A 144179-nucleotide genomic window follows, 5' to 3' on the forward strand; every position below is an offset into this window, starting at 1 on the left:
GTTCGTAAGCCAGTTGTTCTGTGTTGAATTTTGGTACTTGTTCTTGCTTGTATAATTTTTTATATATAAATTTCGGATTTGGAAGTTGGTGCTTGTTGTGTTCCAAGTTCCTGGTCTACGTGTTGGTCCACTCAATATTCTTCCATGTTCTAAGACCGGCACCGGTTTTACACAAGCTTAACTACAAAGTAGAATTTTCACTTGCCTGACTGTTTTTATGCTACAAAAGTCATGCTGCACACACATACTATTTGGCACCTTCATAAAAAATCTCATGTGTATTTTTCTAGATATTGACCACACGCCAATACAATCAAAATTTTATTACGATCAAACAGTCGTATGATTTCGATATCAAAAATTTACCTTCTGCTAATGTAGACTTCATTGTCCGATGTTGACTCCAAGCATGAAAAGAAATGTTCGATTGAGAATTTAAATGTTGGATCAAAATATCTCGATAGACATGTCAAAATTAAATGTTGAACATGTCCTAAGATACGATCAATAGGTTGAGGGGTGTTCACTTTGGTTTTAAAATATTTTGCAACATATTTATATATCATAACATTAACTCAGTTTTAATCGAACTACAGTACAATTTTCTCGACAAAGTAGAATATTTCATATAATTCGCTCTTACAATATTTCTTAATTATAAAACTTCATTTACATCTCTTCATAATGACCATTTCTCCTACGCTTAAATTCCTTTTTTTTTTGTTACACAAAATGGTGGACTGGTAGTCAACCACTCCAGGGCCTAGAGCATATCAAGGTGAAAGGACCCCTCCTCATCGAGTGTTTTTTACTTGCAAATGATCAAATCTGAGACCTTACTACCAGGAGTATCTCACCAACGTTCGCCCAACAAGCATGCCTATTATGTTTTTTTTCTTTTTCTTTTTTGTTACAAAAAGTTTTGGTGAGAGTTTGGTTACGTTACACCACTAATCCACTATCGTCAGGGCATACCCACAACCTCAACCCTGAAAGACTTATGACGGACCCGTGTCTGTCACACATCCCTCAAGTATGGATTTCTGCAGGAGAATTTACATATCGCGAGCCAACGAGTCATGGTGGAAACGGAAATCGAACATGTGTGGGTGATACACTTAAGTCCGTCATTAACAAGTGAACCAATCCATGTTGCCTTTTCACCACTAAAACATAATGGGTCTGCGCTTAAATTCCTTTATTGCTAAAGTATTTAGCCATTACAATCAGAAAGAAAGAGGGAGAAAATCAAATGGGGGCAAGTGAGGTGACTTGTGATCAAGTATGTGAGCTACTGAGCTGGTGCGCATGATAGGAGAGTCCACTAGCTACTACAATATACTCTAGCCAACTAAAAACTACAACAAAAGAGCCACATCACATTAAATTCTATTGTCATTTGGGCAAATTGCGTTTCCATTTGAGACAAATTTTGCTTGTTTTTTCTCTTGTTTGAATTTCGTATCATGATTGATACAATACCTCTTCAAATCCCTACGGCTTTGATTACAAGTGAGAGAGTTAGAGAGACAATGACACAAACTGGGGATTTGAAAACGTACAAAATGGTTCAGATACAAAAACATACATACATACCTCTCTAAAGTATTTCCTACGTCAAAACCTACCAAACTATATTGTATATAAAAATGTGTTACATACATTAATACTACATTCCCTTTCTTGGGTTTCACATTCCCTCATTCATTGGCTTCATATTCTCCTTTCCTACTTCTTTATTAGGCTTGCGGCGGTAAATTTCATTTTCTGCAATTTTGGATTTTAATTTGGCCTGAAATCCAGGATCGGCAATCACCTCAGAATATTTATATGGAGCATTCAATGGTTCAGAGGTTGCAATCATAAATTTAGGTAAATTATTATGGCCCGATTGTTATTGAATGTGATTTGAAATCAGTGGTTGATTGTGATATTATTGGAAGATCATTAATGTGAGCAATTAGAAGATGCAGGGTGTGTAAGAAGAACAATGTTGGGAGTTCTCAGATCTGAAAAAACCTCCTCTGATTAGTATTCACCTTGTTTTATGGTAGTTCTAGCAGCTACGTACAGTTTGCAATGTACGTAGGTTAGTACTGAGTACACATTTTATCTTTTGTTTGTTTTTATGAAAAAATGTACATTTATGTATTGAAACATCAGTATTATGTCAGCTTCAGATAGTCGCCTACCCTGCAATTCTAGACTAAAGCTACCTCAAGATCACATATGATTCTTCCAATTCACCGAATCTGTATGTCAAACTAATAGTACTGTTTATCCAAATATAAACTTGACAAACCGATATATTAATGTATCATAGACTTGAATAGCATATAGTAAACTATAAACCTTGTTTGTTGTGTCTTCTGAATCGATCAATCTCAATAATAAATCTAGATTTCAAAAACAAAATAGACGAATTATCACGAGTGTTGGCATAATGTCGCCTTCCCGAGGATATACTTGATCCCCATTAGAAAAGTTTGCCTTTTACCACAAGTTTTAGCATAAAAATTGTTCTAGGTGGCGGTGGCCGGCGCCGCCGGTCATAGTCTCTTTGATAGAGGCGACCATAGTTTTTTTTTTTTTAATAAAGGCGACCATAGTTTACAGGCAGCATAATCACAAGTTGAAACCCCAAACCAACAATCGAAAATAACATTTCCAAAAACAAAAACAAAAATCGAAAATAAACCCTTCAATTTGCACTTAGCACTAGACATGGAGCACTAGCTAGTTCTCTTCATATTATTTTGCCAAATGGGAATGAATTGAATTCGAATTCATTGCGCTCTTACGCACTAGCTTATTAATTTTCCACATCTGCCTAACTGCCTAACTATCTGATCTCATATTTTGTCAAATTGTGTACTCATGACGTATTCGATTGCTCTAGAAGTTCGATCTGTTTTCAATAGATGAGGAAGAGTTGTTAGCATATGCTCATCATAGGGATTTCTATGAACCGCCTCAGATCATACTGTTGTACGTTAAATACAGTAATAATACACCGTATAACTTAAAGATGGAAAATACCTAGAAGTGTAGGCTACGTTATTGCTGTACATAGCTGGTGGGAAATTCTTATTTCTCCAATAGTTAGTAGTAGATAGTGGTTGGTGGTCTCTAGGCTAAATTTCAGCTATGGAATTCTGGGTGGTAAGTTAAGACAAGACTTCAAAAATGGCATCGATCTCCCACTACGACTATCACTACTTAAAATTAGATGTTGCATTGCATGCCACTATAGACAATGTTGCATCCCCACTACTCATGTGCATGCATAGAAAGCTAGCTAGTACCTCCAAATTACTGATCTTCATTTCAATAATGAAAGGCCAATTGGCTAGGGTTCTTTGTTTAAAATTTGAAATACGTACTAGTTTAACATCTGCATTATTGCTTCATCGACTTCTTGATAATTTTCTGGTCTTATCTCTTTGCCATTATTCCCTGTAGTGAATATTCAAACATTCAAAATCTGGAGCAGTATGTGGTGGAGTGGGACCAAAACTGAAGCATTCATATGATTGTGCATGTTCTTCTTCTGGCTTCAAATGTTGGTGATCGACAAAAATGGTTTCTATATTTTGAGATCCGCCCAGCCAAACAAACCTGCTGAAAACGAAGGCAATGTTCAAGTTTTACCTAACATTCTGGATACTTGAGGCTTTTGTATATTCAAATGTATAGATACCATTTATGATAGTTGTAATCTTGATTACGACCTTGGAGATTATTGGCTTGTAGAACCTAGGAGAAAAAACATAGGTCACTTTCATTTCTCATTTGGAATACTGAGTAGGTATAGATAGTGTCGTCATTTTATCAGCTAGCTCAGCTACAATGATAGAACGAAATACTTCTTTCTTTTTTGTTTAGTAAGGGAACTTCGTTAATGCTGAATGAATTACAGTGAGTTTAAAATCGAATCTCCGCAAAAGTTCACCGACATGGTAACTTATAGATGATTATTGACCACTTCACGATAGAAATTCATACTAGCAGACTGATGAAGCCACAACGCTCCGACTCCAAACTAACTAACAGATTATTGACTGATCGACTTTCGTTTGCTAGACGATTGGCAACTTGACTACCTTCTCCTCTCAACGAAATGACTAGGCTAATACAAAGACTAACTTCTTCTTTTTAGAATGGATTTAACTAGTTAAGTTCATGTCTTTTCATCTCATATATGCCATAACAAATTAATGATCCGAACATAATAGTTGGGTTACCTATCAAATGTAAAGTCCAACTAGTCGATTGTGGTGTGTTCAGAATCTTGGGCCTGAAGAACTATTGTCCATTGCATATGATTTTGGGAGATTCTTACTTACTTGCACGGTTGCACGGTTGCACCCACCAAATTGATTTGTCTACCAAAAAGAATCCCAACGGTTCAGGAAGAATCAAGCAGAAGCATGAGAAGAAGGAAAATCAAAGCTTCAATGATCCCTAAACTTCTGATTTTTTATATGGCATGGGGTGACAATTTCTTATAAAATATGTTGGTTGCTCTTAATGTTATATCTTATGTTTATATCTCATACGGCGAGGGGTATAGACCGTTGCCTTAGGTACTATTACATATATCTTCAAAGTTCAAAGCGAACGTCAGGGGGTCTCTATTTGGTTATGTATGTTATGGTTCTGGACATTTTTTATGGATCGTTTTACCCAGCTAGCAAGTTAATCAGCAGACTTTGCTTTGATGATTGAGTCTAGAAGACGTACACTCGTTACCTTGCAAGGGATGTATGAAATAGTTTTCCCAGGCACAAAATAAAAGGCCTCAAGTTCAAGAAGTCTACATAATATTTCCACTACTATTAATGCAAGTAACACACCGTACAATTTACACCTTTTGGATCTGAAGTTTGCACAAGAAATCATATCAGAAGGAATATACATTGTTACAATGTTACCCACATTCTATAAGCTATACAGTCCTGAGTCACTTATTTATATGAATAATATAACGACCCAAATATTCATTTTTGGTGTTTTTATTAGAAAAACCAGGATACATTAAATCCTGGTGGAAACAGGGTCCTGCAAAATTGGTAGATTAGTCTAGTGCCAATATACATATACTCTACAACTCAAATCCAGGATTGGATGGGATAGCTGCACTTGAAAGAGTTCACTCCACTTATGTGAGCAAAGATGTCCGAGGAATCAACCATATCCTCTTCCTCTTTCACAACTACCTGAAAGAATTTATACCAATCTGAGATGACATGCAGAATAAAAGGAAATGAACCATCCATGATGACAAGACAAGTACTAATGAGTATTCTTATGTTTCAAGCTAAGAATTTACTTCGTCGTCTTCATCATCTTCATGGTTGCTACCAGAAGGTCTGTGATTCTCTCCAAAATCATCATTCTTGGCAAATCTTCCTCTAACTCGAGGTCTGCTGTCCGCAAGTGTTTTGCGGCAGGCATACTGCAAAGGTTGCTTGCGCCGTAAGTATAACTATTCATCCTAGTCATTAGTATATAACACATATAGCTACATACATATATGAATACGCATATAAACATAAGAAGGAGAGGGAGATGACCTTGATTTTCTTTGTGAAATTTCTTTCATTCCTCTTCTTCATGTACCTATGTATCTTCTCTTTCCTCTCCTCAACCGATAGCTTCCCTACTTTAATATTTGGGTCTTCTGCCATAGGAATCTCGGTTGGTAAAGAAGTAGAATTCCCAGCCCCACTCACCAGTTGTTGGCTCTCACCACTAAGCACCTTTGATGGAAAAAGAAAGAAAGAGAGAGGTGAAAATCACAACCGGGAAAAAGGTTGCATAAAAGATAGCATTAGTTCCCAGTTGTGCAGAACATGAAGAAAATGTTACGTATAACTTTGTTTTGATGCTAAGTGTGTGGCTAAGTTGAATGTGATGCCAGTTTTCCAGTCATCCTGCAGGTGATAACAGTTTAAAAAGCACAGATAAGAAATTTGATACTTCGACCGGAAAGGTTTCCCTAAGCTCATAGAGGACTACCATAAGCCCTTGCTGGTGCCACTTAATTCCGAAATCCGTACTGTATTGCAATTGGCTTCAGTGTTATATTTGAAGTTCAATGAGACTAATGAGAGACATGAATACGATGCAGTACCAACATTTTAGTAAGAGGGACACTATTGAAATGTTGTTACTGCCTTCTCCTTTTCTAGACTTGAAAGCTCCTTTTTATCAACCCACAAAAAAAATTATACTAAGCTGCTGCCTGCTGGAAATGAATCTTGGGAGCATGCCTATTGAATTAAAAATCTTGAAGCATGTACCAAGTACTAAAAGTTGCTAATTAGTAGTAGTATACCTGAAGGTCATCAGGGTTAAAACCTCTTGATAATGTATCTGGACAGAAAATTCCACCGTTATCTCCCTGGTATTCTAAATCTTGTTGTTGCAGGTCAGAAGCCATGAGAATACTATTGGTGAAAATGCCAGTACTGTCAGCAGATAATACTGCACCATTCATAGTCCCAGCAGACATGTAAGCTCCCATGTTAGGACCAAGAAAAGAACAAGATGGAGAAGAGGGGTTCAAAGGCACATAAGAAGGCACTGAGGACAAGCAATCTTCTTCAAAAACTGATGACAATGGAGCCGACATGAGAGGCGGTACAGGATCTGCATGGTACTGTGAAAATCCCTCAACAACATCTGCTAATGGCATTTGAGTTGGCACTGAAGAGAAATCGAATTGGTCTTGTTGGTTCATGAGAAATGGAGGTACAGAAAAGGGAGGGGATGGAGAAAAATCAATGGAGGCTGAGAAGTCATTGTCAATTTCTTCTTGGGAATCAAAGATTATGGAAAGATTGCCACTATTGTTGTTGTTGTTGGTGGTGGTTGTGTTCGTGCTAGTAGTAGTGGCGTTGATATTGGCGGTGTTGTTGCTGGCGGTGGTGGTGTTTGTGCTGCTAGTGGTGGTAGTGGTACTAGTTGTTGTGGGGGTTGGAGCAATGGTTGTGTCAGTGTTGCCATTGTTATCCTGATAAGTACTGTATTTAGTTTCTAAATCCTGGGGAAGAGAGAGATTTGTGGCATAAGAGGAGTTTTCATCATAGCAGCAATTTGGAGAAGAAGTGACCTCAGAATTCTGCAGGGTCTCTTGGAATAGTTCAGGATCGCAAAACTCGAAAATTTGAGCACTAATCTGGCTTGAAATTTCATCCTGAAAACATCAAAAAGCCATGTTAACTCTACAGGTAAGTAACAATAAGCACACATGCCAAGCTTATAATTAACTATAAGATTGCGAAAAATAACCTTTTTCTTAAGCCAAGTGGAAGCATCATTCTTCATAGTTTGGATCCAATAATTTTTAGTTACACTATTTATAAGAACCAAATAAATCATATAAGGTAAAAACTTTATGTACGTACAAATATGCTGGTAAGGTTTTCAAAGTATTGGATGCGGTTGTCATAGGCCTGTCTTCCAAGTTTCAATGTGAGGGGTTGTCTACAATACCTTGAGGTATAGCATACCTTAAATTACAACTTTTTGAACGAAAATTATAATTTTATTAAACTAAATTTACAATATTGAGAACAAAGTTACAACATATGTTTTTTATATTTACAAATAACTAAACAAATTTATCATATTGACAACTATTTGTTCATAATCTTGTAAAATGTTATGGGTGAATTAATTACAACTAAATAGAACTATATTTACCCAAAACATCACCTTGTTTACCACATTGATCAGTAAATAGAGGTATCACATACCTTCAGTTACCTAAGAAACACAAAAGGTGTCGAAAAGCAGACTGATCTGATGGTGGATTTTTTTGGTTGAATGTGGAAAAAGAGGTGCATTTGTGCTCCATGTGATGTAGGAAGAAAGTTACTAAAATCGCAGCTAGAAATCAATGGCGTAAACTAAGAAGGAAGCTCCATGTTATGTTGATATTGTTCAATTTATGGAAACAGCTCAGTTTACGTTGGAACAAACAGTCAGAATTTAAAGTCACTTGATAGAACCAATTATGTGATCCATGTGAATTGCTTATCACTACTAGGCTCCTTTACCATCTAGTGAAAAAAGAATCAAGATTAGCAAAAGCTTTTCTCAGAAGCATAAAAAGCTAAATATTCCCATTCTAATCAAAAGAAAAGAGGAAGTAACTAGTAAGGAAACCCAGGCGTAGAGTACCAAGGTACGTGCATGATAGCTCTCTAGACAGTGACAATTTAATTATGTATATTCTTGGAAATAAGCTCTTGAAATATCTTTCAGGAGTGTTTAATTGAAATAGCCTATAACTGGTTTAGTGAATGGAATTGGAGTAGGATGCATTCTATTTAGAGGAAGATGCATCCACCACCCACAAAATGTTTGGGAGTTGGAGCAACTCAAATACAACATAACTCGTGCATGGTCAGTTTTCAATCCTAATCGACGGCTTCGAACTAGTTCGAACATTCTCAATTGTACAAGAGAGCAACTGAGCAAGCAAATACAAAGATTGTTATGAATATTATGGAGATGTCAATATCAAGTAAGACATTCAATTAATAAATGCACACGCAATCGGAAAGGGTAGAGATGCGAAAAGGATGTTGAGCAATTGATAAAGAGATCGAGAAGAGACGGAAAGGATATGGAAATTCCTTGCCCCTTGACTCAACTAATTGGACCAAGAAATTTGACCTCAGCAAAGCATGAACAATGAACATGCATGTTCTGGAAAATTGAATCGAATCACACGGTAGCGTAAGAGTTTCGAGTGTCCCATTCAACAAATTGAAGGGATTCTCTACAGCCTAATCGCCGAAAACACATAAAGTTTGAAAATCGCCATCTGCAAACATGTGAATGGATACGTGCATGCATGCATGCATGCATATTAAACAATTAGCACAGGCTTGAAGGATAATGGGAATGATTAAATCTAACCTGTTCTTGCTGCTGCTGTTGAATCACCTGCTGCAACATCTTGTAATTATAAAGTTTCTATAATAGGGTATGCGAGAGACGAAGAGGGCGAGGACGAACACGAGCTCAAGATGATGGGTCAATTGACATGCATGTTGCTCCTCCACACCCTATGGTTGTTGCTGCTGCAAGTAGTCGATGAGATTACGTGCGAGTGGAGAGGCCAATGCAGCAACTTAAAGAAAGCGTTGGCCGGGGCTAGGTTTCAAAAGTTTCAAAACCGATAGAAACGAATTGACAAACAGCCCAACGACATTGGAACAATTTGACAGAGAGGGAAAGAGGGAGGTTATAGTCTTAGCTACGAAAATGGAGGGTATGGGGTGGCAGAAACTCTGAAGTGTTATATATAGTCGGGTCTGTCCGTACTTAGCCGTCAGAGGGGTCAACCCGAAAGTGACGGATGACCATGAGTTCTGGGTCAGGAGAAACCTGCGTGGCACTCTACCCCCAACTGATCAGGAGCTATGACACGCGGCGACATGGGTTCATGAGTTGGTTATGGTAACTCTGGTGAAAAATAGGGATTTTGGTAACTTTGTAATATAACAGTTAGAGCAGAAATTGGTTGACCGAGTATTCTTTACCTGATTCGTCTTCTTTCTCATTCTTTCTTCCGAGTTGAAAATGGACTTCCCGCTGTCTTTAACACCCTTTTGAGTTTTTCTGGTGCTCACTGACCCTCACTCAAACCTTCCTGCTACTTCCAACAATGACCTTATTCTCATACATATGCTTTGCTTGGAGAAAATGTATCTTAATTACTTCTTAAGAGACATGCATATTAGATTATTCGGAAGAATTTTTTCTCTAATTGGCCGGGAAACAGATCGAAAAACTATAACAAACATTTATGCCATGCCAGGTGCATTTCCATAACATTTTTTTACCCAAAGTAAATACCTTTTTTCTTGTTTGCAAATCCTCGGTAGGCATGCAAGCAGTGGCAGAGCCACATGCAGGCCCACCCCGGCCCGGACCTACCCCAGCTTTTTTACAATTTCTATATAATATATGTTATTTGTTAAGTATTGTAAATATGTTCATACCAAAAAATATATATATTGTAAATATGTAGTGTAATTATTTTGACTAGACCCCTATAAGAGTATTTTTATAATTAACTAGCATCAGAGCATGTGTTAAAATAAAATGTATGATATAAAAAAATAAAAAGATTATACAGAAGATGAGATAGTGGGAGAGACAGTTATCAAAAAAATAAATTAATGATAAAAATTAGTCATGGGATGTAATCTAGATCATGGGATGGTTACTGATGATAAGGTAGTTACTCGTTTGGAAAATAGATTTTTATTTTACTTTATTATCTTTTTGTATTTACTAAATTATCCCTCGATTATTAAATTATTTAAAATTAGCCTATATTTTAGGGTTGTTAATGTAGTTTCACAGACGTTTTGGTTAAAAGAGTATGTTTGGATTATTAATAGTATAGATATTACCTCCCACTATCTTACAAATGAGTCAAATCTTATCTCTTCACACGTGATTATGATTAAATATCTATTATTTATGTTTTATTTTAAACGGATTCTTGGATTCTTTTAAACCTATTAAATAAGAGTTTTGATATTATATTATATTAGTACTTTCTATTTTTTCAACTTATGATTGATGATTTGGTACTTAATATTGAACCCCCTGAGATCTGCATGTGGTGCAGAAACACATTTACATAGTTAGCATTGATGAAAATGTAGCTTATTTTATTAATAACTTGTTTTAGTTTCAATTTCCATCTATAATATATATCGATGAACAACGCTACTGTACTCAATTACTTATGGAAGACCCTGAGAATCTATAGGGAGAATCAAACTAACAATTTGATCGAGCATGCATGGATCGGAGCGGATAAACACCGTACTATTGCCGTACCAACATCACTCACTTTTCTAATTGCGCAAAGATATCAAATATACGGAATCAGATTCTCCATGACCCACCGGCCGCCGGAGAACGATGACCAGGGGCCGGCCCTTCGGTTAACTGGCCACCACTTTATAAAGTGCAAGAAATCGATCGTGTAAATAATAAATTATTTTTAATTTACTTACAAATCAGAGGAATATATCTAACTTTTCTTCAGTTCATTAATTAATTTGATGATTATGTGAAAAGATAAAAGAGCCAAACAAAAAAGTAATGTCATGCACGCACAGCTTCTAAATTGTGAATTTGTAGTTTATATTCTACAAGCAAGAAACTATAAAACCCAGGTTGAGATGAGTCAGATCATGGCTGCTTGTGAATTACCACCATATAGTCATATTAGATGCATGTTACTTTCTTAACTAGAGTAGATACCTGAGGTTCCATAATTAGAAAGACAAGAAATATGACTTGGATCGATTACAAGGTCGATTTCAGAGAAAAATCGAGTTTCATTGTCGAATGTGGAATATTAAGTGGTATGCTTAGAATTAAGACTAATAATTTGGGAATAATACGCAGTGGATAACAAAGTAATTATTCTACTTCATCGAACAAGATCCATTATAATTTGAAAGAAAAGAAAAATTATACTTGCTCACTTAAGCTTGCTAGTTTCTAGATGAGTAGATGACCTTGATCAACCCAACAAGATATGAACCAGATATATAGCTAGCCAACAAAACTCCAAACGAGCTCTCCCTTTCAGAAGAATTATGCTTGATCAGTGCTTCATTGACTTAGTTTAAAATGCCTCGCAATTTCGACGCAAGTGGAAAATTAGTGGGCATTTAGATATCCATCCTTTTGTTCTAATCAAATGAAAATGAGATCGATTTTGATCAATCGAGATCGAGATAGGACTTCAAACTCGATCTGAATATTAAAATGTAGAGCAGGTACTTGAAGTATCACTGATGAATATTTTTACCTCCAGGGCCAGCTTTTCGCCTGTACATTGTGGTCACACGCAGAAGGCCACAAATTTTCAGGACCTCCTTAATGCCCAATATATATATTTATATCTATTTATAATTATATATTTAACCCAATTAAATTACAATTTAACCCAAAAATACAGAATTTGTGACAAGGGAGGGCCGCCAAATTGGTCTCTCGTTCCAGACTTCAATTCTTCTCTCTTTCACTTATTCTCTCAGCCAATTTGCCATTCAAATCAATTTCAATGATTTGAATGGAGGACCGAAGAGTGAACAAGACAACAAAAAATCCATTCATCTTGCAATTTAGGGCCTCAAACTCATCGATCACTTAATTCACTTCTGCTAAGGTGAGTTTTCATTTCCCAAATCTCAATATCTCATTTATGTATCTTTGCTTCTCTCGATCTCTAATTGTTATTTTCATTCACATTGATTTAAAAATTAGAAAGATTAAATGGACTTGCTTTAATTTCAATTGAGAATGAAATACTTGCAAAATATTAACTATAATAAACGAATTGATGACTTTGTAGCTAAGAAGGCAAGGAGAAAGATATTCAAATGAAAGTTTGATACTAGGAGATCAGCTTATTGAGATTGATGAGTATGGAAAATTTTTCATTTCTATTGAATATTTGCCTTAATTTGTAGGCTTAATTTTTAGATGTAGTAGCTAAAATTTGACTTTAGCTAATTTAGCTCATGTCACTATGTGAGTGAACATATGACTTTAATTTGGGATTTTGTAATGGATGTCCAATGGTTGTTACAATGGTTTTTGTAATCAATGAATATATGACTTTGCAAATGTTATAGTTTTGTTAACACATCTCCCTGACGGGACAATTTTCAGCGAAATCTCCTTCTATTCCGGTCGCCGGACTAGCGGTAGGGGACCTAACCTGGTGAGATACTAGGCTAGCATGACCTGCCACATAATATCCGGCTCAGTCACCGCTGTCGGCGCCGTCCAAAGTAACTCGTCAGAACAGTAAATGCACAGTGCTCATGCACGTTTTGCCACATCGGGAAAAGGGAATTGCACTTCTCCCAGTACGCCTATAAGGCCCACCAGAAATCTCCTAAAAATGGTAATGTATTCCTACGTTTTTAACTCCCGAACTTGAATTCTGCTCCGAATACTAACTTAAGCTTCGAAAGGTCAAAAGTCGGCGCACCACTGACCCTTTGACTTGACATCTGTTGTATGCAAGTTCCACTGAACTGACACATCGGAATACAAACTACGAGGCACATGATCCCTCAGATTCAGCACTCGTAATAGATACTGTTTAGGGTGGCATTTTTAACTTTTGCATAGGGACGCCGTAAAGTTTGAGCCGGCCATGTATACCTCACTAAGTACGTCATATAATCATATATTATGATGGAAACCATCAAAAGAGAACAGTTGCTTTTGCGTAAGTTCTTGTTTCAAATGTTCTTCTTTACGTGGCCCGCGATATTGGAGATGTAGCGCGCTAAGGGCCTAATTAAGGCGTTCGAGAATGATACTGTATGATGGATTTGAAACATCTGAATAAATACTTGCATAGTTGCACACTATAGTCTGCATGTTAATTATATGCTAATAACTTAGCTCGCATCGTTTCTAAATGCATGCATGCTCCAAATTAAGTTCAAACCACCCAGCGTGCACGCATGCATGATGCATCATCATAATCAATTTAAAAGCAGCATGCGTGTGCTGGTGTACATGCTTCATATCGATCCTCATATACAGGGGCGGAACTATGAATTATAAGTGTGGGGGGCTATTATAAGAATGAAAAGAAAAACCACAATAACAAAAATTAATCAACTTCATTTATGCATATTGTGAAAGTCGTCAATAATCGAGTCTTTAAGTTTTCAACAATTACATTTTCAATGTACACACAATTTGCTTTGATGGATTAGATTGCTCTACATAACAAAGTAAAATTAGCTTTACCTATGTTCAATTACTACTCCTAGTCCATAATTAAAAAAATTGCTTTTGTTTTGTGAAAGTAATTAATGTATTAGATCTGATAAATTTATAAATCTAGTGGAATTATGGTAAACACATTATATATAAGGAACTTGGGGGTGCCATCATGAGGAAAATAGTCAATTATGGCTTGAATTTAATAAAGTACCATGTAAACATTTTACCACTGCCAAAACCCTGAGGGGTGTCATGGCAACCTCAGGCACGTATATATCTTACACTAGATTGAGCAACGTGGATTACCAAGCGATATGCTAAATTGCTATTGTTGGTGAAGTTGAGCACGTTCTTCAATCTAAACCAATCTTTACGCATAGGCCTAGACCTGAGGAGTGGCCCAAGAGGCAACACCCTCAGACACCAAAGGTCTTGGGGGCACCACGAAAGAGAGGTTTTAGTGTAATATGGTGAAAAAAGTCAAAAAACTTTTGTATGAATCAAGAAGGTGGGTTTGAGAATAATAATTAGCCTGATAAAATATATATTACGTAATTGTGTAAAACTTTTTGTTATATAACATTGTATCTTACAATAACAACCCACTTATTACAATAAATTAATAACATCTTATTGATTACAGGATTTATTAGTATTTGTCCAAGCTAAATTTCTATTTGGCTTTTGAATAATATATAAAAAAAATTAGATAGTATTATGTGACACAATATTGTACACTCGTCGTACATTATTTTTATTGGATTACCACTAATAGAGGGCACTATTTTCCAATCTCGTCTCAGGTCCTAAAATCTCATCTAGGGCCCTGTTTACGCACCCTTTGAAAGTTTCCCTCATTTCTGGTTATGGCTAAAATTCTACGGCATGAAGTGATTTGTGTGTTAGATTATGGCAGAAGGCCGGATAATATACGATTTCTGGGAATCAAAGATTATATATGTTTGATCGAACTTGTATGCTTTACTGATGGATTGACAGAAAGTCGGAAAGATTCCAAAGAAATTCTCTGCTGAAGGAACGTCAGGGAATAAGGATGTTGCAGCTACGCACTTCTGATCTTTTTCTTCCGCTCCACATGGTTGTAATCGGTTGGTGCCAGTTGAGATACTCTACCCAAAACTAATGGAGGTACGTACTTTGGCTGGCTACGGATTGCAGTGCATGTACGTACAGACTTACTCATTTACACTCAAGAATCAAATTTGAACGACGGTAACCAATTGGAGAACGTGAAATATAAAATGATCTGGAAATTATTACCGTTATCATTGTAGTGCAGAAAATATTTTTATACATTGATGTGTTATGTGTAACTACGAGTGAATAGTTTATCAATCTCCAATTAACAATTTAACAGAACATAACTGTGCCTATTATGGACGACGATTGTTAATTAGCAAACTCATGTGGATTGACGTACGGTACGTATATATTAAATTATTAAGCCAATTTTAATCCTGAGCGCAGAAGACAATTAATCAATCATCAACTTATTGATATGCATGGACGCACTTATGATAAATCATTAAATCATATAATGAACCGGTAAGCAAATGGATTTACGATAAACTTATTGACAAATGACAACCGCAAACAATATACATGGATGAGCAGTTGTCAGTCGTTGATCGATGTTTATGTACGTACGTATCCAACATATTGGATGTAAAATACGTACGCCCTCGTGTATAGATTTTATTTATGTTACCTCCACCACTTATGTATCCATTGTCATTGCACGTGCCAGTAAAATTGGAAGATCCATACGATAAAGTGGAGCTAGATAGAAGTACTAATTAAACAAGTTAGTCAAGGTTCTGCTAGCTGCAACGTAACATCAATCCTTTCACTTGAAAGTTGTAACTTTGGACCATGCATGATATTAAGCAGATGAGGAGGCAGATTATAATACTGATTTATCACCATCGATGAATTAATTAATGGTCCTAAATTCTTATGTCTAATTCGCAGGGAATATTGTTAACTAATTTGGCAAAAGGCTCATAGGCATCCATTTATATATGCTAACTAAGAATGCTACAATATAATATATTCTAATGGATCGGAGTGCTACAATATATACCTAGCTGTACACAATCAAACTATATGTCTGGTTTGTCTCTCTTTTTGATGCAAAGATGTATTTATTTTGGTATACAATTTACACATTCTTGTCTATGTCCCCGTAATCTTTTCCCAAACTCAAGTAAAGGCTAAAAACCGAGTTTAATGTCATTAGGGCAAGGAAAGTATAAAGTTTACAATCGATCGATGTAGCTAGGTCGTTGAGAGAATTAGATTCTTCACTTAACAGGGTGATCGATCTATCTTCTTCTACTCTACACAAAATTTGAGCAAAGGCCACATATCTTTTGTGGCCAATTTGTTGCTTTTAGTGAGGTGGTCTTTGTATAATATCCCACAAAACCCATACAAATGTGACATTTGCACTATTATAATAATTAAAATGTCACATTTTATAGGTTTTGTGGAATATTATGCAAATGCCACAAATAAAAAGATTTATGGCTTTTGATCAAATTGTTTTGTAGAGCTAGCGTACTTGAAGAGCCATACAAGATATATCAACTAAATTGATTTCGTACTGATTGAACATCTCTTCTATTTGATTATTTTACTAATCTTTCCAGGAATTTAGGGCATCCGGCCTTCCGTTGTATTTTCTAGTGAAGTTTATGATTGTCTTTTTTTTCAAGATTTAATTTAAAAGCTTGGTCTTTAGTATAATTAAGGCGGCCATAAGGCCATTACTGTACCAGACATTTGTAGAACATTGCCTCTAACTCCCCTCAATTTCATTCATCACAAGTAGCCAGGGTAGTAGATTGCCTTGCGTCCAGACGACATACTATTTCTAGTGTGGCATATAGACTAGTACCGCTCCTGCATGCTCACTAATTTAAGGCGATCAAGTACATAATATATGTTTAGTAGAGAAATATAACAATGAAAAAACAACGTACGCAACATCGATATCCCTGCATGTCATTCACTCTTTACTACTTAGGCTCCGTTTGTTTAAATGGAATATGAAAAAAGAAAAATAATTTCATTTCATTTCCAGGCTAATATGGAAATAGAAAATGTTTTGTTAATTAAATACGAGTGTTCGGTATATATTAGAATTTAAAATTAGAATTATTTTGGTAAGTAATTAGAATAGAATATTTAATACAAATTTTCATTAAAACTGATATAGTGTTCTATGACGTCTCACAATTAACCATTTAAAATGTCATCGTTAGTATAAAATAAGTAAGGATCGTTCAGTCTGGGAAATTGAAGAAAATTCTAAACTTTTAGTGTTAACAAATAATGGGGGGTTTGAAATTGATTATTAACTACTAAAATAAAACCTAAATTACTATTTACATGATCGACTTTTTTTTACCAAACTAAACCAAATTCACCAATGCACCACATAATTACAAGTTTGGTTCTATTATGCATTTAATTCATCTGATTAAATACTTTTAGATACCAATACAATTAGAGCCTTAAGAGAACATCTAATCATGTAAGATTTCTATTGACGTTTAAGTTGACTTAGGGCCTCACTTAAATTGCATGCAATCAAGTTTAACAACACTTAGGGTATAAATCAAACAAGATTACATTTAAGCACCAAATCTTTGTTGGAGATATGCTTCACGGTGACGTCACTCATCATGGGGTACATGTAAATTTCCAGAATTTCCCACTTTAATTAACACAAACCGAACATACTTATGGCATGATTCGATTTGTGTCAATATGGATGATGAAGATAGCACTCAAATACAATTTTAGGGACTGCATTCAAGCACTAAAGTCGTATACACATATCTGAAAATTATCTAAGAGCAAGTAAAAGAAGAGTAGAACACAACAATAGAAATACAAACTTCAATAATTATAAGAACATAGATTCGGCATAGTCTCAAAAACATATCAAATACAATATGAAAATTTTTAAACAAATACAAAACTAATACTTCTACATAAACAGCAACTTACAATCTTCATAGACAAAAAATTGTAGATTGACACAAATAAACAAAGCCATGTAGATGAGTTGCGAGAATCACATGTTGTAGGAACCTTAGAGGTACGGCTGCAATAGGTGAAACTTGGTGGAGATGATGATGGTTTTGGGGTGGTCGACTTGGCTGATTTGTGAGGGAAATTTATGGTGGTGTTTTGGTAGAGTTTTGGCTCTTGAATGCTAATGAGAAGTGATGATTTTTCTTTATGAATAATGTGTTATTTATATAAGAGTTTTGGCTCTTTGAATACTATAGCTTTGACATTTTCTCTTCAATTTCTTTCAATTTTTTTTGTCATTTGTGGGTGCAATCTCATATTTTCTCCTTTTTAGGTGTCGCATTCTTTCTCTCTTGTATTATCTCTTTTTATTTTCTTCATTTTTATTTCTCCTCAATTTCTTTCACTTATTTTTGTCATTGGTGGGTGCAATCTCCTTTGATAAATTCTTTATTTTTCTCTTTTTTAGGTGTCACATTTTTTCTCTATTGCATTATATTTTTTTATTCGCTTCCTTTTTATTTCTCTTTTTTTATTTTACTTATTTTTGTCATTGGTGGGTGCAAATTTCTTTAATAAATTCATTATTTTTCTCCTTTTTAGGTGTCTCATTCTTTTGCTCTTGCATTATCTCTTTTTTTTCTTTTTTTTCTCTCTTTTTCTTTCTTACTTTTGTCATTGGTGGGTGCAATCTCATTTGATCAATTTCTTCTTCTTCTTCCCCTTTTTAGGTGTCTCATTCTTTTTTTATTTTCCTCCTTTGCTTCTTTTCCTCTATCTTGTTCTTCATTCTAGCTACACAATCTCATCTTTAAAATATGAAAATAATAAAAGACAAGTAAGTTACAGAGTAGGAAAGTACGATTAGGAAAGTTACAGAATAAAAGTTTCGATTTAAGTAGAATTTTCCCAAATGGTACGTTTCCTAGTCTAAAAAGGATTCTTAATGCAAGTAGGATTCTCAATATATCACAAATGTTATAGAAATGCCGATTAATGAAGACTCCTAATTTAACTAGGTTTCTTAGTTACACAAGGAATCCTACTCTAAATAGGACTCTCGACAATCTCTTTGTTTTCAACCTGTTTTAACACCAAAATGCAATTAACGCCACCATAGACTCCTAACTCGACTAAATGACCCAATACTACAACAATAAGAGCTAAGTAAAGTACAAATGGAGGTAAAAATATGTTTAGAACGTTGCACTAAATGCTTCTATCAAAAACTCATTTATAAAGAAAGAAGATGCAATTTTTAAGGAAATTAGTTTTTGCTGATGGGAATGGAAATAGAATACCACCTCTAAGTAAGCTTGTAAATTAAGCCTAGGGCTGACAGACATACCCATATTTAGCCTAAAAAATTGGGCTGTAGGTCTGCTCGACCCAAACCAATGGGTGTGCTTTACTCGGCCCGTTTTAAAATGGGTAGGGTATGGACAATATTTTTCAAGCCCTGAGCTGACCCAAAGCCCTGCCCATACGGTATACTATGGGGACGACCCATAGCTCGACCCATTCTCAATGTCAAAATTTTATTATCAATTTATGAGTGATTAATATAAGTCATATAACCAGCAAATTATGTTGGTTCAATTGACAAATGTGTTAGTCTTATAAGAGAGGGTTCATGAGTTCAACTCATATCTCAATTAAAATTTTCAAATGAAAATTAAAATATTTTATTATCTAAAAATCACGGGTCAAATGTAGGTTGAGTCATGGGCGGGCTTTTTAAGCCCAAACTTTATCCGCCCAAAGGGCGGGCTCGGGCTTCACATATTTTGATAGGGATGACCTTGCCCTACACATTTTACACCTAGGGCTGAAAAAGGCATGGGCCAGGTAGTATGTGGGTCTTCATATCTTAGGGCTGGGCCGGCCCTGCCCTGTCAATTTTACAGGCCTACCCCTGAGTAGGTAATTTATTTTCGACTTTAAGAGAGAGTCAATTTCTAGTTAAATCACATTTTTTATTTCCATTTCAATATTCAATTATAACTAAACAACATTTAAGGATATAAATTGAAATAATTTCCTTTTCCATAGTAGAATTTCCTGCCAACCAAACAGGGCCTTATGGGCTTTGACCAGAGAGCCAGGAGGTTTAGATAAATTGGATGCAAGTTCGGATTTTTGTTCTAGAAGTCGATGGAATGAAGTTTAGGATCTTTAATCTAGTACCGGACAAAAATTTGGAAAAAAAATAATAATTATGGAAAGTATGTATACTATATAGAATTAGTGAAATAACTTAAATAACTGTTCAGTATGGAAAGTATCCGGGACTTCCCCGAAGATTCTGCAAATCATATTTACCAAATATTAGTCGGTTCAACCCGATTGAACTGACCCGGAGTCGACAATTCTTTGGAGCAGTCCATTGAATTTGGGCCTGCTCTAAGAAAGCCCATACGAAGTCACGCCTGATTTAATCATTTCTCATTGTAAATAAAAGTTAGGGATACAACTCACAAATCCAAAGAAGCCAAATTCACAGTCGAAGCTCCCAGAGACTTCACCGCCACTCCCTAGCACGGCGAGCCTCCGTCGCAAAACCCTAGCTCTCCCTCTCTCTCTCCGCCGAAATGAACTGCTCAAGTAAGCCTCTCTCTCTCTCTCTCTCTCTCTCTCTCTTTCTCTAACTATCCATCTCTGTTATCTTCTCTCGCATTTGCTGCTTTACTCTCGCTGATCTCTCTTCTCCGTCGGTACAGTCTCCGGTGAGGTGCCGGAAGAGCCCGTCGTCTCTAGGAAGTCTGGTCTGCTCTTCGAGAAGCGGTTAATAGAGCGCCACATCTCGGTGAGTTCCGTTTCTCTCTCTCCGAGCTCGTTCTAGGGTTTTGGATTTTGCTGTACTAGTGCTCACTGTTTGAATTTTACATGATTTAGGCTGATTTTGTAAGCTGTTACATTTTGTTTTATGCGGAGATTTATTTCAATTTTAGTGATGCTTAGACTAAGTAAGGATGTTGTGGTGGTGTGAAATTATTAGGAATATGGAAAATGCCCAATCACCGGCGAAGCTCTCACCGCTGATGATATCGTTCCGGTTAAAACCGGCAAGGTATGCTTGGTTTTGATTTGTTTAGAATGTATCATTGTTTCGGTACGACTTTCGGTTCAATTTTGAATTAGTTTACTGGTCAGAACATATGTGAGAGGATTATAACTTTATAAGTTGAGTTAGCTAGCTAGCGTGTTTTGATTATTGTAGCTTTCTGTGTTAATTAACTATTTGATGGCTTCTTGTGCAGATAGTGAGGCCCAGACCTGTACAAGCTGCGAGTATCCCTGGCATGCTCGGAATGTTTCAGAACGTAAGTCTTTTGAATATACTCTTATTGTTATAATGCCCTATATCAGACTCAATGGATGTACAATATTGCCTCCTTTTATTGTATTTTTTTTCATATAGTGTGTAAACAGTGTTAATTTTTTATCTAGTCGTTTAATGTTTCGTGCTTTGTCACTCTTATCAATAGGAATGGGACAGTTTGATGCTATCCAATTTTGCGATGGAGAAACAACTACATACAGCAAGGCAAGAGTTAAGTCACGCTTTGTATCAGGTACTGCCAACTAGGATGAACTTTTGAATCATGTGCATGTTTTTGTGTCAACTGTATCCTGATTTAGATCATGTAAGAGAAGTAGTATCTTAGTTTCCCTTATAGTTTCTGACATATGTTTGTAATTGAGCTCTGATAGGTCGTGAAATCTTGTTATATTATATGAAAGTTGTCTTTTTTAAAATTCCTAAGTTTTTTTAATTTTTGCAACTGTTTTTCATTTTACTTGGCATTGTTGATTCAATTTGGTCATAGTATCATGCTCTTGAATATGTTAACAGTTCGTTGAATGGTCTATTTCTGGTTTTTAAATTAGTAAAGGATAATTATTAGTCCCTAGATTGTTCACTCAAAGAACCTCATGAAACATGAGTTTTTGAACACATCCTTAAAAAAGCTGTCTTGAATGTTTTCAAAGGACTCATGATGATTGATAGGTCGCAGTTCTATTTATCTGTGTCATTTGTTGATTGCCGGTAGGGCAGTTTAGATAGGCATTACGCCTCAGCATTTTCTTTGATGACTATTTTTACTGCTGGGTTTGCTTTGTAATGTGTAATCTTTATTTATTCAGGATATTATTTTTATTTTAGGGAGCCTTCTTAAAATGTTTTAAGAGGTCCATGATCTCACTTTGCATCAACTTATTCCAGTCATAAGGTTTTGTATTGTTATCATCAAAAGTGCATATCGCACGTATTTTTTTTCCTTCCGAAATGCATAACTTCTATAGTATACTGTACGTTCTGTTGTTCTTTTGTAAATAGTAAATTTGTAATATGAGTGCTAACTTAAATTTTGTAATTGGCTGCATCTTGGCAGCATGATGCTGCTTGTCGTGTTATTGCAAGACTCAAGAAGGAGAGGGACGAAGCAAGATCGTTACTTGCTCAGGCAGACAGACAAATTCCTATGGCAGACAGACAAATTCCTATGTCAACCCCAGCCACTGCTGTTGCAGGGAATGCTCCTGTCCATAGCAATGGAACACAAGGTTTTTTTCCTACCTGAGATTTGGTATATTTGATGTTATGTAAGATATCCATCTTCTAACACATTTGAATATGTTCTTTTGTAGTTGCTGATGACCAGATTGGACATGGTGTGATGAATATGCGCCCTGGGATATCCCCCACTATCCTAGCTGAGCTGACAGACTGTAATACAGCACTATCACAGCAGCGAAAGAAGCGACAAGTACATTTTGTGCTACTGTTTTTCTGTAACTCTATATATTTATGTATTATATATCTGTATGTGTGTGTGTTCACTTTTGAGTGAAAGTGTTGGCGAAGTTCAGGTTCCACATAGCATTTATCTTACAATTTCGGATTGTTCATTATTCAGATATCTTCCACATTGGCTCCCATTGATGCTTTGGAGAGGTATACTCAGATATCCAGTCATCCTCTTCATAAAACAAGCAAGCCAGGAATTTTGTCGATCGATATTCATCATGAAAAGGTAAATTTTTATTTGTTTTATTTTGCTTACTACTATTTAATGCTTTCCAAGTGTTACCCCATGTCAGTCCTCAGCAAAAGAATATTAGCACTGAAGAGAAAGGTTGGGGGTAGACTTTTGATGCTCATTTTTTTGTAGAATTCCTTAAATAATTTTTACTGGATGACCCTTTTAATGCATTTGTTAGTGCAACATTGTTGCATAAAGTTTATATACTCATATATTCATAATAATTGAAAAGAAGGCACCAAAGCAGGCCATTAGCTAACAACTAATAGGTACGTTCGAGTTCATAATCACTTTTCTTATCCAGCTTTCTCCTTTCCCTTGCCAGGACATCATTGCAACTGGAGGAGTTGATACAAATGCTGTAATCTTTGATCAATCATCTGGCCAAATCTCATCTACTCTTAGTGGTCATTCAAAGAAGGTTAACAGCGTCAAATTTGTAGGCCGTGATAATCTGGTCATAACTGGGTCGGCAGACAAGGTAAGTTGCACTTATATTGTTTTCCTTCTGGTTTTATGCATCTGTACCATTTTATTCTTTTCTTGTCTTCATTATCTTAGTCATTTGTTGGCATCGTATGCCATTCATTATGTTCATTCGCCTGGCCACTGATAATTCTGCATGGTTAATGATAGAGAGCATGGGGTTTTTGTTTTTAAACACTGGTCAAAAAAGAATTTAAAGGAATATGGTTAATTTTTTTCATAGCTTTACCTGTCTGGGTCATGATGCTATTATAAACAAATGAGATTAGCGAAGTTGGAGTGAACTCAGTGTCTGCCTGTAAAGATGTGATAGCATAGGCTTGATAGTTGTAAATGTACTAGATATTATAGTTAGTGCACTCCATCTTTTAGTGCTCATCTCTGTTCTTTGTAATGTTGCAGACAGTTCGCATATGGCAAGGCTCCGATGATGGGAATTACAACTGTAACCACACGTTGAGGGATCATGCAGCTGAGGTAAATAGTTTTTAACTTGTCTTATTATCACCACAATTGCACTGAAAAGTTGCCTGAGTAATACCTTTCAATTGCACATAAATATTTTGAGCAGTAAATTGAGAAGAGGAACAAGGCATCTCAAATGATCATAACTGTATATTGCACATAGAAGTTTAATAAATGATATGCTTGTTATATACTGTGTTATTTTTGTAAATGCCAAGAATGTCGTTCGCCTAGCTGAGTTTTATCACATGGAACTCTGAATACTATGTTATTGGCCCAAGAGTTGGAATAAGCATCAGTACACTGGTTGATTAATTGAACTGTTTAATTTCACTATCTTCATGGCATTTCTCGATCCATCTTTTTTTTGGGTCTTGGTTCTAATTTCTATGTCCAAATAATTACGTGTTCCTGTATTCACGTGTTTGCTAATTGTAATTTTATGTAGCAATATATTTTGTACAGTTATTGAAACCTTTTTGTCTTGAGACAATCTGCTATCTGCCAATTATCTGTTCTGTAAATATCTATTTGGGCATTGCCCTGAAAAATATTTATTTATTGCTGTGCTAGTGATGTGATTTTGAAGCAATGCAACTCAAAACTTTCAGGTGCAAGCTGTTACTGTTCATGCCACAAATAACTACTTCGTAACTGCATCTCTTGATAGTACATGGTGCTTTTACGATATCACCTCCGGGCTATGTCTAACACAGGTTATTATTCTCTCGAGCTTACAGTTCATTTATAGACTGACATATGAAAAGCATATTACTTCGCAGTTACAGAGATACACTTGATAGTTTTTTTTTCTTTGGCAAGAATCTCTATACCTTTCTTTGATGGAAGAAAGTTCTTTTTGCTCTTTAGGTTCAGGATACTTCAGAATCTCAAGGTTACACATCTGTGGCCTTTCATCCTGATGGTCTCATCCTCGGAGCAGGTACCTCAGAGGCTGTTGTCAAAATCTGGGATGTGAAAAGTCAGGTGTGTAGTGGTCTTTATCTGCTTTAGTCCATGATTTTTTTAATTCATGATTTAATTTCATTCTTCTATTGATTCACAGACACGGGTTGCTAAATTCGATGGACATATTGGGGCAGTAAATTCCATCTCCTTCTCTGAAAATGGTTACTTTCTTGCGGTATGTGCTTGCTGTTAGAAAAGTAGATAAATTATTGAATAATACCTTATTCTGCTATCTTACATTTGAGTTGCATCAGACTGCCGCTAGTGATGGTGTTAAACTTTGGGATCTTCGCAAATTGAGGAACTTCAGGACATTTACTCCATATGGTCCTGAGACGCCAACAAACTCTGGTATGTAGTTTTCCATACTATTCTTTACATAGTAATTCCAGGAATCAAGCAATGAAAGCTTTTTTAACAATACGAAGGCTGTAGCTGCCAGTTTTCCATCTTAATTCATAACCTACATGTTGGCCCAGAATAAATTATGAAAGCTTTCTCTTGCAGTTGAATTTGACTTCAGTGGGAGTTACCTTGCTGCTGCAGGCTCTGATATAAGGTCAGTTTTGGTGTAAGATACATTTTTGGATTGGTATAAATTCATTTGATGGAGATGAGGAGTTGGATTCTTCTAATTAGATACATGTACATTTGAATACTGAAAGGCTGTCTGTTCTATGCTTGTATCCTACAAATTATGGCACGCCCTCCTTGGACTTCAATTGCCCCACCATTCCATGCTATCTTCATTCCCCTTTTAGGAAGATAATGAAGTGGAATTTTCCTGCGTTTAATTATGTCACTTGTATTGTGGCATTTAGGAAAACTGAAATCTTGGCTTAATTAATTTTTTCCCCAAGTAGCACGTTTCTCCTCGAGTCAAAGTGAGAAAGTTTATGTTGCATATTTTGTGAGTCGTCTATTAAACTGATAAGATCACAATATGTACATATCCATTCACAAAATTTTCTTTCCCTGAGACCAAATATATATTCTGCCGGTGTTTCTTACTTCCATGCAAATTTTGAAAACTGATATCTTTTTGGGTACTTTTGCAGAGTCTTCCAAGCTACTAGTGTCAAACAAGAATGGAACACTATAAAAACTTTCCCTGATATGTCTGGCACAGGTTAAGTTTCTTCTTCTAACCTGTCCCTTTTTTGTTTTGGTTGTAAATTGGAACTAGCGAGATGTTTCATTCCTTTCTTATTGTTTTCTTTTTAGTTTCGCATTTGGACTGACAATGCATCTGGTTTTAGGTAAAGCAACTAGTGTAAAGTTTGGCCCAGATGCCAAATATATTGCAGTAGGATCAATGGACCGAAATCTACGGATTTTTGGCTTGCCTGGCAGTGATGTTGAGATGGAGTCCTGAAGGGAAGCAGAGTATTTTGACGTCTGTTTATTAGCTCTGTGGGCGTGGAGAGGTGGTTCTGAAGCAAATTGTACCTATGGGCATTCTGCCTTGTATTCCTTGTGTAGTAGTGTCAACTGAGTTTTAGACATTGTTTAGGGAGAAAAAAAGAGAAGGAAAAACAGAATGAGATTAAAGATTATTAGTCGGGGAATGCTCGAGAGATTTTCTATTATCTTGGCATCTTGTACTCTATCATTGCTGATGTTGTAGTTCTGTACCAAAATTTCCATATGTTCTTAATGAGACTAGTCTTCTGGGAGATTCGCTCGAATTTCATGTTTCGAGCCTCGAAAGCTATAACATGAAGAGTTGTTTCTCCTAAGCACTCTTTAAATTGTAGATTCTTTATGGGGGTTTGATAATTAAGGGCATTTAAAGACCCAAAATGTTAATTTGAGCTCCTAGTTTGGGCTTTTGATGAAATAAGGGTATGTGTAAAATCTCTATCCTTTAAAGTTTGAATTATTACAAACATGCCACTCAAAACCTAATGGTCTAAAACCGTCTCTTTCTCGGATTTCATTTCTTTTTCTCTCTTTCTTTTTCACACTCTCTCTTTCTCTCTGCAACTGTCCCAACCGCACAAAACAAATTCGTTGAAAATCGTTCAACCTTCTCTCTCTCTCTCTCTCTCTCTCTCTCCCCAAACTGAGACAAACACCGGCGCCCGGATCGGATTTGCCGACGAAGTTCATCTCTCTCTCCCTTCGTCTACCGCCGCGCCTATCCTTCGCTCTCAAAGGTGAGATAAACTTGAATCTGAATGCTTAAACACACTACAATATCTATTTGGGTAACTATTTATCTGGGTAACACAACCTTGAATCACTATTCCGGACGAATTTTTCTTCTTCATTTGAATATGAACTTATCTTCCTCCTATGGATTTGAATCTCTATGTTTGATATCAGTTAGTTAGGCTTGGGAAAGCTGTTGTTACATGAAATTGTGATTATACTCGGTTGATTACTCTATGCTTGCGTTGAATACGATTTTTCTGTGAGTATGATGAATGGCCATGCTATAATGCTAGTCTCCTTTTGGTGTGTTTTGAACATTTGAATTTATTTTTAGGTAACTAATTTTTCATATACGTAACTGTGTAAGTAACTATGCAAATAACTGAATTTATTGTTATACAGTATCGATTTGATTTCATGATTGTTCATGCACATAACTATGTAAGTAACTGTGGAAGTGAATTTAGGGCCTTGCTTTGTGTAGTAGGATTCCAAGAATGGCGAAAAGCTCTGATAGCTCACGCCAAGAAACAACATCCAAACAATCAAAATCAGACGCCTTGAGGTCAGAATCAGATATAAATTATGAGCTACGCACAAAGGCGAGGAATGATTGTAATCTTGTGACTAATGAAGGTGATTCAGAGTATAATCCTTCAGAAGAGGCAAACGACGATTATGAGGATTTTGGTTCAAAGAAGACAAAGGTGAGAATGTTACTAGTTGTAGTTTTTAGTATGATTTTTCTCTGTGTACATATGGATGGAACCATTATTAGGTAACTATCTTAGTATCTGTGCTTGTATCTTTGAGCTAACTATTTGGTGTTGGGTAATTCTCTAAGTAACTGTGTGATTACTATTTCATAACTGTTCACTTAGCCTTGTGTATGTCTGCGTACATATCAGGTTACATCAATCTCTCTTTTTCTCATATATGCAGATAAACATGGCCCCAAAAGTAGGCAATAGAAAAAGAAAAGAAGTTAGTAGCAATGACGATGACGATGCAAATGATGATAGAGATCACAATGCAGTAGTGAAGAGGAAAAAAAAAGACACAAGAAAAGAAAAACAGAAGGAGGTAACAGTTATTGTACATTCATTTTACACTTATAAAAACTGTTAGCATAAGTACTATGCTTGGGTAATGTAATTGTTAGTGTACTTATCATCCAACTATTATTCACTTTAAACATTTACAGGCAACAAAGAAAGCAAGGGCAACAACAAAGAAGACTATTGCTCATCCAAAGCCAACCAAGATGCAGAGAAATGAGATGAGGAAAGGAAGAGACCGAGAGGTAACTATCATTGTAACTGATGGAATAAATTGATAGGTAACTGTGAGTGTACAATAATTGTGTTAGTGTATTAATCATCCAACTATAATCTGGTTTTGAGTTTTATAGGAAACAAAGAACGCAAGGAAGACTAGTAGCAGTAGAGCTGAGAAAGGAAAAGACAATAAAGTTAGTGCTCAACCTTGTAACTGCTTGTAATAATTTAATGGGTAACTGTATGAATGCAAAGTAACTGTGCATGTAACTTGATGTGTAACTGTGTCAATGTATCATGTAACTTGTTAAGAAACTATGTGATTGACCCTAAATAGTTCATTTAGAAAATATGTAAAGTAACTATGTGAGTAACTGGATATATAACTGTGTGAGTAACTGCATTTGCGTATCATGTAACTGTTTGAGTAACTGTATGAGTGTAAAGTAACTAGATTAGTAACTGTGTGAGTAACTGTGTCTGCATATCATGTAACTTATTAAGTAACTGTGTGACAGTAAAGTAACTAGATTAGTAACAGTGTCAATAATTGTATCTGCGTATCATGTAACTGATTGAGTAACTATTTGAGTATGATTTGTTTTTGTCATTTACAGGAACCAACTTACCAATTCAGAAGCTCTCTCCCTTCCTTAAATGAATACGGCTCTGTACCCGAAGGCGCAATGAAGCTGCTGGATGATATTCCATTTGGGAGGCTTTTTCGAGCGATAGAGCAGAGATTTGTGAAGGGGAGCAGCAAATCAAATCTGCAAGTTGGAATGCTGGCAGAATGCTATGATGAAAAGAAGGAAGGTTTTTTATTTGGAGGAAAGACCTACCGTCTTACTAATGCAGACACAACAAATATATTAGGACTCAACCTAGATGGGTCCTATGTTGTCACAAAGGTGAGTGAAGAATCTGACTTTACAAAGACTTTCTTTGGTGAAAAAAAGGATGTGGGCAAGGGCCTGGTGCTTAAAAAAAATACAGGAGGAGTGTAAAAAAATCCGAAAACTGAAGAAGAGGTTGAGAGAAGGGACGAAAACGTAGCACGCCTCATGATCCTAGACATGTTGATTAAGTTCTTAAGGTCCAATGTTAAAGGAGACATTCCATGGGACTATGTAAGGGCTGTGGAGAACTTGGATGAGTTGAAGAACATATGTTGGGCGAGGGAAGTTACTCATTATTTGAAAGGACGTATGACACAACTCAAACGATCCATAGCTGAAATTAAAAACATTGGTGGTTGTATTCAACTCTTCTTGGTAAGCTCTCTTTATCTCAAGTACCATTACTGATTTTAAGAAATACGACCAATCTCTTTGAGTAACTTGATGGGTAACTGTGTCACTGTATCATGTAACTTGTTTCGTAACTGTTTGAGTGTATTTTATTTTCCATACCAGTACTGGTTTTGCATGAAGAGCGGTAATGTGCCAACAATGCCTGGTATGGATGTTGAGAAGCTACTGATCAAGAGATGGGATCTTGAAGAGCTCCGGAAAAAGCTGAAAAATTGCAACTTGAAAGATGTGGCGGTAAGTGTGCTATCATATCCTTCACATTTGGTAACTGCATAAGTAACTGGTTGTGTAACTGTCTGTATGTAATATAACTGTGCATGTAGCTTGATGGTTAACTGTGTTGATAGCATGTAGCTAGTTGAGTAAATGTGTGATTGACTTTGAAAATAGTCATTTCAGAAGATATATTTCCTTAACTAGGTGAATAATTAGATAGGTAACCGTGTGAGTAACTGGATAAGTATCTGTCTGCGCAATTGGATAAGTAACTGTGAGTAACTGGATATGTAACTATATGAGTTTAAAGTAACTGTGTATGTAACTGTGAAACTAACGGTATTGATATTTTGTAACTTGTTCAGTAACTATGTGATTTAATCTTTTCAGAAAATGTTTCTCGATGTGGCGGAAGATCGCTTGGATGAAGATGATGATGCGGAGAAGTCAAAGACAACAGATTCGCATGAAGAGGAATTTGTGAAGATAAAAGATTCACATGCGGAAGAACTTAGAAAGATGAATGAAAACCACAACACGGAGAAGGAGGAGCTGCAAGCGAAGTTGCTGAAACTAGAGAGTGATTGGGAAATGATGTATATCGCACAGAAGATAATTGTTGAAACAAACAAAAAACTCGAGAAAGAAAATTCAGATCTCAAAGTCTATATCCGGAAGCTTGAGGAAAGGGATGGATTGTCAAACGATCAAGACAAACAAGTTAAAAAAGATGAGAATCAAGGTGCAAAAGGATTAGAATAATCTTCTGGTTTTTTTTAAAAAATTGCATTTAAACATTTTGTTGGTATGGAACAATTTATGTGACTTGCTAGTTATAAAATATTTAAATCCAAGATTTTTACTTGCATTTCGACTGGTATTATAGTTGCACAGTTCATTTTTGCTATTGTAAAATGTAACTAATGTAACTACCATTTGCACAGGTGATTTTTCACAAAAAAATTTGAGGTTATCGAACAGGCATCGTCCCAAGACACCGACATCTTAAAAAGAAATAAACATGATTGAAACAGGGGCAAGAATGAAGCGGCAACATGAGTCTGACCAAAAATTCGAAGGTAACTATAGTAACTATACGAATAACTTGTAGTTACACATTTCATTTTTGCTATTGTAACTACCATTTGCACATGTGATTTTGCTAACAAAAAAGCTGAGGTGATTGAACTGGGCTCGTCTCAAGATACAGACATTTTAGAAGAGGTAGAAAGGATTGAAAAAGAGGCAACAATAAAGCGAAATCATGAGTCAGAGGTTGCTGTGCAAAAATCTGAGGGTAATTCTCATTATAGTTGTTGATATGTAACTAACTGTGTCATATATATCATAAATATAACTAGAAATTCTTCAATACTGCAGATTCCGAACTCGAGAAGGTAGATTGAAGACCTGAGAAGCGCATCAAGGGTATGTTACTATCTATGTAATTAGTTAGGTAACTATACATGTGATTTTAAAATTGGTTCTGCCTATCTGTTGATGTTAGGGCTGGGCAAAAAGCCCGAAAAATAAAATAAACCCGGACCGGACCGCCGGGCCCGTCCGGGCGGGCCGGGTTTTTTGCCGGGCTCATATGTTGTCATGTGATAAACGGGCCGGGCTTTGTTATGTCCGGGCCGGTCCCGGGCCTTCAAATCTTTAAACAAAAAAAACCCGGAAACCCGGGACATTAGGTGTTATTATGTAATTGGTTTTCGTAAGTGATCCTAAACTTATAGAATAGATACAATGACACTGGAACATAACCAAATAACCTTAAACTTAACTAATTTGAATCCCATAATTCCCATTGTCGTCGCCTCGCACTGCCGATTCGCCGCCAACTAGCCAAAAACAGAGTTAGGCCCGGAAAACCGGGCGGGCTCGGCCCGGATATTACCGGTCCGGGTTTTACCCGGGCCCTGCAATTAATTGACCCGGGCCGGGTTTTACCCGGGCCCTGGTTTTTTTAGAAAAAAACCCGGCCCGTCACACTACAACCGGGCCGGGCCCGGGCCCTGAAAAAAATTGCCCGGGCCGGGCCCGTGCCCAGCCCTAGTTGATGTAACTCATAGTTACACAGGTAGTTACATGACTAATTTTGCTAAGAATTTAAATAACCTCTTCAGTAACTATACATGTAACTGATAGTTACACAGGCAGTTACACAGAACATTTATGCTAAGAATTGTAATAACTATTTAGGTAACTATACATGTAATTCTATAACTGATAGTTACATATGCAGTTACATGAACATTTTTGTATGTTTCTTACTCGACAGATAATGCAATGCAACAACAACTTCGATCACCGCCTCACTCAATCTCTAGAGAAGCAAGATGGTTGCCAGTGTCGCCGGTGACAGACATGCCATCATTCAATTTTGGATTCTCTCCTTTTTTAACTCCTACTTCACCTGTCATTCATATCCCGGCTAGTAATTACAAGAGTCCAGCTCAAGTGATGATGGAGGCTGAACCGGAGAAGTATCAAATTATTGAATCACCACATGCAACTCCAATAAGCTATTTGCCAGCGAAAAAGAAGGCCCATTTGTCAGCGAAAAAGTATGACCATTTGCTAGCGAAGAAGAAGGTCCATAAATTTGAATTGGACGAGAATGTTGGAAAGACAACATCTTCTTTGGGTCTGTACTCTTACATTTTCCGTTTGAAGGCCAAAACCCGAATTCCGAACAAGTCTAATATATACTGGTGGGATGACGTGAAAAAAATAAGAGAATAGAAAAAATGGGAGAAAGAAATGTGGGAAAGGAAGAGAAAGGAGGCTGAAGAACAGAAGAAGAATACAACATCTCAACTGAATATTTCCCCCGAGGTATTTGAGACGACAAAGAACGGTAATCCCGTATATGCTGTAACTGATACTGAAGAACCTAAGGCTAGCCCGGTGGTAGTGCCTGACTGGGACAAACACCCTGTTTACAAATGTTTAGACCCTGATACAAAGCAGAGACTACGAGAATATTGTCAAGATGAAAATGGGTAAGTACTTGGTTAACTAACTGACCTAGTAACTATCTATTATTGGTAACTATCTGCGTAACTGTCTTTGTATCTGGATATTGGTAACTATCTGGGTATCTATTGGGGTAACTATATGTATAACTATCTTTGTATTTGGATGTGTAACTATCTATTGTTGGTAACTATCTAGGTAAATATCTACGTAACTGTCTTTGTATCTGGATATTGGTAACTATCTACGTAACTGTCTTTGTATCTGGATGTGTAACTATCTTGTTGGTAACTATCGAGGCTATTTGCGTAACTGTCTTTGTATCTAGATATTGGTACCTATTTGGGTAACTATCTGTGTAACTTTCTTTGTATCTGGATATGTAACTATCTAGTGTTGGTAACTATATAGGTAACTATCTACGTAACTGTCTTTGTATCTGGATGTGTAACTATCTATTGTTGATAACTATCTGTGTAACTATCTTTGTATCTGGATGTGTAACTGTAACTTTGTGACTTCATGTGCAGACTTTTTTTCTGGGAGGGCTCTGAGATCGCAACTGAAATAGGCATGTATGAAATCGAGCAGATGGTAATGCAAGCTCCAGTTGCAAACAACGTTATAGATGCATATGGAGCTTTGTTGTATGGTGAAATGATTGACAAGAATAATCATTGTCCACCAACAGTGCAAGTTATGCAGACACATTCTTGGGTAAAATAAAACTGACTTTTGAGAAAGCAATAAAATGAAAATTTTATTTTAAAAACGACAACCTAAAAGAAAGCTAATCTTTTGTTTTGTATGAAACAGAATGCGACGGAAACTCTTGAAGCCCAATACATGCACAAGTTCCTATGTGAACTACTGTATGAGAAAATTGGAAAAGCAGACCTCATACTTTTCTCAATGACACATGGAACAGGGTTTCACCACACTTTGTTGGTTTTTGATAGAGAATGATACATATTTGTCTATTTTGATTCGTTACGTAATAAGTCAAGACCAGATAACGGGGATAGCTTCAGGAATGTTGAGAAACTGGTATGCCGCCCTTATTTTCATTTAGCTAGTTACAGAGGCAGTTACATAGCTTGTTACCTTTAGTTGATGTCGTTTACGTAGCTACCTTTAGTTGTTGTCCTTTAGCTTGTTACATTTTCTTGCTCTCATTTAACTAGTTACGGGGACAATTACATAGCTAGTGACCTTTACTTGATGTCATTTAGCCGGAGACAGTTACATAGCTAGTTACCTATGGTTGTTGTCATTTACTTAGTTACAGAGACAGTTACAGAACTAGTTACCGAGACAGTTACATATATATTTACCTTTACTTGATTTCATTTAGCTAGTTGCAGGAGACAGTTACATATCTAGTTACCTTTATTTAATGTCATATAGCTAGTTATGGAGACAGTTACATATCTAGTTACCTTGGGAAAACACTGCAACTAAAGTTTAATGTTTTTTAATGTTAAAAACAGGCTCACATGATCAATATATGGATGAGAGCTGTCCAGGACCAAGTGGATGAAATGCTGAAGCAAGGATGCCGGTTTAGACCAGACGAGAACGGGAGCACTAATATAACATTGAATATGGTGCAGCACCCTCTCTCTGATATTGAAAGGCAGACAATCATCTAGATTAAAGACAACTATAGGATGAATATACCCGTGACTTATTTCAAAGGATACTTGCCTCAACAAAAATCTGGAACGTAAGTACTGGTAACTGTCATAGTAACTATTAATAATTTTCTTGGTAACTATCTAAGTTCTAGTAACTGAATTTGTATCCTGGTAACTTAATTAGTAACTATCTTTGTTACTTCTTATAACATGATAGACTGTGGAATTTATGTCCTATACTACATGAGCACAATTATATCTCTGGGGGAATTACTGACAAAGTTCACGAAGAAAGACGACATCAATCCTACAAGGTATATGGCGAAAGTTTTGAAGAGATTTGTGGACAATCGGCACAGTTGGAGAAAAGCATAAACAAATAGGATTCAGATGATGTAGGATTCAAATATTGTAGGTGGAAAGTGATTAGGAAATTGTTTGATTTATGGAAATTCACATTATGTTGACTAACTTGCTTGGTAACTGTATAATCATTTGGTAATTTTTTTAGTAACTATATTTCTGAATATTATAAAATAGTTCTAGGGTTAATAAACCCTACACCCTAAACGCCAAAACATTGTTCTGCGCCACTTATTTTTCACTCATGAGTATGACGACCATATTTACCATAAAAGAATCATCATCACCACCCAAGTAACTATATATTGAACGTTTAAGTTTGTTGAGCTATCTAAAACTGCACTATGTGGATGCATATTAGAACGTTAGGGTCCTACTATTTGATAATTGTTTTTTCTTTCATGAAAGGCAGCGTGCCGCTGCACCGCGCCTCGGCAGCGTTCCGCTGGATGAACCGATATGAAGAACTGACGTATTGAAGCCGGTATATCAATTATGTAATATCAATTATGTATTTGCAATGAAGAACTAACCATATAATATCAATTATGTAAAACAAAATCTACTATTGCTTAATACTCAGTATATCTGCTATGAGCAATGTATAGTTATTTCTAAATACACGAACAAAATATCTGCTAATATAATTCAAGATTTATATTAAAGTAACTAGGATAGTAACTATATTGAGTTTTTACAAGTCAATCTGGTGTGATTTGCATACTTCTTGCACCTGCTACGTTTGATTGTCCTTAGAACTTCATTCTTACTTCTAAACCTCTGTGTCTTTGGTCTTCCAGCCGACTTTTTTGTCAAAGGCGGCTCCAACATAAATAATGAAGATAGAGCTACATCGACCGGCTTTGAAATTGTAGGAACATGATTGATTGAAAAAGAATACGTCTCAAGGTACTTTTCCACCTTTGTAAACACACAACAAAAAAACAATAGTTACCAAAACAGTTAGTTAGACAGTTACACAGGCAGAGACCACATGTAACAGGATGTGTAACTAGCTAAGAAATACCCGCACAACAACAAAATAAATAGAGTAGAGATGAAAGAACAGTAACGCACCTTGAAAATAGGGTTGATGTATCAGTAAGGGGAGGCACCATGTTGTTGAATGACAACGAGGGCATGTGAGCAAGGAAATCCATGAACTTGCCATTCTCCACACGAACAATAAGAACCTGTCAAATTCACCATAACTGAATACTTCTGTGTTTGAACTTCATACACATGGGTATCAGATCTTCTAAATTTTCCAGTGTCTTCCCAACTCCAAGTTATCAATTAACTTATTTTCTACTCTCGGGCACAACTCAGTGACCCAATTTTTTGAGTCTTCTTTACGAGTTGCAATTAGCACCATAGACTTAATTCTAATACCTTCATTAAGCTCAATAATAGGAAGAGTTTTCAAATCCTTCACCCAATTATTGAAGCACTCAGCGAGATTATTTGTCATTTCTCCAAACCTTTCACCATTAGAGTAAGATGAAGCCCATGTGTCCAAAGGGAGATCCACTAAAAAATTTTCTACAACTTCACCACCTTCACGCTTAAATTTCTCAAAGTTCATCTGAAACTGATCTGTGGTACGAGAATAAGCACAGCACATGAATAATTTTGAAATCCTGCTTCTAAGATAGGAACCAGCAGCAAACTTTCCTTCAAGATTATCACGGAGATGCCTGTAACAATATCTCATTGGAGCGTTAGGAAACACTGATTAGACTGATTTACAAAGCCCATGATTGCGATCAGAAATGAATGTGATCTACCTTGTAGAGTATGTAGACATATATTAAGCTAAAATTCCCAGAAAGAACGTCCAGTTATTCTCGGTTTCAGAATCCACAATAGCATAAGCTACCAGATACAAACCTGCAAAACAATAAAAAAAATAACATAAGTAACTATATACGTAACTATGTAAGTAGCCATGTCAGATTCTTAGTTACATGAATAGCTACCATGTTAGATTCGTAGTTACATGAATAGTTACATTCACATAAACGTTTGGAAGTGAGAAAACAAAGAATAAAATTAAAAGGCATTTATGTAACTAATTGTAATTCTAGTTAAGTAAGTCATATATTCGAAGTTACTTAACTAGTTACATAAACAGAGTCCACATGAAGGAAATCAGAAAGAAGAAGAAATTAAGGGGCATGCACCTTGATTTGCATCCTTTGCTGATGCAGAAAGAAGTTGTCATTTGTACTTATTGGTGATAAAGGTAGCATCAATAAAGAGAATTGGTCTGCAACTCTGGAAACCTTTCATCCAAGCATCATAACTCACAAACAAACGAAGAAACCTTTTTGTTTCTATATCTCATTGCACTATCACCCTTGAACCAGGGTTGCATTCAACGGTGCGGTTGCAGAACCAAGACAAATGATTGTAAGACTCAGCTTCATTACCAAGAATTTCTTCTCTAGCGCGTTCCCTACCATACCAGGCAGTACGATAAGGAACATCCAAACCATAATTCTGTTTTATATCTTGACATATATCAATAGCCTTCTTGTTAGGATTCTCCCGCAACTTATCAAGCATTTTCTCCTTTATAATCTTGCTTCCCATCATCTTACTCTTTTGAAGTCGGATAACACCACGACATTTATGTTCGTTCACCAATTCCTTAATCTCAAAGAAACCATTATACCTGCGTAAAAAGTATCATCAATGAAACTAACTACAATAAAAATAATAAGAGTAACTGCAAGGAGAACTGCTAAAGTAACTGCGATAAAACTCTAGTACCTATCAATGTAATTAAACTGGAATGAAAAACATATACATTATACCTGCTTAAAGATGCCTTCACAGTCCACTCACAACCTTCAGAAACTTTCTTCTTACAGAAAGCAACAACACGATGCTTCTTATTTGTAACAAAATCAAATTCAAATCCCACTTCAATTGCATACATTCTCAACTTCGTCCTAAACTCTTTCACACCATCCTCAAAAATCTGGCCTTTGGAGTGAATCAGAGATTCCCATCCTTTCGTTAAATACATCTTTGGTTGCTCCCGCCTATAACAACCCAAGTACTCATTTTCATCAAGCATCACACTAGACTCATCACTAACATCATTGCTCACTACACTAGAAGAAGAACAACTAGCATCCATCAAGCAGATATCTACATCAACAAAATCATAATTATATCGCTCTAAAACTCTAAACATCAACTTCATGTCAACTTCATTTCCCAATTGGTAAACAGTAGTATCTGGAGGAACAATATACTTGAGCTTCAAAGCACCTCTACACAAATCTGGAAAACGATCTTGTACGCGGTGACAAAATTCGGGGAAAGAACAATTATATGAAAATGAAATAGCTGCTCCTTCACCAGAATATACAAGCTTAGCTATACAACCCTCCATTCCACCTACAAAAGAGATTATGAATCATAATAAGATGGATAGTACCTATAAACACCTGGTAACTATACAATCAGTGTAACTAGGGTTGGAACTGTGATAACGCAAGTAACCATACATGTAACTGTCCGAGCTGCAAATTACTAGCAAGGTAACTACGAAGTAACAGACTAAATAATGAAACTATGAACATGAAAGTAACACACAAAAGTAAAATTCAAAACTATAGGTTCAAAACAATGTGCAGCAATCAACAAATCTAATTCTTCATTTTGACAAGACAAAAACAAAAGGGAAAACAACATGTGAAGACTGAAAGAAATCAAAATAAAACTACTGACTACTCAAAATACAATGAAACAAAATCGAAATGTCATATGAAGCTATCAGAGTTGACAAACAAGCTAAAATTAAGTAAAATAGCTCAAGTAACTGACAAAGTAACTACCAACATAACTGTGAGACAAAACGAAATAACAAATACAGCAATAAAAGTTGACAAACCAGCTAAAATCAAGTACAAGTAACTGATAAAGTAACTACCAACATAACTGTGAGACAAACGAAAGAAACTTAAAAAATTTCAAGCAATGTACGAAATCAGAGAGCAAAATGTAATCTAACAACGCTGGAAACCTATCTAAACAGCAAATACAACATTGTAACTGAAAAATCACACAATATAATTTACCCAAACCGAAATAAACTATGATGATTTGAATGACCAAACAAGAAAACGATGACCATTGAGACGAAATTGATGTGAGGCGCGCAGTGATTACCTGAGATCAGAAGAGGAGCTTCAATGGCGGAATGGCAGATGGAGAAGAAGAACTCACCAGGTCGTCTTCGTCTTCAACATCGTCTTCAATAGAAACGGCGAGAGAATTCCGATCTGGAGAGAGAGACAGTTTCGATATGGATATATATATATATATATATATATATATATATATATATATATATAGAGTTTCGATGAGAAAGCTTCAATCAAGAGAGAGAGAAGGAGAAATTTAGATCAGAGTAATATCAGGTAAATTGAAGAAGAAAGGGTATAAAGGTCATAGGGAAAAAAGAAAACATCACCCTTTTATCATTTTGTAAAAGAAAAAGAACATTTTTATCATTCATACTCTTTAATTAGGGTGTTTTTTTAACAATTCATAAACTAATGGCTTTTCTTAACATTTTGATCTTGAAACAGCCCTTTTCAATCATTTCTTCATTCTTTATCGGTGGGTGTTTTCCTTAAAATCTCGATTTGATGTTGCATAGTTACAATACCTACATTCCCATAGGAATTTAAAGGATTGATATGCATGTTTGCCAAGTATCTAAGAATAAGAGTCCAAATTTAAGTAGGAATACCTAAAATCCTTCATACACACCCCTATACCGTAACTATTTGGCAATCAACTTCTCTACGTAGATACGTTTCTGAAGTCCCATATGTATATATAAAGGCGTTCTACATAAAATTAGGGTAACGCAGAGGAATCGAAGCTGATGAAACATAGCCGAAGGGAGAAGAATCACGAATTGAAGGTTATGGAAGATGATGCTGATCGAATATCACAGTTGCCGGAACACATCATGGAGAAAATCCTCTTTCTCTTGCCAGCCATGGATGCCATCAGTATGAGCTTCACCTCCAATACATGGAAAACTCTATGGAACTCCCTGCCCCTCTCCCATTTTGATTTCAAAATTACTGATCGCTATAACAAAGGTTCAACAGCACAGAAACATATAGCCAGAATCAATGAATCCTTGAAGATACTGAAAGAAGATGAAGACCATCATCGGAAAAGGATCATCGACTCGTTTAGGTTGAGAGGAATCCTGTTCAGGAATTCTTACGAAACTAGTCTTATTTTAGAGTCATGGATGAAGCTTGTGACCAATAACTACATCAAAGAGCTTGAGCTCCACTTCAAGTCCGTATATGGAACATTACAAAAACTCGATCGCTTGTGTTTTCCTTATTCCCTTGGTGTTGATGCTACTTCGTTAGTTGTATTGAGGTTAAGTTATGTTATCATGGAGCCCTACCCAGATTATTTGGAGAGTTCAATAATACCTCCAAGGGACAAGAAATTTCCTTTCTTAAGAGAGATCAGTTTGTTTGTTGTTAAGTTTAATAGCTCCGTCGTTGATCACCTCCTTTCTAAATGCCCTTCACTTCAGAGTTTGAAAGTCCATTATTGTTCAAACCTCAAATCTTTTCAAATTTGTGGAGCCATGTTCCCTAAGCTCAACACTGTTTCCCTTGTACTAATTGAAACTCTTGATTACAAGATTGAGCTTCCTAATCTTCAAACTCTTTGCATTGAATTTGTTTCCTCTGGTTACACTGACCTGTCCAAGGTCTGCTGCAGTAACGTGAAGACGTTGAGGGTTTGTGCTCCTCCAAATAATCTCATCAATACCAACCAATATCTCGAGAAACTTACATCCGATTTTCCCCTCCTTGAGGATCTGACCTTGTCTGCTGCTTTCGATTCAGCCAAGACGAAAATCTCTAGTCACCAACTCAAGAAATTGACAATAATAGCTCTACAAAGAGTGAAAACGGAACATAGTTACATACCAGAGCTCAACCTAGATACTCCGAGTCTTCTCTGTTTCTTCTGCAACAACCGTGGAGCTCACATAGTAATGAAATCTACCAGGTCAGAAGTAGTTGATCTTGAGCGTATTGGAGGTAATGCGCATCTTGCCACACCATGGTTTCTTGAATTGCAACAATATCTCCCAATGCTTGAGCCACACGCGTTGAACGTAACAATTATGCCTCTCAACGATGTAAGTCCTCTACTAATTTATTTTCATGTTGTTGTTGTTGGAATTACTTTCTTCCACATTTGTATCTATCACCTTACAACTCTAAATATATGTAGGTCGCATTTTCTGTTGAAGAACTAGGAGAGGATAAATTTTTCCCGTTGCCCGAGGTGTACTTGTCCTGGAATAATCCAATATACACATCTTCTCGATGGCTTACCCTAGTGTTTTCATCCAATAATTCTATTCGTACAAATAATTGCCGGCCATTAATCCATCACCAAAAGATTTGGTAAAGGTTTACACAGCTATATTGGATTGAATTTGGACAGTTAAGCTGGTTTCTTGACTGATTATCGTTTTTGTTCAGTACTTCAGTTCATTTAGATTCAATCTGTATGGAAGACAATCCTCTCTGCAGTTGGCAGCATAACTTTGAATTTCAATTCAGAGCTCTTCTAAAAAGACGGACCGAATTCTTAGAGCTTCAAGTTAGCTGCATGTTGATATGAATTTAAGAAAGTCCCTTTGGAGTTGTCAAACAATTATGCTGTGTTCAATTATCCTGAGTTTGGATGGAGTAATCTTATTTTGATGGAAATTTTATGTTGATAAAAATTCTGTTTTCAAATATTTGCAATTACGTACCAAGCATATGAATCTAGTTACCGGTCTTGTATCCCAACATCTGGTATACCAGGGTTACTTGTTGGAAATAACAAAACTTTGCAATTACCAAGCATCTATTTGCAAGTTTAGAAATGACTCCGGCATTCACTTCGGTCTTGAACAAGAGCTGTACTAATATTTATAGAAATACATAACTATAAAGGCACTGTACTTGTGAATATACCAACTAAAGAGAAGACACATTCCAATCGACCAAGTAAATGAGTTCTAATTACTTCACCATTCATGGTATGTCAAATTCAACTCCTATATTCCACATAGTAAACTAGAAAAAGGAAAAAGAAAAGAATCATAGAACGTTACAAATGAGGTAGAAGCTTTGCTGCAGAGCAATTTTGGCTTTGTATCAAGATAGATACCGTGATGCATGTGTAAAACCCCAAAGCTGCATAAGTGAAGAAATGTACAAGTGATTTAAGTATTGTTATAGAAATAAACAGCCAAAGTCCAATTTGATGCTAAGATAATGATTTATTGTAAATTACGCTGATAAGGTTGAATTTCCTATTTATAGATAAGCAGGTCAAGTCAAAATTGGGACAGCAGTTAAATCTATCAGCAAAGCAGAAATGACCACTGCAAACATGTTTCAGGTCTGCCTCTCTATGGTAATACCTAAGTGGATGGAATGATGCTAAGAGTAAGTTTTTTATTTTATTTATGCACTCTAGCAATGGGAGTGTTTAAAATTGGATCACTGAGTGCTCCTAACTTTTCATTTTTTTGGTTCAAGTTTCAATGAATTTGGTACAACAGTATAGATGCTGCTGACAGATTTAGTATAATACTGGTACGATCAAACTTCAAAGAGTCAAGTATAAGGAGATAACCTCAACATTCTTCAATTCAAAGTCTGGTTTATGAGCCAAGCATAAGTTCCCAAATGTTTCACAAGGTCCGCTAGTTCCGCTTAACCTTAAAAAGTCAACAGTTTACAATGAAAATGAAAAGGACGTATAAGTCTTTCTCATCTGATAATGAGAGGAAAATAGTGCAAGAGCAAAGTAACTTACAGATCTCCGTCTAAGCATATGGCAAAGTTACCACCACCACCAAAAGCTAGCAGATCATTCAAACACATGTAATAGTATCGATTAGCTCCTGTTTGCACAAAATTAACTAAGCATCAGATCTTCTAACAATTAGAAAGAAGAAAAATAAATGGCAATGTGAACCATGGAACTTCTGTCGTCCAAAGGGCTGATGCACGCATTTATATTTGACTCAATTGGCTGAGTATATTTAACAAATTTTTTTTAAAAGCTTTACAACAAGGGCCAACTTATATAAAGGGCAACTGATATGTCAATGAATTGGTTAGCTTGATACTCTTTGCAGTGTCAAAGACAGAGGTACCAGTTAGCATCTCTAACTCTAAGTGCCAGTGGTGTTGGCACGTACACCACATCAGTTATCTAGCTTTTGACGTATGGTTTTTGAGTATCTCTAACGAAAACTTCAATTTGCAAGTATGTAAGATAAAGGGCTCACCAGTTGGTCTAAACAGCCTTGGTTGCCCATATATGGTAGTGAAAACAAATGCCTGGTTCGTTCCCTATTATCCAAAAGCAAGCATAAGAAGATTATATTAAAGAACCAAAAAATTGGAGATCTGAATTAACATCTGAAGAAGAGATTTTAACAAATATTTATTCAGCCTATCAAAAAATCAACATAAAAATTGATAAACATAAAAGCATGTTTACTTGATATTTTCTCTTGGCAGTTGGTTTCAAGGGGGCCTCCAGGAGTCCACCAAATACAGCACCTTGCGTATCCCCAACAATCTAGAAGTGTAAATAGATCCATTATCCACAGATTACTAAACAAAAAGATTTCAAATTCCTAATCTTCATATATCATTGGAAGACATTAACATACCAGCAGACATGGACCAGAGACTTCAGCACTCTTGCGAATCAGTGTGCGGAGGGATATACCATGTTTTGCCGTACTGCCCTTCATTCGAAAGAATTGATACTGAATCGAAACCCAAGCAAATAATAGACAACTAATTCTAGTGCAGGGTACGACATGCTTAAGAAACTTACCTGTACAGCAATACCCATTGGCATCCTTTCACTATATTAGGCAGAGAAGAAAGTAAGAATTCATGCAAGTCTGAGGAGATAAAGACAGAGTCATCCACGAGATAGGATAGCTGCTTTTCTACACTTGGCTGTAAAGTTGCTTGTTCAAACACTTCAGAACCACTGGTGCTCCCCATAGAAGCATGGTCATCATCATTTTCTCGATCATTTTCAGTTTCTCTATTCTCCCCAGATGAACGACAGTCTTCAAATGTATCTAAGGTTTCGTATTTGGAGTCAAAGTTCACACTACTAGGTGGGACTGATAGTTCGCGCTCATATGATTTTGATCCACCACCGCCTACTGATGGGATAATGTAGGAAAAGTATGAAGATAGTAGTATACCCCCTTTAGAATATGACCTGACCTACACATTTAAAACTTCATGTCAAAGCTCAGAATACATAGAACAAACAAAGTTTAAAACCTTCAGCTTCAAACAATGTAGGAGCAAGGAACAACAGGAAGGCTCACATTTTCACTAAACACATACATTTCCCAATAACAAAAGGCAAACCGGCTAACAAAACCATGATATTTGGCTTGCATTGGCTGAAAACTTAAGAACTGAACAAAATTGCAAATGGAGCCAAGTTTCCAACAAACAAAAAGAAGATCACATAGTCATAAAACTCAGCTTCCTCACTTAACTAACAAGCCAGATTCAACCATCATAGGAACTCGAACAATTGAATCACCCATAGTTTCACAGTTTCCTGAACATTACCAAAGCTATATGACTAAAACAATAGCATTTCCCCTTGCATGAATCCAAAATTCTCAATCAGACAAAAATCAGAGCAGACCCATATCATTCAAACAACCCAGATCTAAAATCTCATGAATATGAACAAACTCCATCAACAATGCTAGCTAACCCATCAAGCTCAAACCTTTACCAAACCCATAAAGCTCAAACCTTTACCATACCCATCAAGCTCAATTCTTTACCAATACCCACAAAGCTCAAATCTTTAATGCCAACAAAACATAAACTGAAACAACAAAAACACAAACAGTTTAGATCAATTATGAGACAAAATTCACCTGGGGAGTTTCATCGTCAACTGGGTTAGGAACGGGAGAAGAGGCTGAGCTGGGTGGATCGGCAAACAGACGGGAGAACCTTTCAGAAACTTTCTCTTTCAATGTGGACATTGTGGGTGGATTTTGCCGCCGGTGAATGAATCTCAGGTCATTTTTTTTCTTTCTTTCTGGGTATTTTTGAGGTTGTTGTTGTTGGAGAAAGATTCTTGCTTTCGGTTCGGGGCTTATGGAATTACAAAAGGGTATGACGTCGGTGAGAAGAAGACGAGTGGCAAAGACAATGACAATGAAGGAAGGTCTGGTGGGGCACTAGATTTTCCTTTGCAGCTTTCTTTCTTGTGGGATTTCGTCATTCATCCAAGTTCCGTGTGGTCGGTGGTATATCATTCTCGTACGTAAGACTTGGGACAATTGTGTGCTCGTGTTTTATGAAAATTTCCTTCTATTTTTGCTGGTTTCCTTATTTGACCCATATTAAAATTTAAAACTCTTGGATGACGGTAAGAAGCTTAAGGTGATCAATTAACCAACTCCCATTTTTGGTTTGTTTTTGACAAAATTCTCATGAATTCTGTAATTTGGTGATCAACCATCAAAAGGACATGAATATATGGTAGTTATGTCTTTATAATTAAGACACACACAGAAAGTAACATAACATAGGAGTAGAAAGGGTATTCGAAAATTCTAATAAAGGTGAACTTGGTGTTAGTAGTTTTGTGGACGAAATCACTAAACATCAAGAGTGAGTATTGATGTAACTACTGATAGATTTTATAACGATTTCCAGTATTGCACAATTTGGCAACTTGTCTTGTTACGAAAATTGTTAAACTGCGCTTACTGTACTCATCTACATTGGAGTTTTAGCACAATCTCCCATTATGTTTTTTTAAATAAATACATAATATTTATTATGTGTTGAAACTTTTATCTATAAATACGCCACACTCAGAAATTTGAAAGAATCCAAAACAAAGTCATTTCTCAAACCGAACTTTTTTGTCAATCTTATTCCATTATATATTTTTAATAGATGAAATTCACTATCATTTATGGCTAAAATATCGAACTCGCCAATAAGTATATGCACTATTGGCCGAATGACGAATTCTAGTTCGTGCCGGGCATGGTCGCCCGACGGCAAATTGACGTGTTAGCTATTTGAATTTGGGTACATTAGAAGTTTAGAACAAAAAAAATTAAAATTAAAAATTTGCTGCTGAGACACGTGAGGCAGGATCAAATACCCTATGTTTGAAACAACTAGGTAAATTATATTGTAGAAGGTAGTTGTGTTATGCGAATTCGAGCTTCGAGGTGTGTCGGGGAAGCACGACCACTGTTATGGCGTGCTCCACCTCTCCGGTCAAAGCTTGACTCGCCGGATGTTGGGGACAAGGATTTCTAATTTCTGCTTCCTATGAGTAGTAAGATTATATGCCAAAACCAAAGCAACGTCCAAATCGATGCTTATAAATCAAAAGTAACTAATGGAAGGAAAAATATTAATTAAATTAGGCAACATATAAGTCGAAATCAAGGTATAATGAAACTTTAGAGCACTGATATGATCTTGTTACCCCAAAATCGAAACCATCACTCGAAATGCGCCAAATGAAAATACTTGTGTAATCTTAAAACTGAAACCATCCCTGGAAATGTGCCTAGTAAAAATACTGTTATTTTACAATATTAAAACCATCACTCGAAACCAAGTCAAAATACTCTTACTTTAAGTCAACAATAGGCAACCTCGCGAAAATTGTTACAAAGTAACAATAAGCTCTATAGTGTAGTAAAAATCCACCATTTGATAATCTCGGGTCCCAAAATCAGATGGTAACATGAGTGAACAAAGAAAAATGATGTATAATAGCCCTCAACAATGTATAATATTCCGTCCTGGACATCATCAAAGACAGTAACAAAGAAATGGCACTTCAACCTCCACAGAATAGGGAGTACCAATCTTTGAACTGAATAATGCATGTATCTCCCCTTCAGATACTAAATTTACATCATTGTGATACATCATTATTTCTGTAAATTCACCCTCTATTTAGCATAGACAAATCAAAAGCAACATATCAATAAAATTGATCAACGACAACGTGTGATAAGCCACCTCAACAGTCAATATCCTGCAACATCCTTATTCAGAGATTACTCTTGAAAAGGCAACGTATGAACCAAATGCAACACATCCAAAGGCAAAACATGAATCTAATCATGATTTACATAGCAGATCAGAGTTAAAATCCAAATTAAAGGCAACGCATCCAAAGGCAACACACGACTCTGATTCTGCTTATAAAATAGACCAGAGGTAAAGTCCAAATCGAAGCCATCTAAATAAATGGCAAGATTTTAATCGAAGGCAACGTATGCAACGAAGGTAACATATTAATTTTCATTATGATTATATGACATACCAGAGGTAAAGCCAAAATCAAAAGCAACTTATAAATCGAAGGAAACATATTGACCGAAGGCAACATTTAATCAATCTCAAGTCTCAAAATCATATGACAACATAAGTGAAGAAAGAAAAATGATGTATAATATCCCTCAACAATGCTTTGATTTTTGTCCTGGACAACACTAAAGACAATAACAAAGAAATAGTGCTTCAACCTCCACAGAAGAGCGAGCACCAATCTTTGAACTGAAATTTAATGCATGGATCTCCCCCTCAGATACTGAATTTGCATCATTGGGATACACCATTTTCACTCAACTATTAAGCATAGATAGACCAAAGGCAACTTTGGAACCAAAAGCAACATTATAACCGAAGGCAACATATCAAAAAAATTAATCAAAGGCAACGTAGGATCTGTCACATCCAAGCTCAATATCCTATAACATCCTTATCCAAGGATTACTCATGAGGAAGCAACATATAAACTGAATGAAACGCAACCAAAGGTAACATATAATCTGATTATAATTGTATCACAGATCAGAGGTAACCAAATTGAAGTCAACATTTTAATTGAAGGCAATGCGTGAACTAAAGGCAATGCATCCAAAGGCAACATATGAATCTGATCTGATTCTAATATATATGACAGATCAGAGGCAAAGACCAAATTGATAAATCAAAGACAACATTTTACTCAGAAGTCAACATATGAACACTGAAGGCAATGCATCCAAAGGCAACATATTATATGAAGTCAACATGTGAATATGATTCTAATTATATGACAGATCAGAGGTCAAGTCCAAATCGAATGCCACTTATAAATCGAAGACAACATATTAATCGAACGCAGTGTCTTTAATCAAAGAAAAAATATGAATCTTACTCGGATCATATTATAAATCAAAGGCAACTTATGAATCAAAGTCAATGCATTAATCAAAGGCAACGTATAAATCTGAATCAACATACAAATATGTACAACTATTTTTTTGTCTGATATTATGGAAGTCGATTGTTTCATAATGCAGACCAATTGAAATGAAATGACACTTTCCAAAAAAAAAAAATTTGAACCGGCACTAGAAGAGGAAGACAATAATGTAAAATTTTGGTTGAGATTATACCTTAGAGTGCTCCTAAATAGGTGTTGTTCAGCTTTCTACCAGTATTATCTACAACATATCTGAGAAGCTTTGTTTTGCTCCTGCCAGTTATAGTAAGAAGCATCAGTAACACTTATTTGAAAATTAAAACTACTCGATCAAATTAACATAATGAAAATCTGAATCATAGTTGCACTAATTAGATTGCTACAGATACAGAGAATTCCTATTGTAGTCAGTTGGCTACCAATTGTCCTGTCCTATGACCTCTCAGTTCCAAATTTACATACTGAGAATTCCTAATGTAGTTAGTTGGCTACCAATTGTCATGTCCTATGATCTCTCAGTTCTAAATTCACATACTATCATAGTTGATATAAAGCTAAAAACTCAAAGTAAAATCATGTAAGTTATCCTTTCTCCTACCCTTCTGTATGTGTAATTTATTACAAACACTGGTGGGCTTGTTGAGTACATATTAACATACACGTGGCTGTGAATAGTTCACCTTAATGTATAATCTAATTGATTTTGTGTTTCACTAAGTCATCTGAACATACATAAACTAAATTGAGAGACTAAAGAACCAAAGATGACAATAAGTGACATGCAGCTTGCAGTAAAACAAGACATTACCCATAGTCCTTGACATTCAAGCCAGAAGTATTTGTAGTTGAGAGAGAAGATCCCCACTCGGATATTCTCATGTGGTGTTTGTCTATTTAGGGATTCATGTCTCTCAAATGTCTTGGTAATAATACCCTTCTGATGCCGAATATCAGAAGGTTCAACATGATAGAATATTGGGCATACAAGTTATCCCAGTTCTGTTTTACACACACCAAGTCGAATACGCGTAGTTATCTGACAATACAATGATAGATAGCCTCGGATTGCCTTGATCAATGCCTCTGATATATTCTCCCCTTTTTTGAGTTTCTCAGAATCCCTACATGAAACACCCCGGTCCAACATTTGAACCATATCATCGTAACAAGGTTAACATTGAACCAGAAGATCGAAGTACTGAAAAGAGTAAATACATTCTCAAAATAAAATAAAATAAACTTTATTTTACAAATGAAACTGAAACAGAAAATATGTTCTCGACTATAACAGCCAAAACTCTTCTCAAAGGATTCTAAAATGACCTGCAAGCACAAATCAAAGAACACGTGAGGAAAACAAGCTAAGTGAGAGTTGAATACAAAAGAAACCAAATCAATGCCAAGAGGAAAACCACATTTTCCAAGAACATGCGTTTAACAATATGACAGTTCCATCTCGCAACACCAAACACATTTCGCTTAGTAACCAACAAACCCATTTTCAACTAGATCACCAACAAAATCAAAACTCAATGCTGAATAGATTCAAGCTGCCAATTGGAAGCATCGCACTCAACTTGACATGCCACTGTACACACGAGAACTTAATAGCAAGTGAGCTGCCACTGTCACGCTCATACATTCAACACACCAAGCGCATACTAAATATCTTTGGTCACCAACCGCATTCTAAAGGATAATTTACACTTTCGGGTCACCAACCGCATGTCAAATGAACAACTCACGCTTATGTGTCACCATACGCATACCCGATATTTGGCCGCACAACGCATGACAAAAGATTAACCAATGAGCACATTGTAATTAAACTAAAATCGGCATCCCACTTACCTTTATTTAATAAAAAAACTAACTATTTACCAAACTCTAAATTGCAAGGTAGGAATCAACCAAGCAAAATCAAAACAGAATTTACTATGAACAACCACTCCCATCACAAAATTAACCAATCACAAGTGAAAACTATCATAAAACTAAATTTCATAGCATGCCCATGAATTCAATTATCACAACAATAATATACTATAGAACTCACTCCACAAAACCATGATTTTAATCCAAACAAGACCAAAACAGAAACATAAATTCAAACTTAATATAATCAAGATGAGTCACTCACCAATCCTCTACCAACTATATGATGACAAAAAAAATCATCTCAAATTCCCGTCTCTCCCATTTCTGGAAACAAACCCAGAAAAGAGGATCACCGTACCTGGCTGTACCACTCAACTCGTAGAAAATGCCCGCTGCCCAAAACTGATACTGAAATCTAATCATCCCCCACGCTCTTCTCTTTCTCCTTCTCTATTTCTTTTTTTTTTGTTTCTGTTCTCCTATTCTTTATAGTTCCCCCCCCCCTCTTCTTTTTCTTTTGTTTCCTCCTCCTACTCCTCCTGTTTCTATCTCCCCCTCTCTTTCTATTTCTCTGCCTAAAAAAACACCCCTTCTTATCTCTTTGCATTCAATAGAATATAACCAAAGGGTAACCCAATTGGTAAATAAATATCTACCTATTATATATCATAAATAAAAGAACTTCAATAAGATAGCAAAAGTGTTAGAAATTAAGACTAATATCTTAACTAAATGACATTAGCACAAATAAACTTCAAAATCGGGTGGGGATTCCATACTATAGGTCCTGGCTCCTGCATGAGTTAATATCATGTAGAGGCAGTCCGTGAAGTTATTGCGTTTGTCTTTGCCTTGCAAACTCAAGAACACTTTGTAAATCTGAAGACTATCTGTGGAAGTCATTCTAAGGTTTCAACATATAAATCTAATTTATCTATCCATGATGTTTCTCACAAACAAAACCAAAGAATTGAATAAAAAAGAGACATAACACTTACCTCCAAAACCAGCACCACAACCACCACATTAATACATACAGAAATCAGCTAGCTCAGGAAGAAGAAGATGACCACAACTAAGACACCGAAACAAGTTCTCAGAATACCCCATTGCTCACAACCAAAGCTACCCAAATAAGTAACAGAAACACAAGTTTAACCAAACAAAATCTAACTGGCAACTGCTTATAGCCTTATAGTCAAAGTTTGGGGTCAAAGTTTGGTAGCAGAAACACAAGTTAAACCCGCCATGTCAATGTACTTTTTTTTAAGTAATCAATAGGCAACCTTCAACAATTGTTGCAAAGTATATATAGGTGCCGTCAAACATTATATTGTGTGTGAGGGAATTTGTTTCCTACTGCCTCTATTCTGCGTTAGGGGAGAAGAGTAGCTATTTGGTGTTTTGAGATTATAGAGTTTTAGTACAAAGCTCTATTGTATTCTCTCCATTTGATCATAGTGGAATTTCTCGCCGGCTTCGAAAGTGGATGTAGCTCAATCACATTGATTGAGTGAACCACTATAAATCTTGTGTCATTATGTTTTCTTTTTCTTTATTGTTCCATATCAATATTGTTGTTTGTTACGCTTCCGCATAACATCTTCCACATACACCTTGTCAGAATAAATCTTGAATCCTGATATGAAGATCTTGATAGTGGACTGCAGTAAGTGGGCGATAAGACTATGAGTGAAGCCATATTAGATACAGATCACTGTTGCTGTGTCCAAATCCCATCTGGAATGGATTTCCTCACTTGGGAAATTCTTGCTCTCCAAGAATGCACTAATTGGTCATATTAATATAAAGATAATTTTTCCTTTTACATTTACCTTTCATGAGAACATATTACCAATATTTACCAACATAATGAAATGCGAGATGTTTGGTGAATCCAGACATTACTAACCTACACCATTAAACAAAAATGCTACCAAAAAGATTGAATTTTTTAAATTACTTCAGTAATACAGATTGTTTAATTCTTACAAAATGAAAAAAAAGAACCAAACAAGAACAACGTAATAGTCAGTTTTTAGTGGTCAGTACATGACATGACTGCACCATACCAAGATGGTATATCTGTTTCAACAGGATGACACAACACACATACAAATAGAGAATTACAAACATGAGGAGCACTCCACTTTTACCTTATTGGTACAGCTGTACTCTCAAATGGGGTGCATTTCTAACTCTTCCTCTGTTGTTTTCACTCTACCTTCCAGCTTTGCATATCCACAAAAGCCTGAGAAAATTTTCTTTGGCTGAAGACATAATGCACCACCATGGCATAGCTATTCATAAAGTGCGCGAAGAAAATAGAACCAGATATGGCTTGAGGCCAACAACAATGGAAAAAAAAAACATCTTCACAAGGAGCGGTTTGCTCCAAAATCCCAGTCTGTCCCATTTGCTTCTAATGAAAGGTTAAATCGGTTGGGGTTCCTTCTGCTATGAATCGTAAAGAATCCGTGATTCTTACGGTACTCTCTGGTTTAAGGGTCATCATTTGGCCCGTGGATAGTCCGGCCCAAGGCCCGATCAAAACCCTGTCAAAGTCCGGTCCTATAGGTATAAGGCCGGTTAGTGGTCGAAGGTTTAAAGCCTCGACCCAGCCCGTTAGAGCCTATAAGGCCAAAACCCGGTCCGGTCTTAAAAAACCTGATCAAAAGCCCGCCCAAAATTCGTTCATTTTTTTAATTAATAATTTTATATGTATTTATTTGTTATATATGTTAATTAGTTAAATTATTTTGTTATATTTCTTATATTTTGTACTATATTTAGTTAAATAATTACCATATCCTATTTTTTTCTTTAATTTTAAATAAAAATATACATTACACATCAAAATAATGGACCCGGCCCGGAAAAACATGTAAGACCCGGGTCCGCGGGCCTCGATTTTATTAGTAAGCCTGGCCCGACCCGACCTGAAAAATTGAAGAAAAAAATCATTAAAACCCGGCCCGGCCCATTGCCAACCTTTACTCTGGTTGTTCAGGTACCTGTTTGTTGTCCAAAAGCTTCCCATTCTTTGCAAAGGCAAAAATCAGCTCAAGTTGTTTATGCTGTTGCTCCTGCATATGGCAATGGATGGAAGAAACCACCAATAGAACTACGGCACCAACAATCTCTTAAAATATAATGTCTACCTAATAGAATCCATAAGGATTTTGAAAGGTAAATCAACTAAAACAACAGACAGATACATCTAGGCCAATGTTATCAAACCCGTAGATCTTAAGATTGTAGTTTGTAGGAGGAGGGGGGAATAACTTAAACATACATCAACAAGTTTTCCTAGATTCTGAATCATTAGAAGAAATACTTTACAACTCATTATGAACTCAAGGGAGTAAAACAAATCAGTTCTGAAGCTGAATTCTAAGAAAAGCCTAGGAAGATGCCAACTTCATCCTGTTTATCTGCCACAGGGGAAGAGAGGACACTCACCTGCATTGCCAGTAAAACCTTTTGATTTTCTCCAAGCTGCTTTTCGAGAATGTCTTCTTGTGCTGCCAATGCTCGAGTGGCCTCAGAGTTCTTTTTAGCCAAAGCTGCAGTCTGAAATCACAAACATATAATTAGATCCTGTCTTATGTAATGAAAATCTTACAGTATCAGATAAGGGAAGAAAGGAGAAAAGAGTTTTGACAACAAATTGGATTGCATTTCAGTCCTAAGCTCACACTGATACCTTGATTTCATACTCACAAAAATGTCTAATTGCAATGTACATAATTTTTTTTCTTTGGCATTTTTTCTTCTTCTTTTAGGTATATTATTATTTTGAAGTTTAAACATGATCTAGAGAACCTTTTACTCTCAACTATTTACAACTTTAACCTACCTATTAACTATATATATATATATATATATATTCCACAATCATAGGTATAATTTAATAGGAAACCTAACTAATAGGTATAATAAAAATAAGAATCTAATATATAGGTGTCTAATATATGTGTCATACAAAAAGATGTATATATATATATATATGTATCTTATTTATGATTAATTATACCTTATGTATAAATAATGAATTCTCTTTCACCTAACTTTTCATAAAATTAAAAATTGTAGAAACAATCCATGATTCTTGTAATAATAATTAAATTGATTAAAACAGAAAAATAATTAGCATTACAAAAAAGAATAAGCACATAATTAAGGTATTGAATACAAATCGTTAATCAAGCTTTTTAATTATGTTGATGTTATAAATATTACATAAAATATGACATAAGATATATTACAGTCAGCAATTTTATGTGTCTATTGAAAAAAATATATTTAATAGATTTTATTTAAAATGGGTCTTGAAAATTGGGTATAAATTAAATCCTCCCAAATTTTTATACGGTAGCGTTTTCATGTGAACTAATAAATTATAAAATTTCTTTGCAATATATGACTATTTTTTAATATTTCATAACTTTGTACTCTCAATATCTTAAACAGACGTAAATAAATCGCTATGTCAAATTTTACAACTGAGAGTCTGAGACTACAAAATACCTCAGCACTTCACGCAAAGAGAGCAGAAAACAGTAAATTTGAAGTCACTACAAAGCGCGGCCTCTTACCTAGCTCTAGAAAGTAGAAACTCACCAAGTAGTAGAGGCAACATCAAAGTAGTATGAAAGTCACAAAAGACTATGTATTGCAATACTGGTACATTGCATGAATTTAGTCTCACCTATTCATAGTTCATATATTACATATCAAATTATTGCTTAACAGCTTGGCAGTGTCCCCTATATTATTGTTTTTTTCCTTTTCACTAGTGCATTATGATAACTATAAGGACACAAAAAAGTCAAATATAACAGCTTGAATACCGTCTTCACCAGTGGTTGGTTGCAGAAATCAAATACTACCAGCCAGGTAGTGTTTATCTGAACTGAAATTGATTCGACTCAGTTGCTATTCATTTGTTTACACTTCACAAGCTTCACAAGTCATCATATTCATATTCCCTTTGTTGAGTTAACTAAGTCAACTGATGTATCAAGTTGATGTACATGCCAACCAATCACATTTCAATCAAAGTCAAACACAATTTGCATCTCCTTATATTAGTATCTAGAATGGCTTCAGGTAGATAAATGCATGCTTAGTAATAAGAGTAAAGCTGATTAAGAGTTTTCTTTTTTCCTTGATTGAGAGCTTTAATCTGCTCAGATTGTCAATTGTTCTACATGATCTGTACATATGAGTAGGAGTTGGAGTTTGCATTAGTCATTGTCCGATTCGACATAAATTTCGGTCGTCTGTTATATATTTGGACTACTGGTGGCAGATTTCTAAGTTCTCTTTGTATTCCAAGTTTGTATGATTGAATGTACCTCTTGGGCATGTTTCTTCATGGAAGCAGTAAAATAACAGAATGAGTGAACAAATAAAGCTTTCACTCCCTGCTACATAATAACTAATAGATGTTTATACACTATTGGCTAGCAAAATTTGGCAATATTGTTGATAAGGATCGACTATCATTTCGAGTTGAGTTATGGCGTCTTAATCGGAAATTTTCATTATTAGTTGAGCTGGTAAGAACGCATAGCGTTAATGTTGGATTTTACACCCCAGGATGAAAATGAAACGATATCTGGCCATAGTAGATAAGATGGCACACAATTACCGCCCTAAATTATTAGTTGGAATCTTCAACAGCACATAAAATCTTCAAAAACAGTTTGATGCAAGATTTCCCACTGAATTAGGGAGTACTACCAACTTGTAGAGTCTATTCCACCTCGGGGCCCTTTTCATGAAGTTGTAACATCAATTGCTCATTTCATTGTTTTCAAATTCTAGTATCCTACACGGCTACACATCAAATGTGGGACTAGTTAGGTTTGTTCTCTTGTGCACTCATTGCTTGTTCATATCACATATACAGTTTCGTAACCAACTGATAAATCCATATAATGGTGTCTAGTACAGCAGACAGCAGAGGATGAGATTTTCATGTTTCATCCAAAAAGAAAAAAGCAACAAATTGTGATACCAAAAAGCATGTAGGTCACATATATGATATATTCCTAACTTGTTAGTTCTAACTAGGATAATTCATTACACAAATTTCTCTGTTTTGACTTGTAAAAGCTATCATATGCATCAAATAAAGCCTAAAAATTAGACATCTACATTCGCCAATTTAGTGGGTGTCAACCAAGATAACTACAGATGTTTACAAAAAATTCCGAGAGAGAGCAGGGTTGATCTTCATCTATTGTACAAATTACGAAAATCTCATTCATGGAGATAATGTGATATTCACCAGTGCAAGTTCATTTTTACAAGACCTATATCAGAAGAGGTGCGCTGAAAGCTTTCTTAGAATCCAAGAAACTATAGAACATTTCAAAATTCAAAATGCAACAACTTCTTGCAACCTTCAAAATTTACAGCACTTATCAAAAGCTCGTCCTTTTGGCCTGAGAATAGAAAAGCTCCAAGCGCGTAAGCTGTTGCTTTCTGTATGTTGTGTGGCACAAGACGGAATATAAAACTCGCCTCAAAACACATTTTGTCACGTTCACTGTCAGGAAATAAAACTAATACATAGAACCCAGAAAACTGAAAATTTTAGTACCCTGTATTCTGTAAACAATGAGAAAGAGAGTGCACTGTAAACAATGAGAAAGAGAGTGCATTGCAAGTTGCAAACTTTCTCAAAAGCATAAAAGATGTGAAGAAATTGGAGAAGCATTGGTGTCTGCAGAATTGAGAAAAGAGACAAACACTCCCACATGGCTCATCAAGAATAAAGTAATAAGAGGCCAAAATCTGGTACTCCATCCTCCACTATTTTTTAAATCCAGATTTCCATCAAAAATGACAAACATCCATGATTCATTCTCCCACATCATATTTCACCTTGCTTCTCTTTCCAACAAGAGGATTATACTCAAGTTAACCCCATTTGCCCATTCTATCACCACAAAATCTCCATATTCTCTCTAAAAAAAGAAAAAGAAAAGAAAAAAAAATTGCTACAAGTATCCACCTTGGAGAAGCTTGTCGCTTTGAGAGGTGAGAACCCATCTTCTCCTATCAATAATCTGCATAGAACAAGCATATTCCAACCAATGACAGATTAGAAATTGGTACCAGGAATTAATTTTTAAAAATGAAATCAAAATTAAATAAGGAAATAAAGAGAGATTCATCTCATATTCTGAAATCTAGAATGTTCATACCATCATGCTTCTTCATCAAATTTCTGGCAAACAACAAGAATATGACAAGGAATCCAACTCCAGCTGCTCCTCCCAAAATAATAGCAGCTGTCCTTCCTGTATTTGACTCTATATCAACAATAACATACCACATTCAAAATCAGATTATTAACCAACATATTCATTTTACAGAAATAGCATCACTCGTTACCAGTGCAAAGTTGAATGAACTACCAGAAAATGTAAAAAGAACAAGAACAAAAAAAAGGAAGGGTCTTTTGTGCCCAAACCAAAAGAATTCAGAACTTAGATTCTGCCATCTTACCTGATGAAGATGAAGAAGAAGAAGAAGATGATGATGACTGAGATGAAGATGACCTTCTGGGGACCCCATTTGGATAGTAACTGTAACTCACAAAGCACTTATGGAGATAGATTTGGCCTGAAATAGCATTACCGCATTCAACCTGAGCTTTTTGCACAGCAGTCTTCATACACTCACCACAGTCTGAGTCACCCACATCTCCTTGACACTGACCCAAGACATAGACTTGTTGATAATTTGTGGTATAAAACCCATGACCGGTAACCACACCATTTTCCAAAACAGAGAAAGCAGTGTCCCTTCTCTCTTCATACCCAGACCCTGCAATGTTAGTCCCCCCACAAGTCTTGAACAACATTTCCATCCCTGAAATCTGAGCAAACCCAGAAACCTCATAGAGCATGTAGCAACCGATGAGCTGAACTCTAGCTGCAATGGTCTTGCCACAGAGACTGTCAACTACTTGTGGGAGCTTACTCACACAGGTGTAGCAGTCAGAGTTGCTGAGGTCACTTCTGCATTGGAAGAGACCAGAAATGGTGGTTTGGCCACTGCCTGAGTTGGTCTTGAAAAACTTGGCCTTGGTGGATTGTTGAACCAGAGACCCAAAAAGAGCTGAGAGGGATTGGGAGTAAACCCCAGTTGGATCTGAAAAGGTCTGCTTTGCACAACCCTTGTAGACCAAAGAGGTCAAATCAGTGGCAGATTCAGCAACTGGGATAATGAGCTCAAGATTGAAGAACAGAAGCAAGTAGATGAAGTAAATGAAGGGTTTTGAGAGTAAACCCATTTGCTTTTTCTCTGCTTCTTGGATCAAATCATTTCAGGGTTTGGGAGGCTTCTGAGGTACCCAAGTGAGCATAGACACTAAAGATTGAATCTTTAAGTGATTTTTTCAGTAATTTGTGGTGAACAAAGTATTCTTGGATTTTGGACTTGGTTTTGGGTTTTTGGGATTTTGGTTTTGGATGGTGTACCAGTTGTTCTGGGATTTTTAGGCTCCTCTGGCTTTGGATGGCCTACCCTCTCTGTATACATGGCAGAGGCAAAAGGCAAAGGGGTATCTTTTTTTACACCATGAGTCCAGAAGGAGAACAGTGATCAATTAATAGTAGAGTAAATAAAATTGTTATATTTATGGGAATGATAGATCATTGGCTTTAATTTAAGTGTTCATTTTTTTAATGTTTGAAGGAGAATGAGAACAAAATGACATTGCATAAACTAAAACAGAAATCTTGAAAGGAGAATAAATATTCTGTAAAGACTAGAGAGGGTCTGGGTTCTAGGCAGCAGTATCAGTCAGTGTGAAGGAAAAAGGATTCTGATTTAGGGGAGGAAGAAAGTTAAGAACTTTGACTGAAAGTACATCAGATTCGAGAAATTGAGAGTTAGATCAGATTTGAATTTAATAGCAGTTACTTTAACTTTTATATGGTAAGACATAAATAATGTTGGGTGGTCCATTCGTGGAGACTGAACTTGCAAATCTTGAATTGTATTAACAGAATCCGAAAATTCTTCAGCTCATGCATTCACCGGAGCTTATGTGGCAAAAGAACAGCCACAGATTGGGTGAACTATGATTTTTGACCAACACTTTGTTAATATTGCTTATGATCGGGAAGACAAAACACTTTCATTCTGGTTCCCTCCGCCGGAAAGTTAATTAACAAGCTGCATATTACCATCATACAAAACAGAAGATGCGACTCTCCAAAATTAATGTAGGTTTAACTTTAGCAGAACTCAGGACCCCGTTTATCAGATCCGCGCTACAACTACCCAACCGAGTAAGAGCTTCCGACACCGGCTACGAATTGGGGTAAAATTGTATGTTGAGATTATTCCTCTTGCGTCCTCAACACTTGGATTCTCAAAGATTCGAGTGATGGAATCGATCCAAAACAGACAAGCTTATGTTTTGCACTGTTGCGCCGCTTTCGAAGCGAAATTTGTCGATCATTCTTCATTTGTCTATTTTGTACTTATCTTTTTAAATTCATATCAAGTGTCTAATTGCTCAATTATTATCTAAATATGAGTTGAAAAAATACACATGACATGAGTTTAAAATGATGGACACATAGTGTACAAATGAAAGGTGGTCGGCAAATTTACTTTCATTATTTTCTCGTTTCTTCTCCAATGTCTTTTTCAATGCTTTTGTACTAACAACGCGTGCACTACACGGACCGTTAACTCAACAGTAGTGAATGTTACTTGTTTTCTGTTTTTAAACTTCAAGAATAGATGCCCTCTTTAAGTTTTGCACCGTCTAGTTAGCACATGCTGCAGAAGATCTCATGGAGCCATGCCCTTTTCGTTTTTTTTTTAAATCAAACTCATAATTAGGCACAGAGCTAGGTCAAACTTTTTTGCGGCCTGTGCAAATGTTCAAAATGTGGCCTTTCAAGTGTTAGAGAATTAAGGTGTTGTTGCCAACAAAATGCAAAAGTTTGAACTTCTTACAACTCAAGAACTCTTACCGTAGCTCCATTGACAGCATCTCTGTTGCAACTTACAAGAGCCATCTTCAACATTTTTGTTTCAAACAGTAGAATAACGCCATAAACAACAAACTTATAAGAATATCATCACATCTGACACAAACAGAGTAGCACATTATTGCTCCAAATTAGCATAAGTTAAAGGTGCAAACAATATTGGGAAGTGAAAACTCATCTTCTCATAAGGGATCGATGAGTTTGGGGTCCTAAATTATAGGATGAATGGATTGCTTGTTCACCCCTTAGTCTTCCACCAAAATCATTGATGATTGATTAGAGAGAGAGAGAGAGAGAGAGAGAGAGAGAGAGAGAGAGAGAGAGAAGAACGTAGATTCAAAGAGCCAAATTAAGTAGTGATAATGATTTAATGAATAGCAAGACATCTGTATTGGACTTCTATTTAAGTTTTTTAATTATTTGATTATATATCAATATAGATGGATATATATATATTAGACACTTAGGCGGTCCTAAAAATTGAGAGCTTGTGGGAGTGCTCACATTGCACACATCAAGAGCTGGCCCATGATTAGGCATTAAAAACTGAAAGTGCAATCCTAAGTTTATAAATGTCTTGATATACCGAATCATACATAAGCTATCTGAACATGAAATTGTGAGCATGAAGGCTGCAACTAAATGCTTCACCAACCAGGTGAGGTGAAGGTCAGAAGGACAGATGGTGTAGAGTTTCTGGACCCATTGAACTAGTTTGATGATATGGCTTCACTTCTACTGTTTTTTTTTTTATGATACTTAGTTCGGTTTATAATTGCACTTTTACTGTTTAACTTTGAGTTGAAATGAAGTAAGAATAACTCTCAATATCTCTGTCAAATCTAGCTATCTCAAGCAAAGTGCTGAAGCCATTTTTCTTGAAAGTTGAGTAATGATGGAGAAATCCCCAGATTTGAATAGCTTCCTCTCGTGCCCCAATTTAATACCTGCAATCAAGTGTTTATAATGAGCAGTGGAGCGTATGCATGACTTACCTTGGAGAGTTGGAGAGAACTTGTAGAGAGTTCACCTCTATATAGTGATTTTAGCTAAGAGAATTTATGGTGAACATGATGAGAGTCATGAGGCGATGAATTTGTTTTTTAGGGAAATAAATTTACTTCACTCGGCGACAACGCCATGCACAACCATAAATAACAAATACGAGAGGTGACATGACATCTTATACAAACTAAACTTAAGTAAAATAAATAAATGCGCAAACAAATTAAAGTTTGAAATAAACGTCTAAATAAACAGACTAAAACTCAATACAAAACAAGAAAATGAAATGACTCATTAAACCTTAGTTTCAAAACAACAACCAACCAACTCGGGCTAAGGTCATCAATTGCGCACCCTACATTGTCAGTGTATAAAACTAGGGTTTGAAAAGATTCTCTTAACAAACCACAAAGTAGGGGTGGACTTCGGTCCATTCAGTTCGGTTTTAGACATGAAACGGGAACTGAACTGAATTTGAACTTTAGTTCGGTTCAGTTCGGTTCGGTTCATAATTTTTAAATATGCAAAACCGAAAACTGAACCAATCGGTTCGGTTCAGTTTTTTTTTTTTTAAAACAAAATCTAGATTAAACTAAAATTAACATATTGAATGTTTTGGGGTTCCCCCCCCCTGTTTTTTACTTATTTGAAATTTAATATGGTAGGCAACACACCACTCTCAATCTTTTATTTACATGACATCTTGAAATATTATAGATGCATATATGTATATAACTATGTATTATAAATATATTTATATGTGTATATATATATATATATGCATATATATTCTTATATATATATATATTTTAAAACATTTATTCTTATATTATATTGAGGCGGATTTAGTAATTACACATCCGCTCATATATATATATATATATATATATATATTTTAGCAAATTTATTTAAAACATACATATATGGGTCTACATATATATATATATAGATGATTATCTATATATATATATAACACTACAAAAGATAAACATATAATTATATATGATATAAACCTCAAATCACATTAATCAAATCAAATATTCAGTAAGATAAACGTAAAACGACATTGTTTTTATGAATAGTTCGGTTTTTCAGTTCGGTTTCTTATGTGCTTAAACCGGAAATAAACCAATGGATTCGGTTCGATTTTCTAAATTTCGGTTCAGTTTGTGTTCAGTTCGGTATTTTTCGGCTCGGTTTTTCGGTTCGGAAGTGCCACCCCTACCACAAAGGAAAGAAAAAAGATAAATGGTGGAAGGCCTAAACCCCAGCGCTTCAAGGCCAAAAAAAAGGTACCTAGAAGAAACCAAGCCCAAGGCCCAACCAGCCCTTCCTTTCAATCTTCCGTGTGAGCTTGAGAAGCTCAAGCCTCCTTCTAAAGGTTAGGTTAGCACTTAAATCCTCAGAAAAAAGATTTGTCTCAGATCTAGGAGTCTTTGCGCAAAACCAAAGTTTCGTTGCAAAACACCATCGGAGGTCCAAAGCAAACCAAAGACAGCATCTGTTGCCGCCGACTAAGGAAGCTAGTCGTCAGTCTCCACCACACGTTATTAACTTCAGAGTTGAGGATTTGAGATTCGGCACGTTTAAAACAATGTTAACACCGATTGGAGTCGAGGAAACTCTGTCACCAATTGCACCTTGCTTGCCGTTGTGCGTGATCACCTATAGAAACCGACGTCGAGACGTCCTCGAGCGAGCCAGTGTGAAACCGCCGCCGTTCGTCACGAAACCTAGAAACCCTAGGTTTCAGAATGTTAGCTCCGGGAAAATTGGAGCTTTGTTTTTTAATCGGAGGAGCTAATTGTGTCATGAGGCGATGTATCAAATTAATGTTTTGATAAGAAAATGTGAATATATTGCTGAAAAATGCGAATGTACGTTCGCATCACACAACCATAGTGATCAAAGTCTTGAGCGGTTATTGTCGAGGGTTACTTATGTGGCAAAAGAGAGAAATATTGAGTTTTGATAAATTTAAATGGAGTTGGTCAGACGAGCTACTTGTGTTTTTTTATTAACACCATATATGTGCCAAGACACGTACACACGTGAGTCCTTATATGAGCCTTGTCCCTTTTAAGTGTTCTTTGAATAGACTAATCGCGCCTAGCGTTTGATAAGAAAGTAATGAAATGGTGCTATGCCACTGATTGACCATTTTGTTAAATTTACACAATCAATGACATAGGTTAACTTATTGGGTGCAATGTAGGCGTAAGCCCCAAATTAGATTGAGACCGAGTTGCATTTAATGACATTTCCATGAGACACGGTTTTCCGACATAGAGTGGTTGCTCTAATATTCAAGATAGAATCTGATGACTGAATTTTTTTTTTAAACAAGCGACGATCTGTCGTGGATAGGAAATGTAGGATAATAACATCAACATAATCCACTAATATTAGGGTTTCGTCAAATTAATGGAACTATACAAAATAAACTAAATAAAGTATAACAATCTCAGTGTCGTAAATCATAAATTCGGAATTCAAAAGAAGAAGCACATAATTGTGAGACGAGACTCACTTATTACATAAGGAAATCACTTAATCAGAGGAAGAAGGAGGAACCAGACCTCCGCCGTCAACCTCTACCGCCTCCACAGAAGCAGCCTCAGCCACATCAAGCTTCTGATGGGCCTTTGACTTGCGAGGCCCATATTTCAGGTGGACGCTGAGGCCCAATCTTCTCACATCCCATCTATTTGGGCTAATTGGTGGAGCCTTTGGGCCGGCCGTCTTCTCCTTTGGACTGAATAGTTGAATAATAGTCGAGATTAAAAATTCATCAAAGATCAGTACCAAGAGCAAAATTCGAGTACGTCCGTGCCCAACGACCTGTCGTTGTGCAATCACATTGACCTTTCCCGAACATGAAATTTTGAAATGGGAAGCACGAGGCCAAATGAAGCGTTGACAACTCCACTATGTGATTCGCTATCACGATCCCCCTCAGCTCAAAACCGTGCCCAAATACGTCTCCAAAATCCAAGTACTTCATCAGAATGACACGAGCACACTCACAAGTCTAACCTTCCCACTTGTAGAGGCAATCACAGAGAACCCACAAAGCAATCTGCTCCCAACTTCTTGAACAGCCCCAAATTCAGAGCCTTTCATTTCAACCCTGCAGTTCAGCTCCCTTCAATAACTAACTGGAGAAGCTCTCAAACAGGAAGAAGAGGGCAGCAGCACAAAAGTGGGTTTGACTCATGTTCCATTCCTCATTTACTTTCTGGATTCTGTTTTGTAGGAAAGTTATGGCTTTGTTCTCAAATTGGTTTTCTTGTTTGTCTGTGTTTAAGTGTATGTGTATCCCAAGGTGAAGGTCAGGCAGCAACAAGAAGAGAAAGATGATCAGCATGCCCATATTGATTTTTCTTCTCCAGGTTTCTTTTTTGACCCCCTCTTTTGTGAAAAATAAAATAAAATAGCAGTATTTCTGTGCTTTTAGCTCTATTTTAGTCACGGTTAATTGTTTTGCTTATTGACATACTAGAACTGGGAATCCCAGATCCACAATTTTGAAAGGCTGCTTGTCAGTCTCATGAACATGTTTGAATTCATTTATAACACCAAAAAACAAAAACTTTTCTTTGTAGATAATAAGTTGAAGCATGTGTAAAGAAACTTATTTTTAATTTCATCGATATTGTGATGCTGAGTATTGTGAGTAATGAACAAAGAAATGCCATTTATGATCTTTTTAGATATCAGGACTGACTTGCAGTAGCAGAGTAATGGTCTATACCTCTGGTCTTCTGAGGGGATCAGACTTATCATTTGATCACTTTCGAATTGTAGTAAACAGGTCTTGTCTTCCCACATTAATGCCCTAGGGAAATCCTCCCCGTCATCATAACCTTGAGCTTTATAGTTTTTAGTTTTTACTTGGGCCTGTTTGTGACACTGAAACACTGAGATTATTACAACTGCTTCTCTTCATCATTCTGATTTGATGATACAGAAGCTTAGTGCAAATTACTTTTGTACTGATCTATGTATTTTTAAACAAGAGAAAATTAGAATCAGTCTGCCTGTCTTCGATTCCAGGGTAAGTTGGGGTGTGCGTATGTTTGATTTTTTTTTTTTCCTTTGGTTCTATGACAATATTCCAAGACATAAGATTTCTTAATATATTGCCTCACTAGACAAGGATTGCTTCCTTTTGCATTCTTCATCATATTCCTGAGTCCTGAATAATCCTGGACATTAGGTGATCTAACAGTTATCTGACCGTTATATTCCTCTATAGTGAAGGACCAAGATGTTTCTCCAGCTACAGTTGCAAGAGTTCCAATATCTTATGTGCCAAGAGTAGCTGTGCCAACGATCTTTGTTGCTGAAGGTACAGCTTTAGTGTCACTTGTGTCTAGTAGGGAAAGAAACAAATCTCTCTCTCTCTCTCTCTCTCTCTCGTATTTTTTGCCTTCCCCGTATTGGTTATGTTCTCAATTTCTCTTCTAGCAGAAACTAATCAAGCTCCGTCTGACCTCCCAGAAGCGGGAACTGAGTCATTTGCTGGCTATAAAGTTTGACATTTTCATCTCTCTTATTTACAGGAGTTAAGAAAGCCAATCAGATTGAAGAGATTTATAAACAAAATATAAGAGCCGGCTCAATTCCTCCCCCGCGTGCTGTCTTATCCAGTCCTGGTAATGTCTTGTCCTCCTTTATCTATATGATGCCGTACAAGTTGAGCTAATTTTTAACAAGAAACAAAATAATTTATTTCTAAACCCTGCTGAGTAACAAATTTATTAATAATAAATGTCATGTAGAAGACTAAGATAGATGTGTACATAATCTGTATAACCTTGGAATATTTATAATACTTGAAACAAATATCACTTATCAAAGTATGTCATGCATTTAGGCTTCAGGAATAATACTTATCCAGTGTTAATGTCCTGATATAGACTCCAAAACTTAATATGGACTGCTTCAGAACTACTTTTTGTAATGAATAGATACTGTAAGGAACTGTAAAGATTGGAGAGAAGACGATGGGATATGATTGAGTGTTGACTAATACAATGTTCATGGCATGCATAGTTTACTTTTACTATTTAAGACCAAGTATTTCTTACCATACCAAGCTCCATAGGACTTATCAGAGAGGTGTATCTCTTCTCCAATGAGCACCTATGATGAAGATGTAATTTTACTGATTGAAGAAATTCGGTAAACATTTGATTTTGTAGAACTGGATAGCATCATTACCTAGTTTAAATGTATGTTTCAGGCATTAATCTATCTATGTGTACACATGATGGACCTTTTTACTTTCTATATGCTTTCAGACAATGATATGGTGATTGGAAACAAAAATAAGATCAAAGCACAACGACCATCGGCTCTGAAGAATCATAGCGTTGTTCAGACTAGAAGTAAAAAAAGTATTCCACTCCACATTACTGAAAATTTTATAAAAACAAAACAATCGAAGGGGACTTTGGTTGAGAACTGTCTTTTGGAAAGGAAAGGATCAGCTTCAAAACTAACAAGTCAGATACGGCCTCCAAGAACTGGGAAACCAAGCTCTAGGGAAAAGTGAGTATTTGGTTTTATAATGTACATTAGACGGGTGAACATACCTCAGTGACTGACTGTGATTAGAATGTAACTACCTAACTGTTTTATGGAGTAACCATTTAGATAAGTTGCTCACATTTGTGTCAACTATACTGATATTAATTGGTTCTGCCTTTTCTGATGCAATGGCTTGTGCTTAGTTTATGAGGAGACTATTCACGGAAGGGTGAAAGTTTTGCAACTATTGTGCCGTTCTACCATGGTATTATTAACTCCCTCTTCTCCTCTATGTTTTTCATCTGAACTGCTCTCCACCAAGCAAAGTAGCAAACCACTGGATTGTGAAATCCTGTCTTTCCTTTCCTCGTATAGCTCTCCACCTGGCCTCTACCTCTGCCAATCCTCCTAGCTTTTCAGTTCAAATAACAAACCAAAAGTTCGGGCAAGATATGACTCTGTATGTATACTTCTACTCTTATTACAAAATAGCTCAGCCTGTCTCTAGATCTTTCTAACTTAAAACTTTAACACTAACTTCATAACTGACAATGAAAACCAAGAGACTCATAACATCTAAAATTTAAAATTCTAGAATCTGGAAATTATTACTGTAACTGGCAGCTTTATTCTAAATGAAAACAAACCAGCAACGTTTGGTTAATTAGCCGACAAATATGTGCCGAATTCCAAACGATTCTGCTTCCTCAAGTTGCGTCATCTGCAGATTTTACAGCTCCTTTGGTAATATTAATTCCCGGCAGACTCAAATTTGACTATGATGAGCTCTGAAAGAAGGTAGATAAATGAAGACCTCATTATCTTCAATTTCGCCACTGTTAAACAAGATACAACTTAAGCTAGGGTTTCGAACTATAATTCATGGTGATAGACCTCTCGCTTCTTCAGAAATCTAACTACCCTTTATTGTAGGATCATCAACTCTTGGACCTCCCAAGCTTGACTCGACTAGTTCCAACTTCCAAAACCTCAAAAATTTGGAAACTAAGGTTATCCAAACTCATCTGTGAAATGGATTTCGACTAACATTTGGATTTCCCTTTGGTGTAGGTTTTAGGCTTTTAGCATTATTAGGTTCTCTCTCTCTCTCTCTCTCTCTCTCTCTCTCTCTCTCTCCAAAGAAACCTAACCTCTGATGTAATCATAAAACTACACCATTACGTACTGGAGTTCCTTTATTAATTCTCCCAACTCCAATTCTTTCTTCTAGGCAGAAAAAGGATTTTCCAAATTGGTTACCCTCGTCCCTTTTTTTTGAAGACTACATCAATGGCGACTGGATACGACGGTAAAATCATACGAGGCAACATGTCAAGATGGTCTGGATTACCGAAAGACTTATGTCAACATATCTTATCAGGATCCACTCTCAAAGGCATTAATCGATTCAAAGCAGTGTGTCCATCTTGGTCTGCTGCAGCTGATGAGATGATTAAATCACCAACCTTCACTTGTTCACCGGAAACAACGTGGCTCGTTCTTCCCGGAGACATGAACAAAGGGGAGGCCATTGATGGGTCTTCTAGGTTTTACAGCCTTGACGGAAACTTTTACAACTCCAACACCAACATGCCGGAGGAGACGAGAGAGGCCATTTGCTTTGGATCCTCTCACGGCTGGCTAGTTTTGTTGAACGACCAGCTTGATTTCATGCTGACAACTCCATTCTTACCTGGGATTCAACTATCCCTCCCACCACTCAAGACCTTTCCAGATATACTTAGCATTACTTATCATAAAGGTACTACTTATGCATACAATATTGTCGACCACTTCAAATTAGAGCGGAAAACCGCTATTTTGCCTATAAAAGAGGATTTCACTTCTGTGAAGGATTTGGCAAGCAAGCTCATGAGAGCCAAGGCTGTGTTGTCTTCGCGTCCAACATTCAGCAGCAAAGACCAGATTGGAGTCATGGTGATATACATGTTTGGACTCGAAGAGATAAGATACAACAGCCTTGCATTCTGCACAACATCTGATCATAAGTGGACAAAACTTGAGGAGCGCAAATGGTACATGGAAATCATGGGGCGTGATAACGAGTTCTTTGTCTTAATGAAAGACTACACCGTTGATGTCTGGAATTTCGGCACATCTTCCATTCCGATGAAGAAGATGGAGATAAAACCTGATGCATGTGCATTACTTGCAGGACCAACCAAAAAGTGTCACAAAGTTTACTTGATCAAAACAGCAGGGACTGGTCTAATGCTAGTAGCAATGGATTATCATATGTCACTAGATCGACTCCACGTTTATCAGATGGAAGGGGAAACTCCTGTGTGGAAGGAGGTGGAATCGATTGGGAACAATGTCTTGGTTTTAGGTTCGAACAATTCCAGAGTAATGTCACACCATGAATCCCTACGCTGTGATAGTGATTCAATCTATTATGTGAAGAAGTCAAATTCTGGATCTTATAACTTAAAAGTGTTTAGCTTGAAAGACAAATCCAATAAAGAAGTCTGTGAACTTCCAGTCGACTTTGAACCACTAGCTTTTTCGGGATTATAAATCCTAGCTAGGAAGGGAAAATGCAACACCAGAGGGTCGCTTGGGAACATTATGTTGGCCTGGTATTGAGACTTGCTTAGTTCTTACTTGCTTTCCTATCTTTATGGTGGAATGGTGAAATTGTTTTGTTTTTATAATCAAAGTTTTGCTTTTCTCTTCATTTTTCTTTCTTATTACTAATGCTCTAAATTAAGAACATTCTGATATATGATTCTATGCATATATATGGAGTCAGTAATTTAACTTAGATTACATATCCGGTTGAGGTGATCTAACTGTGTTTAAATCTGTGAATTTGATAGTACTTTTATGTATTGACCAAAAAAAAGATAGTACTTATATGTTGAGAGAACTAAGGTCATACAGAAGGCATAAAAAATAAATGGTTATTTATATAAATGATAAATCACTTTAGCTTAATCAAGTTTATTAATTAATGTTTGAAAGAGATTGAGAACATAATGACATTGTATCCTACAAAATCAACCAACAAAACTAGCTATATAATACTGACCAGCCTCTTCAAGGAACCAACTCAACCAAGTAATCAAAAGAAATCAAGTTAAGATTGGAGAAGTAAGGATGCTTATAGTCACATATAGATCTTGCATTTCTGGAATCAATGGAGGAAACTCCTTATCATCTTTTTTTTCTTCTCATGATTGTTCTTTCCGGCACGTCGAGGCCGTGGTCTTATTCGAGGTTGCACTGGCGGATCCAGCTGAAGCCCATGCTACAATATTCAACCCAATTTTTCAATATATTAGTGCTAATAAAAAAATATATATATAATTAGATTATTAGCATATATTTCTTCTATATAACGGTATTCTTCTTCTTAAATTTCATAAAAAATCCTCAAGTATTTTCTTATAGTATTCTTGTCACTCTATATATTGAATATGAAACTGCAAATATGAGATATTAAGTTTCAATCTAATTAATTTGAGAAAAACATTGTTGGAGTATTTTAATTTGTCATTGATTTTTAGATTATTCATCTACATTTATTGACACTTGTTTATATTTTTAAAGATTTTATAGACATCAATGTTTATATGGTTATATATTGTATTGACAAATTTTCTTTTTTGCCTTCGGCCAATTTCAAGCTCACCCTGTGTTCGGATCCCAGATCCGCCACTGCGAGGCTGTGGTCTTATTCGACACCCTATACTTTTCCTTCTCGATATTCATAATGTCAACATAGCAGGACTTCCAAGGGACGCGATCGTCTTCCCCAAACCAATATCTGAACCGCTGAACGAAACTCTATCAAATTTGTGCCATACTCCTTTTGCTTCCAGAAGTCATCATCACATTCATCATTAGCCAGATTCTGCAGCTCCTTGCAAACACATGAAACTCTACCAATATCCTCTAATGGCAGCAACTTCATAATCTTTGATTTAAGATCCAGAGGAAGATCCAAAAGGCGGCACGGTGGAGCTCGCAAACGGGCGAGTGTGACTGCACAATAAATTACTAGTAATGGCAGTGCTATCTCCTTCATCTTCACAACATTCCTAATTTTCTTAACTTGTCTCTCAAGTAATCCCACACTCACAGGAGAATTATCAGCTCTATGATTTCCCATTTTCCCCTAATAAAATCGATCATGGCAGGCACATACTTCGTCTCATCCAACAACACTACAGGGTGACGGCCACAGAAGGCCTCAACGAATGGGCTGAAATAGTGAAACACCATTGCAATTCCTTCAGTAACCTCACCACCATTCTGTGGAATCCCAGGCAAAGTATAGAGAGCAGATTTACCTGAAACCAAAGGGGGTAACGGCACAAAATCGGAATCTAAGAGGGTCGTATATACCACTTCTCTCAACGCCTTGAGATTGCCAGCAGCTTGGTTATTAGTCTGCATCCCATCGATTTCCATATTTTTCAGGTTTTCACAAAAGTGATCTATTGATTGACAAAATCCCTTGATTTTTATTTTCAACAAGAGTCATAGCTATACTCGAACTCCAAGTCTTTATTAAAGGTCAGTGTATCTGATCCCCTAAACTAGGGGTAAACTAACTTAGGGGTTGCACCTCCGAAATGGCTAAGTGTACCTCTAATGGATATTTTTGGAAGTGTAATAACTAATAAGCAATGGAGGTATACTTAGTCATTTTAGAGGTGCAAATAAAACCACTCACTAACTTATGTTAAATTCTAGCAAACTAATTATTTTGTCGAATAATATATCCGATGGCGGATTCAGGATTGGGAGGCAGGGTGGACTTGAATTAATTTTGTCTTTCAGGAAATTTAGAGCAATATCTATATTTAACTAAAGAAGTTACATTTATATTATGTTAGATGTTTAAAATAGAAATGCATCCTAAACTAAGATTTAATCAATTAGTGTTAAGAATTTTTTTTGAATTGTGAGGAAAACAATTATCAAAATTCATGCTAAAACAGTGACTAAATCGAAAAAAGAGATATCTTAGAACAAATCAAGAAATATTTTAATATTAACAAAATGTTGCTACCACTGAGGTTCGAACTTGTAATAACCCTAGATTTTTGAAACGATATTTGAATTGAATTGAATTCTATAAAGTTATGAAATTCAATTAAAAGGAATTGATTGTTTGCAAACTTTACGAAACGGAAACGGAAACGTTCCGAGAACGTTTAATAAGAAAACGTTACGTTTCCGAACGAATTTATCGACTTTCGTTTCGTCGCTCGGTTGCGAAAACTTTCTTCACGAAAGTTGTAGAGCTCGTCGATACGAGTTCGTGGATATGTGACGCGTTCGAATCGGACGTCGTATGTAAAAGTTATTAGTGACGGAAGATAGTTTCCGATTTTAAGGGGGGTATAAAAGGACATTTTGTGAAGTAGGGTTTCTATTTTCAGACCCCCCTTCTCTCTTCTCTCTCTCTCTTCCCGCCGCCCCTCTCTTTTCTCTCTCTTTTTTTCTCTCTTCCTTCCCGAGCTCTCCTTTTCTCTTCTCTCTCTCTCTCTCTCTCTCTCTCCCACGCACCCTCCCTCTCCTCACCGACGGCAGCAGTGCCTCACCGCCGTCCCCTGCTACCACCTCAAGCACGCCGTGCCTCTGTTCGCCGCCAAGGAGCCACAACGAAGAGGGAGCACGAAGCTCTTCACCGATTCAAGAGTTCCCGAAGGTTTTGGACTCCGATCTAGGTAATGAGGCATTTGATTCATGGTTGTGATGTTTTGGTGATGTTTTTGGATGAATTGGGAGGTTGTTGGTGGAGATCGGAGAGAGAGGTGGAAGGAGGGTTACCGCCGCCTAGAGGCGGCGCGTGAGGAGGCTAGGAATGGCCTAGGGGTAGTCGGAGGCCGTAGAAAGGTAGAGGAGGAGGAGGGGGAGAGTTTGGGCACAGCGGTGGCGTGATACGCGCCGTGTTTAGCGTCGGCGCGTGGGCCCCACGCGCGGCCCGCCGGAGGTGGCAAGTGTGCCACACGCGTCGCCACGTGCGGCGGTGTGAACATTTTTGACAGAAGGGTATTTTGGTAATTTACTGTGTACGGTAAATGTAAATGTAATTTTTATTTACTACGGTAAATGTAATTAAATTTTACCTCCGGTAAATGTAATTATAAATTACTTTCGGTAAATGTAAAAAGTAATTTGTAAAAGGTAATTAGTAAATTTTATTTACTGAGATTGTATTTACATTTAAATAGTACGTATACGTACAGAAATACGTATATAATATTTATACGTACAGAAATACGTATTAATATTTATACGTACATGAATACGTATATAATATTTATACATACAGAAATACGTATTAATATTTTTTACGTACATGAATACGTATATAATATTTATACATACAGAAATACGTATATAATATTTATACGTACAGAAATACGTATTAATTGCATATTTGTACAGTAACCGTGAATAGTAATAGTGAACAGTAACACTGAACAGTAATCTCGTAAAACCAAAAATTGCTGAACAGTAACCGATTATTACTGTTTCGGCATTTAAAGGTTTACGAAACGATTCTAAATTCTTTTTTTTATCTTTTCAAGGTGATCATTAAATCGAGGAAAGGAATTAGCATCGGGAATTGTGGAATTACGCTCGAGTCGATAAGGTGAGTAAAATCTCACGTATTTACGAATCTACCCTCGCGGTGATTCAATATTTTGCAAGGGTATTCAATAATGAATTACGAACATGTATACAATATAGTGGACTACATATATACTGTATAAATGGTAATAAGTATATATATATATATATATATAGTTCATTATGTTATGTACTGTTATTAATTCATTAGAAAAGGTCATTTCAATGACGAGAAATTGTGTGTTGAGCATGTGTTGTGAAATATAACATGTATAAGATATAGTGGACTATATATATATTGTATAAATGGTAAATAAGTACGAATATATATAGTTTGCTATATAATATACTGTTATGACTTTATTGCGATCATATTGAGCATGTGATTTGAATCGTACAATATGATGTGAGATTATTGTACGTGATTTTTAACATTGAGATTGTTAAAACGTGAATTGTCTTCGGACCTGATTTTTGGTACAATATGATGTGAGATTATTGTACGTGTTTGGCAAGTCGAAACCTAGCCTTTGGCCGGGCGAAAGTTACGATACAGTTAGAGCTCTAGTCTGTCTGCCTTAGTACTGCATGTGAGGTAACAGGTGGTTATCTGCTCATGGGTACTCAGTTTATTTTGGATGTTGGGTAGCGGGTGGCTATCCAATATCAACGGTGTATTACGAGAGGGGTAACAGATGTGTACCAGCGTTCTTGGTACCCGTATTATAAATGCATTGGGTAACCAGAAGGGTTACTTAATTTCCTCATGAGCGTTTTATTTCATATTTCTTTTGGTCAACCAGATGGGCTGACCATTGACTCATGAGGGCATTTATATTTGTTGTTTTGTGATCTTTCGTATATTTTGATATGCGAATTATATTTTGATTTTACTCATACGAGCTATAAGCTTACCGGGTTTGTGTTTACAATCCCGGTGCACCAATTCGATGGTGTAGGGGATAATTCCGCGGGTGCTGATTAGTGGAGGTTGAGTGACGACTACAGAGGCTCGAAGTCATTCGTATCCTACTTGTGGTGAGGTTTTAGCGTGGATTTGTGTGTGAGAAGTTGTGAGATTTGTGAGATTTGTGAGGATTATTACATTTCCATTTTTTGTATGGATTATAATTTGGGTTGTAATAATTGGTTGTCTGAGTTGTATTGAGAACTCGGAATTGATCCGCTGTTACACTTTAATGATTTCGATTTATTTGAGATTATTTTGTGTTTAACGACTTTAGAATTTTGAGTTTTTAAGCTTGAAATTTTAGGGTCGTTACAGTTGGTATCAGAGCCTAAGTGCGTATTTGGCGATTATCAATATCATCCGGGAGCGATGATCCGACTGCAGGCGGGCACCCATCACATGCTCCTCGGTATTGATATGTTGTTGGGTACGCGAGAGTGTTTTAGGAGCCATACCTAATGGTTTGGTCCTCCGAGAAGTATCGTGATGATACTTCGATGATTCATCTTATCCTGAAATTTCATGATTAATACCTATTGAATCTGTTTTAGTTGAATTCGAGATTTCACAAGTATTGACTAAGTGTTTCGTTGTTTGAAGGTGATGAACGCTGATAGGGGCCGAGGACAGGGCCGAGGACGGGCGAGAGGCCGAGGTCGGGGTAGGACCACAGGCCGAGTCCGCAACGTGGAGAACCTTTATGAGGAGGCTGCTCCACAGGTAGAGCAGGTAGGCCGAGGTCGAGGTAGGACCACAGGTCGAGTCCGCAACGTGGAGAACCTTTATGAGGAGGCTGCTCCGCAGGAGGAGCAGGTTGAGCTAGCTCCTGCGGTTAGAGATGACGGTCGAGTGTTGAAGCTGATCAAGGATATTAGTGCACTGTCGGCTCCGACCTTTCATGGGGGACTAGATCATATGGTAGCTGACCATTGGATCGAGGGTATGGAGACTTATTTTGAGATGATAGAGTGCACAGAGATTGAGAAGAGAAAGATAGCTACATTCTTTCTCAAGGGTGATGCGCTAGATTGGTGGAAGAGCATGAGACAGACTGTGGATGTGTCTACATTCACATGGGGAGGTTTCACCACCATATTCCGAGAGAAGTATTTTCCAGCCTCAGTACAGGAGGACTTAGAGTTGGAGTTTCTGGCATTGGTACAGGGAGACATGACCATTAGAGAGTATGATGCTCGATTCTCGCAGCTGTATCGGTATGTCAGGCATATGGGTACGACTGCTTTAGCTCAGAAGTATCTACGTGGGCTGAAACAAGAGTACAAGACCATGATATCAGTACTTTGCTTGACTACCAGGGAGCAGATATTTGAGAGTGCTATGAGCTTGGAGCAAGCAGAGAAGACTCAAGCAGGTGATGTGGGGAACAGAGATGCAAAGGGGAAAGGCAAAGCAATCTATACAGGCAGCGAGCACTCAGGGCCGAAGGATAGGTCATGGAAGAGGCCAAGACCCCACTATCAGGCCCCGACAAGGGCACCACCCCTAGCTATCAGGGCAGCACCAGTCAGACCATTAGCAGCAGTGAGGTGTTATGGCTGCAATGAGATGGGACATTACGCCTCAGCATGTCCGAAACCGAAGAGAGCAGGCTGCCACCGGTGCAGGCAAGTGGGACACATAGCTCGAGATTGTACCCGACCACTTCAGGGTAGGCAGGAACGGCCGCAGAGACAGCTACCAGCGGGCCAAGCTAGAGTGTTCGCAGTGGGCCAGCGAGACACAGGAGTTGAAGGTACATTATCATTGTTTGACTACCTTGCTAGAGTATTGTTTGATACGGGAGCATCGCATTCATTCATTGCTAGTTCAGTGGTGGAGATGCTAGGATTGATTCCTACACCTCTTGGGGACGCCTTATGTGTCACTTCACCCCTTGGAGTGTCACTTGAGTTAAGACAATCTGCAAAGCTTGTCCTATTTTGATTGGAAGTAGAGAGTTCTCTGCTTCGTTGATTGTGATTCCGGACCACACTTATGATGTGATCTTGGGGATTGATTGGTTGAGACCACAGCATGCTGTGATTGATTGTTTTGACATGGTAGTGTCCTTTCATAGACCCGGAGAGCCAGTGTTTCGTTATCGTTGTCTCAAGTCGGATAACGCCATGAGATCAGGAGTTTTGGCACATGTGGAGTCAGTGGATCAGAAAGTATCTATCGCAGACATTGTGGTAGTATCTGAGTTTGGTGAAGTGTTCCAAGAGATACCGGGGCTACCTCCTCGAAGAGTGGTAGATTTCTGCATTGATGTAGTACCCGGTACAGCATCTGTGTCAAAGGCGCCATATAGAATGGGGCAGAATGAACTTAAGGAGCTGAAGGTGCAGATCGATGAGTTATTAGACCAAGGGTTCATTAGACCTAGTGTTTCACCTTGGGGAGCACCTGTTTTGTTCGTGAAGAAGAAAGATGGTTCTCTGCGGTTATGTGTGGACTACAGAGAGCTGAACAAGGTGACCATCAAGAATAGGTATCCCTTACCTAGGATTGATGACTTGTTCGATCAGCTCAAAGGTGCTACGGTGTTCTCTAAGATTGATTTGAGATCCGGTTATCATCAACTCAGGGTGAAGGAAGAAGATATATCGAAGACAGCCTTCAGGACCCGGTATGGACATTATGAGTTTGTCGTCATGCCATTTGGTCTAACGAATGCACCAGCTGTCTTCATGAGTTTGATGAACCAAGTATTTAGCCCGTACTTGGATGAATTTGTTGTGGTGTTTGTGGATGACATTCTGATATACTCCAAGACACAAGAAGAACATGTGGTGCATCTGAGAACAGTGTTGCAGACCTTGAAGGAGGCGAGACTGTATGCCAAGCTAGAGAAGTGTGAGTTCTGGAAAGAAGAGGTCAAATTCCTTGGTCATGTTGTCTCAAAAGATGGAGTACTAGTGGACCCGTCAAAGGTGGAGGCAGTAAAGAATTGGAGTCGTCCAAAGAACCCTACAGAGATACGTAGTTTCCTCGGTTTGGCAGGATACTACAGGAGGTTTATCGAGGGGTTTTCTAGTATTGCATCTTCATTGACCAAGTTGACCAAGAAAGATACTCCGTTCGTGTGGACGGATGCATGTGAGGAAGCATTCAGCAAACTAAAGACTAGACTGACCACAGCTCCAGTGTTGACGATTCCTTCTAGTGGTGGTGGTTATGTCATTTACAGTGATGCTTCATTCCAAGGTTTGGGTTGTGTGTTGATGCAGCATGGAGGAGTTGTTGCTTATGGCTCGAGACAGTTGAAGATTCATGAGAAGAATTATCCGACACACGACCTAGAGCTTGCGGCAGTTGTATTTGCCCTGAAGATTTGGAGACATTACTTGTATGGTGAGAAATTTCAACTCTTTTCAGATCATAAGAGTTTGAAGTACTTGTTCTCACAGAAGGAGCTGAATATGAGGCAGAGGAGATGGATGGAACTCCTCAAGGACTATGACTTCACATTAGAGTACCACCCGGGGAAGGCAAACGTGGTGGCTGATGCCTTGAGCAGAAAACCGAGAGGCGTGGTAGCTTCGCTTATGGTCCAGGAATGGTTCATGCTAGAAGCTGCATCAGAGTTTGATTTGGCACCATCGGGAGGAGAACCAAGGGTCTTTCTTGGTAGTGTCTCAGTGCAACCCACATTGATCACGAGGATCATACAAGGTCAGGCGCGGGATAGACTCACACGAGCTAAGTTGGCGGATCTTGTAGTTGATACGCTTGATGAGTGCCCTTCTGAGTGGAGAGTTGGACCCGATGGAGGGTTGAGGTTTGGGACAAGATTGTGTGTCCCAGATTGTGATGATCTTCGGGAGGAGATCCTTCGTACGGCACATCGATCACGATATACCGTTCATCCAGGGAACAACAAGATGTACAAGGACCTTTGCAGACAATTCTGGTGGAACGGTATGAAGAAAGATGTAGCAGAGTTCGTATCAAAGTGCCTTACATGTCAGCAAGTGAAAGCAGAACAACAATGACCAGCTGGCATGTTGAAACCACTGACTATTCCTCTTTGGAAGTGGGAGCAGATATCTATGGATTTTGTGACCGGATTGCCTAGATCGAAGAAGGGTCACGATACCATATGGGTGATTGTCGATCGGTTGACGAAGTCGGCTCATTTTCTCCCAGTGTCGATGAAGTACTCAGTGGACGTGCTTGGGAAACTTTATGTGGATGAGGTAGTTAGACTCCATGGTGCCCCAGTTTCTATTGTTTCTGATCGAGATGCACGTTTCACTTCGAAGTTCTGGGGTGGGTTGCAGAAGGCGATGGGTACTACCTTAGATATGAGTACAGCTTTTCACCCTCAGACGGATGGACAGACGGAGAGGGTGAATCAGGTGATGGAGGACATGTTGAGAGCATGTGTGTTAGATTTCAAGGGTAGCTGGGAAGATCATTTGAGATTGATTGAGTTTGCCTACAACAACAGCTACCATTCTAGCATCGGCATGGCACCTTATGAGGCACTTTATGGTAGACCATGTCGTTCACCGATCTGTTGGGCCGAAGTTGGTGATGAGGCACTGATGGGTCCAGAGGTAGTTCAGGAAACCACGGAGAAGATCTCGATCATTCGGGATAGAATCCGGACCGCTCAGAGCAGACAGAAGAGCTATGCGGACTTGAAGAGGAGACATGTGGAATTCGAGATCGGCGATCATGTGTTCTTGAAAGTTTCACCTATGAGGGGTGTGGTGAGATTTGGCAAGAAAGGAAAGTTGGCACCGAGGTATGTTGGGCCCTTTGAGATACTTGAGAAGGTGGGCGAACTAGCATATCGGCTAGCCTTGCCTACTAGCATGTCGGGCGTTCACAATGTCTTCCACATTTCCATGCTGAGGAAGTATGTACCAGATGAGTCACATGTGATCGATCATAGCACCATTGAAGTGAAGGAAAATGCCACTTTTGTTGTCGAACCGGTTCGTATCCTGGATAGAACCACAAAGAAGCTTCGGAGGAGAGAAGTTGAGCTAGTCAAGGTGCTGTGGAGTCACCATGATGAGGGTGATGCATCTTGGGAGCTAGAGTCAGACATGATGACCCGATATCCACAGTTGTTTGTTGAGTGAGCTTGAATTTCGGGGCGAAATTCCTTTAAGGGGGGTAGATTGTAATAACCCTAGATTTTTGAAACGATATTTGAATTGAATTGAATTCTATAAAGTTATGAAATTCAATTAAAAGGAATTGATTGTTTGCAAACTTTACGAAACGGAAACGGAAACGTTTCGAGAACGTTTAATAAGAAAACGTTACGTTTCCGAACGAATTTATCGACTTTCGTTCCGTCGCTCGGTTGCGAAAACTTTCTTCACGAAAGTTGTAGAGCTCGTCGATACGAGTTCGTGGATATGTGACGCGTTCGAATCGGACGTCGTATGTAAAAGTTATTAGTGACGGAAGATAGTTTCCGATTTTAAGGGGGGTATAAAAAGACATTTTGTGAAGTAGGGTTTCTATTTTCAGAAACCCCCTTCTCTCTTCTCTCTCTCTTCCCGCCGCCCCTCTCTTTTCTCTCTCTCTTTTTTTCTCTCTTCCTTCCCGAGCTCTCCTTTTCTCTTCTCTCTCTCTCTCTCTCTCTCTCCCACGCACCCTCCCTCTCCTCACCGACGGCAGCAGTGCCTCACCGCCGTCCCCTGCTACCACCTCAAGCACGCCGTGCCTCTGTTCGCCGCCAAGGAGCCACAACGAAGAGGGAGCACGAAGCTCTTCACCGATTCAAGAGTTCCCGACGGTTTTGGACTCCGATCTAGGTAATGAGGCATTTGATTCATGGTTGTGATGTTTTTGGATGAATTGGGAGGTTGTTGGTGGAGATCGGAGAGAGAGGTGGAAGGAGGGTTACCGCCGCCTAGAGACGGCGCGTGAGGAGGCTAGGAATGGCCTAGGGGTAGTGGGAGGCCGTAGAAAGGTAGAGGAGGAGGAGGGGGAGAGTTTGGGCACAACGGTGGCGTGAAACGCGCCGTGTGTAGCGTCGGCGCGTGCGCCCCACGCGCGGCCCGCCGGAGGTGGCGCGTGTGCCACACGCGCCGCCACGTGCGGCGGTGTGAACATTTTTGACATAAGGGTATTTTGGTAATTTACTGTGTACGGTAAATGTAAATGTAATTTTTATTTATTACGGTAAATGTAATTAAATTTTACCTCCGGTAAATGTAATTATAAATTACTTTCGGTAAATGTAAAAAGTAATTTGTAAAAGGTAATTAGTAAATTTTATTTACTGAGATTGTATTTACATTTAAATAGTACGTATACGTACAGAAATACGTATATAATATTTATACGTACAGAAATACGTATTAATATTTATACGTACATGAATACGTATATAATATTTATACATACAGAAATACGTATTAATTGCATATTTGTACAGTAATCGTGAATAGTAATAGTGAACAGTAACACTGAACAGTAATCTCGTAAAACTAAAAATTGCTGAACAGTAACCGATTATTACTGTTTCGGCATTTAAAGGTTTACGAAACGATTCTAAATTCTTTTTTTTATCTTTTCAAGGTGATCATTAAATCGAGGAAAGGAATTAGCATCGGGAATTGTGGAATTACGCTCGAGTCGATAAGGTGAGTAAAATCTCACGTATTTACGAATCTACCCTCGCGGTGATTCAATATTTTGCAAGGGTATTCAATATTGAATTACGAACATGTATATAATATAGTGGACTACATATATACTGTATAAATGGTAATAAGTATATATATATATATATAGTTCATTATGTTATGTACTGTTATTAATTCATTAGAAAATGTCATTTCAATGACGAGAAATTGTGTGTTGAGCATGTGTTGTGAAATATGACATGTATAAGATATAATGGACTATATATATATTGTATAAATGGTAAATAAGTACGAATATATATAGTTTGCTATATAATATACTGTTATGACTTTATTGCGATCATATTGAGCATGTGATTTGAATCGTACAATATGATGTGAGATTATTGTACGTGATTTTTAACATTGAGATTGTTAAAACGTGAATTGTCTTCGGACCTGATTTTTGGTACAATATGATGTGAGATTATTGTACGTGTTTGGCAAGTCAAAACCTAGCCTTTGGCCGGGCGAAAGTTACGATACAGTTAGAGCTCTAGTCTGTCTGCCTTAGTACTGCATGTGAGGTAACAGGTGGTTATCTGCTCATGGGTACTCAGTTTATTTTGGATGTTAGGTAGCGGGTGGCTATCCAATATCAACGGTGTATTACGAGAGGGGTAACAGATGTGTACCAGCGTTCTTGGTACCCGTATTATAAATGCATTGGGTAACCAGAAGGGTTACTTAATTTCCTCATGAGCGTTTTATTTCATATTTCTTTTGGTCAACCAGATGGGCTGACCATTGACTCATGAGGGCATTTATATTTGTTGTTTTGTGATCTTTCGTATATTTTGATATGCGAATTATATTTTGATTTTACTCATACGAGCTATAAGCTTACCGGGTTTGTGTTTACAATCCCGGTGCACCAATTCGATGGTGGAGGGGATAATTCCGCATGTGCTGATTAGTGGAGGTTGAGTGACGACTACAGAGGCTCGAAGTCATTCGTATCCTACTTGTGGTGAGGTTTTAGCGTGGATTTGTGTGTGAGAAGTTGTGTAATTTCATTTGTGAGATTTGTGAGTGATTTGTGAGGATTATTACATTTCCATTTTTTGTATGGATTATAATTTGGGTTGTAATAATTGGTTGTCTGAGTTGTATTGAGAACTCGGAATTGATCCGCTGTTACACTTTAATGATTTCGATTTATTTGAGATTATTTTGTGTTTAACGACTTTAGAATTTTGAGTTTTAAGCTTGAAATTTTAGGGTCGTTACAGAACTTGAGTGGCTTTGGTGTTAGTCAAAAACTTAACCAACCCAGCAAGACCTGTATTTATATTCACATTACATATTAGCTAATTTGTAGTGTAAATCTTAAGTGGACTTGAGTCCACCCACACATGCACGCAGGTCCGCCCCTGAATATATCTTCAAATCTAAGTTATACCTTCTATATGAATCAAAAAAGCCTTGGAAACTATTTGCGGCTATTAATAAAAGATGGAAGAGAAGAGAAAAGAAACTTACTTGGCATGGAATTTAACTTGGAACTTGACATTATTAAGGTACGTAAACTAGGATGGATCAGCATACATCATGCATGTATTGGCTGCAGTAAAATTACAGTAACCAGACTAATAACATTGACAGTATGCAAGTCTACGTTTACTGATTCAATACACGAACTGAGAGCTCCCTTACATTACTTTGATGGTGTACTTGCACAATTCTACATAAACTTTGAGAAGACTTCATATTCTTGGTCTCCTCTAATTTCATCAATTGGAACAACATCACAAGTTTCATTGAAATCCTCTTCTGTGAGCTTCACATCCAGTGATCCAATATTGATATCGAGGTTCTTAAGTTTAGGAGTCCGTGCATTTATGTATCATTTGATTAACAAACTAAACCTCTGGCTTCGATCCAAGACCGTACATTACCAAGAGTCTAGTATATAAGAAACATAAAATATATGATATATGTAACAAGAACATACCGGGGATTGGGATTATGTCCATGCCCTGATGGAGGAGCCATGCCAGAGCTAGTTGAGGAGCATTGCATGAATGCTTTGCAGCAAGTTTGGCAAGCTTCATATAGAAAGTTTTGTTCTTTTCTAGATTCTCGCCATTGAACCTTGGTTGAATAGACTGGAACAAATTAAGAGAAACAATGCGAGTATATAAAGGTCATTTCTTTGAATAAATATTCATCTACCTATTTGAATGAACAAGCTAGACATAAACTCCAATGTTTTTGGTTATACCAAGAAACTTTCTGCAGGCAAGCTCTCCACAACTGCCTTCCCACCAAAGAAGACACGACTGAGTGGACTATATGACGCTATCTCAATTCCAAGCTTTCTGCATGTAAAAGTGGCAGAGGAAATGTATATTCAAGTTTTTGAAGGGTGTCTGGAAAATGTGACATTATATAAAGTTCAGACTTCAGGAGGTGAAATGTGATACCGGCAAAGTGGAATTATTTAATCTTCAATGTCACGAGTCCACAGTGAATACTCCATTTGTACAGCAGTAATGGGATGAACAACATGAGCTCTCATTATGGTGTCTATACTAGCTTCTGACATACCAATGTATCTTATCTTTCCTTCATGTACCAGCTTCTTGAGCTCCCTAATCTTCCTCATATTACCAAAACAGAACATTTACATCTAAAGATAGTTCTAAAGTGCATTGAAATCATGGATGTCAAAATTTCAATGATGAAAGATGATGGAAATTGAAACGCATCTAACTTCTTACAGTATCCTCAATTGGAACTGACATATCGATCCGGTGCTGGTAGTACAAATCAATATAGTCGACATCCAGCCACTTTAGACTAGCTTCGCAGCATGCTCTTACATATTCCGGGGTACCATTTGCCGAGAATTGAAAGCCATCTGACCTGACAAGGCCAGATTTTGTTGCCAGTTGAATCTTTTCTCGAGGAAGCTGATAAGAGCACAAAGTGTGACGTTCTTAATGTATATATGCCTTATTCTTATGTTTTGTTACTTCTTATTTAGTTGTTTTATGTTCATATTTGTCATTTGTATGTTCTAAGTAGAGCTATGTCGATTTTAGATGAATTGCTGATGAAATTGTGTTAAGTGTTAGAACTCCTTATTGAGCTAGGATTCCTTACTCGACTAGGACTCTACTTTCCTATTTTCATTCTTTCCTATTCCTTAATCGACGAATTCTTTTCAGGAAAGACAAATCATATTTGGAAATGAAGAAGAGATGTCGTGATGCATTCCTAGTGAGACAAGGAAAACATATTCGAGTTGAAGAAGGAGAAGAAGAGGCCGGCCTAGCTATTCCTAGTTGAACAAGGAGAGATGCCGTGCAGCCCTTATGTGGTCTCCCTATTGGATTTGGTTTCCTACATCAAGTTGGATATGGAGTACATGAATCAAATCCATAACAAAGAAGATTTCAGTTTCCCAATTGGATTCTATCTCCTAATTGGGACGGCAAAAAGGGTTTATTATCTCCTATATATAGAGGTTCGGCCTCCCCATTCAGATCATCATCAATCTTGCACACAAGCACAAGCCTAGCTCTGCCGAATCAACCCCTCACCCTTCCAAGAAATCCTAAAACCGATTCCACCATTCTCCACCAATCTATAGCTTCGAAATACGATTGTGAAGAAGTTCCATTCCCTTAGAAAGCCACGGCTATACTTTGTGAGATCGCTTGATTGATAAAGTGTAACCATGATTCTCTCTATGTCTATTTCGGTTTTTGGTTTTTCTTGTTCTTAGTTGAGCATGCGATTTGGTATTGTAAACTTGTTTCGATTTTGTCTATGAAATAGCTACTTGATTCAATTTATATAAAGTTGCGATTTTAGGTTTTTTAGTTCTATGAATTTAGTTTATGCCGTGCCTATTCTTGAGTGATTTCGATATCTTTATGTTATGTATACGCTTGTAGCATGATATTTAGGTTGTTGGATTTATGACTTATGCCATGAACATGTTTATCTCTTCTATGTGATTTTTGAAATTGCATGATTGGGGGTTAAGTAGGTGACATGCTTAATGAATTCAATATGCGTGGCTTTGAAGTTGCATGGTAAGATAAGTATGTTAGATTTCGATTAAGACCGCTTGGGAAGAGTCGAATGTGTTAAGTGTCTATGTGTTTAGGTTACTGCTTAGGACCCTAATTGCATGATCCAACCTTAGTTATTCATGATAGTGTCTCGGCAAGACTCTTAAAGGAGGACTAGAACTTGATTTTCGTTAGTTTTGTATGATTTATTTTGGTGATTGCAAATGTGTTGGTTGGTTGATCACATGTATACATTAGTTTAGGTTTTATTTTCTGTTTTTATCTTTGATGCGAAACTATATCAAACTCTTTTATATCTTTATGAATTCGTGTTAATTGATGTGATCCTAAGCCCTGGCTGGATCCCCGGTTTGTGAACGATACCCTCTTGCTTTATACTACTAACGATGCTTACAGGATTAAATATTGATGTCGAGTAATCGAGCAATCATCAGAAGCTGCTTTAAAGCCTGTATGTTGAAGGTCGGTAAGATTTTCTACCCTAAGTATCCGACTCTACTTGTAAAAGTGATGTAGGACAGATGGCACAAATAATCGAAGAGCAAATGGACCGACACAAGAAAGGGAAGGCCGATACTGTTCATGTTTGGGCTATGAGCTCAAAATAAGGCGAATGATACCTTATCGGAAAGGGAACGGCGCCAAAAACCAAACTCGTCGCTTTGCCACGATGTGGGTGTTTTTTCGGGCATCCGACGTCGTTTAGACTCTCAAAAACAGGTTTAGTGTTTTCCGATTTTATTTTGGAATTTATTTGTTTTAGATTTTATTTTATTTTAACTCATGGACTTAATTAGGCTTTTGTTAGCGGCCTAGAGTTTCGTTTTAGTATTTAAGCTACCTCTTGTGGTTGTATGAGACATCTTTCATATTATAAAACTGTTGAGTTCTCTCAATATTCCTAGTGGATTCTAGAACTTCTCGTGGATTCGAGAAATCCTAGTTGTGGATTCAAGGCTGCCGTTAGTGGATTCTAACGGATAAGTTCCGCTACATTCAAAAGTCTGATCATAGATTTTAAGTTTGGGCAACTAATCATCAAGTTTTGAGAATTCTGACAATAAGAAGTGTTTATCATTTACCTTGACAGCCAAGATTTCATTATCATGATTGTCACCATAAAGGTCCGAAGTGTCATAAAAGGTGGTGCCTCTATCAAATGCTTTCTTAATCACTGAACATCCAGCTTCATGAGAGAGAGGAGCATTGTATATTCCAGATAGTCCCCCACATCCAAAACCCAATCTGGAAACCTAAGACCAGAATGTTAAAGCCAACTTCCAAAGAACTATACACCATAACTAACAGTACTATTGTGTCATTATTATTTACAAATACAAGTTTTTCCATTGATTTACTGATTTAGAATCGTACATTTCTGTCTGGAAGATTAGTGTTATAAGCATGAAAGAATCGAAAAACCAATTCTTGTACATACGTATATCGCAGATGATTTGCAAAGTATAACGATAACATTTTACATCATATATTCTTGATTTTTGTTCAGTCAAACTACTACACAGAACAGATCAGTTAATAACTCAACAATGTTCTAGAAATTGATATCTCAGCATGATGAAAGACATGTTGATAATATTCTGCTTACTTTATGTTAAGGGTGCTGTAAATTGATCGGCAGTGCAGTTGACTTGGGACTATATGTCTATATGCATGCCAAAGTATGCGAATACACTTACCTCCAAGCCCTGGTTACCCAGTTTAACATTTGGGATTTGAATATCAGAGTTTTCCTCCATTGTCAGCAAAACCAGATGAGTCTGGCTGGACATCGTTCTACACGGAGAAAAACTTGGTTTACATGTTCAGTTAGGTAACATGTCTACATGTCAACAAGTTCATTACTGAATTGTCAAAACACCGTCTAGCTTCAGTTAGGTAATATGTCTACATCTTTATTCCATTGATTTTGTCTAATGTTATGAGCTTTGGGCCTGACAGTCAGTTGTTTACATATGCTTTTAGCATATACACCCGGCAACGTCTTACATGCATAAAATATTGTTATTCTGACGTGAAGACAATATAATGACCGTTTGACTATTTAGTTTGAAACATAATTCAAGGAATGAAGTCTATGAACTGCATGCCAGTGGACTTCGAACCACTAGCTTTTAGGAACCTAAATCCTAGCTAGGAAGGGAAACTTTGTGAACAAAACTTTGTTGGCTGGTAATGAGACTTGCTTTCCTATCTTTATGGTGGAAATAAGAAATTGGTTTCTATTGTTCTTTACGTTTGGTTCACTTCATTTTCATTTTTTTATTCTAATGTTAATGGGGTATAAATTATCAAATTTCAGATAAATGATTCTATGCAAATATCCAGAGCATATAAATTTAACTATAGTAACGTAAAGTTCGAGAAATTTTATATACAATCCATTAAAGTCTTAATACACACCCCTTATTTAATACACCACCAACTAAATGTTTCTATTTCAATATTTTACTCACTACACACACCCAAGGTACCCAAAATACCCTTCTCGTAAAGTTAATGCAATCAAAACTCTTTTACAGAATACACCGTTTAGGCGTTTACCATGAAACAGCACCATTCCTCATGAGTAATTGAGTATACATCCATTAAAACTAGACTCTGATGGAATATATGTACAGTACTAAGTACTAACAGAGTACCATTGATATAAATTCTATAAAACTTGCACTTGCTGATGCAATACAGCATTTGGTTTTGGAAAATGAGTTTCAATCTCTATATACAGTAACTCTAACACATAACTGATCTTCCTAAATTTAGGGTGGGATTTGTCTACTGAAAGAAATACATGGCCATCGTTGTTTACCTCAATCCAACTGCAGCCCGGTTGCTTCTTGACTCCCTTCTCTTTCATCCTCGCCATAATCCGCCCAGCATCTTCTCTTCTTCCATTACTCAAATACATTTCTGCCAATATCAAATAGATACCAGAGTTACCAGGCTCTATTTCCAAAATCCTCTCCCCGGCAATTTCAGCCACCTCAATATTTTTGTGGATTCTACAGGCTCCAAACAATGCCCCCCAAACACTTGCAGGAATCTCAAATCCATTAGATTTCATTTGATCTAGAAAACTCATTGCCCCGTCTATAAGTCCAAATCTTCCAAATAAATCAACTAAACATGTATAATGCTCAGTTGTAGGTTGAAGAAAATATTTGTATCTCATCATGTCAAAGTAGTATTTACCTTGGTCGACCAACCCTGCATGGCTACAAGCGGATAGAACATTGACAAAGGTTATACCATTGGGGTTAACATCTGCTGATCTCATGCGTTCGAACATCTTCAAAGCAACTTCACCATTGCCATGATGAGCATATCCACAAATTATAGAATTCCAAGAAATGACATCATGGATAGGCATGGATGAGAACTCCAGTAAAGCGGAATCCATATTCCCACATCTTGCATACATGGTAACCATAGCATTGGAAACTGAAACAATGTCACCAAATCCTTCTTTTATTATCTGCGCGTGGGTTTGTCTACCTAGGTGTAAGGTTGGTAAGTCTGAACAGATTGTCAAAACACTAGTAAATGTAGCTTTGTCTGGTGATGGCCCTGATTCTTTCATTTTCAAAAAAAGCCTTAAACCTTCTTCACCACGATCATTTTCACCTAAACCAAATATCGTGGCATTCCACGCAGTTGTATCTCTTGCAGGCATGGACTCAAAAAGTTTAATTGCATCACCAACCTCTCTGATTCCAAAATATCCAACAATCAAATTTGTCCATGATATGACATCTCCATAAGGCATCTTTTCCAGAAAAGCATGTGCTTCTCTAGTGCGCTCATTCCTTATAAGCTTCAAAAGGATCGAGTTCCATGTTTTCGGACATCTCTCTGGCATCTCCACAAAAAGCTTCAAAGCATCATTAACTCTCTGGCACTCGACCAACCCCTCCACCATTTGTGTCCAAGACTCAAAATCCCGCTCAGGCATCTTGTGAAACAACCCCTCTGCAAGTTCAACACGCCCGTTTCCTATATACCCAACAGTCATCGCATTCCAAGCCTGAACATCCCTCACATGCATCTCGTCAAAAAGCTCCCGAGCTTCAACAATCCGACCTGCATTACCAAACACTGTAATCATTATAGTCCATGAAGCACAATCCCGAACACTCATCTTCCTAAAATACTCCTCCGCCAAATCAAACTCCCCATACTTCACAAGCCCCCCAACAATCAAGTTCCACGAAACCACATCCTTCACCGGCATTGCCTCAAACACTTCCACCGCTTCCCCAATCCCCCCATTACGAATGTACCCTGAAATCATCGAATTCCAACTCACAACGTCTCGGCAACTCATCCCATCAAACACTCGCCTCGCGCCCTTGACATCCCCACATTGCATTAACCCGGCAATCACCGTGTTATAAGAGAAGGCATCTCTCTCATTCATCATATCAAACATTCTAACTGCATTGTCGATCTGCCCATTGAGAAAGTATCCACGGATCATGGCGTTATATGTAACGGTGTTCCTGTGAGGCATTTCGTCGAACAGGTTCTGGGCTTGTTCGACGAACCCATTGCGCATGTGGGTTGATATTTTGGAGTTGAGGGGTTTCAAATTGACGGCAGATGGATTTTGGGTTTGGAAGGAAGGGGTTGGAGTTGAAGTACATAGTGATTTGGTGAGGATTAGAGAGAGGGGTCGAGCGAGCTTGAGCTTAGAAATGGAGGGTGGGAAGTAGAGCATGCTACTGCTACATTTGTTTTTAATGGACAAGGCGGGAACTCATCAAATAGGCAAAAAAATGTGATAAAACAGTTTGTAAAATGAATAAATGATCGATCCCTCGTATAAACCCAAAGAAATCCGTAAACATATTACAATAAAGATATACTATGATCGATCCCTCATATAAACCCAAAAAATAATCCGTTTATAGTAAAAATATACCTCTTATTTACCTCATAATACAATCTATTTACTGCTCAATTGATATTAGATAATGTATTCCTTAATAAATCAAGGACATTATAAGAATATGGAGTTTGGTAGATACGTATGGCAAATTGCCTTAATTAATAGACATACGTTGAATATAAGAATGTAATCGATCCTTTTGCTTCCTCGCTCTTACCTTTTATTTTTTTTCTTTTTCCTACCTTTTTCGTTATAAGAAGCCCCTTTTCTAATATAAGAACATTTGACAATGATTTTTATTCAATAAGTCATTAACTTTTGTCGAGATTCAAAGTCTATTTGTTCAAATTACAGTACATCATCAAATATATTTATATCCAAGTTCTTTAATCTCATCATTAATCATGAAAAATACGGTGGAACCGAAAAATAAACTCACTATAATTAGAAGCTAAAAACCTCATAAATATATTTTTAACCGAGTGCACGAGCATCATATTTTAAAAAATACACCAGTCACTGCCTACAAATTATATTACAGTCAAAACAAATATGTTAATCGGTATCAAAATTGTGATCGATGTTATGAGATTTAAGATTACAAGTGGGCTGTAATCAAATCCTTAACCCTAAATATTGGAACTCAAAAGAATATTATGAAACCTAGAAAGTAGAAACACAGAGTAAGTACTAAATCAATTTATGGAGATAATAGAATATAAAAAACAACAAATTCATACTTTGTATGGAGACTGTAAAAAGATGTTTGCTCAACTACAAAATCTTTACCTTCTTCCATGTTGTGTCATGCGTAAGTTGGGAAAAAAAAATTTATTCTCCTTAAAACATGTCATGAAATCAACGACTCATTCATTTCATTTCTTTTAATTTATATTTAAACTCTTAATGTTTTTTTTGTTATTTCATATGCGCTAAAGTTAATATGAAAAATGAGGTGTATGAGGTATGATTAGAAGCTTCCTTAATAAAAACTCTTCTTAAAAAAAAATATGTTATGTTTAAAACAGTGCCAAAATGTATTCTGGAACCAAAAACAAAAGTGCAAAGTTGAAGTTACATGCTCAATGCTCATTATCATCATGGAACTACTACCACTGAAATTGTTGCTTCTCTTAAAACAAAACAAAAATTAATGATAAGCGATGCAAAATCGAGTCTCTACTCTCTAGTATGAGTGTATAACTGACTGGGGTCCATGGAAAATTGAAAAAGAGAAAATAATTTTGAAAAAAAATGCTTACAACTCACCCAAAAGAGAAATTTTATATACACTCATTTAATCTCTAGATACACACCCCCTATAGTTTTTGGTCATCAAAGTTTCATCTATACCCTTCTTCATACTAAATAAATAAAACAATTCACATGTAAAATTTATAAAATTAGAATGTTTATAAATCAAAACTTTAAAATATATTTTTATAGGTTAAGTTATATTATTGTCTTCTTCATGCAATCAATCATTCTTCAAAATCAACTTAGTCTATATGAAGAACTAGCCAGCAACTAAACACCAAGACACACATTGAAAGAGATTATAAAATACTTGTACATTGGATACATGCAGACATTAGCATGACGTATAATCATCAAAATATTGGCATATATGTTGAATCTGTTAAAATATTAGATTCAACAACTTGAATAATAAAATGTAAGAAAACTATGTTATTCAATGTGTTAGCGACCTCATTGGCTCATTGAAGTGAAAAAGAAGGAAATTTTTTAGTACTTACCTTATTACACCCAGTAGTATATGTGGTTGAATTGATTAGCAGTTAATTGTAAACGAATTAATAATTGATCAGATTCAAAGTGGATAGGGCAAAACCAGATCCACAGACCGCCCTACTGCTTTGAATAGATCCCCAATTGATTTTTAAGTCAACTCAATTCCTGATTTCAAATGTTGCTCTCCTTGCCTCTCGATGTACTAGAATTCAGCAATACCCAGAAGCCTGAATTGCAGCGTTTCTCTATTGTAATCACCTCTTAGTCACCTTCTTCCACCACGATATGCTCCTCAAGGTCTAGTTGAATATCGATCCCTCTCTTCTTTTCTTTTTGTTGCGTTTGTTTTGCTTTTGAAGAGGAAGATAGATTGCATCTGGGCTTTCTATTTTGGTTTGACTGAAGTGTATATATACACATATACGAAGAGGTTTTGGACAAGAGATGGACGATGAGGAGTGGAGACGGTGAGGTCATTTTTTTAATTCTTTTTCTTTGGGTTGCTTGAAGAGACATATTTGCCCTTCAAAATATAATGGAAAATAAGAAATTAACGGAAAATATGACAAGATGCACTTAAATTAGATTGAATTAAATAATTCATGTACTAACTTGATAGTTTCGAAAATTAAATAACCTAAATTCTTATTAGAGAAAATTTCATATATCGTTTTTAAAAAAAATCCGGAAGAAAATGGTGCAAATTACTCTAATTTGACATAACGCTTCAATTATCTTATCCTCCCCCCATATCTCTCTTGCACACTCCCACTGGCCATAATCTGCCCACATCAGCTTAGATAACTCTAACACCCATACCTTCCTTACTCTCTTTTCCTCACATTCAGGACTACTTGATCGATCACAACTGTACAAGTATAAACCTCCGCTGCCCTTATCTACCTCACCCACATTTACCACCACCATGGCTGCCACCGCAGCCGCAGCCATGAGCTCCTCTTTCTCTCCCTCCATCCACACCACTCTCAAATGCACGCGCTCCAACTACCACTTAGCTCCTCACTATGATCTTCTTCACCTCAGAATAATCACATCTCCAACCCGCATGCTGTCATCTTCATCGTCGTTATTTGCTCATTCATGTGTTGTCGATCAGCCAGTGGTTTCTAGACGCGTGCTGAGATTATCGTGCGCTTCTGTGGACGTGGCTGTGACAGAGGAGGTTGAAGAAGAAGAAGTAGAAGCTATTGTGGCGGCTGAAGAGAAACAAGCTGAAGAAGAAGAAGAAGTGGTTGTGCCGCCGACTTCAGCTGAAGTTTCGAGTGAGGCTGGAGTTTCGAATGATGATGAGCTCGCTGTGAACACGAAGCTTTACTTCGGGAACCTTCCTTACAGTGTTGACAGTGCACAGCTTGCTGGGATTATTCAGGAGTATGCGAGTCCTGAACTCATTGAGGTCAGTAATAATCTAGCTCAGTACCGAGCTCGCTCTTGTTTTGTTGTTTATAGTAGGCTATCAATGTGTTTTTACTTCTTACCTACTTTTTATTATATAATTTGACCACTATGCGCGGCATGTATGTTATAGATTGTCGATTCGGATTTTTGATTTAGCTAGAGTAATGATGCTTGTGTTACCAATTTGGGCAGTTGTGTAATATGAGGGTGATCATGGTCAGTTAGAGATCAAAACTAAAAGGTGAATTTATGGAATTATTAGTTTTAGTGTTTGGTAGGGTAATGGGGTGAATCGGGTGATGAACATCTAGATTGCAGTAATTTATTTGAGAACCCTAATAAACTGAAGAGGAGTCATGAAACACATGACTTAAAGCTGACTGCATATTGTTGAAGACTGAAAAAATCCAAAGACAAGTTTAGCCAGGTGGTAATTAAGCCGATACTGAATCAAAATCTTTTGTAAAGAACCGATAAAATAAAGCAAGAGTGGTATCAAAGACGACTTCTGTCCAGCACACACGATTAACCTAACATATGAGTAATTCAAAGGTTGTTTAGTGTAAGCATGTTGAAAGACATTACGTTAAGAATTGTCTGAACTCTGAATAGTCTTCTTTTTAAGCATTTACAATTTAAATTTTCTAGCCCCTGATAATTTTAGTTCTGCTACTATCTAATGATGCTTTCACTGCACCTGCATTTTCTAAGAGACATTGATGAATTTAAGTGATGATCATATATATATAGGTTCTCTATAACAGGGACACTGGAAAAAGCAGAGGATTTGCTTTTGTGACGATGAGCAGTATTGAAGATTGCAATGCTGTAATTGAAAATCTTGACGGACGCGTAAGACTCTTCAAAAACTTATGTTCACCACATCAATCTACTCACCACATTACCCTGACATGGTTCCATGTACTGTATAGGAGCTAGATCTAGATGTGGTTATTAAACATATAACATTGCTCAACTTTATTTCTAAAAGGCCTTGTTGATTTAATTTTCAGGAGTACAGTGGCAGAACCTTGAGGGTGAACTTTTCGGACAAACCTAGAGCTAAAGAACCTCTATATCCAGAAACTGAGTACAAACTTTTTGTTGGGAATTTGTCCTGGTCAGCCACATCTGAGAGCTTGACTAAAGCTTTTCAAGAATATGGAAATGTGGTTGGAGCCAGGGTTCTATATGATGGGGAGACAGGAAGGTCCCGTGGCTATGGATTCGTTTGCTTCTCAACAAAAGCAGAGATGGAAACTGCCTTACAATCTCTAGATGGAGTGGTATTGTTTCCTAGTCCCATCTGCCTGAATAGTATTTCAAACGTTCATTCCATTTATAAAAATGTGAAAATGATCTGCTTCGACAAAATAAACATGCTTAGGGGTAGAATATTGACTGATCCTTTTTTGCTTTCTTGGCTTCTCAGGAACTAGAGGGAAGAGCAATGCGTGTAAGCTTGGCTGAAGGAAAGCGTTCATAATCTCTGTCAGTGTAAATTTTGTAAACGGGTTAAATTTGAAGATGCATATCAGATGAGATCATGATATCTAATCACATTAGCGAGGAACTCTACTTCCATTTCTCAATAGTTGTATTGTAATTCATTTTTCATTCCCCATCTTCGAAGTGGAAAATTCCCCTTCCCAAGTGGTATTTGTTTCGTTCCTTAATTGGACAGCTATTTAATACTGATGAGTTTCTGTATTCAAGTGTTGATGATTCTATTCGCGAACTTTAGAATCTTTGACACTTTGAATTAAAAATTGTATAACTAAACGTATCCTTCTTATTCTGCAATCCTTGTTTTACCAGTGTGACCGAAAATCGACTTATTCGAATGTAATCCATGTTAGCTCAACAACTTCTTTTGACTTCTGGACATATTGTATTTATGTAGTTGTAGTAATTGTTTTGTGTTCAGTGTTCATATTAGATATGTCTCTTATAAATATATGATCTGAACTTGTATGAATAACAATCATTTTATTATATTTGAGTTGGTATCAGAGTAAAAATCCGAAAGACTTTGTCTTTTTTTTTCACTGCAATTTGTTTGTGGAATTAAATCTCATTGTTAGGGTTATATTTCCTCTTAGTATTGACAATGTCGTCTTCTTCAGATTTGTTAAGACGTTTTACTTTAGGCACCCAGTTGTTTTGGGCACCAATCATACCAGTTCTCCTGCTTTTTTTCGAGCTCGCCGCCGCATCTCTCCTCCAGCATCAACGGCAGTACAACGTTGGCATCAAATTCCGACTCGCGTCGGCTTGGTCTTCTGACCAGTGAAAGGATCAGTCGGTGTTTGGTCTAGATACTCTGCTAGATGATGGTTTTGCTCGATAGGGGTGTCGATAGGTGTGCACTCTAACATACTTGTCTCTGTCAACAAATCAAGTATGTACTTCCTCTGGCACAAGTAGATCCCGTTTCTCCCCTTGCTACTTCAATCCCTAAGAAATACTTGAGATCACCCAAGTCCTTGTTGCGAAGGCCTTGTTTCGAAGGGGTTTACTTAGCCATATGGTATTGATTATGATGAGACTTTTGCTCATGTTGCAAAGATGAACACTATCCGAGTGCTCCTTTCATTTTCTGCTAGTTTGAATTGGCCACTCCGACAGTTTGATGTCAAGAATGCATTTCTTCATGGAGAGTTAGCTGAAGAGGTGTATATGAGTCTCCCTCTAGGGTACGTAACTACTTCTTCTAGTGATTTTGTGTGCAAATTGAGAAAATCTCTATATGGTTTAAAACAGTCACTTTGTGCTTGGTTTGGGAGGTTCTCACAGTTTATGTGGAAGATTGGTTTACAAACCGAGTAACTCATATCATACCCTGTTTCTTAAGCATCAGCAAGAGAAGGTAGTAGCTTTGATTATATATGTCGATGATATGGTGATTACTGGCAATGATACTGTAGAGATGGATAGGCTTCCGGAACAGTTGTCTTCTGAGTTTAAGATGAAGGACTTGGGTGATCTCAAGTATTTCTTAGGGATTGAAGTAGCAAGGGGGAGAGACGGGATCTACTTGTGCTAGATGAAGTACATACTTGATTTGTTGACAAAGACATGTATGTTAGATTGCACACATATCAACACCCTTATCGAGCAAAACCATCGTCTAGTAGAGTATTCAGACCAGACACCGACTGATCGAGCTCGCTATTAGAGGTTAGTTGGGCGCTTGATCTATTTGACCCATACTAGACCAGATATTGCTTATGCAATGAGTGTAGTGAGCCAATTCATGCATAATCCAAGCGAGAGTCACATGAATGTTGTTGTGAGAATTTTGAGGTACTTGAAGTCATCTCAAATGAGAGAAGTAATGTTCTCTAAACACAACAATATTCTTGAGGTTAATAGCTTTACAGATGCAGACTGGGCTGGAAATATTACAGATAAGAAGTCGACATTAGGTTACTTTACCTTTGTGGGAGGTAATCTGGTTACATGGAAAAACAAGAAACAAAAGGTGGTGACACGGTCTAGTGCGGAAGCTGAGTATAGAGGTATGGCTCATGGTCTGTGTGAGTTACTGTGGCTGAGAAACTTGTTATGTGATTTAGGTGTCAAACAAAAAACTACTATGAAATTGTATTGTGACAACCGGGCAACAATTGATATTTCACATAATCTGGTACAACATGATCGCACTAAAAATGTCGAGATTGATCGTCACTTCATAAAAGAAAAGCTTAATGCCAATATTATTAGCTTTCCTTTTGTTCCTATAGAAAACCAGCTTGTAGATATATTAACTAAAAGTGTTTCGAAAAATGCCTTTTATGATTCGCTTGACAAATTGGGCATGATTGATGTGTATGCGACAACTTGAGATAGCAGGGCAATCAACAAGATTATGGTGGAGTACAGGTTTCCTATCACAGGAGCTCCAATATTTTCCAAGATAGACTTACGGAGTGGATACCATCAAATCAAAAATGTGGTGTGGTGATGAGTGGAAAACTGCCTTTAAGACTCGTGATGGTCTCTTTGAGTGGTTGGTCATGCTTTTTGGCCTAACTAACGCCCCAAGCACGTTCATGCGTCTAAGAATCAGGTATTCCGAGCTTTTATTGGCAAATTTGTGGTAGTTTACTTTGACAATATCTTGATTTATAGCCAGAACACAGCCCAACATATCAAACACTTGAGAAAAGTCTTCCAAGTTTTGCGTGAACAAAAACTCTATGCTAATCTTAAGAAGTATGAATTTCATGTCAAAAGTTTGGTTTTTCTTGGATATGTGATCTCGGCAGAGGGTATTCAAGTCGACTCCAGGAAAGTCGAAGCAATTGTGGAGCGGCCTACACCTAAAATCATCCATGATATCCGTAGCTTCCATGGGTTAGCATCATTCTACCGGAGATTTATCCAGAATTTTAGCGTCATAGTAGCTCCCATGACTGATTGTTTGAAAGGAAAAGAGTTCAACTGGACCAAAGAGGCTGAAGAAAGTTTTCAAGCAATTAAAGAAGCTATCACTAAAGCTCTTGTCTTAACCCTACCGGATTTTAACAAAGTGTTTGAAGTAGATTGTGATGCTTCCAAGAGAGGAATTAGGGCTGTTTTGAGTCAAGAGAGAAGACCAATAGCTTTCTACAGTGAAAAGTTGAATGACACAAGACAACGGTACTCAACTTATGACGTTGAGTTTTACGCCATTATACAAGCATTAAGACAGTGGCGCCAATATTTAATCTCAAAGGAGTTTGTTCTATATTCCGATCATGAAGCCTTGAAATTTCTAAATGGACAATATAAGCTTAATAGGCGCCATGCTCAGTGGGTTAAAGAGTTACAAGAATACAATTTTGTCATTAAACACAAGTCTGGAGAGCGGGCAGATGCACTTAGCAGAAATGGAGCATTGTTGGCGACTATGGAGGTCCAAGTAATAGGCTTTGAAACACTGCTAGCTTTATACAATGATGACTAGGATTTTGCTGAAATTTGGCGTGAGTGTGAACCATCTGTATCAAGTAGAGGCTTTCATATCAAACAAGGTTTCCTATTTCAAGGTACACAACTATGTATCCCTAGGTGTTCATTATTCCTACTCATTATTGAGGAATGACACAGTGGTGGGTTGAGGGTGGTCACTTTGGGAGAGATAAAACTCTTGCCTTGGTTACTGAAAAGTTTTCTTGGCCTAAGGTAGAAAAGGAGGTTTCACAATATGTGAAAACTTGTCACTTAGCCAAAAGTTGGAGTCAAAACACCGGCCTTTATACTCCCTTGCCGGAACCAAAAACTCCATGGATTGATATCAATTTAGATTTGTATTGGGCTACCAAGAACTCAACCAGGTTTTGATTCCATCCTTGTCGTTGTTGATCATTTTTCTAAAATTACGCATTTCATTCCTTGTAAGAAGACGATGGACGCCAGCAACATTGCTCACATCTACTTTCGAGAGGTTGTCAAGCTACATGGCATTCCAAGTTCCATCGCCTCTGATAGGGATGTAAAATTTATTGGTCACTTTTGGTGTACATTATGGCGCAAGTTGGGAACAAAATTGTAGTTCAGTAGCTCTCACCATCCTCCAACTGATGGTAACTCGGCAAGTTCGACGTCCATCCTCATTAGGCGTCGTTGGTGAAGATCCTTTGGTGGTGACTTGTTTTGTTTCAATTGGACAGTGAGTAGTTGGCTGTAAGCAAAGACAAGTTAGATAACATGACGATGATGCGGTGGGAAGTCATCTACTAGATCCGGTGGTGGCAGTGGTAGTAGAACCAACAAATGGATGCCCATAGTAGCTAGACTTGGGCCTCTTGTTAGGCCTGAGTTCTGGATCATGAAATAAGTTTTATCTCACAAGTTCTTAGGTGTTTAATGGCCACCACTAATGAATGATCATGGCAAGTGATGACCACAGCTAATAAATTAAACATGTTTGCAGTGAATAATGATTGGCCGCGGTTAATGCATAATCTCGACTGGTAAAACGACCATTGTTGGTGGCCGTGACTAATGACCGCGGATAATAAATAGCCATGAAGCAATATAAGTTGGTAATATTCTCCTATAGTCCCTTAACCATTCGGTATTATGCCGAATCTCACGGGACTAGGGGGCTCAATGTTAATTTGGCAACGCTTGTATGACATACATGTGAATATGGTCCATAAGTAATTCTTGGCTTAAAACCAATGTTGAAGACTATGATAGCCGTGACATGGAAAATAACCGACATTGAATGACCATTGTATCCAAAGACTTTAACACGGGACTTTCTCGAAACTTAATCTTTTAGTCCTTCAACCACTCAGCATGTATGTCAAAGCTCAAAGGACTAGGGGGCTCTGTTTGAACCTATATTTGGCAAGACCACGTGGCATGGTAAGATCGCGACTCGCGCCTGTAAATATCATGGTTGAAATAGCTGCGGTGTCAATATGGCATCGGTCTTGTCGTTTGTCCATGTTCGCAGCTTGGCTATGATGTATTAAAAATCCATGAAGATTTATTGGCCATTTCATGAAGCACGTTTAGTAAGTCGTTACCAAGCTTGGATCAATCAATTTGAATGAGAATTAAGACATTTTCAATGCTGGAAACATCATTTACTTAGTCTAGCCACATTTGAAGCCAATTTAAGTTCTTAATAATGTTTACTTTATTCAGTAGTTTCAGTTTCACTATAAAAGGGACATTAGGATTCTTTGTTAGTGGTTCTCGACCAAAAACACGCAACGCTACTTTAGATTATCTTTCAATACAATTCAACAATTCACAACACTCTAGTCTCCTTTCAATCTCCACATTTACTTTATCGTTTTTTTACCAGTATTTATCTTTTTGCACTTTTCTATATTGTTTTATACATAATTGTTCTTTACTTCTTTGTTATTTGCTACACTTTATCCACGTTTAACTGTTTCGTTCAAATATTAAGAAAATTATAAAGAATCACAATCACCATCACTATCACATTCACAACATTCACATATATCACACAACACAAGATCTTGGCAAGCAAGTTGATCAGTGTTAAAGTCCTTGTATTCAAGGCACTGGGAACCCCGCGGCCGAGAGTGATCTTTCCTCGGTCCACAATCATTTGTATAGGAGCTCCAGTTTATCAAACACATAGCATTACGTAATGCTCAAACTTCATTTCTAAAAGGCCCTTATTGATTTCATTTTCAGGAATATAGTGGCAGAACATTGAGGGTGAACTTTTCGGAATAACCTAGCTAAAGGATCTTTTAAACCTGAAACTGAGTACAAATTTAATGTTGGGAATTTATCCTGGTCAGCCGCATCTCAGAGCCTCTTTACTAAAGCTTTTCAAGAATACGGAAATGTGGTTGGAGCCACGGTTCTATATGATGGGGAAACATGAAGGTCCTGTGGTTAAACTGCCTTACAATCTCTAGATGGAGTCGTATTGTTCCTAGTCCCATTTGCCTGTTTAGTATTTCAACAGTTGAAAATGATCTGCTTCAACATTATAAAATTAATGTGCTTACGGGTAGAACATTGATTGATCCTTGTTTGCTTTCTAGGTTTCTCAGGAACTAGCTAGAGGTTGAGATCATTTTTTCACATTGGAGTGTTTTTCGATTGAGAGAATTTCCTAGGCTTCCGAGTTGAAGCACAATGGTACTAATCTTTGCAATGAATTCCTAGTTCAAAAAGGAACTAGCTAGAGGAAAGAGTAATTACTCTAATAATTTCATAATATTTGTTAGTGTAAATTTGTAAAAGGGTTTTTGATATGATAATTTGCCAAATGCAAAATTTTAAGAACATTACATGAGCTTTGACACACTGATAATCAATGTTACTTTACTTTCAAAATTATCATAAAAAGTACATAAACTATATAATGCGATATACTTTTGATAAATTTTGCTATTTACTCAGTTAGTTGATATGGTTTATGTCATACTTTTAGGGGTAAGTTGGTCTTCTCAGTAGTGATGAAGAAGGAAAATCTACTCTTAGTTACTCGTTTTAGATTGTTTCTCTCTCAATTTTTGTCTGCGTAATGAAAAGCTTCCTCAAAATTATGTGTAATCAATGAAATTATTAGTCTTGGGGCTATTAATAATTTTGCTCTGGGTATTTGGGTCTTAAGGTTATAAATAATTTCTCCTCCCCCCCCCCATCTTGCTTTAAACCACAGATCCCGTCAAATATGGGTCTTTTCCTTGTATCTTGCTTCCCTTCTCCTCCTCCAGTACAATCCCAATTATTAGTTCAATCAACACGTTATAAAGGAGGAAAAGAAACCCGTAAATTTCAAGCCTCCTCATCCCCACTTTTTGGAGCATAGATGGCCGATCCCCCTCACTGCGCCGCTGAGACAAATCGACCCTCGTGCGTTCATAATTAAAGTTGCAACCACCTTCAACACATTTGGTGATGACGACAACAAGGACCATCATAGGGCTTTGAGAATCTGGGCTGTGAGCCTAAGATAGAGAACCAATGTGAATCGCTCTAATAATTTCTTTTATTAAATCGAATGAGATCTGATTTAGGGAGATCGAGATAGAAGCAACATCCAATTCCGCTCAAAATAAGATGCTGGTTCTTCTGAAAGGGAGATAGATGTTGATTCTCTTGGCTTTCAGCTCTAAGAGAGAGAGAGAGAGAGAGAGAGAGAGAGAGAGAGAGAGAGAGAGAGAGAGAGAGAGAGAGAGAGAGAGAGAGAGAGATGTATTATCTGATAGTTTTAAAAGTTAAATAATCTTAATTATTAGTATAACAAAATTGATGTATGTTTTTTAAAATTTTGCCTTCGCGAAATTCCATAATTAAGCCATTAAGGTGTGTCCCCTAGGGGTGGACAAACTGACCCGAAAACCGAAAAAAACCGGACCCGAACCCAAATCGAATCCGAACAAACCGAAACCCGAATTAAACCGAACCGAAAATAAAAAAACCGAACCGAACCGATTCTATTTGGGTTGGGTTTTTGGTTCAGTCTCTTAGAAACCGAACCGACCCGAACAACCCGAAGTCAATGGTCAACGTTACAAAACGACATCATTTTGTCATATTTATAATTTTACATTATTATTATTTTTTTAATTAAAAAAATAGTGTGGTCGGCCTCACAGCCGCACATAATTTCTAACCTAATTGACCTAATGTATAAGAGGCGCATTATTTAGCCGTCTTGCTTCCTTCATAATGCAATAGTTTTATTTTAAACCTAATATAAATGTTATGATACATTAGTTGACACTTAGGAAATCGCCAACACTAATTCGAAATATGATCGATCGACACCAACAGATGTGATTGGTATATATATTTAGGGACCCCGTAAAAATTTCGTCCGTTTTGGACATGGTTTGACCGTTCGTACCTACGGTTCACTAAAAAAGAGGCGTTTTCACATATTGAAACCCTATTGACCGGGGCTTTGCCAAATATATTTCATTAGTGCGACCGTGCATGATAGATAACAAAAATTAGGTGATTTCAGATATGCAAACGGCTTTCGGCGTTCGCATACTTGTAATAGGTCCTCCCTTATGGCATAATAGTGGTGTTTTCGATTTACCAAAAATTCTGACGGTTAATGAGGTCCGAATTGGATGAAATTTTTATAGGGTCACTAAATATATATACCGATTACATCGGCTGGTGTAGATCGATCCATAGAAGTTTCCTTCATATAGTCGCTTCATAATGCGATAGTTTTATTTTAAACCTAATATAAAGGTTATGATACATTAGTTGACACTTAGGTGATCGTCAACTCTAATTCGAAATATGGTCGATCGACACCAGCAGATGTGATTGGTATATATATTTAGGGACCCCGTAAAAATTTCGTCCATTTTGGACATGGTTTGACCGTTCGTACCTACGGTTAACTAAAAAAGAGGCGTTTTCACATATTGAAACCCCATTGACCGGGGCTTTGCCAAATATATTTCTTTAGTGCGACCGCGCATGATAAGTAACAAAAATTAGGTGATTTCAGATATGCAAATGGCTTTCGGCGTTCGCATATTTGTAATAGGTCCTCCCTTATGGCATAATAGTGATGTTTTTGATTTACCAAAAATTCCGACGGTTAAATGAGGTCCGAATTGGATGAAATTTTTATAAGGTCACTAAATATATATAACGATCACATCGGCTGGTATCAATCGATCCCTAGAAGTTTCCTTCATATAGTCGCTTCATAATGCGATAGTTTTATTTTAAACCTAATATAAAGGTTATGATACATTAGTTGACACTTAGGTGATCGTCAACTCTAATTCGAAATATGGTCGATCGACACCAGCAGATGTGATTGGTATTTAGGGACCCCGTAAAAATTTCGTCTGTTTTGGACATGGTTTGACCGTTCGTACCTACGGTTAACAAAAAAAGAGGCGTTTTCACATATTGAAACCCTATTGACCGGGGCTTTGCCAAATATATTTCTTTAGTGCGACCGCGCATGTTAGATAACAAAAATTAGGTGATTTCAGATATGCAAACGGCTTTCGGCGTTCGCATATTTGTAATAGGTCCTCCCTTATGGCATAATAGTGGTGTTTTCGATTTACCAAAAATTCTGACGGTTAAATGAGGTCCGAATTGGATGAAATTTTTATAGGGTCACTAAATATATATACCGATTACATCGGCTGGTGTAGATCGATCCATAGAAGTTTCCTTCATATAGTCGCTTCATAATGCGATAGTTTTATTTTAAACCTAATATAAAGGTTATGATACATTAGTTGACACTTAGGTGATCGTCAACTCTAATTCGAAATATGGTCGATCGACACCAGCAGATGTGATTGGTATATATATTGAGGGACCCCGTAAAAATTTCGTCCATTTTGGACATGGTTTGACAGTTCGTACCTACGGTCAACTAAAAAAGAGGCGTTTTCACATATTGAAACCCCATTGACCGGGGCTTTGCCAAATATATTTCTTTAGTGCGACCGCGCATGATAAGTAACAAAAATTAGGTGATTTCAGATATGCAAATGGCTTTCGGCGTTCGCATATTTGTAATAGGTCCTCCCTTATGGCATAATAGTGATGTTTTCGATTTACCAAAAATTCCGACGGTTAAATGAGGTCCGAATTGGATGAAATTTTTATAAGGTCACTAAATATATATAACGATCACATCGGCTGGTATCAATCGATCCATAGAAGTTTCCTTCATATAGTCGCTTCATAATGCGATAGTTTTATTTTAAACCTAATATAAAGGTTATGATACATTAGTTGACACTTAGGTGATCGTCAACTCTAATTCGAAATATGGTCGATCGACACCAGCAGATGTGATTGGTATTTAGGGACCCCGTAAAAATTTCGTCTGTTTTGGACATGGTTTGACCGTTCGTACCTACGGTTAACAAAAAAAGAGGCGTTTTCACATATTGAAACCCTATTGACCGGGGCTTTGCCAAATATATTTCTTTAGTGCGACCGCGCATGTTAGATAACAAAAATTAGGTGATTTCAGATATGCAAACGGCTTTCGGCGTTCGCATATTTGTAATAGGTCCTCCCTTATGGCATAATAGTGGTGTTTTCGATTTACCAAAAATTCTGACGGTTAAATGAGGTCCGAATTGGATGAAATTTTTATAGGGTCACTAAATATATATACCGATTACATCGGCTGGTGTAGATCGATCCATAGAAGTTTCCTTCATATAGTCGCTTCATAATGCGATAGTTTTATTTTAAACCTAATATAAAGGTTATGATACATTAGTTGACACTTAGGTGATCGTCAACTCTAATTCGAAATATGGTCGATCGACACCAGCAGATGTGATTGGTATATATATTGAGGGACCCCGTAAAAATTTCGTCCATTTTGGACATGGTTTGACCGTTCGTACCTACGGTCAACTAAAAAAGAGGCGTTTTCACATATTGAAACCCCATTGACCGGGGCTTTGCCAAATATATTTCTTTAGTGCGACCGCGCATGATAAGTAACAAAAATTAGGTGATTTCAGATATGCAAATGGCTTTCGGCGTTCGCATATTTGTAATAGGTCCTCCCTTATGGCATAATAGTGATGTTTTCGATTTACCAAAAATTCCGACGGTTAAATGAGGTCCGAATTGGATGAAATTTTTATAGGGTCACTAAATATATATAACGATCACATCGGCTGGTATCGATCGATCCCTAGAAGTTTCCTTCATATAGTCGCTTCATAATGCGATAGTTTTATTTTAAACCTAATATAAAGGTTATGATACATTAGTTGACACTTAGGTTATCGTCAACTCTAATTCGAAATATGGTCGATCGACACCAGCAGATGTGATTGGTATTTAGGGACCCCGTAAAAATTTCGTCTGTTTTGGACATGGTTTGACCGTTCGTACCTACGGTTAACAAAAAAAGAGGCGTTTTCACATATTGAAACCCTATTGACCGGGGCTTTGCCAAATATATTTCTTTAGTGCGACCGCGCATGATAGATAACAAAAATTAGGTGATTTCAGATATGCAAACGGCTTTCGGCATTCGCATATTTGTAATAGGTCATCCCTTATGGCATAATAGTGGTGTTTTCGATTTACCAAAAATTCTGACGGTTAAATGAGGTCCGAATTGGATGAAATTTTTATAGGGTCACTAAATATATATACCAATTACATCGGCTGGTGTCGATCGATCCCTAGAAGTTTCCTTCATATAGTCGCTTCATAATGCGATAGTTTTATTTTAAACCTAATATAAAGGTTATGATACATTAGTTGACACTTAGGTGATCGTCAACTCTAATTCGAAATATGGTTGATCGACACCAGCAGATGTGATTGGTATATATATTTAGGGACCCCGTAAAAATTTCGTCCATTTTGGACATGGTTTGACCGTTCGTACCTACGGTCAACCAAAAAAGAGGCGTTTTCACATAATAAAACCTCATTGACCGGGGCTTTGCCAAATAGATTTCTTTAGTGCGACCCCGCATGATAAGTAATAAAAATTATGTGACTTCAGATATGCAAACGGCTTTCGGCGCTCGCATCTTTGTAATGGATTCTCCTTTAGGACAAATTAGTGGTGTTTTCAGTTTACCAGAAATTATGACGGTCAAACTAGGTCCAAATTGGATGAAATTTTTACATGGTCACTAAATATATATACTGATCACATCGGATGGTGTTCATCGATCCCTAAAAGTTTACTTCATATAGTCGCTTCATAATGCGATAGTTTTATTATAAATCTAATATAAATATATGATACATTAGTGGACACTTCAGCAATCGATAACTCCAGTTCGAAATATGGTCGATCAACACCAGCAGATGTGATCAGTATATATATTTAGGGAACCCGTAAAAATTTCGTCCGATTTGGATATTGATTGATCGTCCATACTTATGGTCAAGAAAAAAGGCGTTTTGACGTTAAAATCCTCATTGACCGGGGCACACAATCGGTGACAAAAATTAGGTGATTTCATATATGCAAACGACTTTTAGTGTTCGCATATTGGTAATAGGTCTTCCCTTATGACATAATAGTGTTGTTTTCGGGTAAAAACCCATCGGGCTTGCGGGTCTCGACGAGCTTTTCAGATCCATGGGCTAAATGATGAGGCATAAGTCAATTAGGTATGAAATAATCATTAGACTATTAGTTTTTCATCTTTATGTTAAATTTTATACTTTTAAAATTAATATATAATATTACGTATTTTACATACGGGTAAAACCGAAAAAAAAACCGAACCGAACCGTACAGATTAGGTTGGGTTGTGGGTCACAGTCTCTAAAATAGAAAAACTGAACCGAATTTAAAATTTGAGTTGGGTTATTGGTTTTGTCCAAAACCGAACTGAATGGACCCGTGTCCACCCCTAGTGTCCACTTGGAGTGGAGTGTCACTGTGTCACTCATATCTGTGGTGACGGCTACCAACAAAAAAGCCGCTGACTTTCACCACCAAAAACCCAAACCCACAAAACCACTGAAGAAAAAAAAATCCATCTCTTCTCCCCCAAATCTATCTCAAGGTCTCTTCTTCAATCTCATCTCACTCACTCCCTCTTCATTTCTCACTCTTTATCCTAACGACCCATTATTCCCATGTACCCCATTTGTCTAAAAATCTTATCTTTTTGGGGTTTTGGTGCAGATTTGAGGGGGCATTTGCAGATCTAGGGTTTTTGATTTTTTGTGGGTTTTGGAGGTTGAGAAGAACATGGCCACTCCCTTCACCATTCCCGTCACTGCTGCTCAGGTGGGTTCATTTTCTCTCACTCTCTATTTCTCTCTACTAGACTGCTGCTTACTCCATTACTGATAGTGCTGGAAATTTCATGTCATTTTTGTGTTGTTGTTTAGGTTGGGACTTACTTTGTGGGGCAGTACTATCAAGTGCTTCAGCAGCAGCCAGACTATGTGCACCAATTCTACTCGGAAGCTAGCACTATGCTTCGCATTGATGGCAACACCAGGGACACCGCCTCCGGAATGCTGGTACTCTTTTGCCTTTCTTTGTTTAAATTGTGTTAAAGTTTGTGAATTTATCCGAAAAGGGTATCTATTTCGTGTTAAAGTTTACAACTTTGTCTGTATATACCAAGGAAGTGACTGAATTATGTGTTTTGGGTTGATTTAGGTGAATGTGGGTTTATGTATGTGTATATGTATGGGACTTTTCATTCATTCTATGTGTTGAAATTGTTGTTTGTTTAGGTGAGGTTCCTATATGTAAGGTTAGGTGAAAAATAACTTGCTGAGTTTCTTTGTTATGCAATAGTTTTGATTGTGTATTAGCTGATTTTAGCGGCAGCTGAGAGTGGACTAAGTAGTGAGACATTTGTGTTTTTACATTCTTTGTGTGGATTAGCTAAATTGGAAAATGAGTGAGCTTATTTGTTGTGAGTTATAGGGTGTGTTAGCTTTCCCATGTCTTTCTTCACCCCATTGCATTTTAACTTTATGTGGTTTAGCTAAATAGGAAAATTGAGTGAGCTTATTTGTTGTGACTTATGAGGTATTGATTTTGGCAGCCCTCCCACGTCATTCCTTTAATGTGAATTATGTTCAGGTTTTAGTTTTAACTTTTGGTAACTGTAACAACTAAGGTTAATTGTTAGTTGGCTTAAACTATGACAATGATAAAGGAAAACAGCATATTTTGTTTGTAACTGATTGAGGTTTTTATTTAACTTAGGACTGAGATCTTACAACTTTCATCATACTGTGCTCTCCAAAGAGCAACTCTTCTCAAAATCTCAAAAAAAAAAAAAGCAGCTTGTTTGTCCTGCAACTCTTTTAGCACTAATTCCCACAGAAGAACGTTCATGATTACTTTGTTTTTTCATGAACCAAGATATTACTCTAGTGATCTTTTTCTCCTTATCCTTAAAGTTATGAATGCTTTAGTAGTTATTAGTTTGTTGTATATATTCATGCTGGGTTTTGGCTTTTACTTGATCTATATTTTGCTTCCTTTCTTACACCATTTAATCCTTTCTTTGTGCATGCAACAGCAAATCCATACAGTTGTTATGTCACTCGGTTATTCTGGAGTTGAAATCAAGACAGCGCATTCCTTGGAATCTTGGAATGGAGGTGTACTTGTGATGGTTTCTGGCTCTGTGCATTTGAAAAATTTTACTGGAAGGAGGAACTTTGTTCAGACATTTTTCCTTGCTCCTCAGGAAAAAGGCTATTTCGTACTTAATGATATATTTCACTTCATTGATGAGGATCAAGTTCATCAGCATCCAGCAGTCTTATTAGCCCATAGCACTCTTGACGCCAAACTGAGTGCCCCTACTACAATTCCTGAGCCAGGTTTGTTTACATATTTTGCTTTCCATTGACTTTTAGAAATTCATCGGCAGTTGGGACTTCGGTGTATGGCTTTACTATTTACTTTTGTGATAGGTGTTTCATTACTAAACAAGTATCAAGGAAATTTTTGAGTATATTTACTGCATTTTTATTGGATTATGTTCGTGTTTCTCTACAATAGTAACAATGAGATCAATTCTATAATTAGCAATGGAAGGCTTTTGCTTGTTGGTTTCACTTTGTGGTCAATAATTTAGTGAGAGCAACTTGACTTGAAGTCATGTCCATACTTGATTATGGTCTTATAAGAAGCCACTGAGACCTTTATCCTTTGGTCTCTTTTAAGCTATTTTGGTTCAAATGGCAAAGTATTTTTATCATTTTTTGTTCTTAGCAACTTAATTTGATGAGTATCCAAGCTTTCATGCAAGCAAATGTTTAATCTAGCATTTTCTATTTAATGAATATTTTATGAAATTCATCTTTTTGCAGTGGCTACTTATATGATGAGTGGAGAAGCTCATACGAGAGATTATGTGGTGCCTGATGTTAATGGAAATGGTCCAGTTGACAGCTATGGCTATGCAGAGCAACGGTTGCAGCAGGTTGCCGAAACTGAGAATATCATAGAGGATTCTGCTGCAGAACTGTCAAATGGTTCGTTTCAAAGTGCAGTGAATGTTGGACAAGAACAACTGCCGGGATCTTTTGAGGAACCTATTGGAGAGTCCCAGAAGCAGACCTATGCTTCTATAGTATGTACTGAACCTGTTGAGTTGTCTTTCAAATATCATATTGATTGTATTTACTCCATTTCCCTATTCTTTTTGAAGTTACGTGTTGTGAAAGGGCAGCCTGTATCTGTAGCTCCTCAGCATTCAGTTAACAAGAGTGCACCACTGGCTTCAGAGTGGAATGACTTTTCACAGCCCATTGCATCGTCAAATGCAGTTGAAAGATCTGTAGCAGAGACAGCAGATGAAATTCCTACGATGGAAGATGAAGGTGAACCTCTAGTCTTCCTTCAATTGTTACCATTGAGCTGTGGGATTCAACCTTAATGATTTATTTGAAATACTCTGCTCTAATGCTCTATTATTTATTAATTGTCAAAAGCTCCTGTACTTTTTGTATATATTTGAAATTTCTGGTTGATGCAATACTGATTTTAACAATGTTGTTTAAGTTTGACTGTTATTTTTATGTCATTCCTTGTTTATTCGTGTAGATGAAATCAAGTCCGTCTATGTACGAAACTTGCCACCTAATGTGGACCCATCTGAAGTTGAGGAGGAATTTGTTAACTTTGGAAAACTCAAGAAACATGAAGGAGTGGTCATTAGGAGTCGCAAGGTTCATTTCGTTGCTCATCTCTCTCCAGCTTTATTCACATATATCAGTCCCAGTTTATTAAGCTAAAATGCTCAAGTCTCGTGCAGGATGTTGGTGTATGCTATGCATTTGTTGAATTCGAAGATATGTCTGGTGTTCGTAATGCTGTCAAGGTAAAGCTACTCCTGAAAGGATTATTTTTATTATAACTGTTTACCAAATTTGAATTTATACCATGAATTATCTTCTTCCCATCTTATTTTAATGAATCTCGGTGGGTGATGGATGCAAACTTCTTGTTTATTTGTTCCTATTCATATTTGGGTAGGATACACTTTACTGGTGTATTGATTTTCTTTTTGTCTATTCACTTCTACAGGCTGGTAGTGTTCAGATTGCTGGACGACAAGTATACATCGAAGAGCGAAGACCAAACAGCCACATTCCATCTCGTATAAGTAAGTTTCCTGTATCAGTATCTATGTTATTGCACTGTGGATGACAGGATTATGTAACATCTACAATTAGGGATTACCAAACCATAATGGCCTCTTAGGTGGCTCACTGTGATTAGTTGTAACACCAAGCCACCCTTAACTATTGGTTCAGTGATTCAATCTATATCCAATCAGCCATATTTTGTTGTAATGTATCGTAATTATAATTCTGATGGCCTTTGCATTTAATTTTGGGGTGTTCTGTGTAGATTGAAATACTTGGGAAGTTTTGGTGATGATTTGTTGTAAAATCCTTTGTCAGTATGACTAGTTAGTGTAACAGATGATAATTTTGTTACCACACTTGTAAAATGATGTTTGGTCTGTATTTTGTTATAATATGTTAAGGTCTTACTTGCTCTTGCTGCTTCTTCTTTCTACTATTCAAGACTGCATATATAACAGTTATGATTGTTGTAATTGATTATGAACAGGAGGAAGAGGTAGAGGAAGGAGCAGCTACCAATCAGAGGCACCAAGAGGTCGTTTTGTCTCTCGTGGTTTTGGGAGGAGTGGCTACGATGGAGGTGACCAGGAATACAACAGACCAAGAGGAAATGGATTTTATCGTCCAGGTGGCCGAGAGGACAGGGCAAACCCAAGCTACCAATCATCAAGAAACGGGCAATATTCATCGGAGTACTAATTGATTATTTTACGAAGCGAAGGAAATTTTGGGCCAGCAGATAACCTTTATTAATTTAAAGAACTATATGATGATATTTCCCAGAGTTGCTTAGCTTAGATGTGATGGGCATGTGAATCATATTTATCTAAAGAAGGGGTTGCTTAATGCCTACGGCATAATTTAACAGGTGATCATCTTGGGAATTTTGCGCTGTGTTCCTACTGAAATCTCGTGGTGCCCTTGCTGGTTTAAGTTTGTTGATATGAACACATCCATTCATTTAGTTGTCTGTCTCCAAGATTCAGTGCCATCAGTTTGTGAATGTAACGAATTAGATGCAAAACAGCCCTGCTTTTGCACTAAATAGATAGCAGAGAGCTTAGGATGTATCCATATTTCGTGCTTTTAGGCAGAAGTCGACTGCTAGACTTGTTACACATGTGAAACAACTCTTTCGTTGTCCTATTTTCCATTTATTGATAAGGAAGAAAATATCACAGGAGCTTGGGATGTAAAAACGGCCGAAATCTTACACAACAATGATGTGTTTTTATGATCAAACATAACATTATGAGGTTTGATTCTTACGATACAGAGTAGGGTACAAGTACAACTGCACAAAGTCGTCTACACTAGAACGAAAACAGTGGCTTCTCAAAAGAACAAGTTTTTACACTAAAAAGTAAAAACACTTCAGTTAACTAACTTCTACGGGCACCAAATTTATCAGTTGTAAATTTCTAAATCTTATACAGGTTTATCTACAGCTGCTCATGACCCAATGAAGCACGAGAAACTGCTTTCCGGTGTTTTTGTAGTCCTGCACTTTTACACAATTTCAGGTTACTGCAGCTCTCATGGCTATGCCTTGTACAAGATGAAGTTGAATATATGCCCTTCGGTTACCCTATCCTCGTAAAAGTCAGTCATCTTCTTCGTTTTCCCAGAGAAAATGAGCATACGTCCCAAGAACGTAGCTGAACATGAGAACAGAATATTAATGAGGTCATGTAGTCACCAAAAACTACTAAAAAGTCACATGTTTACTCAAAATAAATGGTATTCTATTGGATTCTTTAGTGATTATAGATGGTCCATCATCATTATATATGTTTATTTGAAAACCTTGCTAGGTATATCATTGTTCATATGCCCATTTATCTGAAGACCGAATGAGTATATTTTTATGGAGAGAGCATCGGAAATCGTTTATGCAGTGAAACATTGACAATCATGTAAAAAATGTGTACCTATCTTCAGGAGTAGCTTCAACTGCTCGCTCAAAGTAGGACGCTGCTTTCTTACTGTCGTGATGAAGTTCCCAAACCAGCTGAGCATACTTTGACAAGATCTCACCATCACCAGGATCAGATACTGTGGCACGAAGATAGTATTTCTCTGCGCTTTGAAGGTCTCCCTTGATCTGTCGGCAGTTAGTATGATGTTACAGGATAAAACATAAATAAAACAATGATGAAAGCAAGATCCATACTTATCACCAACTGAAAAGCAAGATTCATTGGCCTCTCTCTCTCTCTCTCTCTCTCTCTCTCTCTCTCTTAATTTTCATTAGTTTAGTAGGGTTCAAGGAAGTCAAGCATACACCTAGTAGGTCCCTACTTTTATGAAACTAAAATTGTATCAATGAAGTAAAAGCACATATGTCTCATTCTGATCTCCTAGCATAAATACTATAAGGTCAATGCTCCTGCACCAACAAGTCTGCTGTAAATGATAAGAAATGTTATTTATACTTGCGATTTATTTACACCATCACAAAAGTGTTGACGGGTTTGTGCATGCTCCTATTTCTATAAGCAAATCGGTATTCAACCACCACTGTATCATGGACTGTTCAGTTACATACTAACAGATAAGGAAAGTAAATTAAGCTACAGTGAAGAACAGGGAAAATCACATCTGAGCATAATATCTGGCATCTAAGGCAAACGAGACTTTTAACTCAATCAACAATAGACATATCTTAGAGAAGTAGTTTATTGATACCACCCAGATGCAAATAGGAAATAGAGACCTTAATATACGCATCCCACATTCTCACCTGGCACAAGAACTCGGTGTAATTTCTTAGGAGCAAAGCATTTGTGGGATTCTCTTGAATCTTGGTCTTGTAGTTCTCCTCATCATCAATCTCATTCCCTGTTGAAATGTGCCCCCTTGTAATTTCTTCATTGGTGTCTTTGTTTTCAAATTTATCCATATATTGACCGTTATTGACCTGCATATATTCAAAAGGGGGTATTAGATTACAGACAACAACGTCGGAATTCACAAATGTCATCGTGAAACACAAACTCACCTTAATCGGATCTTCATCTGCTTCAATTTCTTCGAGGTCATCATCTATTTCCCAGAGGAAACTAGCATATGTTGCAAGAACATGACTGGAAACCCAAACGATATGGCTAACTTTCAGTTTTATTTAGGCCAAAATAATATGGAACTTGCCAACCCATTAATTATGAAAAAAATTCAGTTTAGATTTCCAATTGTGAAGTTGCAATGAAAGAAGAAACCGCTCACCTATCTTCAGGACTAGCTCGAGCTGCACGTTCAAAGTAACTCACGGCTCTATCTTGGTCATGATGGAGCTGCCAAACTAACTTAGCATACTGCATTAAAGCCTCCCCATCTTCCGGATTTGCTTGTGTAGTGCGGAAATAGTATTCTTCAGCTCCTTGTAAATCTCCCTTAGACTGCCATTGGAAGAATTACATTGTGCAAAAAAAATTTGTTAAGAAACAACATTCTTAGTATGAATGTAGATGACATCCAGTAAATAACAATGACTCATGTTCACAGGTAAAACTTGTGTGTTCCCTGGTAGTGATAGAAACAAAGGGGTTCTTCCAATAAATTCAACCCCAAATTATGGGGAATAATGCAACCTGCACAAAAGTCACACCAGAACACCAACAAGTCTAAGAAGGAAAGAATAGAAGCAGCAACAGTCTTAGCTACATGCTTTCCTGGCTTGCCACAACCACTGGTTGTGATGCATACACCTTGACCAACTGACTTAATAAAACTGAGGATATAGGCCTGGGATTGTTTATTGATCAGTGGATCAAGACATATTTGTGTATGTTTATTTTCAAGTCTTAAGAATTGAAATTTGGATGTCTGTAGCAGAACTATATATAGTAGCTTCAATTCAACGCGATACTCACAAAGTTAGGCACAATGTGATGTGAATTATACCTGTAAAGCTTGAGCGTAATTTCTCAGGAACAATGGGTGGCAGGGATATTCATCAAGCATCTTCTTATAATACTCTTCCGGATCGCCCTTCTCATCAATTTCTGGCATAGGAAACTCTTCACCACCATGAAAACCAAAACCACCACTATCAAACCCCAACCCTGTTGCAAGATACATAGGAGGACTGGGAGGTTGTACTCGATCTTCTTCGTCCTCACCTTCCTCCTTAATGAATCCCATGCCATTGTCTCGAAATCTGAAGTCACCACTTGCATCCCCTCCTATTCTACCTTCTATTGATATAGTCCTCTCCAATACTTGCTGATTAGAATCTCGAAACTCATCAACAGCTGAGTTAAATATCGAAAAAGATGGAGCTGTCCTCAGCAGTGATTCGTTTTGGTCATGTGAAGACAGTGTTTGTGTTGCTGAATTCTTGAGCTCTTCCATCTCACAAGATGTCCTATAAACTAGTCAAACCTCAAATGCCTGGAGTTTAAAGTTTAGGGTTCCTATTGAGATTGCAAAGCTCAGTCCCTCTGACCCTGTGAATGAAATGAAATATGTGATATCGTCTAAACTAAATAGAAACAAAACTTCCCAACTCCCATTAAACCTAAAATTTGGTATAAGCTGGATCTGGATTTGGCATTTGATAAACTCCAGAGCTGTGGGGTATATTGATTTTGGAAAGAACATGATTTGGGATCTGGGAAAATCCCACTTGTGTATATTTGCATTCATATATTAATCATCCAAAACAAGTAAGAAGAACATGGTGACCACATTTCTCTGGGGAAGAACAACATGTGCCTCTGATCCAATTCCATAAATAACTAAACTTGGGAGCAAATTAAGCATCTTTTTCTGATAAAGAATTACTGGGCCACAAGCTTTGGATCTAATTACAACAGTGTTGCATGCATTAGCAATAACAGAGAATTTAGTCAGTGTTTCAAGATTTTGCTAATTCTGGAAAAGAAATGAACATGAAACCCACAAAGAAAGTGAATACATACATACATACCTGTCTCATTAATGTTGTATTTGAACCAACTCAGAGAGAAGAAGAGTGGAAGAGTTTGATTTGGGTTAGGCATCCATTGCAGAGTGGGGTGGTGAGCTTCTTTGTTTAGTAGTTGACTATGTCATGAAAGGATGTGACATGTGAGGGAAGGGAGATCTGCAAGCTTAGCCGTTGAGTGGTAGAATAAATGTTTGAAACTTCTTGATCGGTGGCTCGGCCTCGGAGAGACAGTAGCAGCCGACACGTGTACCGTCACAGATAGAAAGGTGTCATGATACCTAAAGGAGTTGAGCAACAGGCCAATAACTTTCTTGATGATAATGACGCATCGGACACAAGAGATTACATGATGTATAGAAAAATTTCACCCATGTGATGGTGGGACTCTAGTTCTATGTAAGAAACATTTAAGCTTTGATCAAACCATGAGAAGCAGCAAGGTACTCTAATGTGTAATTTTCCATCCTCGTTTCAATTGCACTAACAAGTCATGTCATGGTTCATAGTTCCTTGTAGTCACACTATTCAAAGTGTACCTCGCTCCAGCTAACTATGAATTTCCTTCTAGTTGATTTCACTCGACGCATTCCCAATATATGGTTTATTTCTACTTTCAATTTTTGGTCATTCATATTATTTGTATTGAGAATATTGTCTCGAGTTGGAAGTGTGAAGAACAATTGTATCAATATAAAACTTACAAAACTTATGACCCACGTTTTATCACGAACTTGCATGCCAAATTATTCCTTTTGTTTTTGGGCCACCCAAATATTTTTACCCATATAAAACCATTTTATCATAAAAATGATTTTAGACATAAAGTTAAATAAAATAACAGGCTGCTACTAGACTTAAAAAAAAAATACCGAAACCATCACTCTCACATCTTTGGCGAAGTCTCCAATCGATCTCTGTTGAGGTTTGGCGAGTCTTAGTTTTTCCAGCCACATTTTCCGACGAGTTTAAGACGTCTCTGGCAAGGTATCTGGTGACTTCCGACCAACTCCAGCAAGGTCTCCAACAACTTCCGCCGACGTCAGAAAAGATATTGCCACAAACACTAAAAACTACTATCACAAATAGAAAAACGCTACTATTTGATTTTCGGCGACCTCTTGCAAGGTTCTGAAAGATACTGTCAATGACAATAAAAGCTACTGTCACAAGCAATAAAAGCCACTGTCACCAACAACAAAAGCTACTACGAAATAGGAAAAAAAAATTGTCACCAACAACAATATATAGCTACTACCAATCAAAGCAAAAGCTACTACTAAGCACAACAAAACCTACCGTTACAAATAAAAAAACTACCACCACCCAACAACATGTTAAATATCCTATCATAATGTTAGATACTACTAATGAATTGGAAAGATACTAACATACTCTTAAATACTAATGACAACCATACACATAAATACCACCCCAAGCACATAAAGATACTATCATTGTTTAAAAAAAAAGATATTATCATAGGAGCAAAAAGATACTGCATTGATTATAGAAAAGCCATTATTCATAAATCTATCATTCTAATGATTCAAGACTGAATCAAATGTTTATAGTCCCTTAGCATAAAGATATTGTCACTGGCACCAAAAGCTACTACAATACATAACAAAAGCTACTTCGATCATCAACTAAAGCTACTATCACCAACAACAAAACCTATTAAGCTGAGATTTCCGGCGATCTCCAAAAATCTGAAGTAAAATAAAAGGGTACCACCGAGCACAATAAATGTTATTATCAAGCTTAACAAAAGCTACTACCCTAAATAATGCAAGATACAATTGTGACATCTTAGTAATGTGTTGAAAAGATATTATCACAACGTTAAAAATATATTGTCAATGAAGTAGAAAGATACTATCACATCGTCAAACAGATATTGTCAATCAATTGGAAAGATACTACAATTGCAACAAAAAGATACGGCCAATACAAATAAAATGTACTACACTTGCAACCAAAAACTACTTCAAATTCAAAGAAAAGCTACTACACTTACCACCAAAAGCTATTGCACATACAAACAAAAGCAACCAAATCAACCAAAAGCAACTATGCAGGGTATGCTCGCTCTCTTTCAACCCCACAAGCTTCACCACCCCATCGAGAACCCAAATCAGAGCCTGAATGTTCACAAATAGTCCCATAAATCTACACCAACCTCTGAGCCGCCTCCACTATTATCTCGCCGACCGTCGATTTGGAATCAAACCTCGACTTAGGGAGATACCACGCCGCGTTTTGTAGTTGAAACCAGGACATACGAACAAGAACAAATCATGATCACTCTTTTTGAACTAGGTTGGACATCAAAGTTGTTCAGCAAAACGAAATCTTCCACATCGGGAAGGGAGCATGGTGGCTTAAACGAGTCAAGGATCGCCGGAAATTGTGTCTGGTATGGAAGAGGGTTGGCGTCAATGGTCTTCTTGCCAGAACATAGGCGAACAGCCGGTGGTAGACCAATGCAGAGTCAGAGGAAGGTGCACTTCAACAACGACCTTGGCGAGGACAGAGGAAGGTGCACTTCGACAGCGGCCAGCGGTGGACTGCTATGTTGTTCAGATCCGATCAGATCAGAGAGAGAGAGTCACTGGATTCAGAGGATTGTGAGAGAGAGAGAGAAAGAGAGAGTTTGGTTTGTCAATAGGGTATTTCATGTAAAACGAAAATATAATTGGACAAAAAAGGCCTTATTTGAATAAAAAGATTAGACTGTTCGTAACTGAGAGAGTAGTGAAAACTCTTCTTCAATGATATTTTCTCTTTGTTTTTCAAGTAGTACTATTTTGGTATGCTAGTTCAGTAAGTCGATATTGTCAGTTTCCTTTTGCAACAACTTTGTTTATAGCTAATTTGTTTCCGTTTTAAGGCCTAGCTATAATTGTATACCACTTTTCAGGTTTTGTGATAGGAACCAATCTACAACTAGGGAAAGAGAAAGGGAAATTCAAAAGGGATTCATTTCATTCATACCCAGAAGGATTGCAAGATACATAATAAGTAGAAGGCATTCCATCTATTGCTGAAAAGAACGCAAGACATGTGGTACATGACCACCATCGTGTCAAGACAAGATAACAGCTAGCTACTACTCTTTGGGTCTAATGGATCAACAAGAAAGCAACATAGTTCTGGGCTATGTAATTCATCAAGCAACTCATCGACGACCGGAATTGGGAAACAGGCATTTACGGTGACCTTATTGACAGCACGGTAATCAACAAAAAACTGCCACGTGCCTTCCTTCTTATGGACAAACAAAACCGGGGAAGAGAAAGGGCTCCGACTCGGGCGAATAAGCCTATTGGTAAGCATGTCCTCCACTTGAGCCTCAAGTTCGGCCTTTTGGGAGTTGGGGTAGCGATAGGGTCAAACATTGATTGGGTCTGTATTGGGGAGCAGTGGAATTTTATGGTCATGGGGTCTGGTGGGGGTTCAAATAAGTATGGAATTGGGCCAGTAAGTGTGAAATTTATGGGTCGTGTTGTGCCATTGGGGGGGGGGACATTTGGGCTTGAGGGTGGGGTGCTAGGGTCCAGTTGGGCCAAGGACATGATGGCCAGGTAGGAGGACTGGTCCAAGGGTGGGGTAGGTCAGTTTCGTACTCCCTGTAAAATGTGAGTCACGCCATCCACTGTAAACATCATAACCTTGTCTCTAAAGTTCCAACCTATAAGACCCAAGGTGTCAAACCACTCGGCACTGAAGACTAAGTCACAACCCGAAACAACCAACAAGAGGAAAGAAGTATGTAAGGTGTAGCTTTGGATTTGGAGATGCACATTAATAGCACCGACGACAGGGCGCACTGTATGACCGGTGGCTGAAGTAAAACACAAGTCGGCGGTGACCTCAATTGTAAGACCCAATCGACGAGCCACCTCAGGATGGCGGAAATTCATAGCTGCGTCGCAGTCAACAAAAACATCGATAGGGTGGTTATCAATGGTACCCATGAAACGCATCATCTCGCCCATAGTGGTGGTGGTGATGGCGTGGAGTGGGGTGATGTCGGAATCAGAGTCTGGTACTGGCTCCGGTGTATCTTGGGTTGGTGTGTGTCCTCTGGCAATGGGCTCTCAAGTAACGCCAACACCGGTTTCTTACAAACATGGTGCTTGTGCCAGACCTCAATGCAACTGTGGCAAAGTCCCTGGGCTCTGCGCTCGCGATGGTCCTTGTCGGGCCACGACCTATAGGGACCAGTAAGGCGAGGTCAGAACGACGTGGCAGTCGACTGAGAATGGGATAGGGAGTTTGATTGTGGATGGATAGGGTGGGATGTGTTTTGTTGTGGGGTTGGAGCGGGAGAATTTGGGGTGTATGTGCCGTAGCTAGTGTTGGTTTGCCACGTGTGTGGCCGGGATAGGCGAGCAGCACGTAGGAGACATTGTTTTAGCTCAAACTGTTGGGCCAAACGCTGAGCATGTGATAGAGACCGGAGCTTAAGGGTGGCGACGTCAAATTGGATATCCGGCTTCAACTCGCCAAGAAATAGTGGAACGAGTTGTGCGTCGGTCCACCCGGCCGCGTGGCAAGATAATTTGGGGAACGCTTTAATAAACTCATCCACAAATGCAGTTTGTTGGTGCCGTGTGAGGGCGGTGTGGAAATCAGTATCTATGCCAACGCTAAAATGCCCCAAAAACTCTGAGGCAAAGCAAACCCATGTAGCATGTGGGTTTCATTACTCAAAATAGCTCATCCATATACAAGAGTTGGGTCCAAAAAGGAGGTGACGGTGTCTACATGATCTGCTGGAGGAACTCGCTGCGTTTGGAGATAATGTTCAGCCATGTTGAACCAGCCCAATGCATCTTCCCCGTAAAAGCTTCGGGCCTGGTCCGTGCTGGTGAATGATGGGTGGATGTTACTGCTGGAAGGATGAATGATGTAGATGGGTGGAATAAGTGGGTGGAGCTGAGTAGGGAGGGTGGCGCCCATGGAGGTAGGACCTCGGCTAGGTCCGGCAACCCAAGTGGATGGGTCAGTCGGCGGCGTGGAAGGAGGGTTAAACTAGTCAGGTAAAGGGGGAATCGAGCCGAAAGTGATCCATGACTGTGGCGGCGGCACCGTGAAAGGCTGATAGTTGTGGTCGTTACCGGCGTATAAGGAGCCAAATGGGAAGTGGTTGGGACGGTCATGGGCGCAGTAGAACTCCCCGGGGTGGGTTCGAGGAGACGGAAGAGCATTTGTTAGAAGGCTATTGTTTGTTGCCACATGTTGGCAATGCTCTGGATGAGGACGTCGACTCGGTGGTGCAGGTCTTCTTGCTGAGTGTGAATCAAGTCCACAGAGGCCTGAAACGCAGTATATGACTCATCCAGATGGAGCGACTGAGCGGAAGGGTTGTGGGGTGGGGAGGGTGGCGGCAGCGGTGTGGTGGTAATTGTTGGCGGGGATGGGGGTAGAGGTGGAGGTAGTGTGCGAGAGTGGTAGTTGGGGGAAACTTGAAGGCCTCTCATCGAAAGAGGTCTCTGAGACTAGATGATAGGAACCAATCTACAACTAGGGAAAGAGAAAGGGAAATTCAAAAGGGATTCATTTCATTCATACCCAGAAGGATTGCAAGATACAGAATAAGTAGATGGCATTCCATCTGTTGCTGAAGAGAACACAAGACACGTGGTATAGGACAAGATAACAGCTAGCTACTACTCTTTGGGTCTAACGGATCAACAAGGAAGAGACATAGTTCTGGGCTATGTCTTCAGTCTGATAGAAGTGATCTTAACAGTGATTTCTTCAACAAATTATGGCTTCAAGTCATCAACCTTGATTGTTAGAGCATCCACACCGGCGAGCTTCCGCAAGCGGCGTGCTCGAGCAGGAGGAGGGATCGGCCAGAGGAGCTCGAGCAGGAGAATATGAAGCTCGCACCGGCGAGCAGGAGGAGGCGAGCTGCTGACCTAGTCAACCGATTTGTGGTGCTCGTCCGATCGCTCGAGCAAATTTTGCTCCGGCGTTTGCTCGTCCGACTGGCGGAGCCCACCGCCCGTTGGTGACGTCAGGCACGGGTGAAATTTTTTATGTTAGGCGCGTGAAATGCACGCGCCATTAAAAAAAATAGCGAGCCAATGAATGGCTGACACGTGTCTCACCGATTGGCCAACGGTTTAATAGATCTGGGCCTTCCATTTTGAATCAGAAATTTCGATCAAACGACCAGAATTAATTGACAACGGGTACTATTTGATCATAACGGAAATAAACCCAAAAAATTGTAAAAAATCCCAAAATTTTCAAAATTCTCCCAAAACATTTCCTATAAATACTACTTTAATTTGTTATGAACTCACACCAATTTGTGCACAACAAATTTCACATCTTCCTCCATCTTCTCTATCATTTCGTTTAGCATTTTTTTCCAAAACAATGGGCACCCATTGGCTTCCTTCCGAAGATTTACAAATGTGCATTTCTTTTGTCCGTCATGGCATTGATGAATATGACGGTAACAAACCAAAGAGGGACAAATTGTGGGAGACAATTCATGGCGATTATATGCAAAATTGGGTGCTAGCACCGGGTGAGAAACCTCTGAATGAGCCGAGGACCCGAATCGCGCTCGCTTCTCACTACAATAAGTTCAAGCTACTCTTGCAAAAATGGGGCGAATGTTTGGCGGCATCACGACAACGTATAGCTAGCGGCACTTCGCTAATGGACGAAGTAAATACATTGTTTTATCATATATTATCATTTTTATTTGATTATATAAATTAAATTATGTAATTTATATCTAATTTGTTTAAATATGTAGCATTGTTTACATATTTAATTATTTTAATATATCTATTTTTTTACATTATTATTTTTATTTAATTTGTTTAAATATGTAGCATTGTTTACATTATTTGTTTTAATATATCTAATTTCTTACATTATTTGTTTTATCCAATTTATTTAAATTATGTAATTAAATAAGTACTTAATATAAGTTTTTTACATCAGGAACGAAAAGCTCAATCATGTTACTATAATGCCAAGAAGAAAAAGTTTACACACTTTGAATGTTGGGAAGTGGTTAAAGATCATCAATCTTTCGTTGCGGTGCTACCTACTACTTCATCTCCATATGCAAGTAGTTACTACGGTACTCCTTCAGCAACTGAATCATCTTCAACCATCAATTTGGATGACGACCAATTGAATGAGACACCTCAAAGCAACACGGCAGCTCCATCGAGTCCACCTAGACCAATGGGAACCAAGGCGGCAAAGGAAGCTAGGCGCCAAAAGAAACAGGGTAAGACTCCTATTGAGCAACCGGTGGAGGTTTTGCATACCATTGCAAGTGACCAAGCATCATGGCATACCAAGAGGCTAGCCCATAATGAAAGTGAGCTTAATTATTATGCGGAGTACATAGACATTCAAAAGCGGAAAGAAGCAAGGGTGGAAGAAGAGTTACGATTGAAGAAACAAGAGAATGACACAAGGATCATGACAATGGATTTGGAGGCTATGACCCCAATCTCGAAAAGGTATTTTACCAAGAGGAAACTAGCAATCCTTAATGAATGAGAAGCTAGTCAAGATCAACCTACCGATGAAACATATTCGGATTATTATCACCCAAGTCGCGTGCATTTTCCATAGTAGTTATAGTATTGTACTAAGAATAAATCTGGGCTTGTCTCGTCATTTTATGTAATTTAAATTTTTCGAGAAATAAAATGCAATTTATTTATTAAGTTGAAATTGAAATACACATTAAATTAAAACACATACTGAAATTAAACACAAGCTTAATAATTAAACACAAACATCATGAAAACACACAATAAAACATATTTAAAGTATTTCACCGGTTTCCACTCTCCAAATGTGTTTCACCAAGTCTTTCTGGAGCTCTCAATGGATGTAAGCGGATTCGAGATCGGCAGCACGGTCGTGAAACCGTTGTATATTAGCTTCATCTCTACTGATTGGCTCAAAAAGAACTCGATTCCCTTGTGCATTCACCGGCCCATCATAAACCCGGAAAGCCCTCGATGGGTTTTGCAAGTCTTCTTCTTCTTCCTCATCATCATCCTCATCATCCACATACTCTTCCTCAACAATAATGTTATGCAATATAATGCAAGCTAACATGATGGTAGTCATTACCGATTTGTGGTGCAATGTATAACTATGACGTATAATTGCGCATCGAGATTGCAAGATGCCAAATGGCCTCTCCACATATTTCCGGTATGCCTATTGTTTCTTTGCGAAGAGCTTATCTTGCGGCGTTTGGGGATTGGAAATTGTTTTGACAAATGTAGAGTACCTTGGAAATGTTCTGTCAGCCAGATAATAAGCTGTGGTATACCTCTGTCCGTGGACTTCATAGACGACAGTTGGGCCTCTTCCGGCAAGGATCTCTGAGAACACATTCGATGAGTGGAGCACATTAATGTCATTTTTAGCTTCAGGACACCCAAAAAAACTGTGTCATATCCACGTATCATACGAGGCCACTGCCTCTAGGATAAATTGTTGGGCGACCCTTTCGCTCCGAGTATGCCCCTTGATAGGCGGTTGGCCAGTTCTTCCACTCCCAATGTATGTAGTTGATGCTTCCAATCATACATGGAAAACCTCGGCGTTCGGCTTTAGCTAATAGTCGCGTGAGGTCTGCCGGTGTTGGAGTGCGGAGGTATCTTGGACCATAGAGATAAACCGCTTGGCTGCAAAACTGCTTCATACATTCCAGGGTAGTTGATTCCCCCATCCTTTTAATTTTAGTACACTGATCTGCAGCTGACCCGTACGCTAGCATTCGTAGAGCCCCAGTCATCTTTTGTTGGGGAAGTAGACCTAGCAAACCAGTGGCGTCTTCTCTTTGATGCCAAGACATGTCGTGGTTGCAGAGGTCCGTCATGATAATGTTGAATCGGTCTCTGCTCATCTTGTACCTCCGACGAAAGTCTTGAGCATCGCAAATTGGACGTTCGATGAAGTAATCTTCCATGGGATTGCGTCTCCTAGATAGCCTCTGACATGGCTTATTCGGTTTTTTACCGCGATCTGAACCGCTTGGTCGTGTTGATTCATCATCGTGTTGTGCTTCCGCCATGACCACCTGATTCACGAATGATTGCTCCATATCGTCATCCTCTTCTTGTTGACGTTGTCTCCGCCTGAAAAAATTGTGGAAGCTGAAAGGATTCATCAGAGTGATGAACAAGGAAATGTTGTTAAGTGTTTAGATTAAAAGATGAGTTATATGCTCGGATTCTTCACAATGGTGTGAGTATAGAATAAGTGATATTAAATGTTTTATAGCAAATTGGTCGAAAATCTTATCATAAATTTGGTCCAATTATTTTACCGACAGTGACATGTGTCAATTCTCTACTAGTCGAAAATCTTATCGGAAATCTGCTCCAATTATTTTACTGACAATGACACGTGGCAGTGCCACTTGTCAATTATCTATTAGTTGAAAATCTTATCGGAAATTTTGGACAATATCGAGTCGATAATGACACGTGGCACATTATTATTGGTTGTAAATATATCTGGTAAAAAAATTAATTATTTCACAACAAGACAAAATTGAATTGCTCAAGCAAATTGTAAATGGGTGTGTGAAAAAATCGATTTGTTTGAGCAAAATATGAAATCGATTTGCTTGAAGCAAAATTTGCTTCTAGCCCTACCATTTGCTTGAGCAAATCCAATTTATAGGTGTGGATGCTCTTAGAGTCAGTTCTGATTCTTCTAATTTGCAAATTCAGGTTGCACTATTTAAATTGATTTTCCATGCACTATGTTTTAAGTTTTTAGAACCGAAATTTTATATACCCCGGTTATAACTATATTAAATCACTGTTAGCATCACAATTTCCCAATTTTAAGACAACAAGTTTACACATGTAAATGAAGTAATCAAACCGAGCCACCTCCACCTCCTCCACCTTCCAAAATTAACAACACTAACGGTAGGGGTGGTCAAAACTTAAAACCCAGATACCCCATTTTAGTCTCTCGTTCTCAAATAACCAACGAAAGCTGTTTAAACAAAAAAATGACACCCTTGCAGTGCTCACTTTTCTCTCTCCTCCCGTCATTTTTGCTTCTACATTTCCTCTCTTTACCTTCATGCCTCCCCACCCCTCTCGTCGTCCTCTTCTAGGAAGGTCGACGGACGGCGAGTGGAACCACCACCATATAGCTCTGATATGAAACATCAATACTAACCAACCCACCAGCTAAGTTTCTCTCTTTTTCTATCTCAGATTATAAATATAATCGATCATTCATCATCTCCTACGTTATTGCATATTCCCATCGCAAAAGCACCTGAACAAAGTGTATTATCGTCGATCTCAATACATTGCGGCCTGAAGAGGCCACCACTCTCGATCATCAAACAAGAACAAAGAAACAATGTCGATCCTAACACCATTCCAGCTCCTGGAACTGAACGTCATATCCGCTCAGGACCTTGCGCCGGTATCACGTTCCATGCGGACGTACGCAATTGCTTGGGTACACCCGGATCGAAAGCTTTCGACTCGGGTGGACACGCATGGTCACAACAACCCTACGTGGAACGACAAGTTCGTCTTCCGGGTCGACGAGGACTTCTTGCATGAGGACACCTCCGCCGTGATGATTGAAATTTACGCCCTCCATTGGTTCAAAGACGTTCACGTCGGCACCATTCGTGTCCTCGTCGGCAATCTCATCCCGACTCCGGTGAAGCCCCACCACCACCACCCTCAGCTGGGCATGCGCTTTGTCGCTCTTCAAGTCCGGCGACCCTCCGGCCGGCCACAGGGGATATTAAACATCGGTGTTGCCCTTCTTCATAGCTCTATGAGAAGCATGCCCTTGTATTCTCAGCTAAGCACATCCGCCGTGGGTTATAAACAATTAATGGGGAAGGATGACCCGCCGAGGAGTCAAACCCACCGCAGTCAGTCAACGTTCTCGAAACCCGAGCTGAGGCGGAGCAAGAGTGACTGCAGCTCCATGTTCGGGTCGGAACTCCGGTCCAAGGAGTTTCATAAGAAGGATAAAAAGGGAAAATCAAGCTCGGTCGTCAGCGGGTCGTCAGAGGTCAGCAATGAAAATACCAAAAAGGGCCGATCCAAGGCCAGCTCGTTAATTAACGGCTCAGAGATTATTAAGGGCAAGGGTAGAAAAGGAAAATTGAGCTCCGTGGTCAGCGCATCTGACGTCAGCTGGAAGGGCAGAAGCGGAAAAGCGAGCTCCATTCTCAGCGTCTCCGACTTGACCCCGCCGAAATTTAGCGGGAAAGAAAAGAAAGGGAAGCCGAGCTCTCTGCTCAGCGGGTCGGATCCGAAACCGACAAGCGGATTTGAACCCGACGACCCGGTGCGAAGACACAAGCACAACTACAAAGCCGCCGTGGTGCATGATATCGCGGCGGCGTCACCTCTCTCGAAGCCGTCGCCGAAGTACGTGGAGAGTTACGGAACTACCCCTGCGCGGAGGTCATCGGTTCCGGGAAAGTCGCCGTTTAAGATGGGGACGTACGAGACGCCGAGGAAGTCGAATCTGATGGCGGTGCCGTATTTGACGGAGTCGGAGCTGGGGCCGTCGCCGTCGGAGGTGGCGGCGGCGATAGCGAGGGAGAGGATGGACAACCAGGACAACGAGAGCTCGGTGGTGGTGGGGGCGTGGAACGAGGACGAGAGCGTGGAGGGGCTGCAGTCGAAGCTGGAGCGGTGGCGAACGGAGCTGCCACCGGTGTACGACCGCGGCGACTACTCGAGCTTTCCGAGCAGCACCGTGGGGCACCACACTCGGCGGCACACGGACGGCGGGAACGGGCTGTTCTCGTGCTTCAGTAACATATGCGGCGTCGAGTGCTCCATCGTGTGCGGCGGCTCCGGCGAGGGAAGTAAGGAGAGGAAGAAGGGGAGTAGCAGCAACAAGAGTAGCCGGGTCAGGCGAAGCCCATCGGCCGAGGATATGAGCTATGTTTGAAGACACTTAGGCCGGGCCGGGTCGGGTCGGATCTGTTTTATTGCTGATTAACCTTGTTGGGTGAAAATGCCAACGTTTGGGTTTAGGCTAGTAGAGAGTGCTAATTGGTTGTGGTTCAAAGGGGTGTGGGCGCAGGATAAGGATCTTCAATTGCCCTTTATTTTCTTTTTCTTTTTTAATTTTGTATTGCTTATGTTTCTGATTGATATGATGGTTTCGGAAGCACAAAAACATCATCAAAAATGGATCAAAGGAGAATTTTCAATGTGATGAATCAAAGTATATTTAATTTATGAAACTATGATCACATAACAATCTTCTGTTGTTGGGTTACTTGATTTTTTGTTTTTGCCTTATATTATGTAAACTGCAACTCAATCTACTGTTTCGGGGTTTGAATTCATGTATATTGATCCGTTCATGTAGATTACCACACCATTATCATTCTCATGTGAGTTATTCAAAATTCACTTTAAATTATGTATAAATGGGGAATATATATGATCAAATAGTAATTAGTACTAGTCATTTCTCCACCAAACATCATATATATTGTGTTAATCTAAAAGTTATATAGGGACTAACTTTTATGCGCGTGTAAAATGACGCGTGTGTTTTTTTATTTACTTATACTTTATGTCTTATCTCACTATATATTTACTGTAATAAAAAAAGGTTGATATTACTGGTTTTATTTTTGTGTCCATGAAGGAAGCAAACAAAAGATACAACGTAGTGAACGTACATAACCTAAACCAAAGTATTACTAATCAAGTTAAGAAACTCGGTCAAAAAAATTAATAAAATAAACAATATCAAAACTAATTACACAACCATTGTGGGCAGTTGTAGTTGTAGTTGAACGGGGAGGGTGCACGACCATGCTCTCAGTATCCCACGTCAAAGTTTTATTTGTTTTTCCTTTTCTGTTATTTACATCAGTAACCCTTGTAAATATATATTCTTTTCATCCATTTTTTCTCGAGCAATGGATATTTTGGAGAATTCTATTTATGTGTGAAGCTGTTGATACTAAAAGAGCGCTTCTAATTATAATAGTGGAGATTTGAAGTTTTAAGGTATTGGAGAAAATTACACCACAATAATGAGCAGCAAAGATCATCAATGAAGATCAATCAATTCATTTGAAAATGTCATACCCTAATTTTCAATTCTGAAGCAAGTTATGAGTAGCTAGGATACTTAAGAACAAAGGATTGAAATTAATGTAGTAATCAAACATATACACTGATTTTTTTCAACAGTATTTGAAAATTAATGTTGAATGATATTTCACGCCTTAGTTAGGTTCTTAGTTCTCTAACAAAATGACCAAATCTCTACCAACAGATTCATAGAAAATGCACTTGTGTCATTTGTGTGCAAGTGGTTATGAAATTGAGGATACCAATTCTCAAATACATGTATAATATTGTGTAAATATTTACTTTCTTTATATATATATATATATATATATATATATATATCTTCTATTAGGATAATACTACTTATGTCTCTATATATACCTCTTACATTGGAGAAGAATATATCGTATTCTTATTTTCTACTTGGTATCTACAAGTTCGATCTTTCGAATTTGCATCAGAAAACATGAATCTTATATTTCACCATAAATCACTGCGTATCATCATCATTAAATTGCAAATCCCGAAAATACCCAAAATTCATTCCCAATTTGTGAAACTCAAAGCCTCAATGGCAAAGCACACCACCACTATCAAAAGCATACTAGTGAAAATATCTGTATATACTTAGGGTCTGGCCCGACCCATGAGTGGTGGGTCCGGGCCGGGTCTTAGTAAATTTAAATAAGTGACGGGTTGGGCCGAATATTTTCACAAATATGAAGATCCAAGCCCGCCCACTTAAAGCAAGTCTTACAGACTTTTGCGGGCCGGATTTTACGGGCTTATATTAGAAAAAAAACGTAATACTCTAATTTAAGGGTTTAAAACAATAAAAGAATTATTAAAAAAATTCTAAAAAAGTCACAAATAAATTCTAGTTTCAAAATATTGTCGATCGACACTAGTAGATGTGATTGATATATATATTTAGGAACTATGTAAAAATTTCATCTATTTTGAACATGGTTTGACCATCCATACCTACGATCAACAAAAAAAGAGGCGTTTTGACATAATAAAACCTCATTGACCGGGGCTTTACTAAATGAGTTTCATCGTTGTGACCACACACGATCGGTGACAAAAATTAGGTGATTTCAAATATGTAAACAGCTTTCCGCTTTCGCATCTTGATAATGGGTCCCCTCTTAGGGCATATTAGTGTTGTTTTTTATTTACCGGAAATTCCGACAGTCAAATGAGGTCCGAATTGGATGAAATTTTAAAATGGTCACTAAATATATATATTGATCACATCGGATAGTGTCGATCGATTCCGAGAAGTTTCCTTTATATAGTCATTTCATAATGCGATAGTTTTATTATAAACCTAATATAAAGGTTATGATACATGAGTGGACACTTCGGTGATCGACAACTCTAGTTCGAAATATGGTCGATCGACACCAGCATATGTGATCGGTATATATATTTAGCGACCCTGTAAAAATTGCTTCCGTTTTGTACATGGTTTAATTGTTCGTACCTACGGTCTACTAAAAAATAGGCATTTTAACATATTGAAACCCCATTGATTGAGACTTTGCTAAATGAGTTTCCTTAGTGCAACCGCGCACGATAGGTAACAAAAATTAGGTGATTTCCAATATGCAAACGGCTTTCGGCGTTCACATATTTGTAATAGGTCATCCCTTATGGCATATTAGTGGTGTTTTCGATTTACTGAAATTTTCGACGGTCAAACGAGGTCCGAATTGGATGAAATTTTTACATAATCACTAAATATATATACCGATCACATCGTCTGGTCTCGATCGATCCCGAGAAGTTTCTTTCATATAGTCGTTTCATTATGCGATAGTTTTATTCTAAACCTAATATAGAGTTATGATACATTAGTTGACACTTGGCGATCGCCAACTCCAGTTTGAAACATGGTCGATCGACACTAGCAGATGTGATCGGTATATATGTTTAGGGACCCTGTAAAAATTTCATCCATTTTGGACATGGTTTGACCGTTTGTACCTACGGTTAACTAAAAAAGATATGTTTTCACATATTGAAACATCATTGACCGGGTCTTTGCTAAATGAGTTTCCTCAGTGCGACCGCGCTCCATAGGTAACAAAGATTAGGTGATTTCAGATATGCAAACGGCTTTCGTCGTTCGCATCTTTGTAATTGGTCATCTTTTAGAGCATATTAGTGGTGTTTTTGGTTTACCGGAAATTGCAACGGTCAAACGAGGCCTGAATTAGATGAAATTTTACAGGGTCACTAAATATAAATACCGATCACATCGGCTGGTGTCGATCGATCCCAAGAAGTTTCTTTCATATAGTCGCTTCATAATGCGATAGTTTTATTATAAACATAATATAAAAGGTTATGATACATTAGTGTACACTTCAGCGATTGATAACTTCAGTTCGAAATATGGTCGATCGACACTAGTAGATGTAATCAGTATATATATTTAGGGAACCTGTAAAAAATTTGTCCGTTTTGGACATTGTTTAACTGTCCGTACATACGGTCAACTAAAAAAGAGGCGTTTTGACATATTAAAATTCATATTGACCGGGGCTTTGCTAAATGGGTTTCCTTAGTGTGACCACACACAATCAGTGACAAAAAGTAGGTGATTCAGATATGCAAACGGTTTTTGGTGTTCACATTTTGATAATGGGTCTTTCTTTATAACAAATTAGTGGTGTTTTCGGTTTATCAGAAATTTCGACGATCAAGCGAGGTCCGAATTGGATGAGATTTTTACCGGGTCACTATATATATACCAATCATATCGGTTGATGTTAATCGATTCCGAGAAGTTTCATTCATATACTTGCTTCATAATACGATAGTTTATTATAAATCTAATAAAATATGTATGCATAATATTTTATTATTTGACGGGTTTTTAGCGAACCGGGCCCACGACAGAAGCCGAGTTTCATCCCTCTAATCTAAACCCGGTCATTTACCCATGAAACCGGACTTTGGCGGGATTCCTCACGGACCGGGCCGGGTAGGCCTTCGCGGAATTTTCAGATGGGCTAAATAATGAGGCCTAATATACTGTATAACCATTTCATAATTAGCTTCATAGCTTGTCCCCGAATTAGTAAGAGTGTTAGTTCGATTAAATAAAGTAGATATAAAGATAAACCATTATGTAGAAAAAGAACTCTTTATATATCCAGAATGAAGATCAATTATGTGATATTGTCCTTGTACTCTGTAAGTTTTTTATATTAGTCGAACACTGAGAAATCGAGTGCCCTAACTTGAACAGGAATAAAAGAAAACTCCGACCCTCAAACACAATGATCAATATAATAAACAGAGGTTGGTCAATATCGATTATAAAAGGCCTTTAACTGTGGATTAATGTGATCATTATAAAAATGTTTAGGGCTGTTTCTTCAAATAATCAATATGCTACTTGGAGAAAAAATAGTCTAAACGTGAGACATCTCTTCTGAAGGAGGATTGTGACTGCTAAAACATATCTTTCTCAATCCTATCAAATTAATCTTACATACATACATCACAGACAGAACTACTGTACATGTTCATTAGTTTTATAATCGCTAAATTCACTGGCTAGTTGTAATACTTTCTGGATTAGATTATTGATCTAGCTAGGGTTCTTTTCAACAGGATAAGAGAATTGACCTAAAAACTGTATTAGTCTACGCACACGAAGTTTGCCAAGCTAAATTAGTAAAATAGATATCAACAGATCGAAGCAGGTCAATTGAATGATCGAGCTCCATGGCATCTATCCAGCCTTTACACAGCCTCGACATGAAATGTGAGATTCCGTGGTGAAGTAAGGAGATTTCTGATAGAAATATTAACCTAGCTAAAGGTAATTGCAAGTCTTTGATTTAGCCAGCCAGCTAGGGTTGGTAATCTTCAACCGTACGTTAATTTGTAATAACTACGTATATTTTTAGAGTGTGAGTTTATCGTATTATAGTTGTTGTTTCCTTTTTTTCGTTCTTCTCTTTTGTAAACATTCTTCACCGACTTCACGTACTCTGGGGTAACAAAATCATGTCACCACGTAAGGAAACTCATAACATTGGAGCTTTTCAAGTAAGCCTAAACTTGAGAATTAACGCATATACAGGTGCGAATTTCAAAATTGAGACTTCGAAAGCTAAACCTTGAGCAGGTTATGTGCCAGCCATCAAATCATGCTCCAAGTAGCTACATAAAGGGAACATCAGAAGATTAAATCTCACAAAGGATGACGGAAACGTAGTTCAAGGTACTAGAGAGACCTACATTCTATCTCTACTGCACTATTGCCCAGTATTGCGTACAGAAAATCAAACTGTTAGTAGTTCAAGAAACAGCGATCGACATACATTCTCAACTGCCAACGATTTAGAAGTACATGTATATGCAAGTGAAGCAATACAAATTATGAAAGAACTCATTAATTTCACGACAACTCAAATTGTATCAAGTATTAACTAGTGGCACGAGTACTTGATGCATGACAGCATGATCTATGCAGAGATATAGCAAAGGGATACAACTATACGAGAACAGGGAAAAGGTTTGGCGGCAGAAAGGGGCGTTGAAAATAATGGAACAATGTTGTTAGGAACTTAATTAGATGATGTAAAAACAATCACACAACCACATAAAAACACATGATTTGTTAACTACACTGGAAACTTTCCTCAAGGTAAAAACTACTGGAGACTTTTAACGTAGTCCACACAACATCAAATCCACTAATAATCAATAGAGATACAAAATACACAAATAGAGGTACTAACACGACTTTTTTTTACTAACACTACACGCTAACTTACTCAATATTAAATCTAAACTATAGAATCATACAAGATTTGATATTCTTAACTATGAAAGACTAAACACATATTCTCTTCAATCTTGATACTGAACACGATCAAGTCTCTCTTCAACTTCGATAATCACTGATCTCAATGAATCACACATATGAACATAAGATGAATGAATGTTTCAAACAAAACTACATATTTTGATTGATCGCAAAAATCATTTGATTCTCAAGTGCAACAATGCAAATGAGAATCAATACTTCTGGTTAGGCACACAACCAAATATAAATGATACAATTAAGATTAGAGTTTTCACAAGTAGAAATATAAACGCAACATATTTACTAGCATTACAAGCTAACTTGTGAAAAACTCTATTACAATGAGCACTACATCATATATAAGAGATATGAGATGAAAAGAAACTCAGAGGTATCACAACCTATTCTATATGCTCTCAATCTCTAACCTTCCCAATTTTTCAAATGCCTCTTTATAGGAGAAGAAACTTCTCTCCCTCACTTAACACATACCTCATACAAAAAGGAAAATATATCAATCAACAAATATGCTATAATTTGGGAAAACATTTTTCCATTTTAAAACAAAATAATTTTAAACATATTAGACATTTTCCAAAACAAAACATCCTTTAAAAACTCATTTCAACAATATTAGGTATGATATGCATGAATGCAATTTACCTTAAAATACAACTCATGAGATCAATGACTAAGATCAATCACTACGGCTTGAATCTTCAATCTTCAATCAATTTCAATATTTCCTTTATAGGCTAACTTGTGAAAAACTCTATTACAATGAGCACTACATCATATATAAGAGATATGAGATGAAAAGAAACTCAGAGGTATCACAACCTATTCTATATGCTCTCAATCTCTAACCTTCCCAATTTTTCAAATGCCTCTTTATAGGAGAAGAAACTTCTCTCCCTCACTTAACACATACCTCATACAAAAAGGAAAATATATCAATCAACAAATATGCTATAATTTGGGAAAACATTTTTCCATTTTAAAACAAAATAATTTTAAACATATTAGACATTTTCCAAAACAAAACATCCTTTAAAAACTCATTTCAACAATATTGGGTATGATATGCATGAATGTAATTTACCTTAAAATACAACTCATGAGATCAATGACTAAGATCAATCACTACGGCTTGAATCTTCAATCTTCAATCAATTTCAATATTTGACAAGTTCCTTTATAGGTTTGATTTTTCCTTTCCTATTGAAATAACAACCAACTAAGGAAATGTATGCACATCATACTTTGTATAAGAATGCCAACATAGATATGTACTTTCAAGCGTAGAGACACAAAATGATGTCAACCGTATTTTAAAAGACATATTTCAGTTGTCCGAAATCCAAATCTAATTATGGAAGAATCAAGAATATAGTAGCCACCCTTGTTTTGTAGGCCTCCACTGGCCAAGCTCGATAACCAATACGAAGCTTCATTTCCCTCACGCTTTGCAACTAGTTTCTTCTCAACTTATGAACAAAAGAAATTGGAATAGTAGAATATAGTTTTTCCTCGTTACTTGATACAAGTGAGGAACATTAAGATAGTACATCTTACTTTTCTTAAGTAAGATACCCGTGGACGATTTAGTTGTCAAAGTGAAAGTATGAAATTATCCGTAAACATGAGTGAGTTCATGAAAACTAGTCAAACCGAATATAAGAATGAGATTATATCGCATACGGTAAATTATGAAATACGGGCGTATCGATATTTTAACAAGTAGATCTACGCTAGAAGAATTAGTAATGTGTCAGGTAAAATTGATACAAGAAGATATATGGATACGTATAGTTTTGATTTATAACATTGTTAGGAATTCGACCCTAAATTCCTCTTGCAGAAGTTAACAAGTGCATAACAATATAAATAAACGATTGAGAACACAAACACAAAGTTTATGAGGTTTGACAAAGAACTTGTCTACGTCCTCGGGCTGCTGGGTTTCACTATAGAAGAACAACACAAACAAGAATACAAGATATCTCGCAAGACAATCTCACAAACTCTTAAGATCTCACTTGCTCTATGTGTTTTACCTTGATTGTCTAACTACTGCTACCTATGTCCCTATTTATAGATGTCTAAACCTAAAACCTATAAGTCATTAGAAACATATTCCCAATAAACATATAAACCATTACCAAGTAGGAAACCACCAAAGTGTTCATTCTTTGATCAAGATCTAATGAATCCTTATCCTAAGTGGAATCGCATTCACAAACCTAACAATCTTCCACTTGGAGCCGATTACACCAATAGCAACAATCTACAACACTCTTCAATCATAGCAACTCGAAACCCACAGTAGCCAACATCTCCCTCTTCAAGTTTGGAGACCAACTGAAGCCAAGCATAGCTTCAATTTACCTATTGGCACATACTTAGTCAACATGTCCGCAGGATTTTCACTTTCTTGAATCTTCAACAATTGTAGCACTTCATTCTCCACGAGCTCTTTTATGTATTGATACTTCAAAGGAATGTGTTTAGTCTTTGAATGAAAAGCAGGGTTCTTTGCCAAGTGAATTGCACTTTGACTATCACTGTGCAAAGCACAAATCTCATTCTTTTTACCAAATTCCTTCGAGAGACCTTTTAGCCACACCATCTCCTTACCAGCCTCTGAGACTGCTACATACTCTGACTCTATCGTAGACAAAGTCACTGGCCCTTGCAAATGTGAGATCCAAGATACAACAGTACCACCTACAGTATACACATAACCAGTTGTACTTCGACTAGTATCATTATCTTCTGCCAAGTTCGCATCCACATACCCTTGTAATTCAGCACTACCTCTCTTGAAACAAAGAGACATATTAGTAGTACCTCGAAGATACCTCATGATCCACTTCACAGTCTCCCAATGTTGCTTACCTGGATTACTTGTGTACCTACTCACAACCCCAACTACATGCGCAATATCAGGTCTAGTACACACCAAAGCATACATTAAGCATCCAACTGCCGACACATAAGGTACGTTCTTCATATATTCTCTTTTCCTTTTCACTCTTGGGTGATTGTCCCAATGACAACTTAAAGTGTGTCACTAACGGTATACCTACAACTTGTGATTCATCCATATTGAATCGCTTAAGCATTTTCTCAACATACTCCGCTTATGAAAGTTTCAGAGTACCAGCCACTTTATCACGAATAATCTTTATACCTAAGATTTTCTTCGCCTCACCCAAATCCTTCATTGCGAACTGGTTTGACATCTCTTTCTTCAACTTCTCAATCTCGTCGAAGTCTTCCCCAGCTATCAACATATCATCCACATACAATAAGAAAATGATATAAGACTTATCACACCTCTTAAAGTAACAACAGTGATCCGATTGGCATTTTGTATAGCCACTTCCACACATGAAAGCATCAAACTTCTTGTACCATTGCCTTGGGGTTTGTTTTCAGCCATACAAGCTCTTTTGCAGTTTGCATACCAAGTCTTTCTTACCAGGTGCTATGAAACCTTTTGGTTGCTGCATGTAAATTATCTCCTCCAAATATCCATGAAGAAAAACAGTCTTGACGTCTAGCTGCTCCAAATATAATCCTTCAGCTTTCACTAATCCAAGCACCACCCGAATTATTATATACTTAACAGCCGGAGAAAAGATCTCATCAAAATCAACACCCTCATTTTGTTGAAAACCTTTTACAACCAGCCTGGCTTTGTAACGTTTGCTCCCATCAACTTCTTGTTTAATCTTGTAAATCCACTTGTTTTGTAATGCTTTCTTTCCTGCTGGCAATTCAGTTAACTCCTATGTATTGTTGGACATGAGAGAGTCTATCTCATCTTGCATAGCACCCTCCAAATTAGTTGAATCTTCATGATGTATCGCATCATCATAAGTCACGGGTTCACCACAGTCAGTTAATAGCAAATAGTTAGCACAAGGCGATTATTTATCTGGCGGTATTCCTTTGTTAATTCTCAACGATACTCTTGGCACAAAAGGAGGTGTCATTAGCTCATCATTAGGAACTCCATTATCAGGTTGTACGGCCTAAGGAGCTTTTTCTTATTGTTCTTGCCTATGATTAACCTTAGACACATCTTTATCAGACAATTCTTACAATCTTGCAAACTGCCTATCTTTTCATACAAGACTTTCATGCTCTGCTGCTTGCCTATTCGTATACATCACCTTTTCATTAAAGATGACATTCCGGCTCCTGATAACTTTCTAGCTTTGCATATCCCAAAACCTATAGCCAATCTCATCCCCACCATAGCCGATGAATATGCACTTTCGAGACTTAGGATCTAACTTGCTTCTTGCACCGAACTCAATGTGACCATATGCCACGCAACCAAACACTCTTAAATGTGATAGGCCTATTTCTCTTCCACTCCATTTTTCCTGAGGTAAAAGATTATTCAATGGCGTTGACGGTCCACGGTTAATTAAGTAAGTAGTAGTATTAACCGCATCAGCCCATAACATGTCTGGCAATCCTGCATGTATCCTCATACTCCTTGCACGCTCATTCAAAGTCCTATTCATGTGTTTAGCCACTCCATTCTGCTGTGGAGTACCAGGAATTGTTCTTTCCATCCAGATCCCGTTCTCTGCACAATACTCTTTAAAATCATTACTACAGTATTCACCTCCATTATCCAACCTCAGACATTTGATCTTCAAACTTGTCTCAATCTCTACGATCGCCTTCCACTTCTTGAAAGTACTAAGCACCTCCCATTTATGTTTCATAAAGTAAACTCATACTTTCCTTGTGGAATCATCAATATAAGTCACGTAGTACCTTGAGCCAGCCATTGAAAGCTCAGGTGTAGGACCGCACACATCAGTATGAACCAACTCCAGTTTTGCATGTTTTGGCGCATTGCCACTATTTGAGAAACTGACAGTTTTTTACTTCCCAAATATACAGTCTTCACAAAGCCCAATTTTCACTGAGTTCACACCATGTAGTTTACCTTGGGCCTGAAGTACACCCATTCCTTTCTTGCTGATGTGCCCAAGTCTACGATGTCATAAGTATGCATCATCCTTCTTCTCAACGATTGTACCGCCTACATTGTTTTCAACAACAACGATAATACCCAAGGTCGTATAGAGTGACCTGTCTTGAGTCCACGAGATAATACCATAGCTCCCTTACTTACTTTCCACGTGCCTTTCTCAAAGGTAGTATGACATCCTTCATCATCCAACTGACCCACGAAAACCAAGTTTCTTGTCCACCGTGGAATGTGTCTAACATTCGTCAAAGTCCATATACCACTATGTGTGAGCGAGATCTTCACATCACCCCTTCCCACAATCTCCAGGGCTCTACCATCAATAAGAATTACTCTTCCAATATGACCATGTTGGTAATTCACCATGAGCTCTCATTGTGAAGTTGAGTGAAAAGATGCTCCCGAATCCACGATCCATGATTCCAATGGTGTTTTTGTAACCCTTAGTACAAGTGCCTCCGAGTCATACTCAGTTGTGTTTGCCATCTTCGTTGCATCCTTCCATTGGTTACAATCTCTCTTGATATGTCCAGTCTTACCACAATTCCAACACCCATCAGACCATTTTCCTGCCTTGGACACACTTTGCCTTTTTCCTAGTGCCTTGGACTTGGACCTTTCACGATTATTGTTTGAGTGTTTATTGGACGTTCTACCTCTATTTTCCATAGATAAATCAGAACTTGAAGGCTATTAAGTCATCAAGGTTATTAAGTCTTCGCGTGTCCTCATTCAAAAGAATGTCACGCACGTCATTAAACTTCAACTTTTTTGTAGTCCCAACTCCATTATAAATTGAGTTCACAGTCACATTCCAATCTGAAGGCATGGAAGTCAACAACACCAAATATTTGATGTGTTCGTCGAACTTTACATCCACCGAGGCTAGTTGCTCAATAATATCACCAACTACTCCAACTTGTTGGCGAACAGATATACCCTTACCCATCTTCAGATGTGAACAGTCGTCTCATCAAGTGTAATTGTTGAACGGCGTTTGGCTTCTCATACATGTTGGATAGGCTATCCAACATTCCCTTTAATGTAGTCTCCTTGATGACAAATCACCGTACTTCATTTGAAAGCGATAATCGAACTGCTCCAGGGGCCATCCTGTCCATCTCGACAAATTCTTCCTTCTTCATCTCTTTTGGGAGCTTACCGCTTAAAGTCTTCACAAGCTTCTTCATACTCAGGTAATCCTCGATATGTGACCTCCATAGGTTGTAGTCATTGTCGTCGAACTTGTCGACCCTCTTCTCAACGTCATCTATGCTCATTGTTTCCACTCTAGAACTAGGCTCTGATACCACACTGTAAGGAATTCGACCATAAATTCCTCTTGCGGAAGTTAACAAGTGCAAAACAATATAGAACGATTGAGAACACAAACAAAAAGAACTTGTCTACGTCCTCGGGCTGCTGGGTTTCACTATAGAAGAACAACACAAACAAGAATACAAGATCTCTCACAAGACGTTCTCACCAACTCTCAAGACCTCACTTGCTCTCTGTGTTTTACCTTGATTGTCTAACTACTGCTACCTATGTCCCTATTTATAAATGTCTAAACCTGAAACCTATAAGTCATTGAAAACATATTCCCAATAGACATAGAAACCATTACAAAGTAGGAAACCACCAAAGTGTTCATTCTTTGATCATGATCTAATGAATCATTATCCTAAGTGAAATCGGATCCACAGACCTAACAAACATTAATGAGAATGTGTAAATTAGAGAGTCTTTAGACAAAACCGTACATACTAGCTATTTTTTTTTCTTTTTTTGTGAATACACCGCTTATTGCTTATGTTACCCCATAGTTGCATATTGTTTACAATCTCCCATGCTATTATCGTCATTCATTCTTTCGCTTTGTCATAGGTCTCAGATTGTGGTGAAGTTTGTATTTTTCTTAATTTAAGCTAATTAAACGTAAATGCTCTGTCTTTTATTAAAATAGTAAAGAGTCGGCCTGAATCGAGCACAACACCGATGTTTATAAAAGAAATATTTTAGAATCGAGTAACAAACGTTATGCCGCGAAAATTATGATCAATCCTCAAGTCCAGAGGTAGTATAACATAACTGGAAAGGTACGGTGCTAATTTAACGATTTGCATTTCAAGGATCATATTGTAAAACTACATTACGAACTTACGATTGAAGAACTATATTTTGATCAAAGGTGTTAACTAGGTTTAACTCGAATACTGTACATGTTAACTAGCTAAAACTGTAGTATTGATAAAAGGTGTGAAGCTGTCTCGGACTAAAATGCAGCACACGACTATAATGTGGGGTGGTCCCCCAAAAGTGCTCCGGTCCGGCGGTTCTTGTCGGCTTACAAATCGTCGACGGAAAATACACGTGACTTGTCTCCCACCTTGTTTTCTTGTCTCAGCTTCAAGCCACCCCTACAGTCCTGCACCACCTTTTTCTTACCTTGCACAGATCTACGAACCTTTCCAAACCCAAGTACATACAGACATGGTGGTCTGGATCGGATAATCTGTATACAATATGAATACTCGTTTCGACTTTCGACGTTAGCTATAGCATGAACAATCAGTTGGAATCTCCTATCAGCAAGCCGTGGTGTTCATCGGTGTGGTGATTAGTGTTGGTTGAATCACTTAAGTATGATCAATGGTCTAAATATCGGTTATCGGCATCGTATCGGTTTTGTAAAATAAGGATATAACGGGGATATATCGAGATATATCGGATTATATCGGATTTATCGTTTTTGTTAATTTTTAATTTAAATGTAATATATTTATAAACATATACTTCAAAACATTCAAAATATACCAAATAATATTAATTACTAAGTACTAATTGAACAAAAATAGGTGCACAAAAGATAGATTGAGATATTGATTATGCATTCATCCATTATAAATTCTCTCATCATCAGAATCAAAGTCAAAATCATCTTCTCCATTATCTTCATCCTCATTTTTTGAGATAAAATCATCTTCATAAATCACATTCTGTCTATTTGCGTTGAAATTCCTCAAAACGACATCGTCTCCTTAAAAAAATCACCGAAAAAAAATAAAAAGAAAAAAAGTCACCAAAAAAAAAGTCAACGAAAAAAAATTATCGAAAAAAATCATCGAAAAAAAAGTCTCCGAAAAAAAAAAGTCCACGGGAAAAAAAAGTTCACCAAAAAAAAGTCCACCGAAAAAAAAGTCAAACGAAAAAAAATCCACCGATATATCCTGATATATCACCGATATATCGCATGTTGACCCGATATTTTGAGTTGACCGATATATTAAGGCGATATGACATTTATCCTATCGGTTTCTAAATATCACCAATATATCGCCGATATATCCCCGATATATCCCGATATTTAGAACACTGAGTATGATTATATGTATTTATGTGTGAAACTACCTACTCCTAAGTATAGGAGGTCAAGTTTTAGTAATGGAAAGTGTAGAGTATCGTACCCAAAGGATTATGAGAAACTGAACTCTAACTAGATTTCCGCAAGAAAAACTAGAAAAACATGCATTCTAACTTTTTACAAGTTCACAACATTAGCTCTTTGGAAGCTAAGAATCATGAAGATAATATTAACAAGTGGTAGTGAATCGACTTAGTTGATTTTAGAATTAAGCTAAGCAAACTAATTATTGCACAAAAACAACAAGGAAATGTAAATGTAAAGATAAAATCAAAAGAGGAATAGAGACTTAGGCATTGCACCTAGCCTTACTCATGCACAAATGTAACTCAAGATTAATGCATAACATGTTTGACAAACTTCCCTCTAGTGCTTTGGTGAAGCTACCAAGAAACCAACTAATCATGCAATTTAACAAAGTCTTTTGGAGCAAAATTAAATAACAAAACCTTAGTCCCAATTATATTACCTTATAATACAAGTGTGCTATGTACCACAAGCATAACACTCCCTTAGAGTAATTACACTCATGACACAAGCATTAAGTTCAAGGTAAGAAATTCAAGCAACTTAATATTTCCCGTAAGAAACACTAAGCCACCACTTAAAGGCTACCAATGCTCACGGATTCAAGAAGTTGTCAAGTTTAAGTTCCGATTCATTAATTACTTAAACATGTTTCTAGGTGACAAAACTAGGAACACATTTAGTAAGCATTTTAAGTGTAGAAGCTCATAGATTCAATATGCATCAACATTAATTAAAAGTAAAATGAATTCATTAGCACATGAGTTTGGCTATGGCTAGCCTAGCCTCAAATCCAACTACTCACAACCCATTAAATACAACAAACCCTTGAAAATGAAATACATCAAAAGAGAAGTAGAGTAAAGAGAGAAGAGATTACCAAGAGTTTGGTACAAATGATACCAAACCGTACCTCTAAAGGTTTACTACCCACAAAGATGTAATAAGAAAGAAAATGCTTCTAAGTATGGTATTAATGGGTTCTAACAAAAGAAGAACTCCATGAACACCATAATTTATCCACACAATCTAGGAACAAAGAACAATGGTTGAGAAAGAGAATGAGTAGAGGATGAAGAGAGTGAAGTGACTCAAATCTATGAAACAAGTTTGTGATTGATCAAGGGTGTAAATGATCTTTTAGTTTTTGGTGAAAACTCAAGACACTTTACACTTTTCTTTGCACGACTTGATATCTATGACTTAGGCCTAAGAAAACTATGTTAAAACTATGGAAACTATGAAGTTTTGATGGAGTTTTAGTGTGGTGAAGGAGAATGCACGAATTTGGAAAGAATGAGAGTATTTAAAGGCATTAAGGTCACAAATGAATGGTGGAGATGTAAGGGGATGAATGGCTAGATATGGTGGACAAATGTGGAAGCACAAATTGTGGATCTTGTTCTTGAAATGGTCACCTTCATTTGTCTTCTTCTATTTTTAAATTTAAATCCCCAATTTATGGAGCACAAATTGTGGATCTTGTTATTGAAATTGTCACCTTCATTTGTCTTCTTCTATTTTTAAATTTAAATCCCCAATTTATGGAGCACAAATTGTGGATCTTGTGCTTGAAATTGTCTCATTCATTTGTCTTATTCTATTTTGAATTTAAATTGTAAATTTAAATTTACAATTCATAATTCACCAATATGCTTAATTGACTTATTGACTTTAACCACCATCATTTCCGGCAATCACCTTCACATCGCCGGAGTTTAACCGGTATTTTTCTGGCGTTAACTTTTGTTTTCTTGTGAAATCTCCACATTTCCTCTTTTTGGCTTGAAACTTTCACCTGAATCCATAATGTGCGCTAAATCCACTATTCTTGACGTGTTTCCGATCATTTGCACATTTTCTTAACATGAGTAGGAAACGTAATAAGAAATAAATAAATATACAAAAATATAAAGAAAAAAAATAAAAATAAGACAAATATTACTAGGTTAATATTAACATAACAATTAGTTATGTCCGAAAACGCCGAACACAGTTGGTTTTACTCAAATATTACATCAAAAGTTCGTTGTCCGGAACATTCAAGAGTACTTGATGGTGAAGCTAGTTGTAGCTAGCTCGCATTTACCCCTAACTTTGTTTAGTTGTGGTTCGACTGGAAATAGCTAGGGTTTGGTTACAAGACTACAAGCTCGATGGTAATGGTTGCATGTGCATCAAATGATACAAGGTGCTAGTTAGTCGTTGGGAAAAGATGGACATGTTTCGAGCAGCGAGAAGAGAAAATTTAATTTATGACAATCTACATCATCACCTCGGATCCTCAACATTA

The 144179-nt window shown here is 37.5% G+C and overlaps 14 protein-coding genes and 2 pseudogenes across 17 annotated transcripts in view; 8 read left to right on the forward strand and 8 right to left on the reverse strand.

Annotated features, from left to right (window-relative positions):
* The window catches only part of LOC126791272 (uncharacterized), a 3971-nt gene extending 3958 nt beyond the window's left edge, over positions 1–13 (reverse strand). The window contains exon 1 of the mRNA XM_050517702.1: positions 1–13. This exon is cut by the window's left edge and continues 437 nt beyond it. The gene's annotated coding sequence lies outside the window, so the exon portion shown is untranslated.
* A 4899-nt stretch (positions 14–4912) lies between these two features.
* Positions 4913–9255, reverse strand: LOC126791533 (zinc finger protein CONSTANS-LIKE 4-like). Of its 2 annotated transcripts, none has more exons than XM_050517993.1 (5): positions 8935–9255; positions 6341–7201; positions 5577–5762; positions 5333–5458; positions 4913–5219 (listed from the first exon to the last, which is right to left on the reverse strand). In XM_050517993.1, the coding sequence occupies exons 1-5, from the start codon at positions 8971–8973 to the stop codon at positions 5112–5114; spliced, it is 1320 nt and encodes a 439-aa protein (XP_050373950.1). In that variant the 5' UTR covers positions 8974–9255; the 3' UTR covers positions 4913–5111. The 2 variants fall into 2 exon arrangements, with proteins under 2 accessions (XP_050373950.1, XP_050373949.1); XM_050517992.1 differs by lacking the exon at positions 8935–9255 and adding an exon at positions 7297–7428.
* Positions 9256–20341: 11086 nt separating this feature from the next.
* LOC126789979 (pre-mRNA-processing factor 19-like) lies at positions 20342–26650 on the forward strand. Its single transcript, XM_050516093.1, has 17 exons — positions 20342–20472; positions 20589–20674; positions 20867–20938; positions 21129–21191; positions 21357–21443; positions 22266–22437; positions 22522–22640; positions 22791–22907; positions 23242–23397; positions 23805–23879; positions 24479–24583; positions 24738–24854; positions 24934–25011; positions 25091–25187; positions 25344–25395; positions 25895–25965; positions 26096–26650. The coding sequence occupies exons 1-17, from the start codon at positions 20460–20462 to the stop codon at positions 26209–26211; spliced, it is 1596 nt and encodes a 531-aa protein (XP_050372050.1). The 5' UTR covers positions 20342–20459; the 3' UTR covers positions 26212–26650.
* A 13082-nt stretch (positions 26651–39732) lies between these two features.
* LOC126791051 (F-box/LRR-repeat protein At3g26922-like) lies at positions 39733–41401 on the forward strand. Its single transcript, XM_050517447.1, has 3 exons — positions 39733–40989; positions 41085–41138; positions 41339–41401. Exons 1-3 carry the CDS (start codon positions 39733–39735, stop codon positions 41399–41401), a joined length of 1374 nt encoding a protein of 457 aa, XP_050373404.1.
* A 387-nt stretch (positions 41402–41788) lies between these two features.
* On the reverse strand, positions 41789–45104 carry LOC126791380 (uncharacterized). 2 transcript variants are annotated; one of them, XM_050517829.1, is made up of 8 exons: positions 44797–44940; positions 43710–44111; positions 43540–43612; positions 43365–43445; positions 43150–43213; positions 42672–42759; positions 42489–42573; positions 41789–42043 (listed from the first exon to the last, which is right to left on the reverse strand). In XM_050517829.1, exons 1-8 carry the CDS (start codon positions 44808–44810, stop codon positions 42005–42007), a joined length of 846 nt encoding a protein of 281 aa, XP_050373786.1. In that variant the 5' UTR covers positions 44811–44940; the 3' UTR covers positions 41789–42004. The 2 variants fall into 2 exon arrangements, with proteins under 2 accessions (XP_050373786.1, XP_050373785.1); XM_050517828.1 differs by having other exon boundaries at positions 41791–42043; positions 43710–44116; positions 44797–45104.
* Positions 45105–57027: 11923 nt separating this feature from the next.
* On the reverse strand, positions 57028–58530 carry LOC126791163 (plasmodesmata-located protein 2-like). Its single transcript, XM_050517572.1, has 3 exons — positions 57561–58530; positions 57257–57364; positions 57028–57118 (listed from the first exon to the last, which is right to left on the reverse strand). Exons 1-3 carry the CDS (start codon positions 58348–58350, stop codon positions 57111–57113), a joined length of 906 nt encoding a protein of 301 aa, XP_050373529.1. The 5' UTR covers positions 58351–58530; the 3' UTR covers positions 57028–57110.
* A 5554-nt stretch (positions 58531–64084) lies between these two features.
* On the forward strand, positions 64085–66745 carry LOC126791490 (uncharacterized). The gene is made up of 5 exons (XM_050517947.1): positions 64085–64274; positions 64381–64464; positions 65331–65423; positions 65638–65730; positions 66379–66745. Coding segments are annotated over exons 1-5 (525 nt in total). The 5' UTR covers positions 64085–64273; the 3' UTR covers positions 66633–66745.
* Positions 66746–67897: 1152 nt separating this feature from the next.
* Positions 67898–69145, forward strand: LOC126791057 (uncharacterized). The gene has a single exon (XM_050517454.1). It carries the CDS (start codon positions 67898–67900, stop codon positions 69143–69145), a length of 1248 nt encoding a protein of 415 aa, XP_050373411.1.
* A 1201-nt stretch (positions 69146–70346) lies between these two features.
* LOC126791059 (putative F-box protein At1g23770) lies at positions 70347–71044 on the reverse strand. The gene is made up of 2 exons (XM_050517460.1): positions 70779–71044; positions 70347–70689 (listed from the first exon to the last, which is right to left on the reverse strand). Exons 1-2 carry the CDS (start codon positions 71042–71044, stop codon positions 70347–70349), a joined length of 609 nt encoding a protein of 202 aa, XP_050373417.1.
* A 5145-nt stretch (positions 71045–76189) lies between these two features.
* Positions 76190–79192, forward strand: LOC126791060 (uncharacterized; the record flags this gene model as incomplete). The annotated part of the gene is made up of 4 exons (XM_050517461.1): positions 76190–76462; positions 76664–76970; positions 77235–77779; positions 78218–79192. Coding segments are annotated over 4 exons (2100 nt in total), but the record flags the coding sequence as incomplete, so codon positions are not given.
* A 3500-nt stretch (positions 79193–82692) lies between these two features.
* Positions 82693–86681, reverse strand: LOC126791062 (perakine reductase-like; annotated as a pseudogene).
* Positions 86682–87532: 851 nt separating this feature from the next.
* Positions 87533–89626, reverse strand: LOC126791064 (pentatricopeptide repeat-containing protein At4g02750-like; annotated as a pseudogene).
* Positions 89627–92413: 2787 nt separating this feature from the next.
* Positions 92414–94808, forward strand: LOC126790618 (31 kDa ribonucleoprotein, chloroplastic-like). The gene is made up of 4 exons (XM_050516930.1): positions 92414–92966; positions 93719–93820; positions 93982–94254; positions 94401–94808. The coding sequence occupies exons 1-4, from the start codon at positions 92475–92477 to the stop codon at positions 94452–94454; spliced, it is 921 nt and encodes a 306-aa protein (XP_050372887.1). The 5' UTR covers positions 92414–92474; the 3' UTR covers positions 94455–94808.
* Positions 94809–106843: 12035 nt separating this feature from the next.
* LOC126790616 (nuclear transport factor 2-like) lies at positions 106844–111401 on the forward strand. 2 transcript variants are annotated; one of them, XM_050516927.1, is made up of 10 exons: positions 106844–106968; positions 107091–107195; positions 107300–107434; positions 108454–108760; positions 109253–109515; positions 109594–109765; positions 109989–110113; positions 110200–110265; positions 110472–110550; positions 111024–111401. In XM_050516927.1, the coding sequence occupies exons 2-10, from the start codon at positions 107157–107159 to the stop codon at positions 111233–111235; spliced, it is 1398 nt and encodes a 465-aa protein (XP_050372884.1). In that variant the 5' UTR covers positions 106844–106968; positions 107091–107156; the 3' UTR covers positions 111236–111401. The 2 variants fall into 2 exon arrangements, with proteins under 2 accessions (XP_050372884.1, XP_050372883.1); XM_050516926.1 differs by having other exon boundaries at positions 106855–107195.
* Positions 111402–111534: 133 nt separating this feature from the next.
* On the reverse strand, positions 111535–115604 carry LOC126790617 (uncharacterized). Its single transcript, XM_050516928.1, has 7 exons — positions 115467–115604; positions 114440–114984; positions 113762–113934; positions 113538–113622; positions 113280–113456; positions 112468–112640; positions 111535–112194 (listed from the first exon to the last, which is right to left on the reverse strand). Exons 2-7 carry the CDS (start codon positions 114887–114889, stop codon positions 112140–112142), a joined length of 1113 nt encoding a protein of 370 aa, XP_050372885.1. The 5' UTR covers positions 114890–114984; positions 115467–115604; the 3' UTR covers positions 111535–112139.
* A 10263-nt stretch (positions 115605–125867) lies between these two features.
* LOC126791899 (uncharacterized) lies at positions 125868–127436 on the forward strand. The gene is made up of 3 exons (XM_050518396.1): positions 125868–126707; positions 126894–126908; positions 126960–127436. The coding sequence occupies exons 1-3, from the start codon at positions 125868–125870 to the stop codon at positions 127434–127436; spliced, it is 1332 nt and encodes a 443-aa protein (XP_050374353.1).
* The last annotated feature ends 16743 nt before the right edge of the window (positions 127437–144179 follow it).

Source organism: Argentina anserina, chromosome 4 (genome assembly GCF_933775445.1).
Source record: "Argentina anserina chromosome 4, drPotAnse1.1, whole genome shotgun sequence".
In the NCBI taxonomy this organism is placed as follows: domain Eukaryota; kingdom Viridiplantae; phylum Streptophyta; class Magnoliopsida; order Rosales; family Rosaceae; genus Argentina; species Argentina anserina.

Excerpts from the sequence above, each read along its gene's own strand:
- LOC126790616 (XM_050516927.1), top strand. The coding sequence starts at position 107,157 with ATGGCCACTCCCTTCACCATTCCCGTCACTGCTGCTCAG. Across the intron at positions 108,761-109,252 it reads TACTACAATTCCTGAGCCAG|TGGCTACTTATATGATGAGT; the intron begins GTTTGTTTACAT and ends ATCTTTTTGCAG. Across the intron at positions 110,266-110,471 it reads GTGTTCGTAATGCTGTCAAG|GCTGGTAGTGTTCAGATTGC; the intron begins GTAAAGCTACTC and ends TCACTTCTACAG.
- LOC126791490 (XM_050517947.1), top strand. Across the intron at positions 64,465-65,330 it reads TATTGATTTTTCTTCTCCAG|TGAAGGACCAAGATGTTTCT; the intron begins GTTTCTTTTTTG and ends ATTCCTCTATAG. Across the intron at positions 65,731-66,378 it reads TGCTGTCTTATCCAGTCCTG|ACAATGATATGGTGATTGGA; the intron begins GTAATGTCTTGT and ends ATATGCTTTCAG.
- LOC126791057 (XM_050517454.1), top strand. The coding sequence starts at position 67,898 with ATGGCGACTGGATACGACGGTAAAATCATACGAGGCAACATGTCAAGA.
- LOC126791380 (XM_050517828.1), bottom strand. The coding sequence starts at position 44,907 with ATGTCCACATTGAAAGAGAAAGTTTCTGAAAGGTTCTCCCGTCTGTTT. Across the intron at positions 43,214-43,364 it reads CTGCCAAGAGAAAATATCAA|GGAACGAACCAGGCATTTGT; the intron begins GTAAACATGCTT and ends TTTGGATAATAG. Across the intron at positions 42,044-42,488 it reads TTGAATTGAAGAATGTTGAG|CTTTGGGGTTTTACACATGC; the intron begins GTTATCTCCTTA and ends TCACTTATGCAG.
- LOC126789979 (XM_050516093.1), top strand. Across the intron at positions 20,675-20,866 it reads TAATAGAGCGCCACATCTCG|GAATATGGAAAATGCCCAAT; the intron begins GTGAGTTCCGTT and ends TGAAATTATTAG. Across the intron at positions 22,908-23,241 it reads TCGATATTCATCATGAAAAG|GACATCATTGCAACTGGAGG; the intron begins GTAAATTTTTAT and ends TTCCCTTGCCAG.
- LOC126790617 (XM_050516928.1), bottom strand. The coding sequence starts at position 114,889 with ATGGAAGAGCTCAAGAATTCAGCAACACAAACACTGTCTTCACATGAC. Across the intron at positions 113,623-113,761 it reads CGAGCTAGTCCTGAAGATAG|TCATGTTCTTGCAACATATG; the intron begins GTGAGCGGTTTC and ends TTGGGTTTCCAG. Across the intron at positions 113,457-113,537 it reads CAGATGAAGATCCGATTAAG|GTCAATAACGGTCAATATAT; the intron begins GTGAGTTTGTGT and ends GAATATATGCAG.
- LOC126791899 (XM_050518396.1), top strand. The coding sequence starts at position 125,868 with ATGTCGATCCTAACACCATTCCAGCTCCTGGAACTGAACGTCATATCC.
- LOC126791051 (XM_050517447.1), top strand. The coding sequence starts at position 39,733 with ATGGAAGATGATGCTGATCGAATATCACAGTTGCCGGAACACATCATG. Across the intron at positions 40,990-41,084 it reads CAATTATGCCTCTCAACGAT|GTCGCATTTTCTGTTGAAGA; the intron begins GTAAGTCCTCTA and ends AAATATATGTAG. Across the intron at positions 41,139-41,338 it reads AATTTTTCCCGTTGCCCGAG|TACTTCAGTTCATTTAGATT; the intron begins GTGTACTTGTCC and ends GTTTTTGTTCAG.
- LOC126791059 (XM_050517460.1), bottom strand. The coding sequence starts at position 71,044 with ATGGAAATCGATGGGATGCAGACTAATAACCAAGCTGCTGGCAATCTC. Across the intron at positions 70,690-70,778 it reads GTGTTGTTGGATGAGACGAA|ACAAGTTAAGAAAATTAGGA; the intron begins GTATGTGCCTGC and ends ATTACTTGAGAG.
- LOC126791163 (XM_050517572.1), bottom strand. The coding sequence starts at position 58,350 with ATGGGTTTACTCTCAAAACCCTTCATTTACTTCATCTACTTGCTTCTG. Across the intron at positions 57,365-57,560 it reads TTCTTCTTCATCTTCATCAG|AGTCAAATACAGGAAGGACA; the intron begins GTAAGATGGCAG and ends TTGTTGATATAG.
- LOC126791533 (XM_050517992.1), bottom strand. The coding sequence starts at position 7,386 with ATGATTTATTTGGTTCTTATAAATAGTGTAACTAAAAATTATTGGATC. Across the intron at positions 7,202-7,296 it reads CCACTTGGCTTAAGAAAAAG|GATGAAATTTCAAGCCAGAT; the intron begins GTTATTTTTCGC and ends TGATGTTTTCAG. Across the intron at positions 5,763-6,340 it reads TTAACCCTGATGACCTTCAG|GTGCTTAGTGGTGAGAGCCA; the intron begins GTATACTACTAC and ends TTTCCATCAAAG.
- LOC126790618 (XM_050516930.1), top strand. The coding sequence starts at position 92,475 with ATGGCTGCCACCGCAGCCGCAGCCATGAGCTCCTCTTTCTCTCCCTCC. Across the intron at positions 92,967-93,718 it reads CGAGTCCTGAACTCATTGAG|GTTCTCTATAACAGGGACAC; the intron begins GTCAGTAATAAT and ends ATATATATATAG. Across the intron at positions 93,821-93,981 it reads TTGAAAATCTTGACGGACGC|GAGTACAGTGGCAGAACCTT; the intron begins GTAAGACTCTTC and ends TTTAATTTTCAG.